The sequence below is a fragment of the Oncorhynchus mykiss genome, chromosome 28, assembly GCF_057628025.1.
Source record: "Oncorhynchus mykiss isolate SJ-2025 chromosome 28, ASM5762802v1, whole genome shotgun sequence".
In the NCBI taxonomy this organism is placed as follows: domain Eukaryota; kingdom Metazoa; phylum Chordata; class Actinopteri; order Salmoniformes; family Salmonidae; genus Oncorhynchus; species Oncorhynchus mykiss.
Window position 1 is genome coordinate 3,729,392 of NC_143049.1, and position 144,179 is coordinate 3,873,570.

General features: G+C 42.9%; 3 protein-coding genes and 1 long non-coding RNA gene across 12 annotated transcripts in view; 2 read left to right on the forward strand and 2 right to left on the reverse strand.

Moving 5' to 3' along the window:
* The window catches only part of LOC149970667 (uncharacterized), a 271,764-nt gene extending 269,887 nt beyond the window's left edge, over positions 1-1,877 (reverse strand). The window contains exons 1-2 of the long non-coding RNA XR_016492960.1: positions 1,739-1,877; positions 1,309-1,370 (exon numbers count right to left, since the gene is read on the reverse strand). This is a non-coding gene — a long non-coding RNA (uncharacterized LOC149970667). The remainder of the gene's footprint in view (positions 1-1,308; positions 1,371-1,738) is intronic.
* LOC110508347 (kelch-like protein 24) overlaps positions 1-19,770 on the forward strand; it is a 52,539-nt gene extending 32,769 nt beyond the window's left edge. The window contains exons 6-8 of the mRNA XM_021588796.3: positions 5,187-5,375; positions 14,820-15,008; positions 15,329-19,770. Coding sequence (XP_021444471.3) covers positions 5,187-5,375; positions 14,820-15,008; positions 15,329-15,532 — 582 coding nt within the window. The 3' untranslated portion in view covers positions 15,533-19,770. The remainder of the gene's footprint in view (positions 1-5,186; positions 5,376-14,819; positions 15,009-15,328) is intronic.
* Positions 19,771-28,200: 8,430 nt separating this feature from the next.
* On the forward strand, positions 28,201-91,403 carry LOC110508348 (YEATS domain-containing protein 2). Of its 9 annotated transcripts, none has more exons than XM_021588797.3 (30): positions 28,201-28,690; positions 29,523-29,628; positions 29,797-29,894; positions 34,506-34,598; positions 34,694-34,927; positions 35,208-35,341; positions 38,751-38,912; positions 43,768-43,879; positions 44,374-44,418; positions 44,606-44,804; positions 45,445-45,687; positions 46,082-46,243; positions 50,675-50,769; positions 58,188-58,382; positions 59,068-59,296; positions 59,438-59,599; positions 64,585-64,703; positions 65,816-65,965; positions 74,324-74,509; positions 75,011-75,452; positions 75,643-75,777; positions 75,993-76,142; positions 81,798-81,972; positions 82,314-82,390; positions 82,850-82,929; positions 84,363-84,573; positions 85,437-85,672; positions 87,736-87,810; positions 88,013-88,086; positions 88,209-91,403. In XM_021588797.3, exons 2-30 carry the CDS (start codon positions 29,529-29,531, stop codon positions 88,315-88,317), a joined length of 4,482 nt encoding a protein of 1,493 aa, XP_021444472.3. In that variant the 5' UTR covers positions 28,201-28,690; positions 29,523-29,528; the 3' UTR covers positions 88,318-91,403. The 9 variants fall into 9 exon arrangements, with proteins under 9 accessions (XP_021444472.3, XP_021444473.3, XP_036821842.2 ...); XM_021588798.3 differs by having other exon boundaries at positions 75,996-76,142; XM_021588799.3 differs by having other exon boundaries at positions 28,399-28,690; positions 34,697-34,927.
* Positions 91,404-94,303: 2,900 nt separating this feature from the next.
* On the reverse strand, positions 94,304-102,109 carry LOC110508349 (microtubule-associated protein 6 homolog). Its single transcript, XM_021588801.3, has 3 exons — positions 101,324-102,109; positions 100,033-100,399; positions 94,304-95,035 (listed from the first exon to the last, which is right to left on the reverse strand). The coding sequence occupies exons 1-3, from the start codon at positions 101,851-101,853 to the stop codon at positions 94,958-94,960; spliced, it is 975 nt and encodes a 324-aa protein (XP_021444476.3). The 5' UTR covers positions 101,854-102,109; the 3' UTR covers positions 94,304-94,957.
* Positions 102,110-144,179: the final 42,070 nt, after the last annotated feature.

Genomic DNA, 144,179 nt, shown 5'->3' on the forward strand with positions numbered 1-144,179 from the left:
TGTTAACACTGCCAAAGCAAGTGAAGTGATACAGTGCAAAAGGTGGCGCTACAAAGTATTAACTTAAGGGGGCTGAATAATTTTGCACGCCCAATTTTTCAGTTTTTGATTTGTTAAAAAAGTTTGAAATATCCAATAAATGTCGTTCCACTTCATGATTGTGTCCCACTTGTTGTTGATTCTTCACAAAAAAATACAGTTTTATATCTTTATGTTTGAAGCCTGAAATGTGGCAAAAGGTCGCAAAGTTCAAGGGGGCCGAATACTTTCGCAAGGCACTGTAATAAACAAAAGTGAAATTAACAATAAAAATTAACAGTAAACATTACACTCACAGAAGTTCCAAAAGAATAAAGACATTTCAAATGTCATATTATGTCTATATACAGTGTTGTAACGATGTGCAAATAGTTAAATTTCAAAAGGGAAAATAAAAATGGATTGTATTTACAATGGTGTTTGTTCTTCACTGGTTGCCTTTTTCTTGTGGCAACAGGTCTCAAATCTTGCTGCTGGGATTGTCACACTGTGGTATTTATCAAAATTGGGTTTGTTTTTCGAATTCTTTGTGGATCTGTCTGATCTGAGGGAAATATGTGTCTCTAATATGGTCATATATTTGGCAGCTCAGTTTCAACCTCATTTTGTGGGCAGTGTTCACATAGCCTGTCTTATTTTGGTAGCCAGGTCTGCCTACGGCAGCCTCTCTCAATAACAAGTCTCTGTGTCTCTTTCCTTTCTTCCTATTTCTCTCTTAATCTCTTAATCTCTACCTCCACCCCCCCTCGTCATCCCTCGCGATCTCCCTCCCTCTCTTCCTCTCTACCTGCTCACCTGCCTATGTAGAAGAGAGGCAGGAACAGCCAAGAGGCAACAGGTTGCATAAGAGACGTGTTGATGTGTTTGTATATCAGTTGAACCAGTCACTGTCTGCTCTGTCTCCCTGGCATCCATACAGATCCTTCAGTTTTTCCTCTACCTTCCTGAATTTATATGCTTTGAACCCATTAACCTTTCTGATCTCCCCATCCCGGATCCGGGATCGTGAATACAGACTCAAGCTCATTACCATAACGCAACGTTAACTATTCATGAAAATCGCAAATTAAATGAAATAAATATGCTAGCTCTCAAGCTTAGCCTTTTGTTAACAACACTGTCATCTCAGATTTTCAAAATATGCTTCTCAACCATTGCAAAACAAGCATTTGTGTAACAGTATTGATGGCTAACGTAGCATTTAGCATTAGCATTCAGCTGGCAACATTTACACAAAAAAACAGAAAAGCATTCAAAAAAATCATTTACCTTTGAAGAACTTCTGATGTTTTCAATGAGGAGACTCTCAGATAGCAAATGTTCAGTTTTTCCTGAAAGATTATTTGTTTAGGACAAATCGCTCCGTTTTCTGCGTCACGTTTAGCTATGAAAAAACCCCTGTATCCAGGATTGTGTAAATCTATCAGCAAGCTCATTAGCATAACACAACGTTAACTATTTATGAAAATCGCAAATGAAATGAAATAAATATGCCATCTCTCAAGCTTAGCCTTTTGTAAACAACACTGTCATCTCAGATTTTCAAAATATGCTTCTCAACCATAGGAAAACAATCATTTGTGTAAAAGTAGCTAGCTAGAGTTAGCATTTCGCGTTAGCATTTAGCGTTAGCATTAGCGTTAGCATCCAGCACGCAACATTAACAAAAACATAAAAGCCTTCAAATAAAATCATTTACCTTTGAAGAACTTCTGATGTTTTCAATGAGGATACTCTCAGTTAGATAGCAGATGCTCAGTTTTTCCAAAAAGATTCCTTGTGTATTAGAAATAGCTCCGTTTTATACATCACATTTGGCTACCAAAAAAAATCCATAAATTCAGTCCTCAAAACGCAAACTTTTTTCCAAATGAACTCCATAATATCGACTGAAAACATGGCAAACGTTGTTTAGAATCAATCATCAAGGTGTTTTTCACATATCTCTTCATTGATACATCGTTCTTGGACACATGCTTTCTCCCCTGAATCAAATGGTAAAGTAGAAGCAGCTGGCAATTGCGCACCGAATTCGACGCAGGACACCAGGCGGACACTTGGAAAATGTAGTCTCTTATGGTCAATCTTCCAATGATATGCCTACAAATACGTCACAATGCTGCTAAGACCTTGGGCGAACGACAGAAAGTGTAGGCTCATTCGTTGCGCAATCACAGCCATGTAAGGAGAGAATGGAAAACAGAGCTTCAGAAATTCTGCTAATTCCTGGGTGATGCATCATCTTGGTTTCGCCTGTAGAATGAGTTCTGGGGCACTTACAGACAAAATCTTTGCAGATTCTGAAACTTCAGAGTGTTTTCTTTCCAAAACTGTCAAGAATATGCATAGTCGAGCATCTTTTCGTGACAAAATATCACGCTTAAAACGGGAACGTTTTTTATCCAAAAATGAAATAGCGCCCCTAGAGCTCTAACTGGTTAACATCAACCACCAGGGAGGGGACTGTCACGTTTTAGTCAAATACTACATGGAAAATCTTATTTACCATTGACAATTCTTTCTATTCAGCAGTTCAAAAAGAACAGTTTTGAAATGTGTATTTTTTGCTATTGAATTAAATGGTAGTTAAAATGACTAAATGGTGAGCCCATCATTATCTGATGTATTGTTGACTAAACAATGTTCTCATGCTATTTCACGGAAAACTGCGATTATACATGAATGACTCGGGTGAAAGATATGTGAAACCCAATGAATTCGCATTCAAAGGTTCTGAACATGAAATGAGTTTAAATCAGCCATCCACTCCAGACCGGAATTTGGAAATTGGATGTATGTGTGAATGTGCATGTGCGCGTGCGTGCGTACGTGGTGTAGTGTGATTGAGTTGAAGAGCTTATCTGATGTGATTACTGTCTGCTATGTCTTTCATATATTACCTGTGACACACACACAAATAGGAGGGTTATGGTGCCAGTTGTAATAAAGTCATAAATAGTTGGTTTCTCAAATGACTGCCTCGCCTGGTTCACCAACTACTCTCAGACAGAGTTTAGTGTGTCAAATCGGAGGGCCTGTTGTCCGGACCTCTGGAAGTCTATGGGGGTGCCACAGGGTTCAATTCTCGGGCCGACTCTTTTCTCTGTATACATCAATGATGCCGCTCTTGCTGCTGGTGATTCTCTGATCCACCTCTACGCAGACGACACCATTCTGTATACTTCTGTCCCTTCTTTGGACACTGTGTTAACTAACCTCCAGACGAGCTTCAATGCCATACAACTCTCCTTCCGTGGCCTCCAACTGCTCTTAAATGCAAGTAAAACTAAATGCATGCTTTTCAACCGATCACTGCCTGCATCTGCCCCCCGTCTAGCATCACTACTCTGGACGGTTCTGACTTAGAATATGTGGACAACTACAAATACCTAGGTGTCTGGTTAGACTGTAAACTCTCGTTCCAGACTCACATTAAGCATCTCCAATCCAAAATTAAATCTAGAATCAGCTTTCTGTTTCGCAACAAAGCATCCTTCACTCATGCTGCCAAACATACCCTCGTAAAACTGACTATCCTTGACTTTGGCGATATCATTTACAAAAAAGCCTCCACACTCTACTCAGCAAATTGGATGCAGTCTATCACAGTGCCATGCGTTTTGTTACCAAAGCCCCATATACTACCCACCACTACGACCTGTATGCTCTCGTTGGCTGGCTCTCATTGGCTGGCCCTCGCTTCATATTCTTCGCCAAACCCACTGGCTCCAGGTCATCTATAAGTCTTTGCTAGGTAAAGCCCAGCCTTATCTTAGCTCACTGGTCACCATAGCAGCACCCACCCGTAGCACGCGCTCCAGCAGGAATATTTCACTGGTCATCCCCAAAGCCATTTCCTCCTCTGGCCGCCTTTCCTTCCAGTTCTATGCTGCCAATGACTGGAACGAAATGCAAAAATCACTGAAGTTGGAGACCCATATCTCCCTCACTAACTTTAAGCATCAGCTGTCAGAGCAGCTTATAGATCATTGCACCGGGACATAGCCTATCTGTAAATAGCCCACCCAACTACCTCATCCCCATACTGTTATTTATTTTGTTGTGCCTTTGCACCCTAGTATCTTTACTTGCACATTCATCTTCTGCACATCTATCACACATCTATCACACATTACCTCCCTAATCTTACTTAATTTGCACACATTGTATATAGACTTTTCTATTGTGTTATTGGACGGTACGTTTGTTTATTCCATGTGTAACTCTGTGTTGTTGTTGATGTCGCTGTCGCTCGCACTGCTTTGCTCTATCTTGGTCTGGTCGCAGTTGTAAATGAGAACTTGTTCTCAACTGGCCTACCTGGTTAAATAAAGGTGACATTTATTTTTTAATTTTTTTAAGCATGAATTAGGTCATCTTATACCGTTTACTGGATTGACTGGTTCTACCTCAAGAGGCAGGAACTGGTATACACACATGGAACAGTGGCTTCTTGTAAACAAACCTGTCTCTATGCCACAGACAATGGCACTGTGCGTGCATGGATGCGTGTGTTCGTATGTGTCATTCAGTACCAGTAACCAAACAAGTGTTAAACAAACAACAAGTGTCAAAATATATGATATATTTGAGATTCCTCAAAGTAGCCATCCTTTGCCTTGTTGCACACTCTTGTCATTCTCTCAACCAGCTTCATGAGGTAGTCACCTGGAATGCATTTCACTGAAGGTCAATTAACTTATAACAAGGCACACATGTTAATTGAAATGCGTTCCAGGTGACTACCTCATGAAGCTGGTTGAGAGAATGCCGAGAGTGTGCAAAGCTGTAATCAAGGCAAAGGGTAGCTATTTGAAGAATCTCAAATATAAAATATGTTTTGATTTGTTTAACACTTTTTTGGTTACTGCGTGATTCCATATGCGTTTATTCATAGTTCTGATGTCTTCACTATTATTCTACAATGTAGAAAATAGTCAAATAAAGAAAAACCCTTGAATGAGTAGGTGTGTCCAAACTTTTGACTGGTGCTGTATATGCAGTGCTTAGGCAGGATTTTGTGTGTGCACAGGTTGAGCACTCTTGGCAGGGGAATTCTTACCAGAGGTGTTTGTGCATTGTAGCCAATGCAAACGCTAATCAATATTGTTCTAACCACTGTGATTATATGTGTGTTCTCTGTACAGGTCTATGCAGTGGGAGGGTATGACGGTCAGAGTCGTCTGAGCAGTGTGGAGTGCTATGACTCCTTCTCTAACCGCTGGACAGAGGTGGCTCCCATGAAGGAGGCGGTCAGTTCTCCGGCCGTGTCCAGCTGTGCTGGGAAGCTCTTTGTCATCGGGGGAGGGCCCGATGACAACACTTGCTCTGATAAGGTGGGTAGACCCATAGGGTACACCATACACATGGATAACTGGCTAAGATGCACCTTAAACTTTCGTAGATACACCACACACGTTAGATAATCATGGATAATATGAAAGGTTTGATACACACCATACCTTTTAGATATCAACCTAAATCCCAGTAATGAATGAATGTTGTTAACTTACCTTTACTGTCTTTATTTGTCATTCAAGAGAAAATTCTTTACACAGTTCATAACAGTTACGCTTATACAGTACATCAACAACCCTCTGTCTCCACCACCACTATCACCACCCCTCCCCTTGTGCATTCATAACAGTAAACAGGGAATCTGATTTTGGAATCAAGTACTTGTGAGATTTGCGCCTACGCTACACCTCGGTCCAATAACACTGTCTAATAACCCAGACTGACATTACAACACAAGGGTTGAATAAGGTGGAGGTTTATTCAGATCAAGTACAGCGAGTGATACCAGAGTCAGATGAGTCATACCATGTTTTCCATGTTAAAATAGGCAATATTTTAATGAGGTTTAATGAGACACCTTTTATAGTTCATCAGTTGTCATTGGAGGTGTTGTGACATCAGACAGAGAGCAATATCACCACACCTCCCCATAGTTGGAGGGAGGACGGAGGACTAGGGAATGGCCCTATAGCTGGATGGAGGACTAGGCAAGGTATATCACCATACCTCCCCATAGTTGGAGGGAGGACGGAGGACTAGGGAATGGCCCTATAGCTGGATGGAGGACTAGGCAAGGTATATCACCACACCTCCCCATAGTTGGAGAGAGGACGGGGTCTTGGGAATGGCCCTATAGCTGGAGGGAGGATGGAGGACGAGGCAAGGTACATCACCACACCTACCTATAGCTAGATGGAGGACTAGTGAAGGGCCAAGACTACAGTGGTGGTCATAATGGATCAAATCCAATCAAAATGTTTTGGTCACATACACATTGTTAGCAGAAATGCTTGTTATTCTAGTTCCGACAGTGCAGTAATATCTAACAAGTCATCTAAAAATTCCCCAACAACTAACTAATACACACAAATTTAAAGTGGTGAATGAGAATATGTACATGTAAGTATGTGGATGAGCGATGGCCAAGCAGCATAGGCAAAGTGCAATAGATGGTATAAAATACAGTATATACAGTTGAAGTCGGAAGTTTACATACACTAAGGTGGGAGTCATTAAAACTTGTTTTTCAACCACTCCACAAATTTCTTGTTAACAAACTATAGTTTTGGGAAGTCGGTTAGGACATCTACTTTGTGCATGACAGAATAAATGTTTTCAACAATTGTTTGCAGACAGATTATTTCACTTATAATTCACTGTATCACAATTCCAGTGGGTCAGAAGTTTACATAAACTAAGTTGACTGTGCCTTTAAACAGCTTGGAAAATTCCAGAAAATGTCATGGCTTTAGAAGTTTCTGATAGGCTAGTGACATCATTAGAGTCAATTGGAGGTGTACCTGTGGATATATTTCAAGGCCTACCTTCAAACTCTGTGCCTCTTTGCTTTACATCATGGGAAAATCAAAAGAAATCAGCCAAGACCTCAGAAAAATAATGTAGACCTCCACGTGTCTGGTTCATCCTTGGGAGCAATTTCATCCTTGGGAGCAATGTTTCCTCATTGGGAGAAATTTCCAAATTTCTGATGGTACCACGTTCATCTGTACAAACAATAGTATGCAAGTATAAACACCATGGGACCACGCAGCCGTCATACCGCTCAGGAAGGAGACGTGTTCGGTCTCCTAGAGATGAACGTATTTGATGCGAAAAGTTTAAATCAATCCCAGAACAACAGCAAAGGACCTTGTGAAGATGCTGGAGGAAACAGGTACAAAAGTATCTACATCCACAGTAAAAACGAGTCCTATATAGACATAAGCTGAAAGGCCACTCAGCAAGGAAGAAGCCACTGCTCCAAAACCGCCATAAAAAAAGCCAGACTACGGTTTGCCACTGCACATAGGGACAACGATCATACTTTTTGGAGAAATGTCCTCTGGTCTGATGAAACAAAAATAGAACTGTTTGGCCATAATGACCATCGTTATGTTTGGGGTAGGCTTGCCAGCCGAAGAACACCATCCCAACCATAAAGCACGGGGGTGGCAGCATCATGTTGTGAGGGTGCTTTGCTGCAGGAGGGCCTGGTGCTCTTCACAAATAGATGGCTTCATGAGGTAGGAAAATGGCAAATTTTGTGGATATATTGAAGCAACATCTCAAGACATCAGTCAGGAAGTTAAAGCTTGTGGTGGCAAATGGGTCTTCCAAATGGACAATGACCCAAAGCATACTTCCAAAGTTGTGGAAAAATGGATTATGGACAACAAAGTCAAGCTATTGGAATGGCCACCACAAAGCCCTGACCTCAATCCCATAGAACATTTGTGGGCAGAACTGGAAGAGCGTGTGCGAGCAAGTAGGCCTACAAACCTGACTCCGTTACACCAGCTCTGTCAGGAGGAATGGGCCAAAATTCACCCAACGTATTGTGGGAAGCTTGTGGAAGGCTACCCAAAATGTTTGACCCAAGTTAAACAATTTAAAGGCAATGCTACCAAATACTAATTGAGTGTATGTAAACTTCTGACCCACTTGGAATGTGATGAAAAAAATAAAAACTGAAATAAATCATTCTCTCTACAATTATTCTGACATTTCACATTCTTAATATAAAGTGGTGATCCTAACTGACTTAAAACAGGGAATTTTTACTAGGATTAAATGTCCGGAATTGTGAAATACTGAGTTTAAATGTATTTGGCTTAGGTGTATGTAAGCTTCCGACTTCAACTGTACATTTGATATGGGTAATGTAAGATATGTAAACATTATTAAAGTGGAATCATTTAAATTGGAATTGTTTAAAGTGACTAGTGATCCATTTATTAAAGTGTCCAAGGATTGGGTCTCAATGTAGGCAGCAGCCTGTCTGAGTTAGTGATTGCTGTTAAGCAGTCTGGTGGCCTTGAAATAGAAGCTGTTTTTCAGTCTCTCGGTCCCAGCTTTGATGCACCTGTACTGACCTCGCCTTCTGGATGATAGCGGTGTGAACAGGCAGTGGCTCGGGTGGTTGTTGTCCTTGATGATCTTTTTGGCCTTCCTGTGACATCGGGTGGTGTAGGTGTCATGGAGGGCAGGTAGTTTGCCCCCGGTGATGCGTTGTGCAGACCTCTGGAGACCCTCTGGAGAGCCTTGCAGTTGAGAGCGGTGCAGTTGCCGTACCAGGCTGTGATTCAGCCCGACAGGATGCTCTCGATTGTGCATCTGTAGAAGTTTGTCAGGGTTTTGGGTGACAAGTCACATTTCTTCAGCCTCCTTAGGTTGAAGAGGCGCTGTTGAGCCTTCTTCACCACACTGTCTGTGTGGGTGGACCATTTCAATTTGTCTGTGATGTGTACACCCAGGAACTTAAAACTTTCCACCTTCTCCACTGCTGTCTCTTCCATGTGGATAGTGGAGTGCTTCCTCTGCTGTTTCCTGAAGTCCCCGATCATCTCCTTTGTTTTGACGATGTTTAGTGAGCACAGAATACAGTGAAGTTAAACAATATTAGTGATATTATGTCTTGAATATTCCCCATTTTAGCCTATACTATTAGAAATGTGTGGGGCGTTATTTAAAGGAGAAGCTTTAAGTTTGAGGACACACAAAGACTGAAAGTATTGGTGGCAGGCATTTGCCAGAGGATAAAGATATGAGTGAAATTAGAGCCTTAGAAGTTAGTCAATACAGAATAGTATGGTTTGAGAGACTGTTAAATTAGACAGTAGTCTTGAACATACACTTTTACTGTATATCAAATTTACAGAGAGCAGACAGGGCTTTCCACAGACATGCAGGATGCTGTGTTTATCTACTGTAAGGAACACCCCCTATGGAGACTGCAGACAGCCTTTGTTGGTTAGGTGGCTGGAGCCCGGATGTAAACTGAACTCAAAATCTAGGACAATCATATCTCCTGGAATTAGATTGGCAGTAGGGTTTCTCTATTCTCTTCTTTGAACAACTGGTGGTGTCTGATACATGCACACAGACAACAACGGCTGCAGTGTCTCTGTCTCTGAAGCGGTCTCAGGTAGCACAGGGATCACACTTGGGCTGGGTTCTAATTGTTGAATAGCTTTATATCTCATTATCCTGTGTATTCCCAGAAAACATGTCCACATTGGCACAATGTTGGCCCATGTAGGCTGCCAATATTGGGCCAATGCGCCTATGTTCATCCACTCCACATTGGCATTAAGTGTGGCCCAGTGTTGGCGGCCCATATTAGGCGAAGACAGCCCTCACTTTGCCTGAACAAAGCTTTTCCCAGCAAACATACCCACATTGGCTCAATGCGGACTAAAATATTGGCCCCATGTAGGCTGCCCACATTGGGCCGATGCTTTTTTTCTATTTAATATGAATGTATTTATTTATATAATTTATTCATTGCAATTTAGTTCAATGCATAAATTGCATAGTTTTCAAGCCTTAAAGTTATACAAGGAACATGATACATTGTATCAGAAATGCAACCAAGTTGTTACTATCCTACATATATTTTTACAAAAGTGTATTTGGGTGATATTTATCATATACAGTATATTCGGAAAGTATTCAGACTCCTTGACTCAAAAACATCCCCACAGCATAATGCTGCCACCCCCATGCTTCACCGTAGGGATGGTGCCAGGTTTCCTCCAGACATGATGCTTGGCACTCAGGCCAAAGAATTCAAACTTGTTTTTTTTCAGACCAGAGGATCTTGTTTCTCATGGTCTGAGAGTCCTTTAGGTGCCTTTTGGCAAACTCTAAGCGGGCTGTCATGTACCTTTTACTGAGGAGTGGCTTCCATCTGGCCACTCTACCATGAAGGCATTTGGTGGAGTGCTGCAGAGGTGGTTGCCCTTCTGGAAGCTTCTCCCATCTGGAGCTCTGTCAGAGTGACCATTGGGATCTTGGTCACCTCTCTGACCAATCTCCCCCCCCCCCCCCCCAAGAGTCTTGGTGGTTCCAAACTTCTTCTTGATGGAGGCCACTGTTTCTTGAGGACCTTCAATGCTGCAGAATTTGTTGGTACCCTTCCACAGATCTGTGCCTCGACACTATCCTCTATGGACAATTCCTTCAACCTCATGGCTTGGTTTTTGCTCTGACATCCACAGTCAACTGTGGGACCTTTATATAGACTGGTGTGTGTCTTTCCAAATCATGTCCAATCAATTGAATTTACCACAGGTGGACTCCAATCAAGTTGTAGAAACATCTCGAAATTGAGCTCAGGTGCATCCTGTTTCCATTGATCATCCTTATCAATGGAAACAGGATGCACCTGAGCTCAATTTCGAGTCTCATAGGAAAGGGTCTGAATACTTACAGTACCAGTCAAATGTTTGGACACACCTACTCATTCAAAGGTTTTTCTTTATTTTTTTACTATTTTCTACATTGTAGAATAATATTGAAGACATCAGAACTATGAAATAACATGTGGAATCTTGTAATAACCAGGTAGTCACCTGGAATGCATTTCAATTAACAGATGTGTCTTGTTAAAATTGTTCGAAGTTATTTTGTGGAATTTCTTTCCTTATTGCGTTTGAGCCAGTCAGTTGTGTTGTGACAAGGTAGAGGTGGTATACAGAAGATAGCCCTATTTGGTAAAAGACCAAGTCCATATTATGGCAAGAACAGCTCAAATTAGCAAAGAGAAACGACAATCCATCATTACTTTAAAACATGGTCAGTCATTCTAGAAAAGTTTAAGAACTTTGAAAGTTTCCTCAACTGCAGTCGCAAAAACCATCAAGCGCTATGGATGAAACTGGCTCTCATGAGGACCGCTGCAGGAACTGAAGACCCAGAGTTATCTCTACTGCAGAGGATAAGTTCATTTAGAGTTATTGTACCAGCCTCAGAAATTGCAGCCCAAATAAATGCTTCACAGAGTTCAAGTAACAGACACATCTCAACATCAACTGTTCAGAGGAAACTGCGTGAATCAGGCCTTCATGATCGAATTGCTGCAAAGACACCACTCCTAAAGGACACAAATAATAAGAAGAAACTTGCTTGGGCCAAGAAACACAAGCAATGGACATTAGACCGGTGGAAATCTGTCCTTTGGTCTGATGAGTCCAAATTTGCGATTTTTGGTTTAAACCGCCTTGTCTTTGTGAGACGCAGAGTAGGTAAAGGGATGATCTCCACATGTGTGGTTCCCACCGGGAAGCATGGAGGAGGTGGTGTGATGGTGCTTATCTGGTGACCCTGTCGGTGTGTCCAAACTTTTGACTGGTACTGTATGTAAGTAAGGTATTTCTGTTTTTGTTCTTTAATACATTTGCAAAAATGTCTAAAAACCTGTTTTCACTTTGTCATTATGGGATATTGTGTGTAGATTGCTGAGGATTTTTTTAATTAATCCGTTTTAGAATAAAGCTCTAACATAACAAAATGTGGAAAAAGTAAAATGGTGTGAATACTTTCCGAAGGCACTGTACACTGTGTACATCACGTGACCCGTAATAAGACTCTCCAGTTAATGTGATGAAAGTCACATCTATGTGTGATGACCTGAGGGGGTGGGCTGGGTACAATAGATCATCTCTGAGAGGATAAAAGATGTCCTTGAATACAGTGTCACAGAGATCATGCATCCATATACAGTAGATGGCATCAATGTTCTCCTCGTCTGACAAGTTTTTTGATAGATACCAAACATGGCTGCAGTAGTATTACATATTCCAATAGTCAGTCCGCTGGGTACTGTAACAGAAATACATTTTGGCCCCTCTGCAGGGGCAGGGTTGACTAGCCCCTACAAGTATTTTGTTGGGCCATTTGAGATGGGGCCAGAGGTGACAGAGAGCACATATTTCAGGGCTGAGCCTACAAAGAAAAACTGTTGAATTTGTCATATGTCAAATGCACTTATTTAAGTATATTTAAAGACTTCATCATTGGTAGTGTACAAGATAAAAAATTGACATCACACAAGACTTGAACTGGAATGACTTCTAGCTGGGCTTGGTGTGGGCTAGCCTGTGCTGGGCTTGCTGTGGGCCAGTCTCTGTTGGGCTTGGTGTGGGCTAGTTCCTGTTGGGCTTGGTATGGGCTGGCCTGTTTTGCTATGGTGTGCGCTTGCCTGTGTTGGGCAGGGGAGGCCTAGCTTGTGCCCACCTTTCCAATCTGAATACCCACATGGGGCCAATGGGGTCATGTTTTCTGAGGCCCTTCCTATTCCCCTATGTGTCATTTTCTAGTTTTCTTTGTCTCCTTGCCTATTTTACCGTCACCTCTTTACCTCTCTGTCTCTATGGAGGTCCGTGTAGGAGCGTAGGAGCCAAGTGTTTTAGCACCTGCTCAGTTTGTGACCATGAGAGATGAAGGTCAGAGAACAACTCATTAGAGAGCTGGCCGGACAGACAAATGAAGAACCCCAAGCCCAGGGGATCCCACCCCCTCTGAGCACCCTCCCTGTCAGCCCCCCTGATAGCCCTCCTGACAATGCCCCCACACCCACTGAAGACATACACAAGTCACAGATTGTACTCCTTTTGTACTCAAACAGCAAATATATACTAGAAAATTAGCTTTTTCCCAAACACACTGTCACTAAACTCTGGTGTCCAAACACCCAGCACACCCTAGACCTTCTGTGTGGGGACAACCTAGGGTCACTCAGCCACATAATAATACACACAGGCACAAATGACCTGAGAGCATAGCAGGAAAGGGTGGCCACAGCACTCAAGGGAGTGATTGAAAAAGCTTATTCTACGTTCCCCCATGGACAAGTGGTTATCTCCACTCTGCTACCACGAAAAAACTTCCACCCTGATACCATACAGCAGGTAACCACAAGTATTTCCTGTGACTGTGCCAAATGTTTACCTGGCCCACCATTCCACCCTGGACTAGAACAGCCTTTATGACCAGGTCCACCTATACAAGGCAGCAGTGCTCACCATTCCACCCTGGACTAGAACAGCCTTTATGACCAGGTCCACCTCTACAAGGCAGCAGTGCTCACCACTCCACCCTGGACTAGAACAGCCTTTATGACCAGGTCCACCTCTACAAGGCAGCAGTGCTCACCACTCCACCCTGGACTAAAACAGCCTTTATGACCAGGTCCACCTCTACAAGGCAGCAGTGCTCACCACTCCACCCTGGACTAAAACAGCCTTTATGACCAGGTCCACCTCTACAAGGCAGCAGTGCTCACCACTCCACCAAGACGGTTGTTGACCGTTCTTGATATACATGAAAAAGGGAAAGGAGAGCCGCACACTCTAGGAGCTCAGATGCAATAATTGAATAACCAACGTTTCGACAGACAAGCTGTCTTCATCAGGGTATAATGACCATTCTTGATTAAAAACCCAGCAGCGACACACTCAAAGCAGTGCGCATGGCACCTATTACCATACCCCGTTCAAAGGCACCTATTACCATACCCCGTTCAAAGGCACCTATTACCATACCCCGTTCAAAGGCACCTATTACCATACCCCGTTCAAAGGCACCTATTACCATACCCCGTTCAAAGGCACCTATTACCATACCACGTTCAAAGGCACCTATTACCATACCCCGTTCAAAGGCACCTACTACCATACCCCGTTCAAAGGCACCTATTACCATACCCCGTTCAAAGGCACTTATTACCATACCCCGTTCAAAGGCACCTATTACCATACCCCGTTCAAAGGCACCTATTACCATACCCCGTTCAAAGGCACCTATTACCATACCCCGTTCAAAGGCACCTATTACCATACCCCGTTCAAAGGCACCTATTACCATACCCCGTTCAAAGGCACCTACTACCATACCCCGTTCAAAGGCACCTACTACCATACCCCATTCAAAGGCACCTATTACCATACCCCGTTCAAAGGCACCTACTACCATACCCCGTTCAAAGGCACCTACTACCATACCCCGTTCAAAGGCACCTATTACCATACCCCGTTCAAAGGCACCTATTACCATACCCCGTTCAAAGGCACCTATTACCATACCCTGTTCAAAGGCACCTATTACCATACCCCGTTCAAAGGCACTTTTGTCTTGCCCATTCACCCTCTGAATGGCACACATACACAATCCATGTCTCAATTGTCTCAAGGCTTAAAAATCCTTCTTTAACCTGTCTTCTCCCCTTCATCTACACTGATTGAAGTGGATAAAACAGGTGACATCAATAAGGGATCACCTGGTCAGTCTATGTCAGGGAAAGAGCAGTGTATAAATCTGTTTCTTAGTGTTTCACCAAGACAATAAATGTTGTACTTCATAAGGTTTTCAGGCATTATGTTCTGAGTCCAATTATCCTTTCAAAGCTATGTTTCATACCACACTTTTTCAAACCAAAAATAATCAATCAATCATTAATCACTCAATCCATGTGATCTCTCTAGGTCCAGTGCTATGATCCAGAGGCAGACACCTGGGCGCTAAGGGCAAGCATCCCCATCGCTAAGCGCTGCATCACGGCGGTCTCCCTGAACAACCTGATCTATGTGTCAGGTGGTCTAACCAAGTCTATCTTCTGCTACGACCCTGCGGAGGACTACTGGATGCACGTGGTGCACACCTTCAGCAAACAGGTAAGGATTTCATTTATGGCACAGAGACACTGGAAATTCTGTTTCATTTCGACTTCAGAGCTGCTATGAGGTTTTGCACGTAACAATGGTCTATGAAAACAAATACAATGTTGACCTTACATCATAACTGGAGCTTTTTGATTTCACAAAAATAAGTTGTTTTTGTTTTGTCAAGCCCCCGATAAGTCAACCGTGGTGAGGCATATTTCCCTGACTCTCTCGCTCTCTCTTGCTCTCTCTGTCTCTTGCTCTCTCCTTTCCCTCCCTCTCGCTCACTCTCTCTCCTTTCCCTATCTCTCTCTCTCTCTGTCTCTCTCCAGGAGAGCTGTGGAATGTCGGTGTGTAATGGGAAGATCTTCATCCTGGGTGGGCGGGGTGAGAACGGCGATGCCTCTGACTCCATCCTGTGTTACGACCCGGCAACGGGCATCATCACCGGCGTGGCGGCCATGCCTCGCCCCATCTCTTACCACGGCTGTGTCACCATCCATCGTTACAACGAGAAGTTCCACCACCGGCCCTGACCCCACAAACACACAAACACACAGGCTTGTACATAAACATGCTTTAAAATACATTCACTCACACAAAACGATTCTTCAGACACGCGCTCTCTAAAAAGGATGCAAATAGACATGCACACACTCTCAACCCTTTTTTTTCCTCTCAAGAAGCAACTAATTTAGAAATTCAGACCACAGCCCCAGTTTCAGTTTCACTTGTTTCCTTATTGTCCCATGAAGCAACACTCTGGTGCTGGTATTGTGGTATTCCTGCTATGCTACTCCAGATCCATCTATGCCTGCCAGTTGACTTTGTTAAGGTGGTTGTTCAATGTAAAACCAAACCATAGACTGGCTGGTATGCCTCCAGACACCACTATGTCTGTGTTTAGATAGAGCCTTCATGGAGCCCGTGGCAGGATCAGATCAGAGCAGGCAGACATGCGCCAGGGTTGTGGAGGTCATGACATTTTGTCGGCCGGTGATTTTCAAGCAAATAACTGCCGGTGTCACGGTAATTAACCGTTAATTAACATAAACACATTTAGCATCTCCTGGCTTCCACTTACAGCCTACAAGCCACTGATGCAGATCTTTGGAATATATACACATTTTAAAAGTCTTAATAAATCCATTTAATATGGCCTACACCTTCACAATTAATCCATAATTTATTTTAGACAGGTCTAAAGAAACATGATATGAAGAGGGACCGCAAATGTGATTATGATTGTAATGCTTTATTATCTTCCCCAAACTTGGAACTCACAAGCCGCCTATGTATGTCAGTTATTCTCCACACCGGTTGTAAAGGGGATTCATGTGCTTAATTCTAAGAAGTTATTTGACCACTTGAGTTGTAATTCTAACCTTATCAAAACATATAGGCCTATGGGCTAGGCTACATTAGGTGTGCGACTATGATTTGAAAAATTCACCAAAAAACGGCATGCACTGTTTCTTGTCTTACTGGACACACTGGGCATCATTCACAAGTGATAATACACCATTCACAAGTGATAATATTGTTCTCAGACTATTCTTAATTTGTTATCAGACTATTCTTAATTTTTGTCTTTACTGTACATATACTAAATAATATATGTGTGAAATTAGTTTTGATTTTGAATGAACCATTATCATACACTTGTCTCAGAACAGGGGCAGGGGAAAAAAGATGTAATCTATGCACTTAAATAGCGAATGGAGGACTCTTTTCCCCTGGTTAATTTTCATGCCTGCCAGGTATGCTGTACTCCTGTTGTAAAGATAAGCATTGTGCTTAATAATAGGAAGGTTGAGAAATAAATATAGTAGGCCTAGTCTATAGAAAACTGATGGGAGCCTCCTCTTTTTAGTAGAAGCCATCACTCTGTTTTCTCACACAATTGCATAGCCTATAGAAATGTTGCGCAACGTGAGCTCATGGTCTCTCATGAAGTGTTTGATTTGATTTTCCGATCACATTTGCATTGATGTCAGAGTGATTATAGGGACAATAGAGTGCTGAGTACCAGGCAGTTAGCAAGTTTGGTAGGCTACTAATGACCACCAGCAGCATCAGAGCGCACGCAGTTTTGGAGAAGCCTAGTTACCGTGACTAAACAGTCACGTGGAATTTGACTGTGGTCATGACTTGTGAACGGCGGTACAGCGGTAATATGGTCACTGTAACAGCCCTAGACATGCCTAGCAGCAGTGTGTAGGCCACATGCATTCTTGTGCCAGTAGCAGCTCCTTGTCTCCTCTTCCTAAGAACCAGAGATAGTCTCTATCTGCACATCAAAGAGCACAATCTTTGATGGACAGATAGGGAGTCATGATAGTGGATGAAACAAAGTGTTGCTTTTAGAGATTATCTCCTTAACCTTCAGGTGTTCAGGTGGACAAGTACTGACAGATAGTGAATTGTGATAGTGAACAGGAAAGCTTTGATTCAGACTTGAGAGAAATTCATAGGAATCTGCCACTGATTGACAAGGGGTGGTACAGTAATTCTTAGAACCCAGTTTTAAAAGGCAATATGCATTCCAACCATCTTAAAATGGCTTCCTCTTTCTTCGTAACCACTTGATAATATCATGGAAATTGGAACAGTATCATGGAATGTATCAAGCACCTGGATGCCAGAGGGTAGGAATGTGGTTCCATGACTTCAATTTTATATGTCGTTAAGCAGTGATTGTTTGGTATAAAACAAAACAAGCTGGCCTATGCTTATCCAAAAACAGAGGCCATGTCCAAATAGAACTAAACGTCTTATTTTCATTGTCGTGTTTTGTCTCATTGCCACTAATTTCAAATGACATTCATTTTAGGAAGCTACCTCCTGCTGTGGTCTGAACTCTGATTCCGCTGACTCCTATTTCCTTTTCCTGTTAGAGGTTCCCTTACTTACTCTTTCCATATCATCTCTTTCCTCTTCTCATATCCTACCTCTTATCACTGACACTCATCATAATTCCCTTGAATCTTTGCTATACACACACACACACACACACACACTGATTTTTTTGTTGTTGTTCAATTTATTAAATTATATTTGTATTTTTGACTGTTGGATATGTGTGCTGATGTTATACCTTGTGCTTGGTGGTGTGCTTGTTGCTACATAGAGTTTAGATAGTTGGTTTGGATGTTGGGTGTGTGGGTGATTTAGTCAATATCAGCAGGGCCGTTTTCTAGCATTTTGGGGGCCCAAAGCGAGATTTGGTTTGCAGAGAGCAAATGTTGCATTATTAAAGCTAATTTCATGCAGTTCTACACATTTTGCCATGGGTTGGGGGCCCAATAGCGGCCGCTTATGTCGCGTGTGCCTAGAAACAGCACTCGATATCAGATGCCTTAGTAGATGAAATCTCAAAGACTGTTATAAGTGAGTGGTATATTGGGTGATTTTTATTATATGTAAACCAGTTATAGCTTTATATCATAACAGTCTGTTTACTATTGTGCTGCTTACCCAGTGGCCTTGCCTCATATATGCAAATTCTATAGAACTCTGTGCCATACATAGACAATGGCACCTCTCACCTGTATACTCATACAATGTATAGCTCATGTACACAATGTAGCTCGGGGTAACCATGGAAACCTCCAGGTGTGTGGGCCGTTGGCTTTACCGAGCTGACACCTGTGTATTAACTCACAGGATATGATTGATTGGCAGGTGTGATGGTGGTAATTGTAAGTCTTGATTCTGGTCAGTAAAAGTCGCCTTTTACTTTTGGTGTCGTTAGAATAAGAGATTCATTGCTGTGAATTGATGTATTGCTGTGATACGGTGACGTTGAGGCCTTCTCTTTGCCACATTTTTATTCAAATGTTCTGTCATCCTTCTTTGCATATGGTTTGTGTCTTTTTGCTGTTTTTTTTTTGTATCCGAGAGCCCCAATTGTGCACTTTTACTATTATATCACAATGTAAATATGATTTTTTTAATTTCCTTTTATTACTGTATCAGTAAAAGCTATTTGCTTTCATGTGACGTATGTGAGTGGGGTGAATGGAGCCTGTCAGCGCCTCGTACTGGTCTGCCACAACTATAATATGTCAGATCAAGATCAACACAGGGAGAGAAAGAGGGGGGGGGGGGGGTAGAGGAACATGCACTACGTTATTGGGTCAAGGGTAAGGAACTGTTTTGTTTCTCAATTACGTTTTTACTAAATAAATCAAAGTGAAAGAAAATGTGAGGCATGTTAGCTTAATCTGTATTCCAGTGTTTTGTGTCATAGTTGAGCAAGAGAGACTTGTTGTTTCTTGTTTTGGTGGCGAATGCTGGGATTGTGTGTGTTGTTGATGAGTGATGCTTGTTTTTGACAGTCTGCCACAGGTAAGTTGTCTGCTCTATATTGGATGACTCTCAAGGGGAGAAGTGATTGAAGGATGTAAATGCAGAGTTAGGCATTTGGCCCAGATCAAATCCCTAAGGTGATGTTTTGAACTTGCTTTCATGGGAACCCTGGATTTGAGCTATGGATTTATGAATTTGTGTACAAGATGAGGGCTAGTTCCACCTAGAGAATGCAATCCTTTGTGCCTGGAATAAGACAATATTGGATTAAAATCTGTCTTTCTGATATTAAGGAAACAACATTAAATTAAAGTATGTATGATGTGATATTCAAATCTCTCTTTCGCCTTGGTTCTTCTGTTTCTTCTGAAAATTAGCGTGGACTGTCTGAGCTATAGTATGTCGGACTGTAATTGCTGGCTTGTGTAAATGAAGCATCAATAAAGTTATTCTCTATACTGAACGTGGTGTGCAGTTCTTATATGACATATTGCAATACAATACAGTGGGGCAAAAAAGTATTTAGTCAGCCACCAATTGTGCAAGTTCTCCCACTTAAAAATATGAGAGAGGCCTGTAATTTTCATCATAGGTACACTTCAACTATGACAGACAAAATGAGAAAAAAAATCCAGAAAATCACATTGTAGGATTTTTAATGAATTTATTTGCAAATTATGGTGGAAAATAAGTATTTGGTCACCTACAAACAAGCAAGATTTCTGGCTCTCACAGACCTGTAACTTCTTCTTTAAGAGGCTCCTCTGTCCTCCACTCGTTACCTGTATTAATGGCACCTGTTTGAACTTGTAATCAGTTTAAAAGACACCTGTCCACAACCTCAAACAGTCACACTCCAAACTCCACTATAGCCAAGACCAAAGAGCTGTCAAAGGACACCAGAAACAAAATTGTAGACCTGCACCAGGCTGGGAAGACTGAATCTGCAATAGGTAAGCAGCTTGGTTTGAAGAAATCAACTGTGGGAGCAATTATTAGGAAATGGAAGACATACAAGACCACTGATGATCTCCCTCGATCTGGGGCTCCACGCAAGATCTCGCCCCGTGGGGTCAAAATGATCACAAGAATGGTGAGCAAAAATCCCAGAATCACACGGGGGGACCTAGTGAATGCCCTGCAGAGAGCTTGGACCAAAGTAACAAAGCCTACCATCAGTAACACACTACGCCGCAAGGGACTCAAATCCTGCAGTGCCAGACGTGTCCCCCTGCTTAAGCCAGTACATGTCCAGGCCCGTCTGAAGTTTGCTAGAGAGCATTTGGATGATCCAGAAGAAGATTGGGAGAATGTCATATGGTCAGATGAAACCAAAATATAACTTTTTGGTCCAGATCTCAACCCCATAGAAAATCTTTGGAGGGAGTTGAAAGTCTGTGTTGCCCAGCAACAGCCCCAAAACATCACTGCTCTAGAGGAGATCTGCATGGAGGAATGGGCCAAAATACCAGCAACAGTATGTGAAAACCTATATAACAAAGTATTGAGAAACTTTTGTTATTGACCAAATACTTATTTTCCACCATAATTTGCAAATAAATTCATAAAAAATCCTACAATGTGATTTTCTGGATTTTTTTTCTCATTTAGTCTGTCATAGTTGAAGTGTACCTATGATGAAAATTACAGGCCTCTCTCATATTTTTAAGTGGGAGAACTTGCACAATTGGTGGCTGACTAGATACTTTTTTGCCCCACTGTATAACATACCATAGTTTAAAAAACATCAGTGGCAGCAATACTATGGTATAGTGCAAATGTAGTAGATAAAACAAGCCATACATGTTGGAAGTGTGAAACTATGCTGTCTTATAAGCACAGTGATCAGAATAATGTAAAGATATTTACATGCCTGACTACCACCCCCACTTACCTACAGACTGGAGCAGAGGAATTACACTAGTATTAAACACTATACAGGCTATTACAGTGGTGTTTACCTGTCAATCATCTAAGGGAAGTTGCCTAGGGTAGAAGTTACAGTGCCTTGCGAAAGTATTCGGCCCCCTTGAACTTTGCGACCTTTTGCCACATTTCAGGCTTCAAACATAAATATATAAAACTGTATTTGTTTGTGAAGAATCAACAACAAGTGGGACACAATCATGAAGTGGAACGACATTTATTGGATATTTCAAACTTTTTTAACAAATCAAAAACTGAAAAATTGGGCGTGCAAAATTATTCAGCCCCCTTAAGTTAATACTTTGTAGCGCCACCTTTTGCTGCGATTACAGCTGTAAGTCGCTTGGGGTATGTCTCTATCAGTTTTGCACATCGAGAGACTGACATTTTTTCCCATTCCTCCTTGCAAAACTGCTCGAGCTCAGTGAGGTTGGATGGAGAGCATTTGTGAACAGCAGTTTTCAGTTCTTTCCACAGATTCTCGATTGGATTCAGGTCTGGACTTTGACTTGGCCATTCTAACACCTGGATATGTTTATTTTTGAACCATTCCATTGTAGATTTTGCTTTATGTTTTGGATCATTGTCTTGTTGGAAGACAAATCTCCGTCCCAGTCTCAGGTCTTTTGCAGACTCCATCAGGTTTTCTTCCAGAATGGTCCTGTATTTGGCTCCATCCATCTTCCCATCAATATTAACCATCTTCCCTGTCCCTGCTGAAGAAAATCAGGCCCAAACCATGATGCTGCCACCACCATGTTTGACAGTGGGGATGGTGTGTTCAGCTGTGTTGCTTTTACGCCAAACATAACGTTTTGCATTGTTGCCAAAAAGTTACATTTTGGTTTAATCTGACCAGAGCACCTTCTTCCACATGTTTGGTGTGTCTCCCAGGTGGCTTGTGGCAAACTTTAAACAACACTTTTTATGGATATCTTTAAGAAATGGCTTTCTTCTTGCCACTCTTCCATAAAGTCCAGATTTGTGCAATATACGACTGATTGTTGTCCTATGGACAGAGTCTCCCACCTCAGCTGTAGATCTCTGCAGTTCATCCAGAGTGATCATGGGCCTCTTGGCTGCATCTCTGATCAGTCTTCTCCTTGTATGAGCTGAAAGTTTAGAGGGACGGCCAGGTCTTGGTAGATTTGCAGTGGTCTGATACTCCTTCCATTTCAATATTATCGCTTGCACAGTGCTCCTTGGGATGTTTAAAGCTTGGGAAATCTTTTTGTATCCAAATCCGGCTTTAAACTTCTTCACAACAGTATCTCGGACCTGCCTGGTGTGTTCCTTGTTCTTCATGATGCTCTCTGCGGTTTTAACGGACCTCTGAGACTATCACAGTGCAGGTGCATTTATACAGAGACTTGATTACACACAGGTGGATTGTATTTATCATCATTAGTCATTTAGGTCAACATTGGATCATTCAGAGATCCTCACTGAACTTCTGGAGAGAGTTTGCTGCACTGAAAGTAAAGGGGCTGAATAATGCACGCCCAATTTTTCAGTTTTTGATTTGTTAAAAAAGTTTGAAATATCCAATAAATGTCGTTCCACTTCATGATTGTGTCCCACTTGTTGTTGATTCTTCACAAAAAAATACAGTTTTATATCTTTATATTTGAAGCCTGAAATGTGGCAAAAGGTCGCAAAGTTCAAGGGGGCCAAATACTTTCGCAAGGCACTGTACATGGAAATGCCTTATCACATTTCAATCACATTATGACATCAAAATACAGTGCATTTGGAAAGCATTCAGACTGCTTGACTCTTTACACATTGTGTTACGTCACTGCTATAATGTTTCAGGTAAGTCCCAGATGCAGGAACGTCGAACTAACAACAGTTTATTAATCTGACAGGTCAAGGGTAGGCAGGGGTCAGTAATCCAGACAGGTGGGTTAAAGGAAGAGGACGGCAGGCAGGCTCAGGGTAGGAAGAGCTCAGTAATCCAGATAGGAGGGTTAAAGGTAGAGGACGGCAGGCAGGCTCAGGGTAGGCAGAGTTCAGTAATACAGATAGGAGGGTTAAAGGTAGAGGACGGCAGGCAGGCTCAGGGTAGGCAGAGCTCAGTAATCCAGATAGGTGGGTTAAAGGTAGAGGACGGCAGGCAGGCTCAGGGCAGGCAGAGTTCAGTAATCCAGATAGGACGGTTAAAGGTAGAGGACGGCAGGCAGGCTCAGGGTAGGCAGAAAAACCGGGAAAACAGGAACAATCGAGAGACAGGAACAGAGGGAAAAACACTGGTAGGCTTGACGAAACAAAACAAACTGGCAACAGATAAACAGAGAACACAGGTATAAATGCTCAGTGGATAATGGGGAAGATGGGCTACACCTGGAGGGGGGTGGAGACAATCACAAAGACAGGTGAAACAGATCAGGGTGTGACAACGGCCTTATTCTAAAATTGAATAAATAATTGTTTTTACTCATCAATCTACACACATTACCCCATAATGACAGAGCAAAAACAGGTTTTTAGAAATCTTTGCAAATTAATTACAAATAAAAACAGAAATGTTATTTACATAAGTATTCAGACCCTTTCCTATGATACTCGAAATTGAGCTCAGGTGCATCCTGTTTCCATTGATCGTCTTGGTGTTTCTACAACTTGACTGGAGACCACCTGTGGTACAGTGAATTGATTGAAAAATAAAAAGAGAGCTGCACACTCTAGGAGCTCAGATGCAATAATTGAATAACCTAATAACCAATGTTTTGACAGACAAGCTGTCTTCATCAGAGTATAGACAGCTTGTATGTCGAAACGTTGGTAAGAGATTGTTAAATGATTGCGTCTGAGCTCCTAGGGTGTGCGTCTCTCCTTATCTTTTTCAAGTATTCTACTCCGCTAGCCAGCACCTCACCGTAACAGCTGTGTGTTTCTTTCGCCTCCAAATTCAATTGATTGGACATGATTTGGAAAGGCACACACCTGTCTCTATAAGTTGACAGAGCATGTCCGAGCAAAACCCAATCCATGAGGTCAAAATAATTGTCTGTAGAGCTCCGAGACAGGATTCTGTTGATGCACAGATCTGGGGAGAACCTAATGGTCACCCTGACAGAGCTCCAGAGTTTCTCTGTGAAGATAGGTGAACCTTCCAGAAGGACAACCATCTATGCAGCACTCCACCAAGCAGGCCTTTATGCTAGAGTGGCCAGACGGAAGCCAATCGTCAGTAAAAGGTACATTGCAGCCCACTTTGAGTTTGCCAAAAGGCACCTAAAGGATTCTCAGACCATGAGAAATAAGAATCTCTGGTCTGATGAAACTCTTTGGCCTGAATGCCACGCATCACGTCTGGAGGAAACCTGGCACCATCCCTACGGTGAAGCATGGGAGAGGCAGCATCATGCTGTGCGGATGTTTTTCAGCGTCAGGGACTGGGAGACTAGTCAGGATCGAGGGAAAGATTAAATTAACAAAGTACAGAGAGATTCATGATGAAAACCCGCTCCAAAATGCTCAGGACCTCAGACTGGGGCGAAGGTTCACCTTCCAACCGGACAACGACCCTAAGCACACAGCCGAGACAATGCAGTAGTGGCTTTGTGAGAAGTCTCTGAATGTCCTTGAGTGGCCCAGCCAGAGCCCAGACTGGAACCTGATCGAACATCTCTGGAGAGACCTGAAAATAGCTATGCAGCGACGCTCCCCATCCAACCTGACAGAGCTTGAGAGGGTCTGAAGAGAAGAATGGAGAAACTCCCCAAATACAGGTGTGCCAAGCTTGACGCGTCATAACCAAGAAGACTCAAGGCTGTAATCACTGACAAAGGTGCTTCAACAAAGTACTGAGTAAAGGGTCTGAATATTTATGTAAATGTGATATTTCAGTGTTTTATTTTTTATAATAAAAAAAAAACTGTTTTTGCTTTTTCTTTATGGGGCATTGCTTGTAGATTGATGAGAGAAAAAACGATTTAATCCATTTTAGAATAAGGATGTAACGTAACAAAATATGGAAAAGCCGAAGGGGTCTGAATACTTTCCAAATGCACTGTACATCTGAAAACAACTAAACAACAACAAGGATGCTAAATATACCAATATTCTGGAGAATAATTCCACTACTTTGGAAAACGTTTATTGTGGCTTCATACGTCATTCATGGGTTTCTGGTTTGTTCTTGGCAATTTCACATAGGCTACACATGTGAATGCATATGTTGCTAAACATGTGATGTGATGTTAACAGATGTTTACTCTCATGGGGAACCATCTGTTGTGCTGGCAGTCTGGAGGTTGGCTACAACAGGGGGCGTGATGATGGAGTCTATGAAGTTGTCTGATCTAAGGTCAGTTTTGAGTCCCATCCACCCCAGAGCCATCTGGCTCTGATCCACCCTAACCCTCACTTCAATAACCCCCTAGGATAGGTTAAGGGTAATCTGATCCTAGATATGTTCCTACGGTGTTTATATGTTTGCAGCAGAGCGAGGTGATGGTTTCTCTTATATTTGAAGGGGGAATGGAAGGTTAGAACAGTGGTATAGTATAATTCCAGACTGTGTTGAGGACCTAAGAGATTGGTCTCAGTTATCTTGTTGACAAGACAAACTATCCACGGTGCATCAACAACAAATATACATCAGATCTACAAAGATTGTATCTATATCGATCCCATATTAGTACGCACATTCTATTCTGTTTAAATTTTGTGGGGTGTGGGTGGGAAGTAGTGCTTTACTTGGTCTGAAGTAGGTGCCGGTAGTCATTTGTATGTGATGTAACAGTTTATATTTAGGTACAGGTACTCTGCAATACTTTTAAACCAATATTTTATAAGAGGTATTAAATCATATAGCTTCACTGAACATACACATAGATCTAGCATACTCTGTGGACACAACCTTGAGAAGTGGTGCCAGGACAGAAGGTCATCAAATCAAAATCCTGCGCCGAATACAATAGGTGAAGACTGAAACGCGGAATGCTTGGTTGCGAGCCCTTCCCAACAATGCAGAGTAAAAAAAGAATAATCAAAAGAAAAATAGTAGCACAAGAGGAATAGAATACAAATGTATGGAGCTATATACAGGGAGCAGTACCAGGTCAATGTGCTGGGGTATGAGCTATTAGTGTTAAATACATACAGTACATGAAGGAAGTGACTAGGCATCAGGATAGATAATAATTAGAGTAAAATAAAGAACAGAGTAGCAACACCATATGATGAGCGTAACATCGTTTGTGTGTATGTGTGTTTGTGTTGAGTTGGTATGTGTGTGTGTGTGTGTGTGTGTGTGTGTGTGTGTGTGTGTGTGTGTGTGTTTGTGTTGTATGAAGTGTCAGTGTAATGTGAGTGTGCGTGTGTGTGTGCATATAGCCAGTGCAAGATAGGGTCAGTGTAGATAGTCCGGGTAGCCATTCATTTACTATTTAGCAGTCTTATGGCTTGGGGCTAGAAGTTGTCTCAGAGCCTGTTGGCCGGAGAGTTGAGGCTTTGGTACTGTATTCCAGGCAATAGCAGAGTGGACAGTCTATGGCTTGGGAGGCTGGAGTATTTGGAAATTTCTTGCGCCTTCCTCTGACACCGCCTGGTATAGAGGTCCTGGATGGCAGGGAGCTCGGTCCCAGTGATGTACTGGGCTGTCTGCACCACCGTCTATAGTGCTTTGTGGTCGAGGGTGGTGCATTTGCCATACTAAGCAGTGATGCAGCCTGTCAATATGCTCTCAATGGTGCGTGCCATCTTCATGACTATGCGGGTTTGTAAAGATCATGTTAAGTCCTTAGTGATGTGGACGCCAAGGAACTTGAAGCTCTCGAACCACTCAACTCCAGCCCAGCGATGTGGATAGGGGCGTGCTCTCCCCTCTTTCTCCTGTAGTCCACGATTAGCTCCTTGGCCTTACTGACGGAGGGGAGAGGTTGTTGCCATGGCACTCAGCAAAGTCTCTGACCTCCTCCCTGTAGGCTCTTATCCCCGTTGGTGATCAGGCCTACCACCTTCGCATCATCAGTGTTGTTGCCTACACTCACCCTCACCACCGTTCTGTCAGGAAGTCTACGATCCAGTTCCAGAGGGAGGTGTTCAGTCCCAGGTTCCCCAGGTTCCCCAGGTTGGTGATGAGCTTGGAGGGGACTATGGTGTTGAACTGTAGTCTTTGAACAGCATTCTCACATAGTTATTTCCTCTCTTGTCCAGGTGGGAAAGGGCAGTGTGGAGTGCAATAGAGATTGCGTCATCTGTGGATCGGTTGGGGAGGTGTGAAGTGCAATAGAGATTGCGTCATCTGTGGATCGGTTGGGGCAGTGTGCGAATTGGAGTGGGTCCAGGGTATCTAAGATGATGGTGTTGATGTGTGTCATGACCAGCCTTTCGAAGCACTTCCTAATTACAGATCACAGATAGTCATTTAGGCAGGTTACCTCGGAGTTATTGGGAACAAGGACAATAGTGGCAGTTTGAAACATGCCGGGATTACAGATTATTATTATTTAAGATAAGCATACCACTATTGCCCAGGATTCAATTCCTTTTATTTGTATTCTAATGTTGAGGTATTACATCAAAACCTCAGACATTTTTCTCAGATTATGTAGCAATAAACCCACACGGATTTCATACTGGAGAATAAAAACTGTGTCTCAAAGGTTTATGAAGATCAATGTATCTATGACACCTTTACAATTAATTTGACTGTGTGATCTAATAAATTCAGTCTGTGATGCAGACATTTGGCACCAGTTTGCGATTCTTCTCACATCTCATCTCACCCACATGCACTGTTATGAACCTATGGATTTATATGTGGTGGTGCCATTTCAGGGCATATTTATACAATATTGTTAGGGTTACTGTACCAAACAGATGTGGCACAAGCCAGATTGTTTTCTATTTTATAAACAAATAAGTCAAGTAGGATATGGTCTTGGCATTAGAAACCCTTGGCCACTGTATAGTGTGTTTACAAACTATTTGAAGTGGGTAAAGCTGACTGCGTCTTTTGAGGGAAAGCAAAGGGCCAAAAAGAAAAGTAAAGATGTTTCAATAACTTCTTGATTGTGTGTGATGTGTTTTATGACATTAGTTACATTATTTCCCTATTTCTTCAGTTTGAAGTTAAATTATTATAAGGATACTGTACAGTGTAAGGCAGGTCACTGTATTCAGTGCAGTCTGGATTATGATTCTGTTTTGTAGTGCCCCCCTCTGGTTCATCGCAGGAATCGCAAGGCCCATCTGTTTGCAGGCGAATGCCATGGGGCTAGCTCGAGACTCTACAAACCAAGCAAAACATTAACAAACATAGATAGCTAGCTTTGAATGAAAACTCACTTTATATAGCAACGTCCGCAGAAAAGTAATTATTAAACTACAGAAGCGGGCGTATCGGCTTGCTTGCAAACAGAATCACAACACACGTTCAGCTAGCTAGTTAGCCTGCTAGCAACTTTCTCCAGCACGCCTCCCAGTTCCTGCACCACGAGCGTGAGGTAGGGTAAACTGTCGAACATTGGGGTATGTTGTGAGAGTGGGTAAATTATTCCAATATAATGTTATCGTAATGGGTAAATGTACCATAGATGACTGCATTGTCAAGTTTGGTAGCAAAGTGTTTTCACAAATCACTGGTGTACCACGAAACAATGCTAGCTAGCTGCTCGCTAATAACGTCGTTACTGTAGTTCAAAGGCCTTTCTAGACATCAGGGTCGAGTAGCAGAGTGATCCGACTTGCTCCATGTTATGCTAGCTAGCATTTAGCACCTACATAGCTATGCTTAATGCTACATGTTTGCATAGATCTCCAGTTAGATGGTTGGCTAGCTAGTTAGCTAGCTAACTAGCTAGATATATGCTACATTAGAACATCTAGCTAGCCACTGTACATATAATTTAGAAAAGGTAAACATCTATAACCATTCAATAGAATGCCATGTTTTGTGGGGTTTGTTGTTGGAAACGGGCAATGTTTTTTATTATCCGTTAGCACTTATTCCCCTTTTGACATATTATGCTAGCTAACATGCTAGGCTAGCAGGTGCAGTGATTTCATACATTATTGTTTGTGAACTGCACAAATACCATGTAGGGAATGTAATAAACTTATAACAAGCTAGGTTGTTATTTGATTACCTGGAATAATATTGAGAACTCAGCAATTGTTGCTGCTACAAGATAAAAAAAAGCTTACTGCCAGCATCTTCTCCATTTTAGTTAGTGATAAATATATCTAGCATATATCATAGAGCAAGCAACAGGGACATGGTTACCAGAGCACAGCGGTTGAATTTACACATTGCTGTTGTCTATCTCTATCTCTCAGTCAATCATGTCAGGCATCAAGAGGAAGATTGAAGACAAGGACCCAGACTATGAAGACATCTCACAGGTTCAGGAGAACAAGCGACACAAAGTAGTGGAACAAAATGGTAAGACTGGAAGTTCTACCACACATGCTATTGTACTATTAAAGCCTTCCTGTACTTGTGAACTTAGGCTGTATGGACAATTACTGGTTCACAGTATCTTTAGGATGATGCTAACATGTGACCTAGCTCACTCTGTCTGCGTTTTCATACTTTTTTAAAACTTGCCAGCGAGGGAAGCTACGGTGCAGAAGATTGAGGCCATTATCAAAGACCAGTTCTCTTTGGAGATGAAGAACAAAGAACATGAGATCGAAGTGATCGGACAGGTAACTGTTAACTTCATCTACTGAATGAGTATCATGTCACCATACATGAATCATATCAGAACCATGAGGGTACAAAAGTATGAACACCTTAAATGCATGCAAAGACAAACACTCTGTTTTCATGTTTATTACCTTTAATTGTGTGCAATTACAATGTACAATATAGAGCTGGGATGATAAACCAAAAATGACTGACACCGAAATCACCTTCACTTACCAAAGCATTTTGCTCAGTAATTTACGGGGATTTTGCTGTCCAACGTTCCTGTAGATTGTTCCACAACCATCATTTGGTCAACATTAATAGCCTGCTATGAAATGATCTGCCTGTCCCTGTTTTGGCTGCTGTGTGAGCAAGCCACTCTCTCTTCCTCTCCCCACTGTGCGCACAGAGGAGGAGGGAGAGATTCATTGGGAAAAATACATTTTTCAAGACAACTACTGTTCTAGTTAGAGTAGAGGCACAGCTTTCTGTGAGTATATCATGTACAGTTGAAGTCGGAAGTTTACATACACCTAAGTCAAATACATTTAAACTCAGTATTTCACAATTCCGGACATTTAATCCTAGTAAAAATTCCCTGTCTTAGGTCACTTAGGATCACCACTTTATTTTAAGAATGTGAAATGTCAGAATAATAGGAGAGAGAATGATTTATTTCAGCTGTTATTTATTTAATCACATTTCCAGTGGGTCAGAAGTTTACATACACTCAATTAGTATTTGGTAGCATTTCCTTTAAATGGTTTAACTTGGGTCAAATGTTTTGGGTAGCCTTCCACAAGCTTCCCACAATAAGTTGGGTGAATTTTGGCACATTCCTCCTGACAGGGCTGATGTCACTGAGTCAGGTTTGTAGGCCTCCTTGCTCGCACACGCTCTTTCAGTTCTGCCCACACATTTTCTATAGGATTGAGGTCAGGGCTTTGTGATGGCCACTCCAATGCCTTGACTTTGTTGTCCTTAAGCAATTTTGGAAGTATGCTTTGGGTCATTGTCCATTTGGAAGACCCATTTGCGACCAAGCTTTAACTTCCATAACATAATTTTCCTACTTCATGATGCCATCTATTTTGTGACGTGCACCAGTCCCTCCTGCAGCAAAGCACCCCCACAACATGATGCTGCCACCCCCGTGCTTCACGGTTGGGATGGTGTTCTTAGGCTTGCAAGCCTCCCCCTTTTTCCTCCAAACATAATGATGGACATTATGGCCAAACAGTTCTATTTTTGTTTCATCAGACCAGAGGACATTTCTCCAAAAAGTACTATCTTTGTCCCCATGTGCAGTTGCAAACTGTAGTCTGGCTTTTTTATGTCGGTTTTGGAGCAGTGGCTTCTTCCTTGCTGAGCAGCCATTCAGGTTATGTCGATATAGAGTTGTTTTACTGTGGATATAGATACTTTTGTACCTGTTTCCTCCAGCATCTTCACAAGGTCCTTTTGCTGTTGTTTTGGGATTGATTTGCACGTTTCGCACCAAAGTACGTACATCTCTAGGAGACAGAACACGTCTCCTTCCTGAGCGGAATGACAGCTGTGTGGTCCCATGGTGTTTATACTTGCGTACTATTGTTTGTACAAATGAACCTCAGGCGTTTGGAAATTGCTCCCAAGGATGAACCAGACTTGTGGAAGTCTACCATTTGTTTTCTGAGGTCTTGGCTGATTTCTTTTGATTTTCCCATGATGTCAAGCAAAGAGGCACTGAGGTTGAAGGTAGGCCTTGAAATACATCCACAGGTACACTTCCAATTGACTCAAATGATGTCAATTAGCCTATCAGAAGCTTCTAAAGCCATGATATCATTTTCTGGAATTTTCCAAGCTGTTTAAAGGCACAGTCAACTTAGTGTATGTAAACTTCTGACCCACTGGTATTGCGATACAGTGAATTATAAGTGAAATAACCTGTCTGTAAACAATTGTTAGAAAAATGACTTTTGTCATGCACAAAGTAGATGTCCTTACCAACTTGCCAAAACTATAGTTTGTTAACAAAACATTTGTGGAGTGGTTGAAAAACAAGTTTTAATGATTCCAACCTAAGTGTATGTAAACTTCTGACTTCAACTGTATTTCTCACCTGTATTTCTCACCTGTTAATATTGAGTTCATGGTACTAGGTTTGGGCGATGTCAACCTTTGTCCTATCGTGATTATGTACCCTTAAAACATAGTGATATATAATAATAATTATGGTCATAATAATACATTGGACTTCTATAGTACTTTTCAAGGACCCAAAGTCACTTTACAATTTTAGAAATGAGAAAGAAAAAACGAAATAGGAGTCAAAACTAAACATGACTAAACAATACATGAATATAGAGAGGGGTGGGCTCAAAGAGGAGAAAGAGTGTGTTGTGTTAGTGTATGGGGAGGGTTGGGATTTGGATATGAACCCGGTATGGGGTTAGGATACCATCCCGGTTTAGGGTAAGATGTAGGGTAAGGGTTTGATTAGGGTGCTGCTCAGTATGGAGGAGAAAGAGTGTGTTGTGTTAGTGTATGGGGAGGGTTGGGATTTGGATATGAACCCGGTATGGGGTTAGGATACCATCCCGGTTTAGGGTAAGATGTAGGGTAAGGGTTTGGTTAGGGTGCTGCAGTATGGTGAAGAGAGGAATGTATTTTTTGGGGGGGAGGATTAAGGGTATACGGTGCATTTGAAAAGTATTCAGACCCCTTTACTATTTCCACATTTTGTTACCTTACAGCCTTATTCTAAAATGGATTAAATCAAACATTTTCCTTATTAGTCTACACACAATATCCCATAATGACATGAAAAAACAGTTTTTTACATATTTTTTTTGCAAATCTATATAGCACATTTATTGAAATAGGCTACAGCAAATAGGAATAGGCAAATTACCCACAATGTCACTTGTGTGCGGCCCTGCTGTTCAAATTTTTTTTATTTGTAAACAACAGGTGGCCTAACAGTGAAATGCTCACTCACGGGCCATTCTCAACAATGCAGAGAGAAAAATATAGAAAATAATACACAATGAGTAACGATAATTTTACTATATGGACGGGGCACCAGTACTGACTTGATGTGTAAGACCCATATGGGTAGGGGTAAAGTGACTAATCAAATCAAATGTATTTATATAGCCCTTCGTACATCAGCTGATATCTCAAAGTGCTGTACAGAAACACAGCCTAAAACCCCAAACAGCAAGCAATGCAGGTGTAGAAGCACGGTGGCTAGGAAAAACTCCCTAGAAAGGCCAAAACCTAGGAAGAAACCTAGAGAGGAACCAGGCTATGTGGGGTGGCCAGTCCTCTTCTGGCTGTGCCGGGTGGAGATTATAACAGAACATGGCCAAGATGTTCAAATGTTCATAAATGACCAGCATGGTCAAATAATAATAATAAGGCAGAACAGTTGAAACTGGAGCAGCAGCACGGCCAGGTGGACTGGGGACAGCAAGGAGTCATCATGTCAGGTAGTCCTGAGGCATGGTCCTAGGGCTCAGGTCCTCCGAGAGAGAGAAAGAAAGAGAGAAAGAGAATTAGAGAGGGCACACTTAAATTCACACAGGACACCGAATAGGACAGGAGAAGTACTCCAGATATAACAAACTGACCCTAGCCCCCCGACACACAAACTACTGCAGCATAAATACTGGAGGCTGAGACAGGAGGGGTCAGGAGACACTGTGGCCCCATCCGAGGACACCCCCGGACAGGGCCAAACAGGAAGGAGATAACCCCACCCACTTTGCCAAAGCACAGCCCCCACACCACTAGAGGGATATCTTCAACCACCAACTTACCGACTACAGGATAGATAATAAACAGTAGCAGCAGCGTATGTGAGGAGTCTAAATAGTTAGTGCATAAAGGGTCAATGCAGATAGTCCGGGTAGCTATTTGGTTAGCTATTTAGTAGTCTTATGGCTTTGGGGTACAAGCTTTTCAGGGTCCCGTTGGTTCCAGACTCGGTTCATCGGTACTGCTTGCAATGCTGTAAGTTAAAAATGTAGGCTAATCCATCGTCAGTCACATCACAGTGTCGTCACCATCGACGATGGCTGTCAATCATTGTCGATAGACAATGTTATTGTAATATCGGCCAACCCTACATGGTACCACTTTACTACCTGAGTAGGCTATGTAGCATGGTGTTGATACGCCCGCGGAGTGGAGCTGAGCAGAGCATACCATTTGTTGGTAATAGGCCTACATCAATTAGCCTAGGCCTAGTGCTTGAAAGTTTTTGTCAGACATTGTATTTATTGATAGCCATGTAAGCTAATTGGTTCATCTATCTAGCAACAATATCATATTTTGAGTAATCAACCTATCTAAAGAGTTCCCACTTCCTCAGGTGGTGAATAATAGGTGTAGCCTAGGTCAATATGCACAAAGATGTCGGACAATTCATCTCCGCAGAGCCAGAAATAAGTTGGATCATTTTGGATCCTGTTTAGACAGGTTGCACATCCAAATATCAATCATGTTTTTCCTGGATATGTTAGATGCAATAGCTTACCTTTTGAGTCATAGGCTACCATCTCAGTTGTCTTACTTGGCACTGGAAAATTTTTATACTGCAGGAGAAAGTTTCAGTGTTGCTGTTCATTTGTCTGTTACAGCGTCTGAATGAGGCCAGGCGAATGATGGACAAGCTCAGAGCCTGTATCGTGGCCAATTACTATGCCAATGCTGGGGTGCCCAAGCTCCAAGAGGTAAGGTTGTTTTAAGTCAAATTTTTTATTTGTACCCACTTTGTATTCAACAACTATAAATCCTACAACTTCCTCTCCTTTCCTACGTTTACCAGCAGGCATCCAAGAGCGACCCGGCGGTGCTGAACCACCCGGCCATCAAGCGTTTCCTGGAGTCACCCTCCCGCTCCTCCTCCCCTCTCAACCAGGGCTCGGACGCCCACTCCCTGGGGCCCTCGGAGTCTGAGTCCCTGTCCCAACAGGGTGAGGGGCCGGATAGGGACGGGGAGGGGGCCTGGAGAGAGGACAGGGGCAGGCAGGAGCGCAGGCCGGGCCGCAACACAGGGAAGGTGAGTGGACTCTGGAGTCTGAAGTGGCTTCCTCTCCCCGTCTCCTTTCCTTCATCTGTACTGATCTGAAAACCCTATAAGCAAATTGCATTCACCCATCCTGTCTTTTCAGACCTATGCATATGAGGCAAAGGAGCTGAAGAGAGGGAGCACTGTAGATTATTGAGACACACCCTTGGGAAGGCAGTCATATGATGACCCTCGTGGTTATTACTGCAGAGGTAAAAGGCTTCTGATACACCCTCTAACATGAATACTATGACTGTCTCCTTTGTTGTAGGACACGTTTGGCATCCCGTCGTCAGGTGTGCTGTCGTCAGACGGGGGGGAGCAGAGGGTGACCTACCACACTACAGGAGATGAGGCTTCCAGGCTCTACATAAAGAAGACCATCGTGGTGGGAAATGTCTCCAAGTACGTGAATGACGTTATCAATGTTTCACTTTTTTTACTCAGTAGAATCTGAGAGCTTTTCAGTGATCCCTTTCTTTTTTTTGACACAGTGAACTTTCTAAATCATTTCACAATGTTTCTAGTCCTTTGTGACAGATACAGGAAGACATGAACAACAGCAGTGTGTTGCAATCCCTTGTTATACAGTTGCAGGGTTGCAAACTCATCACTTTTAGGCAAAATGTTCAGTTTGGATGTCTAAATAGGTCATCCACATGAATCGCGTAGATCCGTAAAAAAGTATGCAGACCCAAGACTGTATCGCCCATTGACCAATCAGAGAGACACGTGAACAGATTTTCTCCCGTGTGATCACTAAATATAATGGTGTATCTTTCTGATATCCACGTTCATGACTGAGCACAGAATGCATCCCTACGCGGTCTACAAATACCAGTGTAGAGCGTGATGAGTGCTTCATCCAATATCAGGTGTGACAGCTGTGAGCAGCCATCCGCAGCCCCTAACCAGCCCTTACCCTACTCAGCTGCTTCTCTCAGTCCGTTCTTTCTGCACATCTCCATCAGTTTTAATGTTATTTAGCTGTGAGCAGCCATCCACATCCCCTAACCAGCCCTTAGTCTACTCAGCTGCTTCTCTCAGTCCGTTCTTTCTGCACATCTCCATCAGTTTTAATGTTATTTAGCTGTGAGCAGCCATCCACATCCCCTAACCAGCCCTTAGTCTACTCAGCTGCTTCTCTCAGTCCGTTCTTTCTGCACATCTCCATCAGTTTTAATGTTATTTAGCTGTGAGCAGCCATCCACATCCCCTAACCAGCCCTTAGTCTACTCAGCTGCTTCTCTGTCTGTTCTTTCTGCTCATCTCCATCAGTTTTAATGTTGTTTAGCCGTGATGGCACGCTGCGGTGTACAGACAGCGTTTTCTGTTGTTACATTTGTTTTATTATTGGGGCTGCTCGCAGCACGAGGGAGGTGGATACGTACCTTTTACTTTCTCCTGTAGGAACAAGCAGGCCAGTCGGACTAGGCAGAATGCCACTGCCATAGAGGAAAAACAGTGACAGCCATGATTGCACCTTTACATCACTGAAAAACACAAGTTTCTAACCCAAACCAGCGGAGCTACCTTCTCCCCTTTCTACCGCCAATTGGCGCACATTTTATATAATTTTATAAACCCTGTCGCTGGCCGTTTTAAACTACTTGCGGGTCGCACGTTTTTGGTTTGATAGCAAACAACCTTGTTTAGTCATGTTACCTGGCTAGCTAGCTAACAACATGGTACCAATTGGCTATGCACAAATTTGGATGGCACAGGAAAAGCTGAAAAGGGATATATAGCCAACTCAAGGACATGCTTCGAAGGTAGGATGCATATATATATGCCGTGTCAATGTAAGCTACATTTAAAAAAAAAATTATGTTCCTTAAATTCTGTTTGGTGCTTAAGTTTTGGGAGCATTGTGTGTGTGTGAGAGGGAATGAGAGAGTGGTGTGTGTGTGTGAGAGAGGAAGAGGATGTGTGTGAGTGAGGGAGGGAGGGAGGGAGGGAGGGAGGGAGGGAGGGAGGGAGGGAGGGAGGGAGGGAGGGAGGGAGTGTGAGGCTATGTGTGTGAGTTGTCTGAAGAGTAGGCTAACAATGGTTTCATATAGGCCCAGTGTGTTTTCTCCTTACTGCCACAATGAAAATGCAGATCATTATGCGTTTATATTCCTCCTGCCCAATCACAGGTAGGCCTTTGGATGAAAGCATTTTATACAGTAAAATGCAGTAAAAAGTGTGAGGGGCATCGGCAAACCCTGTGGTATCAGGATACTACTCGCTTGGCCTGGTATCACATTGTTTGTAAAATGTTGGTATTGTCACCACCCGACTCTGAAAATAGGCACATTTTCAGTTTGCAGTTTACAGTTTGCAGGCAAATAGTGTCACCTTTTTGGGCCCTCACCAGTTTGCATCCCTGCAGTTGAGTTTCTCAGTAGGCAGTCAGCACACCTTGTTTTTGTTCCCTCCCATCACAGTGAGCAGTTGGGTAACTGGGTGCCTGTCATGCAAGCCCAGACTTGATACAGAACTCCTGATCACTCACACATTTTCTCCCTGGATCACAAGCCTGTGTTTAGGGGTTACAGGGAGACACTCGACTAGAACACAACAAGTAGGCTATGACGTGTGTCATAACAGTGACATGAAACAGTAATTATTACTTATGTCTCTTGACTTAACAAAGTAGCTAGGCTCCCTATCTGTAAAAGCTTCATCATGTACTAGCACCTTGCTTTACTCTATGAAATGTATTTCAAATGTTAGCTATATACACTACTGTTTTAAAGTTTGGGGTCACTGAAATGTCCTTGTTTTTGAAAGAAAAGCACATTTTTATCAATTAAAATAACATCAAATTGATCAGAAATATATTGTACACATTGTTAATGTTGTAAGTGACTATTGTAGCTGGAAACGGCATATTTTCAATGCCATATCTACATAGGTGTACAGAGGCCCATTATCAGCAACCATCACACCTGTTTTCCAATGGCACGTTGTGTTAGCTAATCCAAGTTGATCATTTTTACACGGTGGTGTATATATGTATATATAAGTGCTAATTAAGTCTTTAAAGGTATAAGTGCACTGTTGTTTTAATAAAAGCTGTTTTATTTTCACATATGCCGGCAGGGTTCCTGGTTGCACTTCATAGTATTTAGATGCATTTGCGAGTAAAATTGTTGCACTGTAGAGCCCTGACTGGATAGGTTCAGTGAAATGTGTTGTTTTACAGGGTCAGCCACAGTAGTAAGGCGCCACTGGAGAAAATGTGGGTTAATGCCTTGCTCAAGGGCACATCCATTGATTTTTCACCTTGTCTCTGGTAATCGAACCATTGACTTTCCATTACTGGCCCAACGCTCTAACCGCGAGGCTACATGCCGCCCAGGGAGAAGAGAGAACTCTGTCTGAGCTCCAGCTTGTCTTTCTATCTCCTCCTTTCCCCCCGCGAGGCAGCTCCCTCTCTTTGTCACTCTCTCCTCCCCTCCATCTGTCAATCCGAGGTAAACAAACAGAACCGGGGCACTCGTGCACAGTGACCGACAGCTCTGCTAGACAGCCTTTCCTGCATACCTGTCTCTCTCTGATTCTTTCTTGCCCTCTTTGTTTTCTCATTGTTTTTTATTCTCTACTTTTCTCTCTTTCTCTCGCTCTTTCTCCCCTTATCTTTCCTTCTTCTTCCCCTTCTCCCTACCTTCCTTGCTTTCTCTCGATGTCTTTGGTGGGCCTACAGTATGTGGCTCTGTTGGTAAGAGTGTGGCACTAGTAATGCCAGGGTCCTGGGGCCACATATTCCTACCTAAAAACGGCTGCTAAATAAATGGCTGAATCATATTATCTCCCTCCTGTCTCCCAGGTATATCCCTCCTGATAAGCGGGAGGAGAATGACCAGTCCACCCATAAGTGGATGGTGTACGTCAGAGGCTCCAGAAGAGAGCCCAGCATCGATCACTTTGTCAAGAAAGTCTGGTTTTTCCTGCACCCCAGCTACAAGCCCAATGACCTGGTGGAAGTCAGGTATGTTTGTGTGTGCGCACGTGTCTGTACTTTGGAGGTAGTGCTCGTCTTGTTATTGAATAGATCACTGGGGTGTTGTTTTTAAATGCAGGCCTCAGGCAACAGCAGACAGATTCAGACTCTCTGTGCAACATGTTTTGATCTGATGAGCTACGACAGGGATGGGTGACTTTGATGGGGTGGGGGCAACAAAACATCTGAACTCATCATGAGGGGCAGCAGTGGCATGTGGGTCTGTGTACCCACATCCATACCCACACATGCAGTCAGAGCTGGCCCCAAAGCAAAAACATTTTGGGGGCCCCCCTCCACCTTGCGGGCAAAATATTTTAGCCCCCCCTTGTCAGCGGAGTGAGTTAATTTCCTGCAATTCTACACATTTTGCCATGGGGTGTAGAGAATATTTGGCCGTTTTAAAGCAAATTTGCTGCAATTCTACACATTTTTCCATTGTGCGGAGGGAAGATTTAGTAATTTTATAACACATTTCCTGCAATTCTACACGTTGCCCTAATATATGCCATGTTAATGTGATATCTGAGTGAGAGTGACTAACAAAATGTACCCTGCATGCCCGGTTGGTAATTTGACCATGATTACTAGTTTAGATAGCTGGCTAGACTCATTTAGCAATCTAAAGAAAGGTTAGCTCACATGGGCTAATTGAGTGACTGTCAGTGACTGCTGATACACAGCTAAATTTCAAAATGACACCTTGTGTATTCTAATATTCTAACTTTCAACAGTAAGTTTACCCCCCGAATTAGTTCCTTTTTATTTATTATTAATTCGGGGAGCCATTTGCCCATCCCTGAGCTACGATGTAGTTTTGCCCTTATTTACACCATTTTCATTTCATTTTATAGGTAAACAAAGTTTTCTGAACAACTTCTATTTGGCCAGACAACGATGTAGGTTTAACTCGTGCAGATGTAGACCAGGGTTTTTTCTGTATTAAAAAGGGGCTAAGGTGGTGGGCTTGGCAGGGGTCATGATCAGCGAGGCTGAATTTTAGAGAACATTTCCTCAAATTTCTCCGTGGAGCTGTGATAAATCTTTTCAGATTTAAAGCAAATTTCTTGCAATTCTACTAATTTTGCCATGCAGGTGAGAGAAAACGTTGCAGTTTTAATGGAAGTTTCATGCAGTTCTACATATTCTGCCATGGAGCTGAGAGAACATGCTGTTTTAAAGCTAATTTCTGCCAATTCTATGCTTTTTGCTATGTTCAAATATAATAACAAGTGTCAGTGCTTTCGGAAAGACTCCTTGACTTTTTCCACATTTTGTAACCTTACAGCCTTATTCTAAAATGTATTACATTTTGTATTTATTTTTTGCTTTTACATAAGTATTCAGACCATTAACTCAGTACTTTGTTGAATAATCTTTGGTAGCGATTACAGCCTTGTGTCTTCTTGGGTATGACGCTTCAAGCTTCGCACACCTCTATTTGGGGAGTTTTTCCCATTCTTCTCTGCAGATCTTCTCAAGCTCTGTCAGGTTGGATGGGGAGCGTCGCTGCACAGCTATTTTCAGGTCTCTCCAGAGATGTTTGATCGGGTTCAAGTCCGGGCTCTGGCTGGGCCACTCAAGGACATTCAGAGACTTGCCCCGAAGCCACTCTTTATTTTGGCTGTGTGCTTAGGGTTGTTGTCCTGTTTGAAGGTGAACCTTTGTCCCAGTCTGAGGTCCTGAGCGCTCTGGCGCAGGTTTTCATCATGGATCTCTCTGTACTTTGCTCATTTTATCTTTCCCTCGATCCTGACTAGTTTTCCAGTCCCTGCCGCTGAAAAACATCCCCACAGCATGATGCTGCCTCCACCATGCTTCATCGTAGGGATGTTGCCAGGTTTCCTCCAGACGTGACGCTTGGCATTCAGGCCAAAGAGTTTCATCAGACCAGAGATTCTTATTTCTCATGGTCTGAGAATCCTTTAGGTGGATATTGGCAATCTCCAAACTGGCTGTTGCGCCTTTTACTGAGGAGTGGCTTCCATCTGGCCACTACCATAAAGGCCTGATTGGTGGAGTGCTGCAGAGATGGTTGTCTTTCTGGAAGGTTCTCCATTCTCCACAGAGGAACTCTTCTCCTCCAATTGTTCAATTTGGCCGGGCGGCCAGCTCTAGGAAGAGTCTTGGTGGTGCCAAACTTCTTCCATTTAAGAATGAATGGGACCACTGTGTTCTTGGGGACCTCGACACAATCCTGTCTCAGATGCTCTACGGACAATTCCTTCAACCTCATGGCTTGGTTTTTGCTCTGACTTGCACGTTCAACTGTTGGACCTTATATAGACAAATCATGTCCAATCAATTGATTTTACCACAGGTGGACTCCAATCAAGTTGTGCAAACATCTCAAGGATGATCAATGGAAACAGGATGCACCTGAGCTCAATTTCGAGTCTCATAGCAAAGGGTCTGAATACTTATGTAAAGGTATTTCCGTTATTATTTTTATACATTTGAGAACTTCGCGTTCAGAGCGCACACTGGATGCTCTGGCCAATGTGTAGGGTTGATCCGAATGTTCCGACCTCACAACGGCAGTCAAGCACCCAAGCTAACTGGTTAACATTGGCTAGCTACTTCCAGACACATAATGAGAGAACACCCCACTCTGACCATTTTACTCGCCCTATCAGAGCTGGTTAGGCTGTTTTCATGTTATCCAGAGCGTTGGTGACTGTAACTGTGCTGCTGGCAACAATTTAATTATGTTTTTTTGCCAACATTTACTGTAGTTAGCTAGACTATCTTAACCGTAAACATCATTCATGGTTGGATGCCATGGTTGTCCGTTTAAAGATGTAATCCAGGGACTGGTGTTTTCTCCATATCCTTAGCTACCAAACTCTAATTCCACTGATTTCAAAACTCAGTCCTCCAGAAAGTGGAGAGCAACACTTATGCAGTTTTAACACGATACATTAAAAAACAATAGCCACGTTAGACAGGATTACCTAGACATACTGACCAGCTCAAATAGACAGAAACGTGTTATATTGCAGACCATTATCTCAGCCAATCATGGCTAGCGGGAAGGTTGTTGGCTTCATCTTTGGCTAAACCAACTAGCCTCATAATTTAACCATTTTATTCGTATTTACAGATGGCATTTTATATAACAACGTGTTTGCTATGTTGTAGATGACTGTTTGTTACTACGCTGTACGACAGTGCTGATAAAAGACGATATCCATCCTGACCATTGCCACCTAGGAAATGTTTGTCTCTGGACCTTCTCAAATAGTACTTATAGCAGGCCTAGCCAACATATAAAGGCCTATTCGCTAACCAGAAAAGAAAGTTGGCGGATAATCATATTTTTGGGGTCTAGGTCTGGTTGTCCATTCGGGTCCAGCTTTTTGGACCCAAGAAGAACCGAGTGTATACCTTGATAAAGGCGTCAGCAAGCTTCAGCTCGGCTAGGCAAACCGAACGTGTGCTCGCATACTCGCCTAAAAAACTTTAGCTTGAAAACTGAAAAGGCCACTAGTGCTGTTTGTCCATTTTGAGACGCCGTAGCCAAATAGTCCTCTAAATAGTCAGAATGAATCTACGTTAACTCAAGAAATCTCCTTTTCATTTTGACGTTTTTGCAGAGGAGATCTTAGTCCCATGATTTTACATCTAAATAAGATATTTGGTGCAGTATTTCTCAATGAAAAAATGTGCATGAAAACGACTCGTCTCTCATTTAATGACAACAAAGACTTTACTGAATAATCCCTACTGTTGACCAATTAGTCGAAAAATCCCTTGGCGAAGTCCAAAACAAACAAAAACACAACAAAATGTCTTCATCATACTGTATATGCACAAACTCTTCTGAGCTGTTCTGCTGGGAATGTCTTAATTAACACTCCCATCGTAGTAATCAAACTGAAATGCCTTGGAGTAATAGTGCCCCATGTGACATGAGACAATGCAGACAAACCTTTCAGCCAGCCCACAGGCATTAGGTCAAGTTGCCCCTAGACACTGCTCTAAGACCAGCTTGCCCTTTGGGATTTGTGGTGGGAAAGCTGATCCTAGACCTGTGCCTAAGGGCAACTTCTGCACAGAGCCCCCTGACACATCTGAAACATATACTTTAGTTCCTATGATTTGTGTGAGCAGTATGAGTCAGAAATGGAGTTAACAGTACACATGAGTTATGACTAACCGTGCTGACACACCCTTTACCTACAGACAGTGTAATCACTCAGAAAACTAATATCTAATACCTCAGAATACTTCAGGCCCCGGATTGCTTAGAGCCCTGACACGGCATGCAGGTTGATCCTGCTTTACATCCCCATTCTGAATCAGAGTATCAGTCAGTGTTTAAAAAAAATCCTCAGCCCTCTGGCTGTTTTTAGCTGACAAGACACAGTCTGTAACCCCGATAGATGCATCCCGACTGACTGACTGAGCAGAGGATTCACACTTACTGAACCCCACAGAGCTGTAGCTCAAGCTCTTTGCTGATTCTAACACATCCAATGTCTTCAAGTGTGGGAATAAAACACAAGCGGACACACAGTCAGCTCAGGCTCTGGGCCACAAGGATGAGAACCGCAGGCTTCAAAGAGAGAGGAGATGAGAGAGAAAGCCTCCCGCTCATTGAATTTGGGGTAGAATGTCTACAAAGAACAATGAGTCAAGAGTATAGGGGGTGATGGGATACCTTCTCTGTCTGGCTGTATTTAATACTTAAAGGGGTAGTTATGATGTTGTTTTCATGGATGATGTTTATTCTCAACCATGGTGTGTCTGTGTGTGTGTGTGTGTCATAAAGTATTCAACATGTATTTGTCCCTGATCCAAGTGTGTGTGTTTTCATGACTCTAAATGTGTCTGTTGTTAGTGAGCCTCCGTTCCACTTGACACGTCGAGGCTGGGGGGAGTTCCCTGTCCGCATCCAGATCCACTTCAAAGACCCCCGCAACAAACGCATAGACATCATACACCACCTTAAGGTCTGATTGTAGATTCATTACAGCTTTAGTTGCACTGGAAACGCATGTTTCATTCACAGAGGAGCACTTCTGTCTCTCTGCGTCACTCTGTCTTCCACTCTGTCTCTCTGCGTCACTCTGTCTTCCACTCTCTGTCTCTCTGCATCACTCTGTCTTCCACTCTCTGTCTCTCTGCGTCACTCTGTCTTCCACTCTCTGTCTCTCTGCGTCACTCTGTCTTCCACTCTCTGTCTCTCTCTGTCTTCCTCAAAAGAGGACTCTTGGATGCCAATTAAGTGTAGTGGTTCTTTAAAGTTGTATTAGTCTAGCTACTTGAGAATGTTCTAAAGGGTTCTCACAGGCTTTTTGATTTCTTAAGTGAGATTCACTGTTATGGTTTCTTCTTTTTTGACACAGTTTTGAATGTTTTTTTTTTTTTACTGTTATTTTGTTACTCAGTCATTCTCTTTCTCTATATAAAAGTGCATAATAAATCTTACTGTCTCTCCCTATAGCTCGACAGAACTTACACAGGCCTGCAGACACTGGGAGCAGAAACAGTGAGTCTGTTATTCATTTACTGTGTTCAAACTTCTCTATCAAGTCTACTAGCAAGACACCTGTCTTACATTTCATGGGACCATAGCCCCAGCATTGATCTTAAACTTGACTCGTTGTGTTGAATACACCGTTTTTAGTTTTTTTTACCACTGTGAACGTTGACCCTTGAACTTACTTTCCTCTCAGGTGGTGGATGTCGAGCTCCACAGGAACTCCCTGGGGGAAGACTATGTGCTCTCTTCCTCCTCCCACGCCCACCACCACCCGCGTGAAGCCAGCCCCTCGTCCCCATCCTTCCTGCCCCAAACCCCAGGTCTTCTCTCTGGCCGCTGCAGCTCTCCACTCCCCCTCTCACAGGACAACCACCCCACCATCGCAGAGAAAGGTGAGATACATGGGAGGTTATATACATTCAATTCCCCTTTTTATTCACCTGTTCTATCAGCTAAGAATGTGAATGAGACTTTTAACTCCACACCAGGGTTTCACAAACTGGGTCCTGCCATATACCCCCCCCCCCCCCAGGTGCACGTTTTGGTTTTTGCCCTAGCACTACACCGCTGATTCAAATAATCAGAGCATGACGATGAGCTGGTTATTTGAATCAGCTGTGTAGTGCTAGGGCGAAAACCAAACCCTAGGGACCCTAGGACTGTGTTTAGGAAACCCTGGTCTATATCATAGAAGATTCAAAGAAGATCTGAACACACTGTGCACTGCAGAACAAGGAGCTGTTTCCATTGGAATTATGTCAATTTCTCCTTTTCAGTGAACCACGACCTGTCCAAGTGTGCCATGATTTTCTACAATTTATCTTTTTTGTTTCTTTAAATCCTTTCCTCTGCAGGCCTATAGTGAATTATTAATGACTGGACTGAGAAATAATCTCTCTCTGCCTATCTCTTTGTGCCAGGATGAGGATAATTATAATGAAGATTATGCCTAGAGTGGATTTTAATGGTTATCATCGTCCTCACTCCTCTCTCTCCCTTTCTTTCTCTTTATTATCTTCCCCTTCCGTCCAGGTCTGCCCGTCAAAACCGAGACTGGGAGGTCTGGGGTGTACAGCGTGCCCCCCTCGGCTTCGGAACGCACCCCATCCCGTCCTAAAGTCACAGAGAAGATCACGCTTGGTTCCCATGGCAACTCGGCCTTCCAGCCAATCACGGCCAGCTGTAAGATCGTCCCCCAGGGACAGTTGCCCAGCCCCACCGAGTCCCCCGGGAAATCCTTTCAGCCAATCACAATGAGCTGTAAGATTGTGTCAGGTAACTACCTCCCAATGGGATCTGGCTGTACTGGAGTGGGGGGAGGGAAGGGGTTGTGAGTTGATTAATAATTCAATGGTGTTATTTAGATTTTTGTTATCATAGTCAGTCAGACCCACTCTTAGTGTCAGTGGAGACATTTGTTTGATTTGTTTCGTTATTCCCCCCAACATTAAGAAACTATAGGCCAATCTCAGTTTTAAAACACCGTCTCTTTTAAGATTGAAAAGGTTTTGAATTTCAAAAGTGAGGCACAAGCGCATTAAGGAAATCTTTAAATCGATTTTTGTTCATGGGCTTTTTTTTAAGATACAGAGCTTTAGAAAAATGCATGTTTTAAAATGAATATCTTTATAATGAGCATGTTGTTTGTGATTTTGTTTTGATCCCAAAGGTTCACCCATCTCCACACCCAGCCACTCGCCCCTCCCCCGTATCCACACCTCCACCCCGGTACACACCAAACAGGGCTCCTCCGTACTCAACAACCCTTACATCATTGTCGACAAGCCCGGCCAGGTCATCGGCATGGCAGCGAACTCCGGCGCCTCCACAGGTACGCTACTGCTCCGCTCGACAGCCCCACTCTTGCCCCTAGATTCTAGACACTGATCTAAGAACAGTTTTTCTGGTTTTCCCTAATGGTTAAAGTTATGATTTGGGTTAGGTTTTTGGGTTAGCTCCTGCAGCACAATGTGAGGATGTACTGTAGACTGTACCTCCCACATAGCAGATGATAATGGTGTTGTAGGCTCACCTCGGCCACTGTAGGGCCAACGTTCCCCTCCCACACACCACCGTTACAAACATCCCAAGGCTGAATCTAGTGCACTCTTACTTCTCTCCTCTCCTCTGATAAACCTCCACAGTTGACTATATTCTCTAAGCCTGAACCCTTTCAGTTGTCTCCTCTCTCTCTCCCTCCTTCTGTCTCTCTCTCCATAAACCATGACTTGATGCTGCAGCTTTTTGATGGTATGAGAGGGGCTTCCATTGTGACAGGAACTACTGCTGTACTGCTGTGTTCCGTGGCTCAGTGTCCGGGACAGATTACTGGACAGTGCGGGGGGAGGGGGTTAGACATTCAGAGGTGTGTGTGTGCTTGTGAGTCAGATTGCTATTTATAGCCCTCGCAGGTATACAGCGTGGGAGGCTGTGTGTGAGATTGAGGAATTCTTTTGGGTTTGTGTATACCAGTAACTTTGATGGGGGTGGTGGCCACAAAAAAATCTGAACTCATGAGGGGCTGCAGTGCTTACCCACATGCAGACCCACACATGCTGTCAGAGTCTATCGCTAGCCTTTTGGGGGCCCTAAGTGAAATGAGTATGGGGCAGAGAGAAAAATGTGCAGTTTTACAGCAAATGTTCTGCAATTCTACACATTTTGCCATAGGTGGAGAGAAATGTTTGCAGTTTTTAATATGGTGTCTGAGTGAGAGTGACTAACAAAATCAATGGGCGACCCTCGGTTGGGAATTCGACCATGATTACTATGAGTTGAAGTCACTGTTTAGAGGAACTTACCAATCTAAAAAAAAGTTAACTGACACGGGCTGTTTGAGTGACTGACATAACAAGAGCAAAACTGCTGATGCACAACCTAAGTTGGAAATAGCACCTTGTGTATTCTACAGTAAATTGAGACCCTGACTGAGTTCCAAAAAATATATATACAGTACCAGTCAAACGTTTGGACACACCTACTCATTCAAGGGTTTTTCTTTATTTTTACTATTTTCTACATTGTAGAATAATAGTGAAGACATCAAAACTATGAAATAACACACATGGAATTATGTAGTAACCAAAAAGTGTTAAACAAATCAAAACATATTTTATAAACTCAGCGAAAAAAGAAACATCCCTTTTTCAGGACCCTTTCTTTCAAGATCATTTGTAAAAATCCAAATAACTTCACAGATCTTCATTGTAAAGGGTTTAAACACTGTTTCCAGTGCTTGTTCAATGAACCATAAACTATTAATAAACATTTACCTGTGGAATGATCGTTAAGACACTAACAGCTTACAGACGGTAGGCAATGAAGATCACAGTTATGAAAACTTAGGACACTAAAGAGGCCTTTTTACTGACTTTGAAAAACACCAAAAGAAAGATGCTCAGGGTCCCTGCTCATCTGTGTGAACGTGCCTTAGGCATGATGCAAGGAGGCATGAGGACTACAGATGTGGCCAGGGCAATAAATTGGATCGGAGGGTGCCTTGGTGGAAGAGCGGGGTAACATCTCACAGCAAGAACTGGCAAATCTGGTGCAGTCCATGAGGAGGAGTTGCACTGCAGTACTTAATGCAGCTGGTGGCCACACTAGATACTGACTTTTACTTTTGATTTTGACCCCCCCTTTGTTCAGGGACACATTATTCCATTTATGTTAGTCACATGTCTGTGGAACTTGTTCAGTTTATGTCTGTTGTTGAATCTTGTTATGTTCATACAAATATTTACACATGTTACGTTTGCTGAATATAAACGCAGTTGACAGTGAGAGGACGTTTCTTTTTTTGCTGGGTTTATCTAAGAATCTTCAAATTAGCCACCCTTTGCCTTGATGACAGCTTTGCACACTCTTGGTATTTTCTCAACCAGCTTTATGAGGAATGCTTTTCCAAGAGTCTAGAAGGAGTTCTTACTTATGCTGAGCACTTGTTGACTGCTTGTCCTTCACTCTGCGGTCCATCTCATCCCAAACCATCTCAATTGGGTTGAGGTCGGGAGATTGTGGGTGCCAGGTCATCTAATGGATGGTGTATCGCTGTAGAATGATGTGGTAGCCATGCTGGTTAAGTGTGCCTTGAATTCTAAATAAATCACAGACAGTGTCACCAGCAAAGAACCCCTACACCATCACACCTCTTTCTCCATGCTTCACGGTGGGAACGACATATGCGAAGATCATCCGTTCACCTATTCTGTGACTCACAAAGACACAGCACCAAAAATCTTAATCAGACTCATCAGACCGAAGAACATATTTCCACCAGTCTAATGTCCATTGCTCGAGTTTCTTGGCCCAAGCAAGTCTCTTCTTATTATTGGTGTCCGTTAGTTGTTGTTTTTTTGCCGCAATTCAACTATGAAGGCCTGATTCACGCAGTCTTCTCTGAACAGTTGATGTTGAGATGTGTCTGTTACTTGAACTCTGTGAATCATTTATTTGGGCTGCAATCTAAGGTGCAGTTCACTATAATGAACTTATCCTCTGCAGCAGAGGTGACTCTGGGTCTTCCTTTCCTGTGGCGGTCCTCATGAGAGCCAGTTTGATCATAGCGGTTTTTGCGACTGCACTTGAAGAAACTTTCAAAGTTCTTGTAATTTTCCAGATTGACTGACCTTCATGTTTTAAAGTAATGATGACTGTCGTTTTTCTTTGCTTATTTGAGCTGTTCTTTCCATAATATGGACTTAGTCTTTTACCAAATAAGGCTGTCTTCTGTATACCACCCCTATCTTGTCACAACACAACTGATTGGCTCAAACGCTTTAAGAAGGAAAGAAATTCCACAAATAACTTAAGGCAGACCTGTTTACTGAAATGCATACCAGGTAACTATCTCATGAAACTGGTTGAGAGAATGCCAAGAGTGTGCTACGCTGTCATCAAGGCAAAGGGTGGCTCACCTTGGTTTCACCAGACCAGAGAATCTTCTTTCTTGGTCAGAGTCCTTTAGACCTCTTGGCAAACTCCAAGCATGCTGTCGTGCCTTTTACTGATGAGTTGCTTCCCTCTGGCCACTCTACCATAAAGGCCTGATTGGTGGAGAGGTGCAGAGATGTTTGTCCTTCTGGAAGGTTTTCCCATCTCCACAGACGAACTCTGGAGCTCTGTCAGAGTGACCATCGGGTTCTTGGTCTCCTCCCTGACCAAGGCCCTTCTCCCCCTGATTGTTCAGTTTGGCTGGGCGGTGAGCTCTAGGAAGATGGAGGCCACTGTGTTCTTGGGGACCTTCAATTCTGCAGAATTTTTTAGGTACCCTTCCTCAGATCTGTGCCTCAACACAATCCTGTCTCGGAGCTTTACGGACAATTCCTTCAACCTCATGGCTTGGTTTTTTCTCTGACTCTGTGGGACCTTATATAGACAGGTGTGTGCCAAATCATGTCCAATCAATTGAATTTACCACAGGTGGACTCCAATCAACTTGTAGAACCATCTCATGGATGATCAGTGGAAACAGGATGCACCTGAGCTCAATTTCGAGTCTCAAAATGGTCTGAATACTTATGTAAATATGTTTTTCCTGTTGTTTTTTATTATTATCTAAAAACCTGTTTTTGCTTTGTCATTATGGGGTATTGTGTGTTGGTTGATGAGGAAAAAAATATATTTAATCCATTTTAGAATGAGGTTGTAGCGTAAAAAATGTGTAAAAAGTAATCGGGTCTGAATTCTTTCCGAATGCATTGTATATATTTTTTGTTTTTGTAATTTGATCCGGGGCCTACATTATTTTGTGCACAGGGCTGCCAGTTGCCCATCCCTGGTGTATACTGACTAGGCTACGCTTCATTGTAAATTCAATTACAGAATGTGTGTGTTGGCATTTGGCCGTTCAATGTATCAGTGTCAGTCTCAAGTGGAGCACAGTGAAATCACATTCTCCCACTGCTGTACTTCAGCGCTTTGTAGCTCCCATTCACATTCCAGTCATGTGCTCTGCTCTCCCACACAGCCTCTCCCATATCCCATACATCCACCAACGCTTAGTTTCAACTGATCCAGGGCGGGCGGAGGGGTTTAAAGGGTTCCAGGTTGTTTCAAGCTGATGTTGGAGTTTGAGCTGATTCACTTAGTTTTCCTTAGTTTCTCTTTTTCTCTCAATAGCTTCGTTTTAGTGCTGTAACCCACCTAAAGCTTTTGAATTCAGTATCACTGTGAACCTGACAGATGTCATTACCAGGACCCAGTCTCAGGCAGTGACCAAAATACATTTTTGATAATTGATTGATGGGTCTCTGTCTTACAGGAAGTCCCACAGCCAAGCAGTCGGTTGCGGCCCAGGGGACTCGCTCTCCGGCCCCCAAGGTTCACACAGGCAGCTTCCTGTCCTCAGGGGTCAAGGTGAGTTACACAGAGCTGACATAGACAATGGCTGGGTCACCGCGGTAAAATATTCAGGAAAACCGTTTAATATCCAGGGCCGATTTCCCAAAAGCATCTTATGGCTAAGTTCATTGTTAGAACCTTCACAGGAGCATTGTTAAATCTCAGAACTGTTTACCAAAACCATTGTTATTAACATTGCACTTGAAAACACACGTAATCTAACACCTGCCTCAGACAACTCATAGAACAGCTAAGTGAGTCATTAGATGCTTATTTGTGCTTCACATTATACACAAATAAACAGAATCACACTAGCTGTGTTTGAATACTCATACTAACCGCACTAACTGTGCAATTTGTGATGTGAATTGAGTATATAGTATGCTTATTAGTCATAGTATGGATATAGTTAGTATGCCAAAAGTTCTCGGATGTCGTACTAAATTTGCCAAAATGCGAAGTATACAGAGGACACTATTTCTGTACTTTAGGGCCCATAATGCAGTTCTTCAGGAAATGGGCGTGGCTTCACATCGTTTTCAGATTTGGCGGAAATATGCAGACAAAGTACAACGAGAGCGGATACAAGTTCATTGTTCAACATTTATCATAATTAGTTAAAGCAGTGTAATAAAGTAATGACTTTTCATAACAACATAGCATATGTTGGTTGACAATTTGTTAACTACGCTGTCCTTACGAACCACATAGCATATCATTACAGCAGTATGTACCGGTATGTTAGCTAGCTACTTATATATCAAACTTGCCAGTATATTAACTATAGGCTATCTAACTAACGACCCAACGTTTATTGACTTGGTTATTCCCGTCATTCTTAGTTTAGCTAAATGGTATAGTCGTTGTGCGTTTTCAATGGGTGCTTTCGTAAATTCGCTCTGGCTATCTACTCCGATTTCAGAGCACTCTCGTCTGATTACTAGAGCGCAGAATAATGATTTTAAGAGCGCTCAACACCCGTCAAATATGGCCGGTGTCAGTAAACATCTGCAAAAAAGCGTAATTAAATTGTTGCCAGCAGCACAGTTAGTCACCAACGCTCTAGATAACATGAAAACAGCCTAACCAGCTCTGCTAAGGGCGAGTAAAATGGTCAGAGTCTTCTCATTTGTGTCTAGCAAGCTTGCCGATGTTAGCTTGGGTGCTTGACTGCTGTTGTAAGGTCAGAACGCTCAAATCAACCCTACTCCTCGGCCCGAGCGTCCAGTGTGCGCTCCGAGAACTAAACGCTCTGAAATTCCAAACGAACCATCTGACAACGCTCAGAATTTCCAAACGGACCATCTGACAACGCTCTGAATTTACAAACGGACCATCTGACAACGCTCTGAATTTACAAACGGACCATCTGACAACGCTCTGAATTTACAAACGGACCATCTGACAACGCTCTGAATTTACAAACGGACCATCTGACAACGCACTGAATTTACAAACGGACCATCTGACAACGCTCTGAATTTACAAACGGACCATCTGACAACGCTCTGAATTTACAAACGGACCATCTGACAACGCTCTGAATTCACAAACGGACCATCTGACAACGCTCTGAATTTACAAACGGACCATCTGACAACGCTCTGAATTTACAAACGGACCATCTGACAACGCTCTGAATTCACAAACGGACCATCTGACAACGCTCTGAATTTACAAACGGACCATCTGACAACGCTCTGAATTTACAAACGGACCATCTGACAACGCTCTGAATTTACGAGTGCACTCTGGCAGTCAGATTGAATTTAAGAACACACCCAAATTCGTAAAATGTCTAACTAGTAATTTGTTACGCTAGCAAGAGGTTGCATAGCAACAGCATCAACTTCCGGTAGACGGGTGAAGGGCTAGTACGCTCAACTGAAGGATACTGTTAATTTACAGTATACTAAAATTAACAAATAGAATGTAGTATATACTCATTAAGTATGTAGAATACAATATGTTAGTATGGGTATTCGAACACAGCTACTGAGTGCCTTTATCACGGTAATGGCCCTCCCCTTAATGGGCAGCTGAACATTTTTGTCTCATCTAATGACTAAAATATTTGGGGGTACGTTGTGATTTATTGAGCATGGAACACTCCAAAAACCATTTATACACATGATTTTATACTTTTGCATTTTGTGGCTGGGCAGGCACTGATTCTTGATGTTCAGTTGTAGAACTGTTTATCTGTTTAATTTTTACTATTGTAAGTAAATCATTTATTTTAACATACACTGGTTAAAATAAAAGAAATTGAATTGAGTAATATACCACAACTTCTTACTAGTAATACTGTGTTGTGTTATAAACATTACAAAGCAAGCTCATCCGTCATTTGTGATTGTTGGTGTAATTACGGTGGAGAAATATATTAATTCATACAACAATTATAAGCGTAAGAATGTGCACATGCCTGTAGAATGTGCGCAAATGTTCCCAAATGCAATTAGCGGAAAACCCCATTCTCAAAGCGCAGAGTAAGCTGGAGCGGTTTCATGTCACAGAAATTAAGAAAGATACATCAACTAACATGGGTTACTAATATGACTAGGATTATCATCAACTACCAGGGTTACTAATATGTCTAGGATTATCATCAACTAGCAGGGTTACTAATATGACTAGGATTATTTATCATCAACTAGCAGGGTTACTAATATGACTAGGATTATCATCAACTAGCAGGGTTAATAATATGACTAGGATTATCATCAACTAGCAGGGTTACTAATATGACTAGGAATATCATCAACTAGCAGGGTTACTAATATGACTAGGATTATTTATCATCAACTAGCAGGGTTACTAATATGACTAGGATTATCATCAACTAGCAGGGTTAATAATATGACTAGGATTATCATCAACTAGCATGGGTTGGTTACTAATATGACTAGGAATATCATCAACTAGCAGGGTTACTAATATGACTAGGATTATTTATCATCAACTAGCAGGGTTACTAATATGACTAGGATTATCATCAACTAGCAGGGTTAATAATATGACTAGGATTATCATCAACTAGCAGGGTTACTAATATGACTAGGAATATCATCAACTAGCAGGGTTACTAATATGACTAGGAATATCATCAACTAGCAGGGTTACTAATATGACTAGGATTATCATCATCTAGCATGGGTTGGTTTCTAATATGACTAGGATTGTCATCAACTAGCAGGGTTACTATTACTAATATGACTAGGATTGTCATCAACTAGCAGGGTTACTAATATGACGAGGATTATCATCAACTAGCATGGGTTGGTTGCTAATATGACTAGGATTTTCATCAACTAGCAGGGTTACTAATATGACTGGGATTGTCATCAACTAGCAGGGTTGATAAAATGACTAGGATTGTCATCAACTAGCAGGGTTACTAATATGACTAGGGTTATCATCAACTAGCGGGGTTACTAATATGACTAGGATTATCATCAACTAGCAGGGTTACTAATATGACTAGGAATATCATCAACTAGCAGGGTTACTAATATGACTAGGATTATCATCAACTAGCAGGGTTACTAATATGACTAGGATTATCATCAACTAGCAGCGTTGCTAACATGACTAAGATTATCATCAACCTGCAGGGTTACTAATATGACTAGGATTATCATCAACTAGCATGGGTTGGTTACTAATATGACTAGGATTATCATCAACTAGCATGGGTTGGTTACTAACATGACTAGGATTATCATCAACTACCAGGGTTACTAATATGACTAGGATTGTCATCAACCAGCAGAGTTACTAATATGACTGGGATTATCATCAACTAGCAGGGTTACTAATATGACTAGGATTATCATCAACTAACATTGGTTACTAATATGACTAGGATTATCATCAACTAGCATGTAATATGACTAGGATTATCATCAACTACCAGGGTTACTAATATGACTAGGATTATCATCAACTAGCATGGGTTGGTTACTAATATGACTAGGATTATCATCAACTACCAGGGTTACTAATATGACTAGGATTATCATCAACTTGCATGGGTTGGTTACTCATTTGACTAGGATTATCATCAACTACCAGGGTTACTAATATGACTAGGATTGGCATCAACCAGCAGAGTTACTAATATGACTGGGATTATCATCGACTAGCAGGGTTACTAATATGACTAGGATTATCATCAACTAGCAGGGTTACTAATATGACTAGGATTATCATCAACTACCAGGGTTACTAATATGACTAGGATTGTCATCAACTAGCAGGGTTACTAATATGACTAGGATTATCATCAACTAGCAGAGTTACTAATATGACTAGGATTACCATCAACTAGCAGTGCTGAAGCGCATTGTGTTTAAAAATGGTCTGTCCTCGGTTGCAACACACTACCGAGGTCCAAACTGCCTCTGGAAGCAACGCCAACACAATAACTGTTTGTTATGGATCTTCATAAAATTGGTTTTCATGGCCAGCAGCCACACACTAGCTTGAGATCACCATGCGCAATGCCAAGCGTTGGCTGGAGTGGGATAAAGCTACCTGCCCCAATGCATAGTGCCAACTGTAAAGTTTGGTGGAGGAGGAATAATGGTCTTGGGTTGTTTTTCATGGCTCTTGCTAGGCCCCTTAGTTCCAGTGAAGAGAAATCTTAACGCTGCAGCAATACAACGATTCTATGCTTCCAACTTTGTGTCAACAGTTTGGGGAAGGCCCTGTCCTGTTTTAGCATGACAATGCCCCTGTAAACAGAAATGTTTGTCAAGATCAGTGTGGAAAAACCTGACTGGCCTGCACAGAGCCCTGATCTCAACCCCATCTAACACCTTTGGGATGAATTGGAACGCCGACTGCGAGCCAGGCCTAAATGCCCAACAACAGTGTCCGAACTCACTAATACTCTTGTGGCTGAATGGAACCAAGTCCCCACAGCAATTTTCCAACATCTAGTGTAAGCCTTCCCAGAAGAGTGGAGGCAGTTATAGCACCAAAGGGGGGACCAACGCCGTATTAATTCCCATGATTTTGGACTGTGATGTTCGACAGGCCACATACTTTTGGCAATGTCTATGAGTATGAGAGTGGTTACATTTCTCCAGCCCCAACCCCTTAGCTTTTTACCCAAGTGGTGGGATATGCCTTGTTATTATTTAAACTGCAGATTGCCCCTTTCCATTTTAAACCCTGAATACACAGGAGTCTTCCATGAATGACTTTGATAACCAAAGTCTTAACCTGTCATGAGTACTTTTCATAGAACTCTTCAGACCTAACAGTGTTGAGCTTCCAGGAGATTTATGTCAGAGCCAACCCAGCAGTCTGTGTGGTATAGTGACTTCCTGTCTCTGTAGACACTCCCTCCCTTGAACAACACTCTCTCTCTCGCTCTCTTTCTCGCTCTCTCGCTCTGTGTATTATTAATAGTGTGCCAGTCTGCCAGGGTGCTATCTTCAGCAGCTGTAGGCAGCCACTTGGCAAGACATTTAACTGGGACATCATTCTAAAAGGGAATTGCATTGCAGAGGGAATAACTGCAAGGTTCTATATCTAAACACGTGTTTGTTTTGCTCTCCTTGTGGGGACCAAACAATTGATTCCCATTAAAAATGATACTTTCCCTAACCCCTAAATGTAACCCTTAACCTAACTTAAACCTAACCCTAATTGTTTCCCTAACCCCTAAATGTAACCCTTAACCTAACTTAAACCTAACCCTAATTGTTTCCCTAACCCCTAAATGTAACCCTTAACCTAACTTAAACCTAACCCTAATTGTATCCCTAACTCCTAAGCCTAAAATATCCTTTTTCCTTGTGGGGACCCACAGGTCGGAATGTTCCTTGTACTATCCTTTTGAGGACTTCTGGTCCCCACAAGGATAGTAAAACCCCCAAAAAACACACAGAGATGGTGTCAAACCCCTGTAATAAAATCAACCCACTCCCCAAACTCTCCACAGATGATGAAACCCAATTTCAGGGCAGATGAATTCCGACAGTACTTTAGGCAGGAACGTGGTGCTGCTGTGATACTCAGCATCAAACCTGAACCCACAGCACTGTTTCTTTCTCTGCTGGGCAGCACCAAGCCTTCTCTCTCTGCGGGGGCTGAAAATAAAGCAGGGTCCTTTGTGATCTGTCAGTCGCTGTTATTAAAACCAATGCCTAATCACAACAATGATATTGACTTATTGTATTAACTAACCAATGGTGAGTGCTCACTCTTTTTTGCTTTGCTATTTTTTTCTATCCTGTTTTGAAGGGGACAGAATTTTAATACCTCTTGACCTATTCCACATTTTGTTCTGTTTACAGCCTGAATTCAAAGTGGGTTAAAAAATATATATTCTCTTTCTGGGTAAGTCTCTAAGTGCTTTCCACACCTGTTTTGTGCAGCATTTGTCCATTTATTTTTTTTTTTAAATGCTTCAAACTGTGAAATTGGTTCTTGATCATTGTTAGACAACCATTTTCAGGTCTTGCAATAGTTGTAGTAAATATACAGTACCAGTCAAAAGTTTGGACACACCTACTCATTCAAGGGTTTTTCTTTATTTTTACAATATTCTACATTGTAGAATAATAGTGAATACATCACAACTATGAAATAACACATGGAATCATGTAATAACCAAAAAAGTGTTAAACAAATCCAAATATATTTTATATTATACATTCTTCAAAGTAGCCACCCTTTCTGCAATGTTTGTGATTCATCCAGTCATTAAACTCTGTATCTGTCTTAAAGTCACCATTGGCCTCATGGGGAAATCCCTGAGCAGTTTCCTTCCTCTGCGGCAACTGAGTTAGGACCCCTGTATCTTTGTAGTGACTGCTTGTATTGATACACCATCAATACACCATTTAATTTAACTTCACCATGCTCAAAGAGATATTCAATGTCTGCTTTATTTTGACCTATATTCCAATAGGTGCCCTCTGTGAGGCGTTGGACAACCTTCCTGGTCTTTGTGGTTTGAATCTGTGTTTGAAATTCACTGCTCGACTGAGGGACTTTTAAAGATAATTGTATGTGTGGGGTACAGAGATGAGGTAGTCATTCAAAAATCATGTTAAACACTGTTATTGCATTATTGAGTCCATGCAACTTATGTGACTTGTTTAGCAAATGTGTACTCATTAACTTATTTAGGCTTGCCACAACAAAGGGAATGAATACTTATTGACTCAAGACATTTCAGCATTTCATTTTTAATTAATTTGTACAAAAACTTGTAAAAACCATAATTCCACTTTGACTTCATGGGGTATTGTGTGTGTAGGCTGGTGACAAGAAAAATCTAAGTTGTATCCATTTTGAAATTCAGGCTGTAACACAACAAAATGTGGAGAAGTCAAGGGGTGTGAATAATTTTTAAAAGGTTGCTTCTAGCACTGGTAGTCCTTGTGGTAATGTTCTTTCTCTGACTTCTGCAGGTCATTATCAAGCAGGAGCCGGGGGAGGTTCCCACTCAGCACCAGCAGCAAATGGTTTCCTCGGTAACGGCAGCCCAGCAGACCGCCGCCGCAGCAACGCAGCAATTTGTCGCAGTGAAAGGAGGTCATGTGATCTCCATGTCGCCACAGAAACAGACAGGAGGGGCCAGCGGGGCAGGGGCCCCACCCAGCAAGGTATCAGACACACACACGGACACATACACACACACACTTGAACTTCTAGTCATGGCTCATCCTATGTAACTACTGCTATACACACCTTTACTATTCACATACTGTCTATACGCACCACTTAAATACATATATTTATATTCCAGACTCTGGTCCGGAAGAATTCCTGGAATTCTATCCATTTTGCCATGTGGTTTTGTACTGTATATTTAAATACTGTATTCTCGACATAGCTCATTCTAATATTTCTACTACTGTACATTGCATTTAATGATACTGTTTATACTCACCGCAAATGTATAATATAATAGCTCACTCTATATCTACTGCTGTACATATCATTCTTAGTATTTCTAGTGTAAATTCACCCTGTGTAGATACGTGTAGATTGCATTTAGATTACTCTAACAGTGCTATTTGGGTTGTTAATTGTATTCATACCGACATTTATTGATTTATACATTTTTTGTATTTTGTTTATGTACTTGTTTGATATTGTACTGCTTTGTTTGGCTCAAATAACATAATAATTTATTTGCACCCGCTGTAACATCTGCTAAAATGTGTACGTGAACAATAAGCATAATTTTGATTTGACATGCACACACACACACAGCCAGTGAGCACGGTATCAAAGAGCAAAGGCTTTGAACTGTAAAACTACATTTCCAATGTTCCCCCTCTCCAGGTTCTGGGTATCCCTGCCCTCCAGGCAGCGGTGAAGCAGGTGGCCATCAGCAGCGGACAGATCCTGGTCGCCAAGGGCAACCCCTCCGTTTCCAAGGTGATTGGCGGGAAGCAGGTGGTCGCCCAGGGGGTCGCCAAGGCCATCGTCAGCGGAGCGGCTGGTAGCATCGTGGGTCAGCAGGTTGTTGCTAAGGCAACGGGGGCCGCAGGGGGAACAGGAAAGAGCGGAGGTGAGGGTCACTTCCCTTTTGTTCGTTCACACGCATACAAACATTGGGAAAAGGCGCCTGTTTATTTGAGACATGCAGACACGTAAACACAAACAAACACTCTTGACAGACAAACTCTCTCCCCCCTCTCTCTCTCCACAGTGATGGCTACCCTCCAGCTGCCAGCCAACAACCTGGCAAACCTTGCCAACCTGCCCCCGGGCACCAAGCTGTACCTCACCACCAACAGCAAGAACCCATCAGGGAAGGGCAAGCTGCTTCTCATTCCCCAGGGAGCCATCCTCAGAGCTTCCAACTCAGCAGGTAACACACACACACACCTCATTATCCTCACCAACTCCTCTCCTTTCATTTCCTATTTTCTTCTTCCTCTCCAACCCTATCCTTGTATCCAATCCAGTTTGTCACATAAACAAACCCCCACTGAATAGTGAATATGCCATGGGGTTTTTCACCTCTTTGGTGTATGAATGCAGGTTTATTTAGGTGTCTATGTCTGTATAGGATAGCAGTCTCTAGGTCAGGGTTTTCCATCCCTGTTCCTGGAGAGCTACCCATCTGTAGGTTTTCACTCCATCCCCAGTTGTAACTTAGCTGGTTCAGCTGATCAACCAGTTTATTATTAGAATCAGGTGTGCTAGATTACGGTTGGAGTGAAAACCTACAGGATGGTAGCTCTCCAGGGACAGAGTTGAACCTACAGGATGGTAGCTCTCCAGGAACAGGGTTGAACCTACAGGATGGTAGCTCGCCAGGAACAGATTTGAACCTACAGGATGGTAGCTCTCCAGGAACAGGGTTGAACCTACAGGATGGTAGTTCTCCAGGAACAGGGTTGGAGAGAACCTACAGGATGGTAGCTCTCCAGGAACAGGGTTGGACCTACAGGATAGTAGCTCCCCGGGAACAGGGTTGGAGTGAACCTACAGAATGGTAGCTCTCCAGGAACAGGGTTGGAGTGAACCTACAGGATAGTAGCTCTCCGGGAACAGGGTTAGAGTGAACCTACAGGATAGTAGCTCTCCAGGAACAGGGTTGGGGTGAACCTACAGTATGGTAGCTCTCCAGGAACAGGGTTGAACCTACAGGATGGTAGCTCTCCAGGAACAGGGTTGGAGTGAACCTACAGGATGGTAGCTCTCCAGGAACAGGGTTGAACCTACAGGATGGTAGCTCTCCAGGAACAGGGTTGGATTGTACCTACAGGATAGTAGCTCTCCAGGAACAGGGTTGGGGTGAACCTACAGTATGGTAGCTCTCCAGGAACAGGGTTGAACCTACAGGATGGTAGCTCTCCAGGAACAGGGTTGGAGTGAACCTACAGGATGGTAGCTCTCCAGGAACAGGGTTGAACCTACAGGATGGTAGCTCTCCAGGAACAGGGTTGGAGTGAACCTACATGATGGTAGCTCTCCAGGGACAGGGTTGAACCTACAGCATAGTAACTCTCCAGGAACCGGGTTGGAGTGAACCTACAGGATGGTAGCTCTCCAGGGGCAGGGTTGGAGTGAACCTACAGGATGGTAGCTCTCCAGGAACAGGGTTGAACCTACAGGATAGTAGCTCTCCAGGAACAGGGTTGAACCTATAGGATAGTAGCTCTCCAGGAACAGGGTTGGAGTGAACCTACAGGATGATAGCTCTCCAGGAACAGGGTTGAACCTACAGGATGGTAGCTCTCCAGGAACAGGGATGTTGTGAACCTACAGGATGGTAGCTCTCCAGGAACAGGCTTGAACCTAAAGGATGGTAGCTCTCCAGGAACAGGGTTGAACCTACAGGATGGTAGCTCTCCAGGAACAGGGTTGGAGTGAACCTACAGGATGGTAGCTCTCCAGGAAAAAGGTTGAACCTACAGGATAGTAGCTCTCCAGGAACAGGGTTGGCGTGAACCTACAGGATGGTAGCTCTCCGGTAACAGGGTTGAACCTACAGGATGGTAGCTCTCCAGGAAAAGGGTTGGAGTGAACCTACAGGATGGTAGCTCTCCAGGAACAGGGTTGAACCTACAGGATGGTAGCTCTCCAGGACAAAGGTTGAACCTACAGGATGGTAGCTCTCCAGGAACAGGGTTGTATTATGCTGAAGTATGTCTCTCTGTGTCCAAGAACAGGGTTGGAGAGTCCTGCTCTAGGTGTATTATGCTGAAGCATGTCTCTCTGTGTCCAGGAAGAGGGTTGTATTATGCTGAAGCATGTCTCCCTGTGTCCAGGAACAGGGTTGGAGAGCCCTGCTCTAGGTGTATTATGCTGAAGCATGTCTCTCTGTGTCCAGGAACAGGGTTGGAGAGCCCTGCTCTAGGCGTACTATGCTGAAGCATGTCTCTCTGTGTCCAGGAACAGGGTTGGAGAGCCCTGCTCTAGGCGTATTATGCTGAAGCATGTCTCTCTGTGTCCAGGAACAGGGTTGTATTATGCTGACGCATGTCTCTCTGTGTCCAGGAACAGGGTTGGAGAGCCCTGCTCTAGGTGTATTATGCTGAAGCATGTCTCTCTGTGTCCAGGAACAGGGTTGGAGAGCCCTGCTCTAGGCGTATTATGCTGAAGCATGTCTCTGTGTGTCCAGGAACAGGGTTGGAGAGCCCTGCTCTAGGCGTATTATGCTGAAGCATGTCTCTCTGTGTCCAGGAACAGGGTTGGAGAGCCCTGCTCTAGGCGTATTATGCTGAAGCATGTCTCTCTGTGTCCAGGAACAGGGTTGGAGAGCCCTGCTCTAGGCGTATTATGCTGATGCATGTCTCTCTGTGTCCAGGAACAGGGTTGGAGAGCCCTGCTCTAGGCGTATTATGCTGAAGCATGTCTCTCTGTGTCCAGGAACAGGGTTGGCGAGCCCTGCTCTAGGCGTATTATGCTGAAGCATGTCTCTCTGTGCCCAGGAACAGGGTTGGAGAGCCCTGCTCTAGGCGTATTATGCTGAAGCATGTCTCTCTGTGTCCAGGAACAGGGTTGGAGAGCCCTGCTCTATGTGTATTATGCTGAAGCATGTCTCTCTGTGTCCAGGAACAGGGTTGGAGAGCCCTGCTCTAGGCGTATTATGCTGATGCATGTCTCTCTGTGTCCAGGAACAGGGTTGGAGAGCCCTGCTCTAGGTGTATTATGCTGAAGCATGTCTCTCTGTGTTCAGGAACAGGGTTGGAGAGCCCTGCTCTAGGTGTATTATGCTGAAGCATGTCTCTCTGTGTCCAGGAACAGGGTTGGAGAGCCCTGCTCTAGGCGTATTATGCTGAAGCATGTCTCTCTGTGTCCAGGAACAGGGTTGTATTATGCTGACGCATGTCTCTCAGTGTCCAAGAACAGGGTTGTAGAGCCCTGCTCTAGGTGTATTATGCTGAAGCATGTCTATCTGTGTCCAGGAACAGGGTTGGAGAGCCCTGCTCTAGGCGTATTATGCTGAAGCATGTCTCTCTGTGTCCAGGAACAGGGTTGGAGAGCCCTGCTCTAGGCGTATTATGCTGAAGCATGTCTCTCCGTGTTCAGGAACAGGGTTGGAGAGCCCTGCTCTATGTTTATTATGCTGAAGCATGTCTCTCTGTGTCCAGGAACAGGGTTGGAGAGCCCTGCTCTAGGCGTATTATGCTGAAGCATGTCTCTCTGTGTCCAGGAACAGGGTTGGAGAGCCCTGCTCTAGGCGTATTATGCTGAAGCATGTCTCTCTGTGTCCAGGAACATGTGTCCGTCCAAAATCTTTGGGTCTCTGGGTGTATTATCAGGGATATTTCTGCCATTGAAATCTTTGGGCGGGCTGGAAATATGATTTTAGTGTTAACTAAAGCGACTAAAACCTGTGGTGCAGTGCCGGAGAAGTGGGTATACTTAAACTACACTCCCCCCTCCCCCCCGGCGAGGGAAGGGGAAAGGGGGATAACTAGTGAGTTGTCCAACTGAATGTATTCAACTGGAATGTGTCTTCCACATTTCACCCTGTGTGAAAAATTCTATGAGAAACAGTGACATAAACTCTGAATGACCTAAAATGATAAATCCCATTTTCGTCTTTCACAGTCAGGTCAACCCAAGCTGTACTGACTAATAGTAGGCCTACTATTGAAACGGATAAATGATGCTGTCAACTGAGAAAGAAAGTCACAGGTTTCTGCTTTTCCATTGCATAAAAAAAAAGAAAATGCACAGCAATGCTTGAACCATATCAGGAGACCACTTTTGAGGTCTGGGACAAATCTAATAAAAGTGGATTTTTTTTTAGTGTAGTTACCCTTCAATTGAAGTGGGCAGGCACAGAACACTTCTGTTTGGTAAGCGACATTTCTTTAGCACACGACTTTGCAAAACAAATGGCCACTGGATTGATGCAAGTAATCATATCATCATTCTGCCAGGTAGGCATAGGCTAGTTAACATTTAATAGAGAAGGTTTTTGGGAACGTCCTTTCCATCTACCAGAAGACGGATAGGCCTATCGTTAGCATCGCTATATTTCTCCTGTTCCTTAATTTTTTTAAACCTGGATGTTTTACTTCATATTATGAGGTGTGTCTTACCTTACTTCAAAGTACCCTGTAGCCAAAATCCCACCATAGAAACACGGAGGCAATTATTTTAGAAAGACTTCCTCAAATGTTCTCCTGTTCTATTGGTTTTCTTTCAACTTTCTTTCACTTTCTAGCAGCCAAAGGCTTTATCGTAGTCATATTAGCATCCCATGATGTTGCATCTTTAGATTTCACCAATTTCAAACGGATATTTCCATCTCTGTCCATGTGGCCGCACTCATTTGCAGTGAGCAAATTGTATTTTGGAGCATTCGCCCGTAGGCCTACCGCTGTGTGCACATTGCTGCTCTTAAAATGTGAAAAGATGATAGTTTATCATAATTTTAAGCTAAACATTCTGATCTGTTCCATCAGCCTTAATAGTTGATACGGCGTATACCTCCACTACACTACTTTGATACACATTGTGGGGATTCAGAAGTGAGTATACGCAATTCCCGCTGAGAAATAAGATATAAAGTATGTTGAAAAGATAATGGACCTATACATTTTTTATTAATCTTTGAGAATTCTCAATCACCAAGATAAAAGCTAGACATCCAGGGAGAATTGACAATAACCAAAATAAGGAATTTAGCAGGAATTTAGCAGTATAAAGCATTAGCCATGGCAAAATGCATGGAATTGCAGGGAATTAGCTTCATTTTCTCTCAGTTGCATGGCAAAATGTGTAGAATTACAGGAAATGTTCTCTATAGCCGGTCCGTCCGTGCCCACCACCTAAACCCTTTTATGTTGTATTATGCTGATGTCTCTCTCTGTGTTTGTGTGTGTGTAGGTCAGCAGTCCCAGGGCAGCTCCTCTACAGGCTCTGGCTCCCAGACCCCCACCTCCTCATCCAGCAGCCTGCCCTCTAACCTCTCCTACACATCATACATCCTCAAACAGACCCCACAGGTACACACACACACACACACACACACTGATAATCACATCTTCTCACTCTCTCTCTGTTCACCCTTGTATCCTCTTCGATTCATCTTTGAGTGAAACAAGCTGCTGTCTTTCATGTCTTATTCTTGTGGAGAGTCTCATGTCGTGCTCAGAGTAGAATAAAAGTACTCTCTTCAGTCTCTGAAATCCATCACACCTGTTCATTTTAAAGACTACTTGCTAGCGGATTTTGTTCTTCGTAAAGAATACATTTTTGCTGTTTTGTGTTCATGAAGGCTGGGATTTTCATTTTGTAAAGTCTGTCTTTAGTATTCCGGTAGTGATTATTTGAAGACTTTTCCCTTTATAAAGTACATTCTCTGTGGGTAATTTACTTTAGTAAAGCTTATCTTTAGCATTTCAGTAGTGATTGAGCCTGCTGCTTCCTATATCCCTGAAGTAGATTCATTCATTATCGAGCCAATGATCCAGCTCTTAACTCTAGAACAATACCGTCTCCAACAACTCCTAATGAAGTATGTGCGTCCTCTCTTCCTCCCACCTGAAAACCTAAATCTGGGGCAGAGATCATTTCATGTCACCGCTCGCTGTTCTCACTCTCACGTCAGTCCAACCTTTGGGAAAATCTTTAGCCGTTGCCATCGGTGTGCCTGCAGAGAGTACGGACACATTTAGACATCCTCTTCCTTTCCATCGTTCCACTGGTCGGTGGCAGCAAATTCATGTGGCCAACCACACACTTGCTCATGCACACATTTGCGAGTGTTTGTGTACACAAACACACACACCCCTCCTCCATCCTTAAACAGCCTAACTAAAGAAATCACCCGCCCCTGTTATCTTCCTCCCTAACTGCTGACTAATTGTGTCAAAGAGGATGTTCAAATTTATCAACCACGATGTGCCACCCATTCATCCCACCAACCCTTATTACCAAACTGTTGAATAAACCAATTAATAAACAACAAATACATGTTACCAACCCGGTCCATACTTATAAACTCTTCAAGAAAAGCTCTAACAAAAACTCTCAGATGGTATGGTAAAACCCATTGCTGTTGATATTATCTTTTAGTGTCGTATCGACCAAGCTGTTTCTGATTGATCTTTTCCAGGGCACGTTTCTGGTTGGCCAGCCGGCGTCGCAGGGCGTGGGGAAACAGGGCGCGGCCAGTTCCACAGGTCACGTAGTGTCGTCCCCTGCGACCGTCACACAGCAGGCCATCCGGGTCACAGCGGGTCAGAAGGCTGCCATCCTGGCTCAGGTCAGTACTGTCTAGACACAAAATGGTGGCCATAGTTACTTCTGGGAAGATGCTCTTAATGAGCTATGTTGTTTATTTACAGTGCCTTGCGAAAGTATTCGGCCCCCTTGAACTTTGTGACCTTTTGCCACATTTCAGGCTTCAAACATAAAGATATAAAACTGTATTTTTTTGTGAAGAATCAACAACAAGTGGGACACAATCATGAAGTGGAACGACATTTATTGGATATTTCAAACTTTTTTAACAAATCAAAAACTGAAAAATTGGGCGTGCAAAATTATTCAGCCCCTTTACTTTCAGTGCAGCAAACTCTCTCCAGAAGTTCAGTGAGGATCTCTGAATGATCCAATGTTGACCTAAATGACTAATGATGGTAAATACAATCCACCTGTGTGTAATCAAGTCTCCGTATAAATGCACCTGCACTGTGATAGTCTCAGAGGTCCGTTAAAAGCGCAGAGAGCATCATGAAGAACAAGGAACACACCAGGCAGGTCCGAGATACTGTTGTGAAGAAGTTTAAAGCCGGATTTGGATACAAAAAGATTTCCCAAGCTTTAAACATCCCAAGGAGCACTGTGCAAGCGATAATATTGAAATGGAAGGAGTATCAGACCACTGCAAATCTACCAAGACCTGGCCGTCCCTCTAAACTTTCAGCTCATACAAGGAGAAGACTGATCAGAGATGCAGCCAAGAGGCCCATGATCACTCTGGATGAACTGCAGAGATCTACAGCTGAGGTGGGAGACTCTGTCCATAGGACAACAATCAGTCGTATATTGCACAAATCTGGCCTTTATGGAAGAGTGGCAAGAAGAAAGCCATTTCTTAAAGATATCCATAAAAAGTGTTGTTTAAAGTTTGCCACAAGCCACCTGGGAGACACACCAAACATGTGGAAGAAGGTGCTCTGGTCAGATGAAACCAAAATTGAACTTTTTGGCAACAATGCAAAACGTTATGTTTGGCGTAAAAGCAACACAGCTGAACACACCATCCCCACTGTCAAACATGGTGGTGGCAGCATCATGGTTTGGGCCTGCTTTTCTTCAGCAGGGACAGGGAAGATGGTTAAATTGATGGGAAGATGGATGGAGCCAAATACAGGACCATTCTGGAAGAAAACCTGATGGAGTCTGCAAAAGACCTGAGACTTGGACAGAGATTTGTCTTCCAACAAGACAATGATCCAAAACATAAAGCAAAATCTACAATGGAATGGTTCAAAAATAAACATATCCAGGTGTTAGAATGGCCAAGTCAAAGTCCAGACCTGAATCCAATCGAGAATCTGTGGAAAGAACTGAAAACTGCTGTTCACAAATGCTCTCCATCCAACCTCACTGAGCTCGAGCTGTTTTGCAAGGAGGAATGGGAAAAAAATTCAGTCTCTCGATGTGCAAAACTGATAGAGACATACCCCAAGTGACTTACAGCTGTAATCGCAGCAAAAGGTGGCGCTACAAAGTATTAACTTAAGGGGGCTGAATAATTTTGCACGCCCAATTTTTCAGTTTTTGATTTGTTAAAAAAGTTTGAAATATCCAATAAATGTCGTTCCACTTCATGATTGTGTCCCACTTGTTCTTGATTCTTCACAAAAAAATACAGTTTTATATCTTTATGTTTGAAGCCTGAAATGTGGCAAAAGGTCGCAAAGTTCAAGGGGGCCGAATACTTTTGCAAGGCACTGTATGAGCTGAATATCAACTGTCGGCTGTAAAGAGTGCTCAACCCCTCACACTGCTGATTGCTGTGCAGAGACACATGTGTTCTAATAAGGCCAGCCACTGCGCAACATTCCTAAATTCAGTCTCGGGGAAAAGACAACAGTTTTGATGACAATTATTGAAAAGAGCAGTAGGTATCCCACTTTTAAGTGCTGTTAGATTTCTTTATCAACTGAAATGTTTGCACAATTGGCATCGTTTTTACAATCTCTGTGTCTGGCATAACAATATAAAAGATTACTGCAGGTTGCGCGTCGGCCAATCGAAAGCATAAACTTGCCAGTATATATTTTTTAGGACATTAAACAAGCAACGATGATATTTAGAGTCTGTGATCTAGCTAACGATTAGCCCTTTGTGGTAAATAATGCAGAGGAGCAAACCCATGCTTCAGCCAAGTAGCCACCATGCTGCATCAGACAGGTGATGATGCTAATTGCTAAAATAGCACACCTGCCTGATACCAACCATGTACAGGGCCTAAAGATATTGCCTTTCATCTTAATGGGCTCATTTCTGGAGATCGATGTCCGAGCCCCCACGGAAATCCAATTAGCATAATACACAAATCCCCATAGAAGTAAGCTAGAGAGAGCCTTTTTTTAAGCGTCTCAGTCCACCGCATCCGCCTATGTCGCACTTCCCGCATCTGCGGTGAAAGATGACAGAGCTAGAGCGTTGTTTGTCAGACCATGAGACATCTCAAAAATTGGTCTTCTCACAAAGTCGTCTGTAGCGTCCGAATGGTTTGGCCTCCAAACAAACTACTCTCACAAACACAATAGGGTTCTCCGTTTTGTTCTATGACCCCCACAAGCGTCTTGGGGGTCATAACGAAGCCATGAGGTCGAAGAAATTGTCCTTAGAGCTCCGAGACAGGATTTTGTTGAGGCAGAAGGGGAGAAGTACCATAAAGAATGTTGGCAGCGTTGAAGGTCCACTAGGTCCCCTCCATCATTCTTCAATGGAAGAAGTTTGAAACCACCAAGAATCTTCCTAGAGCTGGCCACCCGGCAAAACTGAGCAATCGGGGGAGAAGTGCCTTAGTCAGGAAGGTAACCAAGAACCCGATGGTCACTCTGACAGAGCTCCAGAGTTCCTCTGTGGAGAACATTTCAGATGCAGCTTTCCACCAATCAGGCCTTTATGGTGGAGTGGCCAGAGGGAAGCCACTCCTCAGTAAAAAGCACATGACAGCCTGCTTGAGAGTTTGCCAAAAGGCACCTAAAGACTCTCAGACCATGAGAAACAAGATTCTCTGGTCTGGTAAAAGGTTGAACTCTTTGTCATGAATGCCAAGCGTCACGTCTAGAGGAAACCTGGTACCATCCCTACTGTGAAACATGGTGATGGTAGCATCATGTTTTGGGGATGTTTTTCAGCAGCAGGGACTGGGAGACTAGTCAGGATCAAGAGAAAGATGAACAGAGCGAAGTACAGAGAGATCCTTGATGAAAACCTGCTCCAGAGCGCTCAGGACCTCAGACTGGGGCGACGGTTCACCTTCCAACAGAACAACGACCCTAAACACACAGCCAAGACAACGCACGAGTGTCTCTAAACAAGTCTCTGATTGTCCTTGAGTGGCCCAGCCAGTGCCCAAACTTTAAACCGATCGAACATCTCTAGAGAGACCTGAAAATAGCTGTGCAGCGATGCTCCCCATCCAACCTGACAGAGCTTGAGAGGATCTGCTGAGAAGAATGGGAGAAACTCCCCAGAAACTCGTCATAACCAAGAAAATGAATCCCTGCCAAAGGTGCTTCAACAAAGTACTGAGTAAAGGGTCTGAATACTTAGTTAAATGTGACATTTCAGTTCTACTCTTTGTCATTATGGGGTATGGTGTGTAGATTGATGAGGGGGAAAATAATATGTTAAATACTTATTGCCTCAATACTTATTGCCTCAGCTATTCGTTTGTAAAAATGTCTAAAAACACAACACTTTGACATTATATGGTATTGTGTGTACGTCAGTGACAAAACAAATCTCAATGGAATCCATTTTGAATTCAGGCTGTAACACAACAAAATGTGGAATAAGTCAGGGGTGTGAATTCTTTCTGAAGGCCCTGTATATGTCATCATTGAGAGGGGCGATGGATTTATTTTTGTATTTTATGGTTAGCTATGATATAAGGTACTCGCCCAGACTGCATTTGAAGCATGAAATAACGGCAGACTCTGCCAACTTTTTGTGAGTTGCAGTGGGTACACAGTACACACACAGATACCCACTGCCTTGTTGTATCTAGGTCACACCATGCATGTTCTGGGGGATAAATCTATAGCCAGCCAACTTTTCTATATCCGTCTATCCTCACACAGGCACAAACACACTGTAGCACAACATTGGTGCACTAAAGGCATTATTATACCATCGTAGTAATGGTCATTTAATCTAGTAGCTTCAAGAGGATATAAAGGCAGGGATTTAAGCCATAATTTGCATAGATATAGAACACTATACCATGTTATTAAATGTGTGTTTCTCCAGTAGGTATCCTCAAAATAAATTGGACTCATTGAGTGGGCTTTAAAAAGGCATTTCACATTTCACAGTTCTTGTGTGTTTTCCTATGTGTGTGTGTGTTGTCTGGTTTTTTGTTTGCCCTGACTATATGATTAGTGCTAATAATTATGCCTTTGGCAGACGTCTGAGCTTTAACTTTGGCTAATTATTTCTCTCTCTGTCTCTCTTTCTGTGTCTCCCTCCGTTTAATTGCAAACATTCTCTCATCCTCTCCTCTGCCAGTATATTTTATCATTGCCGTGGTCTGAATTGATTAAGCTATTTAGTATGGAGTCAGGCAGTAGTTATGTCCTCTATGGATATATAGTTGAACTTCTCTTTCTCCTTTTATGGATTAGTCCTTCAAAACAGCAGGTGCAAATACTACTAAACTGAGCTAGTAATTGACTCTAAGTGCCTTTTCAGAGGCCAACCGTTAGGGCTGTGACAGTGATTGAATAACCCTCTAACTGACGGTTATGGATGAAGACAGTCAAAATAAAACAACCATCAACACCGTTTCAATAGGCCTCCATTGATTGTAGGTTCATGTAGATAAACTTGACCTAATAACAGGAGTGTTTACTAATGATTATAAGAGCTTGTTTTGCTAACTTCATCCGTCTACTAAACGTTCTCCAGCTCCTCTTTCCAACTTTCCTTTGATGCTCCAGCAGCTAATCTGCTAGATGTGTGGGGTAGAGCGCTATAGGCTACGGCACTTCGGTAATCAAATCTTTGATGTGTGGACTTTTTAAAATGTAAATATAAACCAATGCACATTTTCATAGCTTGCTGGTAAATAAGTACATCGGCGTTCTTTAAAAAAAAAGCTTGGATGTGTCTGACTTCATTAATTATTCAACAGCAGTCGACAAGGTTGTTCTGGCTCTGAGGCCTATAATGCGCTAATGTTGTGTGAAGTAGACAATGCGCCTTAGGCGGGACTAACACAAATTGCCGCCCTTCTATCCCAGCAAAGTAGAATAGTAGCCTTGGCTATACAGTATCGGCCCGCAATGCACTATTATGAATGCCCGTGTGGTGGTCTACCGTTTGTAAAACAGGCATTTTACTGCTAATCCCTTTCATTTGGTTGCATACATTTCTGTTAATGCATGTATTAATTACAGTAATTTACTATTCTCATTCTCTGAGTGGAAACATTGGTTGCAGAGTTCACAACCTGTTAACGCTTGTGAGAAACAAGTTTGGGTTCATTTCATACCATTGAGCCCTTGAGAACGCATAGAAGTACCTGCTTCTCGCGAATGTCAAATGTAGGAAAGTGCCCAGCTGGGCTTGTCATTCATTTTATCAGTCAACAAAGTCTTTATTTGTTATTTTAGTATTTGATAATCCTCTCCCCCTCTAATCAACGTCTCTGATAAATAGGCTATGGATGCATTTGTTTCCATTTTAATGATTGTCAATTTCATTTTCATACTATAGCATAGCTGTCCCCTTCATACTTTCCTAGTCAATTCATTTTCTCATAGCCTACTTTTGGAAAGCCTCAAGTTAGGCCCTGTTTTTTTTTCATATGTTTTAAGGAAAGAAGTAAGATCTGCTCTTATGTCTGACATACGCTGATAGATTTGATTGAGGGTTTTACTTTTACCGGCGGTGTGTGTGTGTGTGAGTTGGCTGATTCTCTCTATACAGTGGGGCAAAACAAGTATTTAGTCAGCCACCAATTGTGCAAGTTCTCCCACTTAAAAAGATGAGAGAGGCCTGTAATGTTCATCATAGGTACACTTCAACTATGACAGACAAAATTAGGAAAAAAATCCAGAAAATCACATTGTAGGATTTTTTATGAATTTATTTGCAAATTATGGTTGAAAATAAGTATTTGGTCACCTACAAACAAGCAAGATTTCTGACTCTCACAGACCTGTAACTTCTTCTTTAAGAGGCTCCTCTGTCCTCCACTCGTTACCTGTATTAATGGCACCTGTTTGAACTTGTTATCAGTTTAAAAGACACCTGTCCACAACCTCAAACAGTCACACTCCAAACTCCACTATGGCCAAGACCAAAGAGCTGTCAAAGGACACCAGAAACAAAATTGTAGACCTGCACCAGGCTGGGAAGACTGAATCTGCAATAGGTAAGCAGCTTGGTTTGAAGAAATCAACTGTGGGAGCAATTATTAGGAAATGGAAGACATACAAGACCACTGATAATCTCCCTCGATCTGGGGCTCCACGCAAGATCTCACCCCGTGGGGTCAAAATGATCACAAGAACGGTGAGCAAAAATCCCAGAACCACACAGGGGGATCTAGTGAATGACCTGCAGGGAGCTGGGACCAAAGTAACAAAGCCTACCATCAGTAACACACTACGCCGCCAGGGACTCAAATCCTGCAGTGCCAGACGTGTCCCCCTGCTTAAGCCAGTACATGTCCAGGCCCGTCTGAAGTTTGCTAGAGAGCATTTGGATGATCCAGAAGAAGATTGGGAGAATGTCATATGATCAGATGAAACCAAAATATAACTTTTTGGTAAAAACTCAACTCGTCGTGTTTGGAGGACAAAGAATGCTGAGTTGCATCCAAAGAACACCATACCTACTGTGAAGCATGGGGGTGGAAACATCATGCTTTGGGGCTATTTTTCTGCAAAGGGACCAGGACTGATCCGTGTAAAGGAAATAATGAATGGGGTCATGTATCGTGAGATTTTGAGTGAAAACCTCCTTCCATCAACAAGGGCATTGAAGATGAAACGTGGCTGGGTCTTTCAGCATGACAATGATCCCAAACACACCGCCCGGGCAATGAAGGAGTGGCTTCGTAAGAAGCATTTCAAGGTCCTGGAGTGGCCTAGCCAGTCTCCAGATCTCAACCCCATAGAAAATCTTTGGAGGAAGTTGAAAGTCCGTGTTGCCCAGCAACAGCCCCAAAACATCACTGCTGTAGAGGAGATCTGCATGGAGGAATGGGCCAAAATACCAGCAACAGTGTGTGAAAACCTTGTGAAGACTTAAAGAAAACGTTTGACCTCTGTCATTGCCAACAAAGGGTATTTAACAAAGTATTGAGATAAACTTTTGTTTTTGACCAAATACAAATTTTTCTTCATAATTTGCAAATAAATTCATTAAAAATCCTACAATGTGATTTTCTGGAAAACATTTTCTCATTTTGTCTGTCATAGTTGAAGTGTACCTATGATGACAATTACAGGCCTCTCTCATCTTTTTAAGTGGGAGAACTTGCACAATTGGTGGCTGACTAAATACTTTTTTGCCCCACCGTAGGCCTATATTTCCATTCAGAAAGTTTGCTAAATGAACCTGTCTGGATCTATTTAATAAGAATAAAATGCTATTTTCACGATGTGATCTCGTTGAGGAATATATGCCGCTGCCATCGATTGACCGCAGCCTCTGGGTTTGTGATAATAATGAAATGTCATGATGTCCACAGTGTAATGGCTTGTTCAACTTTGTACTAAGAAGCATATCTACCGACAGTATTGGGTGAGAGACAACTGTATTAGTGTGTGTGAGACTATCAGTCTAGGACAGTGTGTTTGTGCGCGTGCCAATCCGTGCTGCTGTTAGCTACAGGAGCTTCACTCTGTTTCAGCTTACATAACCACAATAGCCATTTTCACCTCTCTCCCAAATGACCCTCCTGTCCTGAGCTCCTCGCTCTGTTCCCTTGGGGCCTTGGCCTGCCTGCCTGGGTATTCACATCATGTGGCGTCATAATACTGGGGCTCAATGCTCTAAATTCTCTGGATTCTATTACAAAAGGTTTTGAGTGCATGCTAGAGCTTTGTGTCGGGTGTGTTTGGTCACGCTAAGTGCAGTTCGTTTGAGGACATATCTGCCTCATGTGGGTCAGTCAGAAACGTCAGAGAAGCACGGTGTAGATCACATAGATCTCTCTCAATGTAGAGCAGGAGAACTTGTGGAATTTACTATTGAACGATTGTCTCTAATTAGGCATTGTCTATTTTCTGCATAAGCATTGATAATATTGTCCTGCACCTTTTCCTATATGCTATACAGGGCATTTCCTGTAAGTTATAACTTTATTGATTCTTGATTCTTATATCTAATTTATTTGTGTGGACTGTATGTTGATTGACAGGCGCTGGGCGGGTCCCAGGTGAAGCTGTCTGATGGCTCAGTGAAGACGGTAAGCACGGCGACAGCGGCCCACCTGTCCAAGCCGGCCACGACCATGCTTAGGATGACGGGCGGAGTTATCACAGCCACTAGCTCCACCCCCAGTGCTGTCTCCACCGCCGCTGCCACGGCAACTGCCAGTCAACCGGTGAGTGGGAGGAGTTTGGGGTTACCTCTGAATAGACCCTGTATCAGAACAAGATTATCTGGTCCTTTATGGAACCAAGAAGCTTCTCTTCCTGATCCCCATTTTGAAACTCCGCTCTTCCAGAACTGTTCATTAGAATGTTAGCGTCTTGCCAGAGAGAAATGCGTTCCTTTGTTTCAGCTAGAACTCCCTAAACCCAATGGCCTAGCTTTATCAGTCCGCCTCTTAATTTCAATGAATGGGATTTATCATTGAAGGGGAGCACAGGGCGGTGGACCCTAACATATTATGAAAGAGTTATGAAACTAGAAAGGTGTATTACCCGTAGCCTGTATCATTCTTTCTCTCTAAAAAATGTTTTTTTCTCAGTGTATTTATTTAATGCACAGACTGAAACCATGTGGTGATATTTCGGGCAATAAAACTGTGTGAATCTGTCTGTTTGTGTCTGTGTAACTACATCTTCACGAATGCCAGCTGTTTGTGGTTGTTTGGTTCCAGGTAGCGGAGGTGTCCGTTCAGGCCAAACCTGTATCCCACACTGTCCTGGTGGCAGCCAACCAGGCAGCAGTCATCAACGCCGCAAAGAACGCCAGCGCCGCTAACGCCGTTACCATGGCAAGGAACACCACGGCTGCCATTACCATGGCAAAGAAATCCACGGCAACCTCCGTTACCATGGCAAAGAGCGCCGCTGGTTTGGTAACCATGCAGAAGGGCGCCACGGCGCCAACTGTCACCTTGGCAAAGGGTCCCACCACCTCTGGCACCGTTGTTACCGTTGCTAAGAGCATTACCAACATGCACGTCATCAGCATGGCCAAAGGGGCGGGTTCTATGGTAGTGGGTGTGCCCAAGAGCGCCAGCACGTCATTGGTCAGTGCGGCATCGCTGTTCAGTGGGATGGTGGCTGGGGGAGGAAAGACTGCTGCTACCCTATCAGGTAGGAAGAGAATATCTCTTATGTTGTTTGAGAAAGTGCATTGCTGCTATTTTGGGACAGGTCTCTCTTTTTCTCTCAGTGGGATCACCTGTGTAAAAACAAAGCATAGATTTAAGATAAATAGATACTTTAAGTGGCCAAATGCCCCATCCAGGCTAAGAGTTGTCTCCTGTGCTCTGGTCTTGTCCAGGTATGCTGAAGATCCACTCTGGCGGGTCCAGCTCCCAGCAGACAGTGCTGACTGTCCCTGCCAACCAGCCCAAACAACTGGGAGTGGGCACGGGCACAGGAGGTGTACAGACCATACACATGCCTGTCAACAGAGGTAAGTGTGTGTTGCGATATTAAAACCCCTCGCACACAGACACACACACACACACAGTGCACCTGGGCTTTAAACGAACTGGCTCGCACACTGTGTACACTGTGTTCATTATACATTCAGTATTCATGTGTGAGTTTGTTCTTGTTGTCCCCTCGTGTGTGTGTGTGTGTGTGTGCGTGTGCGCATGCGTGTGTGTGTGTGTGCGTGCTGTGTAGTAGTCCAGTCCAGCTATGTGTCTAAAGGGCCAGCTCCCAGTAGTAGTTCCACTCCCTCCCCTGGAGCAGGAGTGGCTGCAGCTGGATTCTCCCCCAGTCCTGCTGCTGCTGCCCAGGCCTCGCCTTCCCCCTCCCTGCCCCTGGCCCAAGGTGAGAGGAGCACCATTCGCCTCCCTCTCTCTTGCCTCTCCTTCAACATCCTCCTGTCCCTCCTTCATTCCTCTCTGTGGGTGGCTCTCCCTTAATGTTTCGGCTAGGCGAGCCGAACAAGTTCTCGCATACTCCCGTAAAACACCTTCGCTTGAAAAACGAGAAAAAAGTGGCAATACTTCTGTTGGTCCATTTTGAGACGCCGTAGCCAGCATACACTCAGAAGTAATCTAAGATGACTCAAGAAATCTGTCATGATTTTCAACGTTTTTGTCGAGGAGATCTTAGTAACGCAATATTGCAATTGACTAGGATGTTTAGTGTAGTATTTCTCAAGTGAAAAAATGTGCATGCGGGCGAGTCATCTCAGGCACTTTTATTTTGTATTTTTATTTTATTTCACTTTTATTTAACTAGGCAAGTCAGTTAAGAACAAATTCTTATTTACAATGATTGCCTACCAAAAGGCCTCCTGCCGGGACAGGGGCTGGGATTAATAATAAATACAATTCAAAATATAGGACAAAACACGCATCATGACAAGAGACAACACTACATAAATAGAGACCTAAGATGACAACATAGCAAGGCAGCAACACATGACAACACAGCATGGTAGCAACACATGACCACAACATGGCAGCAGCACGACATGGTAGCAGCACAAAACGTGGTACAAACATTATTGGGCACAGACAACAGCACAAAGGGCAAGAAGGTAGAGACAACAATACATCACACAAAGCAGCCACAACTGTCAGTAAGAGTGTCCATGATTGAGTCTTTGAATGAAGAGATTGAGATTAAACTGTCCAGTTTGAGTGTTTGTTGCAGCTCGTTCCAGTCGCTAGCTGCAGCGAACTAAAAAGAGGAGCGACCCAGGGATGTGTGTGCTTTGGGGACATTTAACAGAATATGACTGGCAGAATGGGTGTTGTATGTGGAGGATGAGGGCTGCAGTAGATATCTCAGATAGGGGGGAGTGAGGCCTAAGAGGGTTTAATAAATAAGCATCAACCAGTGGATCTTGCGACTGGTATACAGAGATGACCAGTATAGAGTAGAGGTCGACTGATTATGATTTTTATACACAGATACCGATTATTGGAAGACCAAAACAGCCGATACCGATTAATCGGCCAATTTTGTATTTATTTATTTGTAATAATGACAATTACAACAATACTGAATGAACACTTATAAGAAAGCTAACGTTTCAATTCCTTGCTGTTCCTTGTTACATTAGCCTCATCTCGGGAGTTGATAGGCTTGAAGTCATAATCAGCGCAATGCTTGACGCACAACTAAGAGCTGCTGGCAAAACGCACGAAAGTGCTGTTTGAATGAATGTTTACGCGCCTGCTTCTGCCTACCACCGCTCAGTCAGATACTTAGATACTTGTATGCTCAGTCAGATTATATGCAATGCAGGACACGCTAGATAATATCTAGTAATATCATCAACCATGTGTAGTTAACTAGTGATTATGATTGATAGTTTTTTATAAGATAAGTTTAATGCTAGCTAGCAACTTACCTTGGCTTACTGCATTCGCGTAACAGGCCGTCTCCTTGTGGAGTGCAACGACAGAGAGGCAGGTCGATATTGCGTTGGACTAGTTAACTGTAAGGTTGCAAGATTGGATCCCCTGAGCTGACAAGGTGAAAATCTGTCGCTCTTGCCCCTGAACAAGGCAGTTAATCCACCGTTCCTAGGCCATCATTGAAATTAATAATGTGTTCTTAACTGACTTGCCTAGTTAAATAAAGGTACAAAAATATATATATATTTTTTTTAAAGTCGGCGCCCAAAAATCGGCCCTAATTAATCAGCCATTCCGATTAATCGGTTGACCTCTAGTATAGAGTGCAGTGATGTGTCCTATAAGGAGCATTGGTGGCAAATCTGATGGCCGAATGGTAAAGAACATCTAGCCGCTCGTGAGCACCCTTACCTGCCGATCTATAACTTACGTCTCCGTAATCTTCGGAAATCAAGGTTAGTTTGGCAGCTGGGGTAAAAGAGGAGTGATTACGATTTAGGGAACCAAGTCTATATTTAACTTAGCCTGAAGCTTTGATATGTGCTGAGAGAAGGACAGTGTACTGTCTAGCCATACTCCCAAGTACTTGTATGAGGTGACTACCTCAAGCTCTAAACCCTCAGAGGTAGTGATCACACCGGAGAGGGGCGTTCTTCTTACCAAACCACATGCCCTTTGTTTTGGAGGTGTTCAGAACAAGATTAAGAGTAGAGAAAGCTTGTTGGATGCTAAGAAGGCTTTGTTGTAGAGCGTTTAACACAAAATCCGGGGAGCTGAGTATAAGACTGTATAATCTGCATATAAATGGATGAGAGCGCATCCTACTGCCTGAGCTATGTTGTTGATGTAAATTAAGAAGAGCGTGGGGCCTAGGATCGAGCCTTGGGGTACACCCTTGGTGACAGGCATTGGCTGAGACAGCAGATGTTCTGACATTATACTCTGCACTCTTTGAGGGAGAGGTAGTTAGCAAACCAGGCCAAAGACCCCTCAGAGACACCAATACTCCTCCCACAAGAATGGAGTGGTCTACCGTATCAAAAGCTTTGGACAATTCAATAAAAGTAGCAATAAAAGTAGCAGCACAACATTGCTTAGAAGTTACATCATTGAGAACCTTTTAAGGTTGCAGTGACATATCCGTAAACTGAGCGGAAACCAGATTGCATACCAGAAAGAATACTATAGAAAGCCAGTCATTTGATTATTGACAAGTTTTTCCAGCACTTTTGATAAACGGGGCAAAATAGAAGGCCTATAACAGTAAGGATCAGCTTGATCTCCCCCTTTAAATAAAGGATGAACCGTGGCTGCCTTCCAAGCAATGGGAACCTACACAGAGAGGAGAGACAGGTTTAAAAGGTCAGAGAGAGGCTTGGTGATGACAGGGGCAGTAACTTTAAAGAAGAAAGGGTCTAAACCATCTGACCCAGATGTTTTTTTGGGGTCAAGTTTAAGGAGCTCCTTTAGCACCTCAGACTCAGTGACCGCCTGCAGGGAGAAACTTTGTAGCGGGGCAGGGGAAAAAGAGGGAGAGGCATCAGGGCTAGTCGCATTAGAAGGGGTGGGAGATGAGGAAATGTTGGACAGGCAAGGAGGCATGGCTTAGTCAAATAGGAATCCTGACTTAATGAAGTGGTGATTAAAGAGCTCAGCCATGTGCTTCTTGTCGGTAACAACCACATCATCAATTTAAAGGGACATGGGCAGCTGTGAGGAGGAGGGTTTATTCTCCAGGTCTTTAACCATTTTCCAGAACCCCATGGGGTTAGACCCACAGAGAGCGAACTGCTCCTTAAAGTAACTAACTTTGGCCTTCCGGTTAGCCTGAGTGCACTTATTTCTCATTAGCCTGAACAAGACTCAGTCAGCTGAGTATGCGAGCCTTTCGCCAAATGCAATTCTTGAGGTGGTGTAACTCTGCAAAAAAACGGTTGAACCAGGACCTGAACCTGTTTTTCATTTTCTTTGTGGGGACATGTTTGTTAACAATACCACTGAAAATATGAAAAAAATAAGGTCCAAGCGCCTTCGACAGAGGGGATCAAGCTGATTCTATACCAATTTACAGACGTCAGGTCATGAAGGAAGGCTTGCTCATTAAAAACATTTAGCAAGAGTCTATGACAAATCAGGACAGGTAATTTCACTGAGCAGCCATTAAGAACAGAGGCTGTAAAGCAGTGATTTCTGAAGTCATTACAGAAAACACCAGACCGATACCTATCAAGATTATTTATGAGGATAACAGAGTAGCCTTTTCTGGGTGGTTGGAGTCATACCTTGTGGGATTGATAATAATCTGAGAAACATTTAGGGAGTCCCATTGCTTTAGGACTTTGTCAGGTGGTTAAAGCATGTCCAAATTGGGTCTGGCAACAGTAGATGGGCCGGTGTGTACATTCACATTTCAGGATATCATTAACAATCAAGGCACAGCAGAGGACAGGGAGAGCTCTGCAGTGTAGGTTTATGACAATTGAATGTGCATTAGATGGCAACAAGATCATATTGTACTGCAATTTCATCAGGTAACATGAATACAAAGCCAGCGAGAGGTGGTTAGAATGGGATGGGATGGGAGGCCAAGAGTCAGAATCCCGAGTGTGGGAACAAACAGTCTTTCCCACGGTTGGGTGAACATGAAAGTTCATAGTCAACAAAGCATGCAGGAGTCATGGGGCAAATAGCAAAATGCACGAGAAAAAATATATATAACGACTTGGGGACATCCATTGTAAGTTTATAGTCACTCGCCCCAACAGTGCCTGTGTGCTGGAGGCGAGCGAAAGCTCGGGAGAGAGGGGGGAGTGTGGTGGGCGTACCTGTACCATACAAGGGGAGACAACCAGGGCAGATGGTGAAGAGAGAGGTGGGAGTGTGGTGGGGGTACCTGTACCAGACAGGGGAAGACAGGCCAGGGCAGACGGTGAACAGAGAGGGGGGAGTGTGGTGGGGGTACCTGTACCAGACAGGAGGAGACAACCAGGGCAGACGGTGAACAGAGAGGGGAGAGTGTGGTGGGGGTACCTGTACCAGACAGGAGGAGACAACCAGGGCAGACGGTGAACAGAGAGGGGAGAGTGTGGTGGGGGTACCTGTACCAGACAGGGGAAGACAGGCCAGGGCAGACGGTGAACAGATCACCAGGTGGAATCCAAGCAGCAGTGCAGCAGGCAATGGGAGTAGGTGTCACACGCACTTGGGAGATGCTTTTATTTCTAGAGGCAGAAATCTTATAGAAAATGCCAGTGGATGGTCACTGAACATTCTTCAAAGGTCTCTGGATTTGGGTGGGGTAGCCTGTGAGACTCCTGCCATTTGTTGGGCTCAAAGGCTTCAACACCTCTCACTTCACACCTCAGTTCTACTGGAAGTTATATCTGGTCTTTCTCAGTTCCAGGTTGGATGGTGTCCTCTGGTCTCTGCTGTTTGTTTGCCAGAGCACCCTCTTGGAAAAATGAATATTTGGTAGTAGTAATCCTTCCAAGTAATTTTGTCCAAAATTAGGTTGCAGGTTTGGAGTTTTGATCTGGAGTGAAGGTTATGCTGTGGAGAGTAGCATCCTGTATGTCCCTGCCGAAAAATCCAAGTTTATCTAACTCCAAATCTATCTTTTTGTAAAAAAAAACATGTTGAAAAATGCGAGAGCTCACATGCAGCAATGTCTCTCCCTCCCTCCCTTTTACTTAATTGACTAATCCCTACTGTTGACCAATCGCCAATGAGGGGTCGTAGACTTCGGCTTGCCGAAGAACCCTTGCCAAAGTCCAAAACGAACAAAAACGTCACAAAATGTTGTCATAAATGGTTAAATAAAGGTTAAATAGAAATAAATAAAAAAGGATATACACACAAGCTGTTACAAGCGGTTTCGGCTGGGAATCGCCCGGACGCCCCTTAGCCTTCCTTTCTCTTTCCTCCACACATTCAGCTCTCCATCTCTCCTTTTCACCTCACGTTTCTACCACTTAACAATTCCTCCACTTTTTACACTTCCACCAACTCCTCTCTTCCACTCTCTCCCCCTTCTTCCTTGTAAAGGTTGCATTTTGTCTTGTTTGTGTTTTGAGCCCCATCTCGTTCTCTGTATCTCCCGTCTCCTCTACAGTGAAGACAGAGCCAGGAGTCTGTACACCCGTCTCTGCTACACCTGCCCCGTCGCCCCCTGTAACAACCCCTGTTGCCTTCTCCACCCATGTAGCTGCTCCTCCCACTGCCTTCGCCTCAGTCAAACAGGAGCAGGGGGCCGACACCAGCTCACACCAGCACGTCGAGGTCATCAAGTAAGGACAACTCGGGTGCAATATGAGTTATTACAAACCTGAACTAAGCTCATACCACATCAGTTACACTATAAATGGCGTTGGCCTTTGGCTAACAAGCAGGGACTACTTAGATATATCTCAGACAAAACAGTATATGCTATGAAAAGGACGGGCTATTGGCGAACAACGAAGCACCAAACCGTTAGCATAGCAGCACTAGCATTGTTCTACACCACAGAAGCAAAGTGGGTTATTGGATGTGGATGGTTTGGGCACTACACCCAGACCTATGGGTTTTCTTGAGAGTCTGTTGGTGTCCTGCTAGTGTTAATGTGTTTGTGCCTCTCCTGGCTCCTCAGCACGGAACACATAGAGACCCTCATGCAGCTGCTCACCGCCGTGGTGAAGAAATCCCCCCTCATCGTACCAGAGAAGAGTAAGCTCCCTTCCTCATTGTCTTTGTTCTCACTCCTGATTCTCTTTACATCCATTCTTCTTAGACCAGGTGCCATGTAAATAAAGCTTGAGTGAGACGGATGGGATGTTAAACCGGTGGTCATTAAAAATCCCATGCCACTTATCGCAAGACTAGGGGTGTTTAAAAGTCCCAACCTGGTCCCATTTCTCATTCTTAATTGGCGTATCACTCCTCACCTCTCCACCATACTATCTAATGTGTGGTGAGCGTTCGGGCACATAATGGTCGTCGGTGCATCACCCGAGTGGTTGCCACACATTGGTGGTGGATGGGGTGAGTTTCCCCCTTACGATGTAAAGTGCTTTGAGTGCCTTAGTTGGTAGAATGGCGCTATATAAATCCTATCTCTTAGTATTATTATTATGTAGATAGTGTATGCTGTGTGTTGTCTGGTTAATATTGTGTTGTATTGTTCAGCCGAGGACTCCCATCCGTTCTGTGCAGTGTCTACTGAGCAATATTACTCCTGGAACATTGGGAAACGCAGGGCAGCAGAGGTAAAGATTGTTTGTTTGTGTTGTTGGCTGTGTGTTTGTTAGTCTGGCTGTGTACAACATGTACAACAGTGTTCATTAGTGTTGTTTATGCATGTGTTTACACGTGACTTTGACTCTGCATATTTTCTGCTTACCTCATGTCTCCCTGTCCAGTCGGATTCTTCTCTCTCTCTATTTTTGCTCCGTCATCATCCTCCTCTTTTATCTCTACAAAATACACACACACACACACACACACACACACACACACACACACGTTTACCCCAGATGCTGCCTAGAGCCCCTGTAAACCCATTATCTATGGAGACAGTCTAGACTGGTTTTCTTCTCTCTATCTGACAGTCAGTCTCTCAGACAGCAGTGTTCTATGCTGCCTGCCCCAGAGCCCAGACTTATTCTACCCAGGAAAATAGTATGATGATTATGAGGTTAATGGTCCACCCGAGGCTTACTACTGACTCTGTTATGGTAACTCATATCTCCTATGAACTCATAAAGGAGGTTCAGAGGGAGTAATGCCCGAAGACACCCTGGAGAGGGCTGGCTCTGTGCTGTCTAGCTAAAATCCAATTTGTTAAAATCCTCTGTTTAGTCCATATCAACAGACTCCATGTGATTAATATGCTAAATAATATTTGAGTGACAGGTGCTGAAAGAGAATAAATGGAGATTTCTGAGAATTGTGAGGAATCAGAGCTGTCATTCGTCTATTAATTATATTGTACTATGTCTTCTGACCCATGTTTTACATTGTGATTGTCATTAATAAAGACATTATGAAAGAAAAAAGCAATCAGAGCTATCTCCATTATAATGTGCAAAGTGTGTTGACTGTTTTGTATTTAGTATGTATATACATGTAACTGCCAAAATAAAGGAAACGCCATCATAAAGTGTCTTAATAGGACGTTGGGCCACCACAAACCAGAACAGCTTCAATGCATCTTGGCATAGGTTCTACAAGTGTCTGGAACTCTACTGGAGTGATGTGACACCATTCTTCCTCGAAATTCCATAATTTGGTGTTTTATTTGATGGAAAACTCTCTCAGGGACCGCTCCAGAATCTCCCATAAGTGTTCAATTGGGTTAATATCTATTGACTTGATCCCATGGCATATGGTTTACATTGTTTTCATGCTCATCCAACCATTCAGTGACCACTTCTATCCTGTGAATGGGGGCATTGTCATCCTATGGGAGCATAGACATGGTAGCCAAAATAATGGCCTGCTCAGCATTTTTATACATGACCCTAAGCATTATGGGATGTTAATTGCATAATTAACCCAGGAACCACATCTGTGTGGAAGCACCTGCTTTCAAAATACTTTGTATCCCTCATTTACACAAGTTTTTCCATTATTTTGGCAAGTACCTGTGTGTTGATTTGAGTGCACTTGAAATAAAGTTGATATGGTTGTCTCATTGTAGCTCCAGCGTGCGGTAGCAGTGAAGCGTGTGGTCCAGGATGTATTGGAGCGCTGCCCCCGCCTGCAGGCCCTCACCCCCCCTAAGACCAGAGAGGTGGTCCAGTGGTGCCGACAGAGAGGCTACACACCCCCGGACCCCGAGCCCCTACGCAGCAGCAGGCCTGACGAAGGAACCATAGAGGACATCCTCACACAGATAGACAACGAACCAGGTAGGGTGGGGGAAGGTGAAGAGGGCTGTTGTGTGTGTGAGAGAGAGAGAGAGAGAGAGAGAGCGCATGCCTCTAACTCTATTATGTGGCATTTTGTAACCTTTGTCAATGTACTGTGTTATTAGTGCTAGTATGCAGGCCTGCCTGGTATTCACAGGCAGTCCTAATTAATTCTGTCTATTGTTCCTGTTCCTGCGTGGAGGAAAAAGGAGGCCTCTAGCCTGATGAGTCACACACCAGGCTGAGAGCCCAAACAGCCAAGCTCTGTTCTTTGCTCTGATCGCTATGGCCCAAATGCACACACTCTTTGGCTCTCTCTCTTTCACACACTCTCTCTACCTCACTCACTCTCACTGTCTTTCTCTGCATGTCTAAATACAAAGTTAGGAACAGATGTGCTCAGCCTTGACACCTGTTTAAAGCTCTCACCTGTTTAAAGCTCTCACCTGTTTAAAGCTCTCACCTGTTTAAAGCTCTCACCTGTTAGCCTATTTTCTGACGGTTATTTTCAAGATGTAATTCATATAAAGAGCAAGAAAGTCTTTATTTACGGTACACCAAAGTTGTTTATTTACATTTCTCTAAATTGTCCATTTATCTTGATTCAACCTCTGTCCTTCAACTCCTTCTATGGAGTACAGAGCAATATACACTGTGTACAAAATGACTGACCAGGTGAAAGCTATGATCCCTTATTCAATCAGTGTAGATGAGATCTGAGAGACAACAATTGAGACATGGATTGTGTATGGATAGAGAACATAGATAGAGTACATTCTCGGTTTTTGGAACCTCTACCTTTGTGTGTGTGAAAGACCTCTACCTTTGTGTGTGTTAACTTGTGTGTATACATCATTGTTTAGAGTGCCCCTCTACCCTGGGTAGCTGTGAGGAGTTGGTCCAGCGGTTGGAGCAGCTGCAGACCCTGCTGAAGACTGAGCCAGAGGATGATGATGATGAAGTCCTAGACATCGTCAGTGTGACCCCGCCCTCTCAGAAGTTAAAGGTCAAAGAAGAGGAACAGGAAACGGACCCCGAGCCCAAGTACTTCCTGGCCCCATGCCCCTCGGCCCAGTTTGTCAGCGAAACAGCCCAACAGGTGAGGAGCTACAGTGCCTTGCAAAAGTATTCACCTCCCTTGGCGTTTTTCCTATATTGTTGCATTACAACCTGTAATTTACATAGATTTTTATTTGGATTTCATGTAATGGACATACACAAAATTGTCCAAATTCGTGAAGTAAATTGAAAAAAAAAAACGTATTTAAAAAGATTAACTGGTGCGTGCATATGTATTCACCCCCTTTGCTATGAAGCCCCTAAATAAGATCTGGTACAACCAATTACCTTCAGAAGTCATATCATTAATTCGATAAAGTCCACGTGTGCAATCTAAGTGTCACATGATCTGTCACATGATCTCAGTATATATACACCTGTTCTGAAAGTCCCCAGAGTCTGCAACACCACAAATCAAGTGGCACCACCAAGCAAGTGGCACCACGAAGACCAATGAGCTCTCCAAACAGGTCAGAGACAAAGTTGTGGAGAACTACAGATCAGGGCTGGGTTATAGAAAAATATCAGAAACTTTGAACATCCCACAGAGCACCATTAAATCCATTATTAAAAATGGAAAGAATATGGCACCACAACAAACCTGCCAAGAGAGGGCCGCCCACCAAAACTGACGGACCAGGCAAGGAGGGCATTAATCAGAGAGGCAGCAAAGAGACCAAGGACAACCCTGAAGGAGCTGCAAAGCTCCACAGCGGAGATTGGAGTATCTGTCCACAGGACCACTTTAAGCCGTACACTCCACAGAGCTGGGCTTTACTGAAGTGACCAGAAAAAAGACATAGCTTAGAGAAAAAAATAGGCAAACGTGTTCGCCAAAAGGCATGCGGGAGAGTCCCCAAACATATGCAAGAAGGTACTCTGGGTCAGATGAGACTAAAATGTAGCTTTTTAGCCATCAAGGAAAACGCTATGTCTGGCGCAAACCCAACACCTCTCATCACCCCGAGAACGCCATCCCCACATTGAAGCATGGTGGTGGAAGCATGCTGTGGGGATGTTTTTCATTGGGAGGGACTGGGAAACTGGTCAGAATTCAAGGAATGATGGATGGTGCTAAATACAGGGAAATTCCTGACTGAAACCTGTTTCAGTCTTCCAGAGATTTGAGACTTGGACAGAGGTTCACATTCCAGCAGGACAATGACCCTAAGCATACTGCTAAAGCAACACTCGAGTGGTTTAAAGGGAAACATTTAAATGTCTTGGAATGACCTAGTCAAAGCTCAGACCTCAATCTAATTTAGAATCTGTGGTATGACTTAAAGATTGCTGTACACCAGCAGGAAGTCATCCAACTTGAAGGAGCTGGAGCAGTTTTGCCTTAAAGAATGGGCAAAAATCCCAGTGGCTCGATGTACCAAACTTATAGAGACATATCCCAAGAGACTTGCAGCTGTAATTGCTGCAAAAGGTGGCACTACAAAGTATTGTCTTTGGGGGGGTGAATAGTTATGCACGCTCAAGTTTTCCGTTTTTTTGTAGAGCAATAAAAAATATTTTGCATCTTCAAAGTGGTAGGCATGTTTTGTAAATCAAATGATACAAACCCCACCAAAAATCGATTTTCATTCCAGGTTGTAAAAGGCAACAAAATAGGAAAATTGCCAAGGGGGGTGAATACTTTTGCAAGGCACTGTATCTGGTCAGCACCGACAAATAAGGCAGTTGGTCGAAGTTGACCCTTACTTAGGATTGCACAACTTTGATCCTCCATGGCCACAGTGTGTGCTGGCTTTTCTTCTTGCCATATAAGTATACCGATTTACCTGGGAGGAAACCAAGTATGTGCACTTTGCAGTGAAATTCAATCCTCAGTGGACAATTGTCCTTTGCAGACTAGAGGTTGGCTATGAAAGTTGATAAGCACCTAAAAATCGGCAGCTTTCACAGTGCTGTATTAAGATGCTAGAGGATTGTGGGATGAGGATAATCCTGGAAAAAGAGTGTAAAAATATACACTCCTAGCATCAGCACAACTGTGTAAAGTATCTTCTGGTAACAAGACACAGCATCTCCTAACTTAAGTCTCACTCTTTCGCTCTCCCTTCTCCCCTAACCCTCTCCTTTCTCCATCTCTATCAGATTGGTGTGGCCTTTCAGCAGGTGGAGGTGGAGAAGAATGTTTTTGCTCCAGTGATCGAGGCCATGATTCTCAAGGTCAGTTACTCCAGATGCCTCAAACACAACACAGCATAATGAACAATGAGAATGAAAGTCGGCCTCACCTAAAGATAGGCATCATTCACGAGATTGACAATACATTTTTCCTGTGTCCCTCTGTGCACCAGTCTTTGTTCTTGTTCTCATATAAGATGTTGTGTAGATTGTAGGGTATGATAAGTGTTTCTGTCTTTTGTAGGCGACAGAGCAGTTTGCTAGTGACATCCTGAGAGAAGCTCTGGCTGGAGCCCATGTAAAATCCCACCAAAACAGGTGAGACAACCTCATTTTCCCATTACACACTGAGCTGGTATACTAACCACTGAGAATGTATTATATTTGTCCCTATTAAATACACTATTAGGTCAATGAATATCTTCCTGATGTGTCCTCAGGGCTCCCAGAGAGATCACAGCCATAAACATTCACCAGGCGTCCAGCAGCATCCCCACATGTGACTTCCTCACCAACACGCACATGGGCTACATGACCAAGGAGGACTGATTACACACAACCTTATACACAACCTAACTAAGAACAACGGCCACTCAGACTGAGAGAGATACATGCACACTGGCTACTAGGGCTGGGAATTACCAGGGACCTCACGATACAATATTTATCATGATACTTACGCGCCGATACGATATGTATTGCGATTCTCACAATTCTATATGTATTGCAATTCAATACTGTGATTTCATTGCGATTTGATGTTCTAAACATATTGCTCACCATATGTCTGCTGCCGAGGGACAAGAGAGAGCCATGAGAACGAGTTTTTATCATGGAAATAAAAATGATGAAAACAAATTGGCTCCCTATTTAAAAAGAAAATGAAGAACAAACTCTGAAGGAAAAATGCTAGAGTTTTGGTGCAGGTTACAGACAGCTAGCGCAATAATAATATTGCGAAATTGTCAAAACGATACGATATATCATCAGAAATAATGTCCCAATATGTAACTGTATCGATATTTCCCCCATCACTACTGGCTACTCACATCAGTCTCACTAGCTGAGAGACGGGCAGTAAGAGCTGCAGAACGAGCATATGGACCTGCCTCTGGGGTTAAACTGAACTGTCGGGCCGGCAGAAGAGCACAACAGAGAAACAGTCCGAGCGCTGCAGGAATGCTCCGACCTCCCCTGGAAGACCATCTCACCAACCGACATTTTAAACCATTAGTCAGCTACTTTTCATATCTCAGTATCATAAAGTAGAATCAAGAACACAGACAACACCAAACACCTGGGTGGAATTCAGGACTCCACAACCTTCTGAACATTAAGATATGACATGATCTCTAAACCCTTAGCAGAGTCCAAAACGTGTACATTTCCTCCAATAGTTCTAGAATACTGGACTGTTGGCTTTCATCGTTTTCCAATTCTCAGCGCTGCTCAGGCTATTTCTCCAACCGTCGCCAAGTTCAAATGAATAGCGGGGAGCCATGTTGGTTGGGAATTTGGGGGAGGTGCGCAGTCAGGCTGTGCATCCCCTGCGGATGGTGGTCGTAGATCCAGATGTGTCACAGTGGGCCGCAGGACTATCGCGTCTCTGCGTCTGTGGACTCTGAATTAGCTTTATTTTGTTATGGGGTCCCCACTCCCCTGACATTTTAGTGATAGAAAATCGGGTCCCCGTTGGAATGCCGTTGCTTTACTCTATATGACGACAGATCAGTATATCTGTTCTACTCAATAAACAGTATTTCTATAACGCTGTGCCCTACTGAATGCGACCCCGGGGATCAATCATAACATACCTGGCTTAACCGTTTCTTTCATAATCTGTTTTAGATTGTATAACTGGTTTACCGGACAGTCAGACTAATGTACTTTATCCACTGACTTAATCACAGCTGGGCTCAGTCTGGTCCCTTTAACGCACCACATTGTGTGGTGCACAATGTGAGATAAGCCTTGTAATTGAACATTGTTGGTCTTAAACATTGTCGAATGCTTCAAAATAGATGTCTATGGGACAGTGTGTCTGGTGTCCTCTCTCTCACCTTGTAACAGGATTATGTGTGAATCAAATGGTTGAATTTGTCTCTCAAATGGCCACAACAATGCACGCCACTAGGCCAAATATGTGCTTTGATTGAAACTAAACACGTGTAGGCTGTGCTAGTTTGTTAACGCCATCTGCTCGAGAATTTGCTCGCTGGCCTAATTCAAAGCAACAGTGTAGGTTCCTTTGAAACTGTACCCTATAACTCAAGAAGATGTAAATGCATATCCTCATGAAACTCAGTTGAGATGAAATGGTCGGGATGCAAATGCCGCGTGGAAGTGTCACCAGTAAAACTTGAAGAATGATAATTCACGATCGACAGTGAGAAATGCACAAGTAGAGCAGAGACTGTGTAGAGTAGAGAATTCTGCTTCGGGACCTTTAGCTGTCGTGAAAAAAGATCCAGAGAAGTCTGATCCGCAGCCTCGGCCATTAAAGTATTGTCTGTCTGACAGTCACAGGGAGGAGAGTAAAGTGGCTTACAGACCTACTGTACATCAGACCAGACGATGACCCCCCCCCCAACAACAGTCTTAATACCATTGTACTCTTCTGGGAAACAGTGTTCTTTTCATTCAGTCAATTCAAGATTTAGAAATCAGAATGCAATTGGTTCAATTATTTTACATGAGGGATTTTAGACTCACAGATTATTAAAAAAACTTGTCCTGAATTGACTGAGTTGAAATGCAACAGGGCCCAATCCTGACTGTTGTGTTTGTGTCTAGACTGTTCTCAAGTGTCACATATCAGCCTGATCACAGATCTGTGTGTGTTTCAGCCGACTAAGCATGTATGCAATGACAACAATAGCCAGAGGAGTCGAGCTGAACATGCACATACAGATCTGGGACCAGGCTAGATGGATATGTCAATGAAGGAGTGCTATAACTTGAAGTGTTGGACAGTAGGGATGGAGGGCCCACATCTGTGTGAGTCCAAGATTAACGTTGTGTTTTTTACTTGGTCCACTCCCCTCTGGAGTAGGGTTGACCGTCAATTGTTGGTAAAGTGCATTTGTAACGTTATGTTTTCGATACAGTATGTATGTCCCTACCACTATGACTGTGTATTTGTGTACATTGTGTGTATGACTGACTGTTTTTGTTTGTTCACTTCATATCAAGCCCCGCTACCAGCAAAGTCATTACTATGGTGTGTTAGAATGTGTTTGTGTGCATTATTTATGTTTCTTGTGTTAGTGTGTGTGTGTTGGGGTAAATGTGGTGTGAATATGGGTGTACTGTGTACCTGTATACGAGAGTGAGAGAAAGTTAAGGTGAATTAATGAAAATATCTTTGAATATGATGCATTTTGGATGTTGTGTGTACATGGTTGTTGGTGGACATTTAGCTTGTGTAGGAGTGAAGATGATAGGTGTTATGTTTCAGTATGAATCTGGTAAGTGTGTGGTGTGCTCACTCTAAACTGAGTGGTCACCTTGCCCGTTTGACCAAACTTTATGTATTGTAGAAATAATATCAATTGACCATTATATTTTCATTTTCCAGTGCACACCAAAAATATGATCAATATTCTTGTATTAAAATGGAAAACTTGTTTATAAAACTGTGGTTGTTTTTGAAGTGACTTAGCGTCTTGTTATCCCCCCTCCGCCCCAGGATGCCCTTTCCCGATTCCCTCACTCCCTCTTCCTCCCTCTATCTCTCTTTCTCTGAGAACTTCTTCACACTTTAAAAAAAAATACAGTCGGCTACTCATATTACTCAAATGTAAACTTGCCTACTTGCTACATCTCGCCCGCTTCCTCTGGAAGTAGAACAGGACACTCGTCCGACCATTGCCGCCCTTGAAACAGCCCACAGTAAACAGAATTGCTTCGTTGAGCCAACATTCCGACAGTATAAATGGTAATAGCAGAGCAATGTTTTTGACGCAGCTGAAATGCATTGACATTTTTAGCTGAAATTGCAGTAACAGCCCGTTCCATTCATTTTCTAATAATAATCATATTTAGCGGATGCTTTAATCCAAAGTTCCATCCAGCTATGCATGCATATGATATACGGTTGGCCCCAGTTGGAATCAAACTCATAGCCCTTGGCGCTGCAAGTGCCATGCTCTACCAACTGGGCCACATTTTCTCCACCTCTCCCTCTCTCCTTTTAGCACAGCCTGTGTGATAGGGCTGCAGTAGATTTTGAGAGATTACAGGGTGCTGGACTGAGGAGGCTTTGGTGGGATGGTAGAATCAGATGGTAGTACTTTACATTCTCAGTGTGGCTCAACTCCCATGCCTCGCTCCCTTTTTTTTATACCCGAAAGGATGGCAAAGGATCTGGTTCATTGAGGGATTAAACTCTTAAGTAGTGGCCTTCTTTGACCCTCGAATATCACTTACTATTCTAGAAGCCAGAAACACAAAGCCGCAGGTCACTGACAGAGCCCACCTTTGGATACATCAGAGGCAGTATTTTTTTTAGATACCTAGGCAGGGATAGAGACAGCCAGGTTTCCATGTACTAGCCAGAATGACCCGACATGCAAACATCAGAGAGAGCCATGTTTGTCAACAGATGCTCCTTGTTATCATGTTCTGTGATGGTATCAGAGCTGTGTGACATAATATGGTCATGTTCAGCATCCCTGACTGGCACACATTTGTTCCAATAGTGTTTTGCTCATTACTCTTAGATCAGGTTAATGTTAGTTAACTTTACATTTTGGTCAGGTTAGATTATATATTTAACTAGGCAAATCAGTTGAAGTACACATTCTTATCCACAACGACTGCCTAGGAACAGTGGGTTAACTACCTTGTTCAGGGGCAGAATGACCGCTTTTTACCTTGTCAGCTCGGGGATTCTATCTAGTAACCTTTCGGTTATTGGCCCAACGCTCTAACCACTAGGCTACCTGCCGCCCCAGATTAGATTAGGTTTGGTTACTGTAAGGTTTGGTTACTGTAAGGTTAGGTTACTGTAAGGTTAGGTTACTGTAAGGTTTGGTTACTGTAAGGTTAGGTTACTGTAAGGTTTGGTAACTGTAAGGTTTGGTTACTGTAAGGTTTGGTTACTGTAAGGTTTGGTTACTGTAAGGTTAGGTTACTGTAAGGTTAGGTTACTGTAAGGTTTGGTTACTGTAAGGTTTGGTTACTGTAAGGTTTGGTTACTGTAAGGTTTGGTTACTGTAAGGTTAGGTTACTGTAAGGTTTGGTTACTGTAAGGTTTGGTTACTGTAAGGTTAGGTTACTGTAAGGTTAGGTTACTGTAAGGTTTGGTTACTGTAAGGTTTGGTTACTGTAAGGTTTGGTTACTGTAAGGTTAGGGCCGGGATAAAGGGACTGATCTGAAAAAGGGGCTGTGCATCTGATCCTGTGGACCGTGTGTATCATTTCCAACAGGTACCGAATTCAGTCATACAATGTACTGTAGTATTATGTGTTGTGTTGTTTCATTCTGTGGATCATGTTGATGGAACAGGGAAATGAGTCATTATTGCTTCCGATTTAGTTGCTGTGAGCATAGATTTTGTCATGAACTGCTTGTGCATGCCAAACCACACGCACCTCATGGTGCTCCTCCACTGTTGTAAGATGTTACATAAAAGGGGAACAAAGAAAACATGGTGTGCCACTCGAGGGCTCCCGAGGGGCGCAGCAGTCTAAGGCAGTGCTCGAGGTGTCACTACATACCCTGGTTCAATCCTGGGCTGTATCACAACCGGCCTTGATGGGAGTCCCATAGGGTGGCGCACAATTGGCCCAGTGTCGTCCGGTTAGGGGAGGGTTTGGCCGGGGTAGGCCGTCATTGTAAATAATATTTTGTTCTTAACTGACTTGCCACGTTAAATAGATGACCATTTTTTTAATCATCATCACACTTATGGAGATGCAGGCTGCTCTCTCAGCATGTTCACTCAGATTCAGCTCCATCACATCAAAGGTGTTATAGCACTCACATCACAATGTGTCTAACCCCCTCATGTTCACCCTGTTGGATAATGTGTCTAACCCCCTCATGTTCACACTGTTGGATAATGTGTCTAACCCCCTCATGTTCACACTGTTGGATAATGTGTCTAACCCCCTCATGTTCACCCTGTTGGATAATGTGTCTAACCCCCTCATGTTCACACTGTTGGATAATGTGTCTAACCCCCTCATGTTCACACTGTTGGATAATGTGTCTAACCCCCTCATGTTCACCCTGTTGGATAATGTGTCTAACCCCCTCATGTTCACCCTGTTGGATAATGTGTCTAACCCCCTCATGTTCACCCTGTTGGATATTGGTTCACTATATTAAGAATCTGGCATCTCCAGAGTAGGAGTGCTGATCTGCTTTGAGATCATGATGAGTGAGATTATATGGGGCCAGATCAGCAATCCTACTCTGAGATGCTTTATGAATACGGCTCCTGATCAAATAAAACAGTTCATCATATAGATACTGTAGATATAAGATGGGTGTAGCAGAAACATCCACATCAATTGGACAAACAGAAGGTAAGAACCTAATATTCTTTTATTGTAATATACTGTACATTATATCATATTTCACTGTTTATTTTCTGAAGCAGATTTACAAAATGAACGTATACACCAGAAACAACTATTTTCTCAATAGTTACCTACCAGTAATTGAATAGAAATGAAATAAATATTTTTTGTTTGTTTCCGTTAACAAAAATCAACACACTTTCTGGACAAAGTGTAGTTTGAGCATACATTTCTTGTCATTTCAATAGATCCAACAGTATGTACAAAAAGTATTTATTAACTTAAAATAATTCCAAGTCAACAGGTGCACACACATACCTGTACATACAGTACACACATTACAGAGCAGCCGTGTTCTCTTGGAGTGTCCAATGGCAAAAAAGCCTGATTTCAAACTAGTTTGTTTCATGCAAATGACGTTTTCATAGCAATAGAACAGAATTGTAAAATGATTAATCTTGTTTTATGACATCTAGTTTCTCATTCACTCTCATCTCTGATTTACTATACTGGACGGTAAGCTAACTTTTCCTTTCTGGTTACATTAAAAAGATGTACATTCCTTTGCATAGATTTTGTTATAGTGTGGAATGGACAGAGAACATTCCCTAATTGGTTCTTTGGACACCCCCGTAACCAGTAGAAGGATTTGGAGAGCCTGTCATATGTTGAAGATTCTGGATCCGCTTTGAAAAACCGCAGAGGGGTTGGGAGAGAGCTTAGTCCTAACCAACTGCTCCTGTAAAAAGACAAACAACACATGGGTTATTCAAAGATGATCACAAGCAATGCAGGTCTTGTGCTGTTCAGATAGGATATGTGATATACACTCAGAGGCCAGTTTATTAGGTACACCACCCTGTTCACGAAAATGGTTCGCTCGTACAGACAGTGAGTCATGTGGCCATGGCTTGCTATATAAAGCAGGCATAGAGGCATTCAGTTACTGTTCGATTGAACATTAGAATAGGCCAAACTAATTACTTAAGCGACTTTGAGCGTGGTATGATCGTCGGTGACAGGCGCGCCGGTTCCAGTATCTCAGAAACGGCCGGCCTCCTGGGCTTTTCCTGCACGACAGTGTCTAGGGTTTACAGAGAACGGGGCGACCAACAAAACACATCCAGTCAGCGGCAGTCCTGTGGACGAAACCAGCTCATTGATGGGAGAGGTTGAAGGAGAATGTCAAGAAACGTGCAAGCTAACAGGCGAGCCACCAACAGGCAAATAATGACGCATTACAACAGTGGTGTGCAGAACGGCATCTCGAAACGCACAAATCTTTGGTTCTTGTCATGGAGGGGCTATTGCAGCAGACGTCCACACCGGGTTCCACCCGTTAGCCAAAATCAAGAAGAAGTGGCTCCAGTGGGCACGCGGTCCCCAACACTGGGCAATTGAGGAGTGGAAAAACATTGCCTGGTCCAACGAATCCCGGTTCCTGTTGCGTCATGCTGATGGCAGAGTCAGGATTTGCCGTAAACAGCATGACTCCATGGACCCACCCTGCCTGGTGTCAACGGTACAGGCTGGTGGCGGTGGTGTAATAGTGTGCGGAATGTTTTCCTAGCACACGTTAAGTCCCTTGATACCAACTGAGCAATTTTTGAACGCCACACCTTGTGAAATTCACCCCCTCCCCCGAACAATTCAGGCTGTTCTGGAGGCAAAGGGGGATCCGGCCGGTACTAGATGGGTGTACCAAATAAACTGGGCACTGATGGTACGATAATATGAGAGGTGACTTGTTTGGTTGTGCAGTCATAGTGCATCAGCCCTCCTGTCAGTGGACTGGTAGACATAATTAATCACAGCAAAAGCTACTGATGCTACTTTCTGAAAGAACATCCAGTCAGAACCTACATGAATGGAACTTCACTCAACCCTGAAATGAAGTATGCATGCTGCATCCATCAAGTAGCGTGTTCCAGGCTTGATATGATGATTAGATATGGATCTGCCTGTTCCAATGCAGCTGATTAGTAGTGGTACAATGGCCAAAGGGAAGGTTTGTTTGGCAGAGTCGTAGTCTGTGGTCTCAGTAGCAGTCTCTTCAGCCAATGACAAATAGGATACGACTACTACTGTATTTGCTGGATGTGAGGCTGTGTCTGTACGTGAAATTTGTCTAACTGCAGCTTCGAAAAAAGTGTGTGTGTGTGTGTGCTTCAGTCTGTTTGCATATGTGTTTGTGTATCTGTGTGTATGTTCACCTCCTCCCACACACACTATTTTCCACTCAGTATAGCAGCCAGGTCTGCCTCTCTCCTAAATGAGATTCACGCTGAAATGACTGCAAGCCACTGCATCGCATCACACTGGCAAAATGGCAAATAATTCATTATTGCTCACTTTATCGCTCTCTCTTCCTCTCACCCTTTCCATCCCTCACTGTTTTTTTCTCCCTCCCTCCCTCCCTTGATATAACCATGCTGGTTTGGCTCATGACAGTGGCTGTTGTCAGACACATCGTGGGAAAAGGGAAAAGTTCCAATTCAACCGAACAGGGAAACTTGAAAGAAGAGAGAAAAAAAGAGGAGCGGGACTGGAGGGAGGGCGAAAGGAGAGATGATGAGAGTGAGGAAAGGGGTGCAAAGGGAGGTGATTTGCAGGATGCTTTGTGTCTGCACAGTTTTATCCTCTCTTTATGCAGCCCATTGTAAACCACATCCTCATTTCTCCCCTGTTTATCTGTTTTGGTACAAAGTGGGAAAAAACTCTTTATATCACATTTAAAAGCTCAGGCAATGTTCCCCACCAGTGCTAAAAACAAGATTCTTAATGTCTCATGGGAGAAAACACTCTCAGTAGACGCATTGATGGGAACAGAGTTTTATGTCTAAGTGTTTACCAGAAACATTCATGAAGCACTCAGAAAGCTTGCATGTGTTTCAGAAATAAATGGCTTGTCGCCTCTTTCTCAACTGTAAGGGTACTGCTAATTTGAAAAAAAAAAATATATATATATATATATATATATATATATATATATATACATTTTTAATCACTCCCTGATGGGTACTGCTAATTTGAAAAAAAATATATATATATATATACATTTTTAATCACTCCCTCTCATAATCAAGTTTATTGATTTTGGTTCCAGAAGCATAATGAGGACGACAGTATTAATTCCCTTGATGGGTGGGTGAATGCTATGAAAGCGGATCAACTTCTCAGAGGTTCATCAGCACACACTGTAATGGTACTAACCGCTCACTACCTGTATGCATGGCTCTGTGCACTATGCTCTAGTGTTGCCCACAACCCGGGGAAACGTTACACAGCTGTACTTTTGTCTATCCATGACCTTGAGGAGTCAATGAAAAATGTTTCCATTGACCCATCATGTCGATGGACAATACCCTGAGGTGTGTGTGTGTGTGTGTGTGTGTGTGTGTGTGTGTGGGTGGTCAGAGAGCTTAGTGGGTTGGGGTGTCAATAATGACTTGGCAGTGTGTGGGGGCTGGGACTGGACCGGATGGTTTAATATAGATCCAATGGCTTTTGCGTCGTGTTGGCAGATTGCTCGGTGACCGATAAAAAGGATGGAGCACTAGGTCGTTGTTTGGGGTTAGAGGGGAGGTATTACTGAAGTAGAAGTTGATTGATGGGTTAGGGGGTGTACAGAGAGAGGGTCCAATATGACGACAATAGCCTGTAGTTGGTATCTGATGTCTACTTTTCTGGGCAGGAGACGGGGTTAAATCCTCTGCACCCAATTTGTACAACAGCGCTTACATTGTAGCCTACTGTGGTGTTGTACCTTTCCCTGCATGGACCCTGAACACACACACATCTCACCCTGTTTTCTGGGCCATGGTTATTAATAGACTATGACCTACAGATGACATATCTCATATTAAATTCTGTGGCCTGTCAAACACTGTTGGACTGGCCTTCTACAACACAGTCGCGAAGGCACAGGTCCACCCAATCAGATTGAACAGAAAAACAAGTGTTCTTTTATTTTTATGCTCTCTACTTGTCAGTGTTCCAAACGGGACATTATTGGTATTTTTCCCTAAACGTGCAAACGGCATCAGATAGAATGAATAGCAAGCGGTGCACTGGAAAGACATTCAGTCTCATGGGATGGGTGGCCAACAATAACTAACTGAAAGCCACACCCCCCACAAATATGACTGCATTGAGGCATATGTCAGTGTGCTTGTACAGCTATATGCACCATGCACCGTGCTTCTACACCTGCATTGCTTGCTGTTTGGGGTTTTAGGCTGGGTTTCTGTACAGCACTTTGAGATATCAGCTGATGTACGAAGGGCTATATAAATAAATTTGATTTGATTTGATGCCACTGCCCACTTCATTTGTTCATTTAGTGAATAAAACAGCTCACAATCCACTACCTTTATCACAGTCAACACACCTAGATTTTTAGCTTTAATTAGCATTAAAAATGCAAAATGTTTTCTCAGCCTCATCGCAAAATGTGTAACATAGCATGAGATTATCTATAAAACTGCACATTTTCCTCTCTCCCCTATGGCAAAATATGTAAAATTGCAGGAAATTAGCTTAAAACAGCAACATTTTCTCTCAGCCGCATGGCAAAATGTGGAGAACAGCATGAGATTAGCTATAAAACTGCAAATGTTTCTCTGCCCCATGGCAAAATGTGTAGAATTGCAGGAAGTTAGCTGTTTTGTCTGGCTACACTACTGCTACAACAGAAAGACTATACACTAAAACATGTTCTCCCATGTGATTGGCCAAAAATATGTTTATTTCAACTTGTTATTAAATTGACAACTGAAACATTCCTAGCAAGCAGTGTGCAGGAGTTTCTTCTTTCTCTAATCTCTCTGGCATAGATGACAACGAGTGAAAGCGGAAAAGCCGAGTAAGTCCAGGCCAGCCCGGCGCAGCTCGTTCTCCCCTACTCTGCGCTGGCAGAAGGCACAGAGGAGCGTGGGCGGGGGGATGGCACTAAACCCCTGGAGATTCCCCAAAGAGTTCCACTCCCTGTCACGCTAGGATCAAAACAGGAGAAGAATTATAATACTGCTCTTTCTCTCTCTGTCTATATGCATTTCAATCTCTGTCCGTTCCCCCCACTCCCTCCCTCTCTCCACACCTGAACCCACTTTGACACACCATCTCAGTGATTGAGTCTCCATATCCAATTGACCAGATGTCTGAATATGATTGACTTTCTTTTCTCCTCATGTAATGCCTGTTCTAACCAGGTCAATGTCATAAGCCTGGCCGTGTTCGGGTGTTACATAATCATCCGAAACAGCTGGGTCACTTTGAGCAGATTTAGGACAGGACGGGATGCTGCATCACCTAATTTACTCCCCTTGACTGCAATGTATTGAGAAAAACATTAGCTACTGTGACATTTTAACTTTCTGCAAAAACGTGTCAGGATGACCTTTTCAGGCTAATAATGGGCAGCTCATAGAGATGCCTCAGCTCCACTGGGAACACCTGGTACCTAGCTGGAACAATAGCTATATCCCAAACCATATCTTGCATATCTTTACCCTATATTCCCCATCCAGTGTCTGTCTTTCACGTGCCTTATCTTTAGCCAGAAATAGTACTATCTAAGGAATAGGAAATCATCAGAGATGTATACAATGACTTCTATAGGATGAGACACTACCACTTTGCTCACATCAAGGATTCGGCCCATTTGAAATAGCATCGAAAAACAGGATTTGTGCCCTGAAACACACTGTGAAACACAAAAAACAGGAGTCCTCTAACCTCTCCCATGGTTCCTATACTGAGGTCAGGTCTCTCTGGCAGGCTGCTCTGCTGGAGGCCGGCGGTGGTGGTGATAGGGGTGGTAGTGGCAATGGAGTAGGGCTGGAGTGGGGTTACGGTGTTTTGGGGGACGGTGGAGATGGAGGTGGGGTTCAGCAGGTCAGCAGTGGAGGAGCTGGGAGTATGGTCCCTCTGGTGAAGCTCTGTGTGTCTGAAAGCCTCCCCGCCTCCGTTGTAGGCGGCTTGGTAGCTGGTCTCATTAGGGAGGTGGGAGACCCCCGACCCGGGACTGGCATACGGGGCAGGGGGGCGTTGTTTCCTGGTGGTCTTGGCTGGTCTTGCCCCTGTCCATGGCCTGTACTCCTGTCTACGAGGAGGAGAGGATGGAAGGGTAAGAGAGAGCGCTCACGGTCTGCAAAAGTAGTTTTATTTTACAAACACTGCAAACGTTTTGTCCTTTAGCTTTTTGCTCTTTAAACTGTAGGCTATTTAACATAGAACATTTAGCGATCGAACCAAACAAATGATGAAGGAACCAATCAGAGAGCAAGGTAAGGCCTAATGACATAGGCTTATCATTGAATGGTAATGACATGATTGGGGCTACAGCAGAGTGGGTAGAGGGGCTCAGGTGGGTTCTGTTAATGGGGCAAACGTTTTCAGTTTAGTGCATCTAGGGAATGAGGATGGTGGCATGCTGTCATCAAATTAAAAAACAACAGTATTATTCAAAGTTAGCTGCCGCATCGGATTATCATTGCATCAGGATCTCAGGCAGAATAGCTTCAATTTGTTTTTTAATGATGGACTTAAAAATAAAAAAGTGTGTCCAACATGGGGGGGGGGTATAACAAGTGTGTGAGTTTATGAATAATCGAAAGCGTTTTGCTGTGTTTCTACTTCAGCAGCAACCAACTTTACAGATTAAAACTATTGATTATTTCTGTAGCATGACACTTAATGTATCCAATTTCTTTCGCGCAAACATACACACACGGAACACAAAGACCTAGCCTGATAGCAATTTCCGTTGAAAAGGATATTACATGATTATGCATACTGCAGATTACATTCAGGACAATGCCCCACTGTACATAATCCAACCAAATGATTTAACGAATTTCAGCGCGTGCATAGCTAATAAATTAAAGCAAACTTGAAGCACACGAATGGAATCGTTAGGTTTGAGCGCAATGGGTTATCGATGTTTTTTTAGTGAGTGAAGAGCTCCAGGTGCTGAAATGAAAGAAACACAGCGGTTTTGAAAGGACGTCAGAGTGATGGAACCTACCTGTAAGAGCTTTTGGCGGTTACCGTCCCCTGCTCCCCCCACCTCTGTCTGCCCCGCTCCTCTCTCTCCCCCATGTCCCCTCTAGTCTGGCTCGCATTGGGGTTACTGTTCACGGGGCTATCCAAACCAACTTCACCCCCTTTTCCGACATTGCTAATCCAGGGGAAATTCTCCTTCTTCGGAATTGGCCAGGGTTTGTAATCCTGCTTGTACTGGGTGACAGTGGAGAAAGGCACACCGGTTTGTTGGTAGTCCTCCTGGGGTTTGAAGTTGGGCTCCCTCCGGCCCCTCAATGACCTCTGAGTCCCCGGGGCATCTCCCGGTGTCTGGGGGGATCCGCGATGTTCCGTGGTGGAATAGTTGTGCCTCAGAACCCGGTCCGTCGGTACCTGCCTGGTGACGGATTGTACCTCTTGGTCGGTGATGTCCGAGTAGTTCTGTATGGTCAGTGGCACTGAAAGATCGGATTTATCAAACTGGTTCCAGAACCGAGCCAGACAGCACACTCTGCTTATGCACGGCCAAGCCATGGCGATTTGGTTCGAATAAAAAATAATAATATGCTAATCAAAGAAAAGGGGGAAAAAATTAAAGAAAATAAGGAACATTGAAAAAAATATATATATTTATCAAACGTTAGCTACATTCAGAAGTGCCGCCGTGTGTATGCGCCCATTCCTGCAAACCTTCGCCAGCGTGCTGTCTCCACGCCACCGCTCTGGAATGCCAAGATGGTAGCGGAGCCGCTCGTAAAGCTGTCATTGCACATTCTTCTCACGTGGTACTGAAGGCTTCGAGTTGATGCAGAGAAATCTATAGCAAATGATTAATCTGAAGTCCAACAGAGAGCAAAGCTTTGCGATTGCTATTCGGGTCAAGTTATTCCATTACAAATTCAGCAAGAATATGTTATTCTCTTGTCATTCCGAAACTGCATCAAACACAATGGGCCGATCATGCACAACCCATTATTAGCCAAGTAATCAAACTCATGGTAGCCTATGCTCTCCGAACATAAATCTGAAACATGACATTAGGCTGAGGCTATATGGTCTAAACTTGAAGTATAAAAATAATACTTGAGAGGTCAATCACATCATGGCTCTGACAAGGCTTTATAAGGAGTAATTGCAGTCATCTGCATTTGTGTGAAACCCTCCACATGGCTGCCATGAGACAGCTCTTGCTCATGTTGCCTCTGGTTACCACAGGCAAATAAACTGTTGACTCTATACTCTGGTAATTTTCCCAGATAAAGGCATCCATGTAATAAACCAGGGAAGCTTGAAGATCCAGTCAATTAACCAATTATACTAAACAAAAATATAAACGTAACATGCAACAATTTCAAAGCTTTTGCTGAGTTACAGTTCATATAAGAAAACCAGTCAATTGAAATAAATCCATTAGGCCCTAATCTATGGATTTCACATGACTAGGCAGGGGCACAGCCATTGGTGGGCTTGGTAGGGCATAGTCACATCCACTGGGGAGCCAGGCCCAACCAATCCGAATACATTTTTCAAATCAAATCACATGTTATTTGTCACATGCACCGAATACAATAGGTGTTTATTTACCTAACCATGAAATGCTTAATTTCTAGCCTTTAACCAACAATGCAGTTCAAAATCGGTTTTCCCCACAAAAGGGCTTTCTTAAAGACAGAAATACTCCTGAGCACCCCACCTCCCCCCTCTGACAACCCTGCAGACGAAGAAGCTGTGGGGCAGGTTGGACCTACGGCCAAATTCTCTAAAACGACATTGGTAGAGAAATTAACATTCAGTTCTCTGGCAACAGCTCTGGTTGACATTCCTGCAGTCAGCATGCGAATTAGATGCTCCCTCAAAACTTGAGAAATCTGTGGCATTGTGTTGCGAGACAAAACTGCCTTTTATTTTACTCAGAACAAGGTGCACCTGTGTAATGTTTTATTTTTTTATCTTTATTTAACTAGGCAAGTCAGTTACGAACAAATTCTTATTTTCAATGACGGCCTAGGAACAGTGGGTTAACTGCCTGTTCAGGGGCAGAACTACAGATTTGTACCTTGTCAGCTCGGGGATTTGAACTTGCAACCTTCCGGTTGCTGCTCTAACCACTAGGCTACCCTGCCTCCCCATTTTTTTCATTTCAATGATCATGCTGTTTAATCAGCTTCTTGATATGCTACACCTGTCAGGTGGATGGATAATCTTGTCAAAGGAGAAATGCTCACTTACAGGGATGTAAACACATTTGTGCACAACATTTTTGATAAATACTATTTTTGTACGTATGGACCTGCACCACACGTTTATATTTTTGTTCAGTGTAGCTGTAGAAAACCCAATTCATTCTTGTTTCTTGTGATTAGGCTACCTCTCAGCATTCTGTCCAGAGATTAAAAAAATCATGACTGAATTGCTTATAAAACGAAACTACCCAGTAAATAAGTCTCTAGATAAACTTGAAGATGGAGAGATGTGTTTTTGTTTTGTCAATTATAGATGGCGTGCTGGCATGGGAGGAAGGGAGCTTAACAGAGGTCCTAAAAACCGGAAATGCGTTACCTCTGGTTCATTAAGCCATTCCTATGTGACAAATGAATAGGGAAATAATGGGGTCAAGGTCAAATGTCAGAGTAGCTGATGCAGTCAATGGGAAAAGAGGAGTGTCACAGGGCTGATTCTTATGTCAATACATAGCAGTCAATTGGAAAAGATAGGCGTCAAACAATTCAATCTTAGAATTTAGAATTTACATTTGTTCCCCACAGATATAGGTTGTGTAGGGAAGTCAGGAGCAGGAGAACGAAATTGTTATAAACAGAGTCGTTTAATAAGTGCTGACAAAACTCCAAAAACCAAAATAACAAAAGTGGGTACAAAACCCTTCGCACACCAACACATACTAGAACAATCACATACAATCAAACAATCTCCGACAAGGACATGAGGGGAAACAGAGGGTTAAATACACAACAAGTAATTAATGGGATTGGAACCAGGTGTGAAGGAAGACAAGACAAAACCAATGGAAAATGAAAAATGGATCAGTGATGGCTAGAAGGTCGTGATGTCGACCACCGAACACCGCCCGAACAAGGAGAGGGACCGACATCACCGAACACCGCCCGAACAAGGAGAGGGACCGACTTCGGCGGAAGTCGTGACATGTTGAGTTCCTGTCTGACTACATTCCAGACAGATGCCAACTCTTGCAACGCCTAGGTTGGTATTTAACATAATCCGCTAACCACATCAGATGACATAGAAATCTGATGCCCGACTGCACAGCCGATAGATAACATGGCACACAACCATTGGTTGATGCAATGCAAAGCCTGCACGTGTAGTCGGGCAGGAACTCAACCATAGTGTATTACCCAGCTAAGAGGTGGCGTTATTAGCCCGACCCACAAACCCCAGGTAGCCATCCTCATCCATTACGACCCCAAAGTCCCCAATGTAGCACTCTTCTGTCCGCACAGGGTCACACTGCATGGATGTGTACACAAAATATTACAACATTAAGCTACAAGGAAACAAACCAACACTGAATCTCATAATGCTTTTCAGAAAGTTCAGATCAATTTCAAATAGAAGGACCAATCAATCAATCAATCAAATAACCCGTCAATCAATCCTGGGGATGTTTAATACATCCCTTTTGGAAGAAAACAGACAGGGAGACGTAGTGGCATCTAGTGGACTTTCAGTGAAGTGGTCCTTCGTACTGTGTATTCAGTAAAGAGGGAAAAGGTTCCCCTCCACTCCATTGGCCAAGACACTACCAGCTTCATCTACCACCTGAGATAGGAACACATGTCACCAATGTCCGCATTTTGTATCAAAAAGTGGCAACTTTATTGCATTCCCATTGATTATTTGTTGATGGTCTAGCACACATCACATGAATGAATGAATGACTTTGATCATCTCCAACACTGTTGCTGTGCCACAGACACACTGTGGTTGGTCGACTGCACCTACCTGCATATCATACGCTGGTGAAGCCTTCCCGAAAGACCCGGCTTTCATCTTTGTGCCCTTAAAGGTACCTGCTATCAATACCTGGAAGTGAAATGACAGAGTAGCTAAGACACCATGCTTTTTGTGCAACATTTTAAAACATGTCTTGCAGGGCTCTCTAGTGGTAAAATTCAGTGCCTGCAGATCTGAAGTAATACATTTCCCTAAGATGTGCTGACATCAAAGAGGTAATGTAAGGGAACAAGTGTTTTCAGACCGTATGGTGTATGAACACACAAGCACACACACACCTCTAGTACAGTAGGACTGTTGAGGCGGGGCATTGTATGGATGAAGACACCCAGGGAGCGTAGACACTGCTCCAGGCAGACTTGGCCCAGCATGTATCTGACATGTTCCACAGGACATCCCTCTCCGTCAGGCCCGACCAGTACCTCCACACAGACAGGAGAGAGGGAGGGAAGGAGGGTGATAGAGACAAACCTCAATTAGGGTTAATTTAAATGGGTTTTAGTCCAAAGCCATTAGTGCCAGTGCAATCTAAGTTCAACCCATCTTATGGTTGTGTTCTGGTTGTGGTTGGGTATTGGCTGTAGTTAAAGTTATGGTTATGATTATGATGGAGGGACTACCTTCCGTTGACAGTGAGACCTATCCCATAGCTGCTGCGGCTGTGTTGGGTCATCTTAGGTGACCCTATGGTCCCACTGGTGAAGAAGATGGTCATAGGATCATATTTGCGAGTCTCCACACACACATGGTCGTTAGAAGCATTTCTATGGCGAGACAAAGTTATTTTAAGTTGGGACGAAATGATGATAGTAACAAGCAATCAAAAGAGTAGATCAACCAATAGATCAGACAAAGTGAATTGGAGCCATTACGATAAAACTCTCAGTATCATTACCTCACCAGATCTCCAAATGTCATCCATCCCTCTCTCTTGGTGGGGGACACCAGCAGTTTGTGCTGCAGGCTGGAGCACTGTGAGGCCACGGCAGGGAGGCCAGGGACTCGTCTGTGATAACACAGTGGGCCTCTGCAGCCGGTGGAGGATGACCCTGGTTGTCAGCTGAGAGGTGCATGGTAGGGAGGCCAGGGACTCGTCTGTGATAACACAGTGGGCCTCTGCAGCCGGTGGAGGATGACCCTGGTTGTCAGCTGAGAGGCCACGGCAGGGAGGCCAGGGACTCGTCTGTGATAACACAGTGGGCCTCTGCAGTCGGTGGAGGATGACCCTGGTTGTCAGCTGAGAGGTGCATGGTAGGGAGGCCAGGGACTTGTCTGTGATAACACAGTGGGCCTCTGCAGCCGGTGGAGGATGACCCTGGTTATCAGCTGAGAGGTGCATGGTAGCAGGACTGTACCTGTGAGGGGACAAAACTATGGTTTTAGGGACTTGTAATAAGTACAGACAAATAAAGAAGCGGAAACATGAAACAATCAGATAATACCAGCATTGAAAGTAAAAGTGTTTTTCTTACAAAGCTTAAACATAGTATTGTATTGCACCAACACATCTCAAAACATTTTCTGTGCAACATATACCATGCATTTGGACCACAATGGTCCTATCAATGTACTCTGTTCAATAATATTGATCTATTAGATCTTTCCCAGCTCACCTGTTCTGAGATGGACCACATTGATGACACCGTGTCCTGCTGGTTGAGACCACAGACTCCTGAAAGAATTAAAGAACGCTACTGAAAGAACAATTTTGGTTAATCTGAAACTGTGAATTAATGCCTTCTGCCAATATGAATGATATGTAAGCTCTCCTACCTAAGGCCATCATGATGATGTTGTCATAACACTGACATAATAACGCATGTCATTAGGAGTTAAAACAACTGTTATAACAACTATGTCAGATTCAAAATCAAGTGTTAAAATTGGTTCATTCCTCCATAACAACTTATATTCATGCGAGGGAAGTTGTCGGCTAAATGAGAAAGCATCCTTTTATTTCTTTGCCCACACATCAAGCACATATCACATATTTTGCAAAGTTGAAGTTCACAGGTACGTACGTATCTGAGGATATTATTGTTGTTTGACATTCTCATAGTCAGTGAGGTTTTGAGAAGGATATACCCTATGTACACAGATCTGATATTTATAGTCATTTGGGAATATGCTGAGAGTTCAGTTGAAAGGAAAGTTTCCCAGTGGCCATTGCGCAAAGTAGAAAGAAAACACTACTTTCGTATTAACTTGATAAAATAATAAAATACATTTTGTGGGGGACTTGTACATGTATACAGAAGAAAAATTGAGTAAGAACAATCTGTCATTCTATGCATTATCACTGATTTGAGAAGAACACTGGGCAGAATTTATAAAGTTGATACATGAAAGTCTTATGAAGTTTAAACCCCATTCAACACCTCTCAGGTCTCCAAGATCCCCTCAAGTCATCATGTTGTTCGCAGTTCATATTGCTGTGTCTGCAGGCTGGAAAGTAGGAATGGTGCCCAAGAACTGTCGCTGGAACGGCGTGAAGGATAAGGCAGGATTACCACAGTCCAACTCCCTGACATGTGGCAAGTTCTGTCCATTCCTTAAACGGAATGGGTGAAGTAGGCACAGTGCTACAAGTCATTATTCTGTTTATTTAATAAATCACTACAAAGGTACGTGGGGAACACAATGATAAATAAAGAGTATACAAAGGACAGTTGGGCTAGGGTGTACAATAGCATATTACACAAAGACCTTAAGGGATATACACAAATGTATCATTTTAACAGCTTTATTTTTGGTAGAATATTTCATTATCTTAAAATATTGTTTAATTTCCTTTTTGCATCTGGTCTACAGTTAAAAAGCATCTGGTCTACAGTTCAAAAGCATCTGGTCTACAGTTCAAAAGCATATGGTCTACAGTTCAAAAGCATCTGGTCTACAGTTAAAAAGCATCTGGTCTACAGTTAAAAAGCATCTGGTCTACAGTTAAAAAGCATCTGGTCTACAGTTAAAAAGCATCTGGTCTACAGTTAAAAAGCATCTGGTCTACAGTTAAAAAGCATCTGGTCTACAGTTAAAAAGCATCTGGTCTACAGTTAAAAAGCATCTGGTCTACAGTTAATAAGCATCTGGTCTACAGTTAAAAAGCATCTGGTCTACAGTTAAAAAGCATCTGGTCTACAGTTAAAAAGCATCTGGTCTACAGTTAAAAAGCATCTGGTCTACAGTTAAAAAGCATCTGGTCTACAGTTCAAAAGCATCTGGTCTACAGTTAAAAAGCATCTGGTCTACAGTTCAAAAGTATCTGGTCTACAGTTAAAAAGCATCTGGTCTACAGTTAAAAAGCATCTGGTCTACAGTTAAAAAGTATCTGGTCTACAGTTAAAAAGCATCTGGTCTACAGTTAAAAAGCATCTGGTCTACAGTTAAAAAGCATCTGGTCTACAGTTAAAAAGCATCTGGTCTACAGTTAATAAGCATCTGGTCTACAGTTAATAAGCATCTGGTCTACAGTTAATAAGCATCTGATCTAGAGTTAATAAGCATCTGGTCTACAGTTAATAAGCATCTGATCTACAGTTAATAAGCATCTGGTCTACAGTTAATAAGCATCTGATCTACAGTTAAAAAGCATCTGGTCTACAGTTAATAAGCATCTGGTCTACAGTTAAAAAGCATCTGGTCTACAGTTAAAAAGCATCTGATCTACAGTTAAAAAGCATCTGGTCTACAGTTAATAAGCATCTGGTCTACAGTTAAAAAGCATCTGGTCTACAGTTAAAAAGCATCTGGTCTACAGTTAATAAGCATCTGATCTACAGTTAAAAAGCATCTGGTCTACAGTTAATAAGCATCTGGTCTACAGTTAATAAGCATCTGGTCTACAGTTAAAAAGCATCTGATCTACAGTTAATAAGCATCTGGTCTACAGTTAATAAGCATCTGATCTACAGTTAATAAGCATCTGGTCTACAGTTAATAAGCATCTGATCTACAGTTAATAAGCATCTGGTCTACAGTTAATAAGCATCTGATCTACAGTTAATAAGCATCTGGTCTACAGTTAATAAGCATCTGATCTACAGTTAATAAGCATCTGGTCTACAGTTAATAAGCATCTGATCTACAGTTAAAAAGCATCTGGTCTACAGTTAATAAGCATCTGGTCTACAGTTAAAAAGCATCTGGTCTACAGTTAAAAAGCATCTGATCTACAGTTAAAAAGCATCTGGTCTACAGTTAATAAGCATCTGGTCTACAGTTAAAAAGCATCTGGTCTACAGTTAAAAAGCATCTGGTCTACAGTTAATAAGCATCTGGTTTACAGTTAAAAAGCATCTGGTATACAGTTAATAAGCATCTGGTCTACAGTTAAAAAGCATCTGGTCTACAGTTAAAAAGCATCTGATCTACAGTTAAAAAGCATCTGATCTACAGTTAAAAAGCATCTGGTCTACAGTTAATAAGCATCTGGTCTACAGTTAAAAAGCATCTGGTCTACAGTTAAAAAGCATCTGGTCTACAGTTAAAAAGCATCTGGTCTACAGTTAAAAAGCATATGGTCTACAGTTAAAAAGCATCTGGTCTACAGTTAAAAAGCATCTGGTCTACAGTTAAAAAGCATCTGGTCTACAGTTAAAAAGCATCTGGTCTACAGTTAAAAGGCATCTGGTCTACAGTTAAAAGGCATCTGGTCTACAGTTAAAAAGCATCTGGTCTACAGTTCAAAAGCATCTGGTCTACAGTTCAAAAGCATCTGGTCTACAGTTAAAAAGCATCTGGTCTACAGTTCAAAAGCATCTGGTTTACAGTTCAAAAGCATCTGGTCTACAGTTAAAAAGCATCTGGTCTACAGTTAAAAAGCATCTGGTCTACAGTTAAAAAGCATCTGGTCTACAGTTAAAAAGCATCTGGTCTACAGTTAAAAAGCATCTGGTCTACAGTTAAAAAGCATCTGGTCTACAGTTAAAAAGCATCTGGTCTACAGTTAAAAAGCATCTGGTCTACAGTTAAAAAGCATCTGGTCTACAGTTAAAAAGCATCTGGTCTACAGTTAAAAGGCATCTGGTCTACAGTTAAAAAGCATCTGGTCTACAGTTAAAAAGCATCTGGTCTACAGTTAAAAAGCATCTGGTCTACAGTTAAAAAGCATCTGGTCTACAGTTAAAAAGCATCTGGTCTACAGTTCAAAAGCATCTGGTTTACAGTTCAAAAGCATCTGGTCTACAGTTAAAAAGCATCTGGTCTACAGTTAAAAAGCATCTGGTCTACAGTTAAAAAGCATCTGGTCTACAGTTAAAAAGTATCTGGTCTACAGTTAAAAAGCATCTGGTCTACAGTTAAAAAGCATCTGGTCTACAGTTAAAAAGCATCTGGTCTACAGTTAAAAAGCATCTGGTCTACAGTTAAAAAGCATCTGGTCTACAGTGCGAAAACAGGTTTTTATACATTTTTGCAAATGTATATATAAAAATATAAAACAGAAAAACATATTCAGACCCTTTGCTATGAGACTTGAAATTGAGTGCAGGTGTTTCCATTGATCATCCTTGAGATGTTTGCACAACTTGATTGGAGTCCAACTGTGGTAAAATCAAATGATTGGACATGATTTGGAAAGGCACATACCTGTCTATATAAGGTCTCACAGTTGACAGTGTAAGTCAGAGCAAAAACCAAGCCATGAGGTCGAAGTATGTTGGCAGCGTTGAAGGTCCACTAGGTCCCCTCCATCATTCTTCAATGGAAGAAATTTGGAACCACCAAGACTCTTCCTAGAGCTGGCCAGCTGGCAAAACTGAGCAATCGGGGGTGAAGGGCCTTGGTCAGGGAGATAACCAAGAACCCGATGGTCACTCTAACAGAAAGACAACCATCTCTGCAGCACTCCATCAGGCCTTTATGGTAGAGTGACCAGATGGAAACCACTCCTCAGTTAAAGGCACGACAGCCCACTCTGAGTTTGCCAACAAGCACCTAAAAGACTGTCAGACCATGAGAAACAAGATTCTCTGGACTGATGAAACCAAGATTGAACTCTTTGGCCTGAATGCCAAGCATCACGTCTGGAGGAAACCTGGCACCATCCGTACGGCGAAGCATGGTGGTGGTAGCATCATGCTGTGCGGATGTTTTTCAGCAGCTGGGACTAGTCATGACAGAGGGAAAGATGAACGGCGCAAAGTACAGAGAGATCCTTGATGAAAACTTGCTCCAGAGCACTCAGGACCTCAGACTGGGGTGAATGTTCACCTTCCAACAGGACAACAACCCTAAGCACACAGACAAGACAATGCAGGAGTGACTTCGGACCAAGTCTCTGAATGTCCTTGAGTTGCCCAGCAAGAGCCCGGACTTGAACACGATTGAACGTCTCTGGAGTGACCTGAAGATAGCTGTGCAGATACCCTCCACATCCAACCTGACAGAGCTTCAGAGGATCTGCAGATAAGAATGGGAGAATCTCCCCAAATACCAGTTTTCCAAGCTTGAGTCCAAGAAGACTCGAGGCTGTAATTACTGCCAAAGGTACAGAGTGAAGGGTCTGAATACTTATGTAAATGTGATATTTGAGTTTGGTATTTTGTTTTTTTTGCTAACATTTCTAAAAACCTGTTTTTGCTTTGTCGTTATTGGGTGTTGTGTGTAGATTGATGAGTGGGAAACATTTTTTGACATTTTAGAATAGGGCTGAAAAGTAACAAAATGTGGGAAAGGTCAAGGGGTCTGAATACTTTACGAAGGCGCTGCATCTCTTTGCTCATTTTATTATCAATATATAAAGATAAAGCAGCATATGTTAGTCTAGAGATACCCTCAGTCTTGGTTATTAGGACTCTTCCTTTTAAAGATACTGTAAGTCCAACTGTAGCCATTGATTTAGCTTCTTCTTGGGTTAACATTTAGGAAGACTAGATGTTTTTTATCCATGGTAAAGGTTATGCCTAAATATGTAAGTTCTTCTTTCAGTGAAATACCACAATATGAGGGTGTCACAGAATCTTTGTCTGCCATGAGTTCGCATTTATTCATGTTAAAACAGAATCCTTTTCCAGAGCATCTGGTCTATCACATTGATCAATATGGGAATCGACTAGTCTTTCAGAAAAAGTGTAGCATTGTAAACCAGCTGGCTTATAATCATTTATTTACCAGCTATGGAAATACCTTCTACAGGACTATTATTAGTAGATTATGTAAGAAGTTGGGTGACTAATAAAAACAGATATGGTGAGATAGGACAACACTGCCTAATTCCTCTCAAATCTAGGTGAAGTGCTAGGTTTTAGTTTGATAGAGCTGTTACTATTTGTATAGAGTCTTAATAGACCTACAGAAAAAGTCCCCGAAGCGAAATTACTTAAGGGAGTAAGAAGAGGAACTGTGTCTACTGTGTCCAATGCATTAAATAAAAACATACAGCTATCCTCAGTTATTAGGTCTGCATAGTCAAGTATGTCAAATACTATTCTGATATGGTTAGAGATATGTCTGTGTCTCATCAATGATTGCGTCCAGGACTTCTTTAATTATCTTTGACACTAGTAAGGTTAATATCTTATAGTTATTATTAAGAAGACTAATTGTACGTCAGTTATTGATGAGAAGCCAGGATGTTTTTGGCTTAGGGATCCGTGTTAATAAACCTTAATTTGTTGTATGAGGGAGAACATTGTTTTTAATACTCTCTAGAATGACTTCAAGTAGGAAGGGAGCTACTTGTTCAGAGAATAACTGATACAATTCTGATGTAATTCCATTAATACCTGGGGATTCATTAATGGGGTCCCCACTTTAAATATTCAAAATACTTATTATTATTATTAATGAGGCTTGTGAAGCAAGAGTCCCCACTTTAAATCTTCGACGTACTGTGCTTGTTTTTCTTATAATTATAATTATTTGGAATGCTACTCCTCTTACACCGTTTAAGCCAGAAACACCTGTCACGACTTCCGCTGAAGTCGGTCCCTTTCCTTGTTCGGGCGACGTTCGGCGGTCGACGTCACCGGCTTTCTAGCCACCGCCATTCCATTTTTCATTTTCCATTTGTTCAGTTTTGTCTTATCACACCTGGCTTCACTCAACCAATTACTTGTTTACTATTTAACCCTCTGATCCCCATGTTGTGTTTGTGAGTGATTGTTTATTGTAATTCAGTCCGTGTTTGTGGGCTATCATTGTTGCCTTGTATATTTGTATTTTTTGAGTACTATTGTACTATTGTCATGACGTTGGCCTCTTTGGGTATAGCAAGCCACATCTCCCTGCCTCCCCCTTGCCTCCTTCAACTAGGTTGCTGTGGTCAGAGAGACGTCATAAATTCCTGAGGATCTCCTCATGGACACACAGTATAAGAGGCAGAGTAAAGTTTCATGGAGGACAAAGGAATTCCTTCCTCCTCACAGAACTTGAGGTCCGAACAAATTTCATGTTCTGGAGAAAGTATAAAAGATCGGTGAAGAATCCAGCTACGAACTGGTCTGTTCGTCACAATTTGGGGAAGCTCATGGGAGACGGTGTGGCCACATTACCATAACGCTGTTTAAATAATAGCCTCAGATATGAGGTTTACATCTAATTGTTGTATAAGATGAATGAGTGAGTATGATACTTTTTTTGTATAATTGTGTAATGATTTTGGACTGTTTAATGAAGAAAAATACAATTCCCTTTTGATTTGAACTAAATCAGAGGACAGCCCTTTTTCGGCCCTTCCGAATAAAACCCCCACTCGGGATTTCGATCAGCAGACCGAGCTTACCTCAATTACGAGATGGCTAAAGGTTGCAGACCATGATTCTCTCAATCAAGGGAGGACAAAAGGTTGCAGACCATTGCTGAATCTTTTAACCGTACCATGTGGTTAAACTCTTAGACTATCGATACCGACAGAATAAGAACAAGTCTTTGATTTTAATTACTAGTCTGCAGCTAGGAATTCGGTATCATTGAACGACAACCGCCGAAACATCTATTCTATAACGAAAGGAATGAATGTCACTCTGAACTATCCACTATAACCACAACAGAGAGAGAGAGAGAGAGAGAGAGAGAGAGACAGACAATTCTACAAAAGAAATTAACTTTTCACCAGCGATCAAGATGATACTCTGAGCGTAAATATATATATTGATTGCAATTGTTCCCGAATGAGTGAGCGTTCATGTGCAAAGGATTAGCATTTCAATTGTTATAATTATCACTTTGTAGTCGACTCCCACTTCCCCTTTTGTCTAACAAGCCGCCATGCCGGTTTAGCCCACTAGGGCACATTCTCATTTCATGTAACCACATTTTTCACACACAACTGTAGTTTAGACACTGACAACAACTAATGACCACAACCACACTACTGACCCCAACTTCTGAACCACAACTACTGACCACAATCACAAAACTACTGACCACAACTACAGACCACAACCACACAACTACTGACCACAACTAATGACTACAACCATTGACCACAACCACAAAACTACTGACCACAACTTCTGAACCACAACTACTGACCACAACTACAAACATACTGACCACTACTAACCAAACTAGCTACTGACCACAACTACACGACTACTGACCTCAACCACACAACCACTCACCACAACTACTGACCACACAACAACTGACCACAAAACTATTGACCACAACTACTGACCACTACTGACCACAGCTACTGATCACAGCTAATGACCACAACCACAAAACTACTGACCACAACTACTAACCACAACTACTGACCACAACCACACAACTACTGACCACAACTACTGAACAACAATTACTGACCACAACCACAAACCTGCTGACCACTACTAACCACAACTAGCTACTGACCACAACTACACAACTACTGACCACAACCGCACAACCACTGACAACAACTACTGACCACACAACTACTGAACCACACAACTACTGACCACAACCACAAAACTACTGACCACAGCTAATGACCACTACTGACCACAGCTACTGATCACAGCTAATGACCACAACCACACAACTACAGACCACATAACTACTTACCAAAGCAACTGACCACAAAAATACTGACCACAACTACTGACCAGGTCCATACTGTAGGGCCCAAAGAACCTGGACCACAACCACACAAATGTACTCTGACCACCAAACTACTGACCACAACTACTGACCACAACCACACAACTACTGACAACCCAAGTACTGACCACACAACAACTGAAAAGGTCCATACTGTATGGTCCAAAGAACCTGGAACACAACCACACAACTACTGACCACAACTATTGACCACAAATACCAACCACAACTACTACTTTGGACTGCACTAGTTCTGGTCCAGCTCTGGTCCTGGGCTTAGCCAGCTAGCTTTGGTTCGCACTAGCTCTGGTCTGCACTAAAAATGATAACTACTTAAATGTGCATAAATTTGCATATATTACCCACCCAAAATATTTTTTAGCATTGAACCGTTCATGCAAGAGACACTTTACCAACTTTAACATGTTCAGTCTTTCCTATCCTATCAACCAATTAATCAATATTTTCATGATCTACTTTTTCAACTATAACCAACCACCACCATTGCTACTGCAGACATTACCACTACTATAATTTTTTTCAAAATCATGGATACTTTAAAACAAGCTAGCATGCATACCACATTTTCTTCTGGAAATGTACCATTCAGTGATCACGGTTAGCCTTAAGAGGTTGTTTATTAGATATACTGTAATTACAGCTAGTTATCAGTAGGTTTACATAAAAACCTATTCTACATAGTTTTTCAACTACCACAAAAATACTTTTAAAGAGTTGTCATCACTAGCTGTACAATCATTTTTCTTTCCCCAAATAATAACCCCCAAATTATAATTATTACATCATCATTCAACTAAAATCAAACTAAATTTACACTGAATGTTTTACAAAAGTAAATGGTGCATCTATTGATCTGAAACCCACAGCATGAAGGATTCAGAGTTGCTTTACTTTCCTAAGAGTGTTGTCCACATGATCCTGCCTTTTATTCCTATCTGACAGAAATTAACTTTGTCTTTCTTCTTTCAGTTTTTACTCGCAACAACTGTAGTTGAAACATTTTTGCTATTTATCTGCCCCATAATCCAAAGTAATAAGGTTGATATAGTAGTCTAACAAAGTAATCAGATTAATTCATTTACAACATTTAACTTTCACTATGTCACTGCCTTTCTTTAAACTTTTTAAACTTCTTCCATTATCACAAACGTACTTTTAAAAGAGATAAAGCAAACACCACAAATATACTTGTACAGTTACCATCTAGTCGAATACAACATGTGTAGACCTTACAGTGAAATGCTTACTTACAAACCCTACCAACAGTCCAGTTAAAAAATAAATGAACAATACCTAAAAAAATGAAGAAGAAGAAATAAAAGTGACAAACAATTAAAGCAGTAAAATAACAATAGCGAGGTTATTTTTAGGGCCTTCCTCTGACACTGCCTGGTATAGAGGCCTGGATGGCAAGAAGCTTGGCCCCGTTCGCAAAACCCTCTGTCGTGCCTTGTGGTCGGAAGCCGAGCAGTTGCCATACCAGGCAGTGATCCATCCAGTCAGAATGCTCTCGATGGTGCAGCTATAGGACCTTTCTTTTCTCCTGAGGGGGAATAGGTTTTGTTGTGCCCTCTTAACGACTGTCTTGGTGTGCTTGGACAATATTTGTTTGTTTGTGATGTGGACACCAAGGAACTTGAATCTCTCAACCTGCTCCACTACAGCCCTGTTAATGGGGGCGTGCTCGGTCCTCCTTTTCCTGTAGTCCACAATCATCTCCTTTGTCTTGATCACGTTGAGGGAGAGGGTTTTGTCCTGGCACCACACGGCCAGGTCTCTGACCTTCTCCCTATAGGTTGTCTCTTTGTTGTCGGTGATCAGGTCTACCACTGTTGTGTCATCGGCAAACATAATGACGGTGTTGCAGTTGTGCCTGGCCTTGCAGTCACAAGTGAACAGGGAGCACAGGAGGCGACTGCATGCACCCCTGAGGGGCCCCCATGTTGAGGATCAGCATTGTTACCTACCCTTACTCCCTGGGGGCGGCCCGTCAGGAAGTCCAGGATCCAGTTGCAGAGGGAGGTGTTTAGTCCCAGGGTTCTTAGCTTAGTGAGGAGCTTTGAGGGCACTATGGTGTTGAACGCTGAGCTATAGTCAATTAACATAATTCTCACATAGGTGTTCCTTCTGTCCAGGTGGGAGAGGACAGTGTGGAGTGCAATAGAGATGGCATCATCTGTGGATCTGTTAGGGAGGTATGCAAATTGGAGTGGGTTTAGGGTTTCTGGGATAATAGTGTTGATGTGAGCCATGACCAGCCTTTTGAAGCACTTCATAGCTACAGACGTGAGTGCTACGGGTCAGTAGTCATTTAGGCAGGTTACCTAAGTGTTCTTGGGCACAGGGACTATGGTGGTCTGCTTGAAATATGTTGGTATTACAGACTCAGACAGGGAGAGGTTGAAAATGTAATTGAAGGCACTTGCCAGTTGGTCAGCGCATTCTCGGAGTACACATCCTGGTAATTTGTCTGGCCCTGTGGCCTTGTGAATGTTGACCTGTTTAAACGTTTTACTCACATCGGCTGCAGAGAGCGTGATCACACAGTCGTCGGGAACAGTTGATGCTCTCATGCATGTTTCAGTGTTACTTGCCTCGAATGGAGCATAGAAGTAATTTAATTTGTCTGGTAGGCTCGTGTCACTGGGCAGCTCGCGGCTGTGATTCCCTTTGTAGTCTGCAATAGTTTGCAAGCCCTGCCACATCTGACGAGCATCGAAGCCAGTGCAGTACAATTCAATCTTAGTCCTGTATTGACACTTTGCATGTTTGATGGTTCATCGTAGGGCATAGCAGGATTTCTTCCGGGTTAGAGTCCTGCTCCTTGAAAGCGGCAGCTCTACCCTTTAGCTCAGTGCAGATGTTGCCTGTAATTTATGGCTTCTGGTTGCGGTATGTACGTACAGTCACTGTGGGGACGATATCATCGATGCACTTATTGATGAAGCCAGTGACTGATGTGTTGTACTCCTCAATGCCATCAGAAGAATCCCGGAACATATTCCAGTCTGTGCTAGCAAAACAGTCTTGTAGTTAACATCTGCTTCATCTGACCACTTCTTTATTGACCAAGTCACTGGTGCTTCCTGCTTTAGTTTTTGCTTGTAAGCAGGAATCAGGAGGAAAGAATTATAGTCAGATTTGCTAAATGGAGGGCAAGGGAGAGCTTTGCGCACGTCTCTGTGTGTGGAATAAAGGTGGTCTAGAGTTTTTCCCCCTCTGGTTGCACATTTAACATGCTGGTGGAAATTTGGTAAAACGGATTTAAGTTCCCCTGGATTCCTGAGAGCACTTAGAGCTATATAGTTTCCTGTAAAAAGTGTTGGGACCGCCGAGTGCTGAAGCGCGTAGCACGTAAAAATGATCTGCCCTCGTTTGCAACACTCACTACCGAGTTCCAAACTGCCTCTGGAAGCAAGGTCAGCACAATAAGTGTTCGTCGGGAGCTTCATGAAATGTGTTTCCATAAGGCTAAGATCACCATACACAATGCCAAGAGTCGGATGGAGTGGTGGAATGCTCGCCTCCGTTGTACTCTGGAGCAGTGGAAACGCTAAGCTATCACATTTAGCAGGCGGTAGCTAACGTGGCAAATTTGTTCCATCCAACGTGATTTTCTTTGTATGATAGCAGCCTACATGAGAAATAACTTGTAATATTGGTAGTAACCATCTGAATGTCACGTGGTACAGTCTACTGCTCAATGGAGAAAGTTTACGCTGCAAACTGACAACACAACAATACCGGGCACGGTGCCCTTAGTTCCCGCTTGCTGCAGTAAGGAGAGGGAATTAGCTATATAGTGTAACCATTATCAGGCTAGGGTTACAGCTAAAGCACATTGATTACAGGCTAGTGATTTTCACTGAAATGTACAACTATGGCATTGAAGTCAGACAAGTTGAGACTTCTGAAGTTTCTAGCCACAAGGACAAACTAGCTAGCTGGAAAGGTATCATCAGGACCACTGACTGAACTCGACTCTCGCTGCGCGACATATGTCATAACCGACTCAGATAGCTGTGATGATGACCTGCTCTTGGGCATTCAACTCGGGCATCCAACTGGCACTTTAATGACCAGTATGATGACACGCCCAACATGGTGAGGGAAGTGCCAACCAGTGTTGTGGACCCATTCAGCTTCAATGCTAAGGATGGGTCAGAAGAGTCATTCCAAGGCTCTGACTAACTATGCGCTGTCCTGCGGTCTTAGCTAGGCTAGAGCTCTCAAGCCACAGCCTCTGCCACTAACCCGTTATTTAAGAATGCTGGCACCTACACCGTTCGGTGTGCCACCTTCACCGGCTTTTCTTTTGGAGCTTCTGAGATGCTGGGCCATCCCACATGTTCTCGCCCACCAAGGCAAGGACAGTAGGATGCTATCTGCCATGCGCAACGCAAAACAACATGGTTAGGACCATATGCCTATGCATAGCAGAGCTGAAGCTCTGAAGGATGACGCCTGCTTCCCCAGACCTCAGTGCAGGGCCACCGATGACCTACTGTGACAGGCTTATTAGACAGTGGCCTGCATTGGTAAAGTTCTCCACTTTCACAGACAGTCAACATCTGGAAAGGTCAACGTCTTCCAGACTGTAGCCGAAGGGGAATGGTTCAGTTCTTTGGACTTACAGAGAGCTTATTTTCATGTACCTGTGTTACCGGAACACAGACGTTTCCTGCAGTTTGCCTTCCAAAGCCAGGCATACCAGTTTGCCTTCCAAAGCCAGGCATACCAGTTTGCCTTCCAAAGCCAGGCATACCAGTTTGCCTTCCAAAGCCAGGCATACCAGTTTGCCTTCCAAAGCCAGGCATACCAGTTTGCCTTCCAAAGCCAGGCATACCAGTTTTCCTTCCAAAGCCAGGCATACCAGTTTTCCTTCCAAAGCCAGGCATACCAATTTTCCTTCCAAAGCCATGCATACCAGTTTGCCTTCCAAAGCCAGGCATACCAGTTTGCCGTATTACCCTTTGGCCTCTCCCTGGCTCCTCATGTCTTCACAAGATGCATGAGTGCAGCCCTGAGCTTACAATTAATTAATAATCTTTCATATAATAATAATAATAATAATAACTACCTCTACGACTGGCTCATCTGCATCCCCTCTCGCGCACTGGGTCTTACCGTGAACAACTAAAAGAGCAACTTCACTCCAAGCCAAAAGGGCACTTTTACTGGCATGACTCTGAACTCCCACACCATAAAGGTGTGCAGCATTCTTCTGCAAAAATTCCAGTTGAACACATTGGTGAAAGTACAAACATTCCCACAACTGATAGGCATGCTTGTGGTGGCCTCCACAGTGACACAGTGATGCTCTTATCCAAAGCCACGTACAGTTGTGAGTGCTTACATTTTCTTCTCGTACTGGTCCCCCGTAGGAATCAAACCCACAATCCTGGCATTGCAAGCACCATGCTCTAGCAACCTGAGCCACACAGGACTGCTGCTTGGAACAGAAACACCTAAATCTGAGTGACAAGGGCGTGCTACTCTACTCTGCAGCTGTGGAGAAAGATAATCTACCTGACTACAGGTATCCCTTTCGGATCAATTCCGTCAAGGCAGGAACTAGTGATGACCGATGCTTCACTAACAGGCTGGGGAGCAGTGTAGCAACACAGGATTATACGTGGAGAGTGGTGCCCCCGCTTGGCAGTTTACCTAGCCCTGAAACACATTCTGCCTGTTCTCAAACATAAACATGTCCTGATACGATCAGACAATTCATCGACAGTTTTTAACATCAACCATCAAGGGGGATTGAGGTCTGTACGGTCCCTACAGGTGGCCCAACAACTCCTGATATGACCTCCCTATGAGCTGTCCATCTCCCAGGCGAGTTGAACGAGGTGGCAGATTTCTTGTCATAAGAGAAACTGCCCCGGGAGAATGGAGACTTCACCCACAAGTAGTGCCGATGACATGGCAGCGGTTCGGAATGGCACTTGGAAATGTTCGTCTCAGAGCAAACATCCCACTTCTCCCTCTGGTTCTCTGAAGGCCTGCTGTATGCATTGATTGTGAAGATAGCGCTGCAGTTGATAGCTGGTGTCTTATGGGCTCCTGATCAATTTTGCTATTTAGTTTTTTTTTACTCTGATCATAACTTTTTTTGTACGTAATATTTCCAACATGATTTCCTATGACCGAAAACAGCTTCTGATCATCAGATCAGTGATTCCTAACCTTGATTTAGATGGAGATTTATACTTCAAATAGTCGGCCGCTGTGGATGTACTTCCTATTCCAGACCAGGCCCTAATCCCCAGGACTCGAAAGAGGAAGAAATGGAGCAAGAGAGGCAAACGAGCGAGCTCCCTGGCGAGACAACGACGGCTCTACCCTCCATTCTGTTGGCGAACGTACAATCGCTAGAGCAAAAACTAGATGAGCTCTGTTCAAGACTACCCTATCAACGGGACCTGAAGACCTTTAATGTCTTATGTTTCTCTGAGTCGTGGCTGAACATGGACATGGATAATATACATCTAGCTGTTTTTTTAAGCATCTTCAAGACCGAATGGTAGCTTAAGGTTAAGGGGAAGGTCTGTGTCTCTTTGTTAATAAAAGTTGGTGTGTGTTAAGGGAATTTTTATCAATAATGACTAATTATGTATACATTTCAATCAGGACTGACTAATCAGAATACTATTATGTTACTGTATATGTACTAATCAGAATACTATTATGTTACTGTATATGTATTAATTTTCTTTTTAATCCTAGTACTGAATATAATGTGTGTAAATATAATCAAGAATTAGAACAATGACTGTCTGTACCATGGTAGAAATGAATGAACTTATAGCCAGACTGGCTAGAAGGCTTATCTACACAAGCTGGCCTTGGCTCGGTCATATATTATCTTAATAGGGAGAGACATGTGAGAACCATACAGCCATTGTACTAGAGCGGAGATGACACGGGCTAGTACTAAAACTAATGACGTCATTTTCAGTTCATAACCTGTGGTAAAATGTATAATGGGCAGTACTCTCGTGAATAAACACTGCTGGTTGACTTTAAGACTGGTCTCTGTGCATTTTTCATACAAATTCTTATGAATTGACAACATGTTTAAAATTCCAGTGGGTCAGAAGTTTACATACACTAAGTTGACTGTGCCTTTAAACAGCTTGGAAAATTCCAGACAATTATGTCATGGCTTTAGAAGCTTCTGATAGGCTAATTGACATAATTTAAGTCAATTGGAGGTGTACCTATTTCAAGGCCTACCTTCAAACTCAGTGCCTCTTTGCTTGACATCATGGGAAAATCAAACGTAATCAGTCTGGTTCATCCTTGAGAGCAATTTCCAAATGCCTGAAGGTACCACGTTCATCTGTACAAACAAAAGGCCGCTCAGCAAGGAAGAAGCCACTGCTCCAAAACCACAATGAAAAAGCCAGACTACGGTTTGAAACTGCACATGGGGACAAAGATCATACTCTTTGGAGAAATGTCCTCTGGTCAGATGAAACAAAAATATAACTGTTTGGAAGAAAAAGGGGTAGGCTTGCAAGCCAAAGAACACCATCCCAACCATGAATCACGGGGGTGGCAGCATCATGTTGTGGGGGTGCTTTGCTGCAGGCGGGACTGGTGCCCTTCACAAATAGATGGCATCATGAGGTAGGGAAATTCAGTGGATATATTGATGCAACATCTCAAGACATCAATCATGAAGTTAAAGCTTGGTTGCAAATGGATCTTCCAAATGGACAATGACCCCAAGCATACTTCCGAATTTGTGGCAAAATGGCTTAAGGACAACAAAAACAAAGTTATTGGAGTGGCAATCACAAAGCCATGACCTCAATCCCTTAGAACATTTGTGGGCAGAACTGAAAACACGTGTGCGAGCAAGAAAGTTTACAAATCTGACTCTGTGACACCAGCTCTGTCAGGCGGAATGAGCCAAAATTCATCCAACTTATTGTGGGAAGCTTGTGGAAGGCTACCCGAAACGTTTGACCCAAGTTTAACAATTTAAAGGCAATGCTACCAAATACTAATTGAGTGTATGTAAACTTCTGATGAAAGAAATAAAAGCTGAAATAAATAATTATCTCTCCTATTATTCTGACATTTCACATTCTTAAAATAAAGTACATTTTTACTAGGATTAAATGTCAGGAATTGTGAAAAACTCTGTTTAAATGTATTGGGCCTAGGTGTATGTCAACTTCAACTCTAGATAGATAGTTAACCAATAGCTACCCGGACTATTTGCACTAAACTCTTTTGACTCATCACATGCGCTTCTGCTACTGTTCATCTATCCTATTGCCCATTCCCTATTCCTACCTCTACGTTCTACCTCAATTCCCTTGTACCCTTGCACATCGACTCGGTACTGGTACCCTGTGTACATAGCAAAGTTATATACACAGCGGCGCGGCGGTTTAAGGTGCTGCATCTTAGTATTAGCGGCATCACTACAGACACCCTGTGTTCAAATCCAGGCTGTGTCACAACCAACTGTGATGGGGAGTCCCATAGGGTGGTGCACAATTGGCACAGCATTGTCTGAGTTTGGCCGGTGTTGGTTGTCATTTGAGTTTGTTCTTAACTGACTTGCCTAGTTAAACGCAATGTGTTATTATTCCTCTTTTTTTTCTCTCAGTATTGTTGGGAAGGGCCTGTAAGGAAGCATTTCACTGTTAGTCTACACCTGTTGTTTACGAAGTATGTGACAAATGACCTTTTATTTGATTTGGTGGTTACTGACTTAATTACATTAGTATCAAATCAAATCAACTTTATTTATATAGCCCTTCGTACATCACCTGATATCTCAAAGTGCTGTACAGAAACCCAGCCTAAAACCCCAAACAGCAAGCAATGCAGGTGTAGAAGCACGGTGGCTAGGAAAAACTCCCTAGAAAGGCCAAAACCTAGGAAGAAACCTAGAGAGGAACCAGGCAATGTGGGGTGCCAGTCCTCTTCTGGCTGTGCCGGGTGGAGATTATAACAGAACATGGCCAAGATGTTCAAATGTTCAAAAATGACCAGCATGGTCAAATAATAATAAGGCAGAACAGTTGAAACTGGAGCAGCAGCACGGCCAGGTGGACTGGGGACAGCAAGGAATCATCATGTCAGGTGGTCCTGCGGCATGGTCCTAGGGCTCAGGTCCTCCGAGAGAGAGAAAGAAAGAGAGAAAGAGAATTAGAGAGAGCACACTTAAATTCACACAGGACACCGAATAGGACAGGAGAAGTACTCCAGATATAACAAACTGACCCTAGCCCCCCGACACATAAACTACTGCAGCATAAATACTGGAGGCTGAGACAGGAGGGGTCAGGAGACACTGTGGCCCCATCCGAGGACACCCCCGGACAGGGCCAAACAGGAAGGAGATAACCCCACCCACTTTGCCAAAGCACAGCCCCCACACCACTAGAGGGATATCTTCAACCACCAACTTACCATCCTGAGACAAGGCTGAGTATAGCCCACAAAGATCTCCGCCACGGCACAACCCAAGGGGGGGCGCCAACCCAGACAGGATGACCACATCAGGGAATCGACCCACTCAGGTGACGCACCCCCTCCAGGGACGGTATGAGAGAGCCCCAGTAAGCCAGTGACTCAGCCCCTGTAATAGGGTTTGAGGCAGAGAATCCCAGTGGAAAGAGGGGAACCGGCCAGGCAGAGACAGCAAGGGCGGTTCGTTGCTCCAGAGCCTTTCTGTTCACCTTCCCACTCCTGGGCCAGACTACACTCAATCATATGACCCACTGAAGAGATGAGTCTTCAGTAAGGACTTAAAGGTTGAGACCGAGTTTGCGTCTCTGACATGGGTAGGCAGACCGTTCCATAAAAATTGAGCTCTATAGGAGAAAGCCCTGCCTCCAGCTGTTTGCTTAGAAATTCTAGGGACAATTAGGAGGCCTGCATCTTGTGACCGTAGCGTACATGTAGGTATGTACGGCAGGACCAAATCAGAGAGATAGGTAGGAGCAAGCCCATGTAATGCTTTGTAGGTTAGCAGTAAAACCTTGAAATCAGCCCTTGCTTTGACAGGAAGCCAGTGTATGGAGGCTAGCACTGGAGTAATATGATCAAATTTTTGGGTTCTAGTCAGGATTCTAGCAGCCGTATTTAGCACTAACTGAAGTTTATTTAGTGCTTTATCCGGGTAGCCGGAAAGTAGAGCATTGCAGTAGTCTAACCTAGAAGTGACAAAAGCATGGATTCATTTTTCTGCATTATTTTTGGACAGAAAGTTTCTGATTTTTGCAATGTTACGTAGATGGAAAAAAGCGGTCCTTGAAATGGTCTTGATATGTTCTTCAAAAGAGAGATCAGGGTCCAGAGTAACGCCGAGGTCCTTCACAGTTTTATTTGAGACGACTGTACAACCATTAAGATTAATTGTCAGATTCAACAGAAGATCTCTTTGTTTCTTGGGACCTAGAACAAGCATCTCTGTTTTGTCCGAGTTTAAAAGTAGAACGTTTGCAGCCATCCACTTCCTTATGTCTGAAACACATGCTTCTAGCGAGGTCAATTTTGGGGCTTCACCATGTTTCATTGAAATGTACAGCTGTGTGTCATCCGCATAGCATTGAAAGTTTACATCATGTTTTCGAATGACATCCCCAAGAGGTAAATATATAGTGAAAACAATAGTGGTCCTAAAACGGAACCTTGAGGAACACCGAAATTTACAGTTGATTTGTCAGAGGACAAACCATTCATAGAGACAAACATATCTTTCCGACAGATAAGATCTAAACCAGGCCAGAATTTGTCCGTGTAGACCAATTTGGGTTTCCAATCTCTCCAAAAGAATGTGGTGATCGATGGTATCAAAAGCAGCACTAAGGTCTATGAGCACGAGGACAGATGCAGAGCCTCGGTCTGATGCCATTAAAAGGTAATTTACCACCTTCACAAGTGCAGTCTCAGTGCTATGATGGGGTCTATAACCAGACTGAAGCATTTCGTATACATTGTTTGTCTTCAGGAAGGCAGTGAGTTGCTGCGCAACAGCCTTTTCTAAAATTTTTGAGAGGAATGGAAGATTCGATATAGGCCGATAGTTTTTTAGATTTTCTTGGTCAAGGTTTGGCTTTTAGTATAGGCTAAAGTACCAAAATCCTTAAACAAAGCATTCCTATGTCGGAAATGTATGAACTTTTATTGAAAAAGTATTAATTTCAGCAAACAAAGAAAGGCACACAACTCCAGAGGACAAACATAGGTGGGTGTTTCATAATTATTATTTCTTTCAACTATTGTGCAGATTCCACAAAGCATGGTCTCGGCTCCACTACGTTGGTGAAGTTCTTCCGAAACTTCCTTCACCATGGAGTGGAGTTTAGTCCGCTAGGCAGACAACTAACTACTTGTATTCCACATTTTAGCAATATCAGAGCTTGCAATATTGGGTTAAATGAGCACATTGGGTTACATTAGCTTTTTGAGTTTAGGGGGTGTGTGACAAAATCTATCAATTGAACCACTTTTGCAGTAAAATATTTTACACAACCATTAAACACACATTGCATAAATGGGAGACATTAATGATGTGAAGAAACATGGTTGTGTTTTGCTCTACCTCGAGTAGGAGTATCTAAAAAATGTGGGGCCCTTGCCACTAGCCGAACTGTCATCAACTCAGCAATGTCACTCACAGTCACAACATACTAGTGACTGGCAGTAAATGTCATGTCATTTTATACAGGAAAGATGTTTGAATTACTATACATTGTGTATATCATCCCTTGTAGTGAGTGACAGCGTAGTAATGGAGTATCCGCCCGACCATAACTCCAGGCATAAAGACCTGGACTACTGGGATGAGAGATGCAAGACAGAGCAGTCTTTTGTTTCAGTCTCCAAGTTACAGAATCTACTGGAGCAACACGCCTGAGAATGTAATCCTTTTGCTTGGTATGTGTTTTGTCCTTACTTGCTTAGCTATAGCTACTTGACATAATTTCTGAAAAAATATTGGGCCTTAGACATATTGCACAAATTAAATATTTGTGTCTTCATTTGGTAATGTTGATGAAAAGAGTGGATAGGGACTGTTTGAGTTTTGGCTCTACAGCTAACATGACAGAGCACAAGATGTCGCTGTAAGACAACTTTTGAAAATGTCCATGTTCAGCTTGCTCATAATATAATTATCCCAACCCTGCAAGTTCTTCAGCGCCTGATCAGGGAATTCTACATGAGTGATCGAAAGAATTTGTAGAGATGTATAAGCAGGTTTTGTAGCTTTTTAGTGCATTGTATCAATTTGAGCTACAAACATTTGCCGTTCAGCACACATCTTTCACTGATACCGGCAACAGACTGATAGCTGTGATAGCCTACGCTGCCTATTATTTGAATGCAAGTGTTAACAGCATGGATTGATAAAAAAAAAATATATATAGATATATATATTATTCTTTGCTATCCTACAGACACCCTTCCCAAGCCCATGTGGCTATCTATCCCAGTTGTGAAAACATTTCCTTGTGGAATACTACAGAATGTTTATGTTGACAAAGGTGTTCAACATGCTTGCATTATTTTGATGGAATATCCCTCAGAAAACGGTTTTATAGAGCCCTGAATAATTTTATCCCAGTGCAGAGGATTCCAAAGTCAACCTTGCTGATATTTGTTTTTCTCTGGCTTAAAGTGTTGCACTGTAGTTACAGTGACCATGCATGGGCGTAGGGGGCACTGTTGCTACAGTGATCTGTTGTCACTGCGCTACTGTAGGTTCCTTGTATGCACAGCAGCACTCTTGGTTGGGAGGGTGTGATGTTGAAAATGAGCATCAGGAAACGACAGGGGCTTTCTGGAATATGATGGGGGTAAGACCAGTGTCGTCAAGGGACTATGATAGGGTAAGACCAGTGTCGTCATGAGCTAGGCACCCGGTACGCACTCCTCCATGGAAAACTGTCGTCTTTCACGCAACACTGGGAGAGAAATTTCCTTCAGATCAAACAGGTTAATTTAGATCTGATATCAAATCGCCTCTCTGCTCATACAGTGGTATGGTGTTGACTACAGTGCTGAGAAAAGGTTTGTGAACCCTTTAGGAATTTCTGTATTTCTGCATAAATTTGACCTAAAATGCGAACAGATTTTCATCTAAGTCCTTATAATAGATAAAGTGAACCTGATTAAACAATTAAGACAAAAACAAGTTATTTATTGAGCAAATTGATCCAACATTCAATGTCTTTGTCCGAAACAGTATGCAAACCTATAGCTTGACCAGCTCAATTAAATCAAATCAAATTTTATTTGTCACATACGCCGAATACACCACCTTACAGCTTACTTACAAGCCCTTAGCCAACAATGCAGTTTTAAGAAAATCCCTAAAAAAGTAAGTCATAAGAATAACAAATAATTAAACAGCAGCAGTAAATAGCAATAGCGGGGCTATATACAGGGGGTACCGGTACAGAGTCAATGTGGAGGCTATATACAGGGGGTACCGGTACAGAGTCAATGTGGAGGCTATAAACAGGGGGTACCGGTACAGAGTCAATGTGGAGGCTATATACAGGGGGTACCGGTACAGAGTCAATGTGGAGGCTATATACAGGGGGTACCGGTACAGAGTCAATGTGGAGGCTATAAACAGGGGGTACCGGTACAGAGTCAATGTGGAGGCTATATACAGGGGGTACCGGTACAGAGTCAATGTGGAGGCTATATACAGGGGGTACCGGTACAGAGTCAATGTGTCAATGTGCGGAGGCACCGGTGTCGAGGTAATTGAGGTAATTATGTACATGTAGGTAGAGTTATTAAAGTGGCTATGCATAGATAATAACAGAGAGTAGCAGCAGCATAGGCAATGCAAATAGTCTGGGTAGCCATTTGATTAGGTGTTCAGGAGTCTTATGGCTTGGGGGTAGAAGCTTTTTAGAAACCTCTTGGACCTAGAATTGGCGCACCGGTACCGCATGCTGTGCGGTAGCAGAGAGAACAGTCTATGACTAAGGTGGCTGGAGTTCTTTGTATTAAGAGTAGTAAAACATTTAGTATTTGATTCCGTATTCCTTGCATGCAATGACCACACCAAGCTTGTGGCTATACAAACTTGTTGGATGCATTTGTAGATTGTTTTTGGCATGGTTATGTTTTGCACAACAATAACTGAATGGTGAATAATGACTTGTGCCCATTTTGGAGTCACTTTTATTGTTAGTAAGAATAGACGATGTTTCTGAACACTTCATGTGGATGCTACCATGATCAAGGATAATCATGAATACATCTTGAATAATGATCAGTTAGAAGGTTACAGAGGCAAAAATATCATACCCCCACCCCAAATGCCAACCTCCCCTGTTATTGGTAATGGTGAGAATTTTGGTTGTAGCCACTGTAACTCTCACTCATAATTATTCATGATTCATTCATATTTTTTCTTAATCATGAAAAATAAAATTACTCCAGTCATCTTTCACCATTAAGTTAAAACATAACCAAAAACACAACCAAAACAAACTGCAACTGCATCCAATGAAGTCATTGCGTGCAAGGATTATGGGACCAAATACTAAACTTTTGACTACTTTAATGAACTTCTTAGGGCTGAAATCCCATTAATGGGATCGATATGACAATAGCCAGGGAAAGTTCAGGGTGCCAAATTCAAAACAACAGAAATCTCATAATTAAAATTCCTTAAACATACAAGTATTTTATACCATTTTAAAGGTCATCTTGTTGTAAATCCCACCACGGTGTACGATTTCAAATAGGCTTTACAGCGAAAGCACCACAAACGATTATGTTAGGTCAGAGCCAAGTCACAGAAAAACACAGCCATTTCCCCAGCCAAAGAGTGGAGTCACAAAAATCAGAAATAGAGATAGAATTAACCTTTGATGATCTTCATCAGATGACACTCATAGTGTTACACAATACATGTATGTTTTGTTTGATAAAGTTCATATTCATATCCAAAAATCTCAGCATACATTGGCGCGTAATGTTCAGTAGTTCCAAAAACATCCGGTGATTTTGCAGAGAGCCACATCAATTTACAGAAATACTCATTATAAATGTTGATGAAAATACAAGTGTTATACATGGAAATATAGATAAACTTCTCCTTAATGCAACAGCTGTGTCAGATTTCAAAAAAGCTTTACGGATAAAGCAAACCATGCAATAATCTGAGTACGGCGCTCAGAGACCCGACAAGCCAAAAATATATCCGCCATATTGTGCAGTCAACAGAAGTCAGAAATAACATTATAAATATTCACTTCCCTTTGATGATCTTCATCAGAATGTACTCACAGGAATCCCAGTTTCACAATAAATGTTTGATTTGTTCGATAATGTCCATCATTTATGTCCAAATAACTACTTTTGTTAGCGCTTTTGGTAAACAAATCAAACTCACGAAGTTCGTTCACTAGTTGCAGACGAAATGTCAAAAGGTTCCGTTACAGTCCGTAGAAACATGTCAAACGATGTATAGAATCAATCTTTCGGATGTTTTTAACATAAATCTTCAATAATGTTCCAACCGGAGAATTCCTTTGTCTTCAGAAAAGCAAATGGAACGGGAGCTACCTCTCATGTGAATGCGCATGACCAGCTCGTGGCTGCTGGCAGACCTCTGACTCATTCCCCTCTCATTCAGCCCCCCTTCACAGTAGAAGCTTCAAGCACGTTTCTAAAGACGGTTGACATCTAGTGGAAGCCTTAGGAAGTGCAATATGACCCACTGTATCATCAATAGGGGCTGAGTTGAAAATCGACCAACCTCAGATTTCCCACTTCCTGGTTGGATTTTGTCTCAGGTTCTGTTATACTCACAGACATACTTCAAACAGTTTTAGAAACTGTGTTTTCTATACAAATATACTAATAGTATGCATATGTTAGCAACTGGGACTGAGGAGCAGGCAGTTTACTCTGGGCACCTCTGGGCACCTTATTCACCCAAGCTACTCAATACTGCCCCCAGCCACTTAATTGAGTTTAGCAATCTAGAGGTCCACATACTTTTTCCGACAAAGAAATGTAATATTGGATACTTTTCTCAACAAATAAATGGAAAAAGTACAATTGTGTTTGTGTTATTTTGCATGGTTTGGGTTGCCCACATTCTCCACCATATGTAGCAGGCTCAAGGGTGCGGCGTTTCCACGTCACCAAGTTCAATAGCAAAACATGCACCAGTAGCACAACTAGAATGCAAATGGGGAGTTTATTAGGGATTTTTGTACACGGGGAAAGAAGGGGGAATTCACCAATCACCTCACAGTCCACAAGCCATTCTCGTTGTCCGTTCTGCTTTCCCCTCAATAACCACTCCCCTCACCTCTCCCTGTCGTCAGCCGCAATATACAGATGAAGTCGGAAGTTTACACTTAGGTAGGAGTCATTAAAACTCCCTTTTCACTCCTTTTTCAACCACTTCACAAATTTCTTCAAACTATAGTTTTTGCAAGTCGGTTAGGACATCTACTATTAAGTTTTCCAACAATTGTTTACAGACAGATTATTTCTCTTATATTTCACTGTTTCACAATTCCAGAGGGTCAGAAGTTTACAAACACTAAGTTGACTGTGCCTTTAAACAGCTTGGATTCCAAAATTCCAGAATATTATGTCATAGCTTTAGAATCTTCTGATAGGCTAATTGACATAATTTGAGTCAATTGGAGGTGTACCTGTGGATGTATTTCAAGGCCTACCTTCAAACTCAGTGCCTCATTGCTTGACATCATGGGAAAATCCAAAGAAATCAGCCAAAAAATTGCAGACCTCCACAAGTCTGGTTCATCCTTGGAGCAATTTCCAAACGCCTGAAGGTACCACGTTCATTTGTACAAACAATAGTACGCACTTATAAACACCATGGGACCACACAGCTGTCATACCACTTAGGAAAGACACACGTTCTATATCCACAGTAAAATTAGTCTTATATTGATTTAACCTGTAAGGTCGCTCAGCAAGGAAGAAGCCACTGCTCCAAAACCACCATAAAAAAGCCAGACTACGGTTTGAAACTGCACATGTAGACAAAGATCATACTTTTTGGAAAATGTCCTCTGGTCTGATGAAACAAAAATAGAACTGTTTGGCCATCACGACCATTGTTATGTTTGGAGGAAATAGGGGGACACTTGCAAGCCGAAGGACATCATCTCCACCGTGAAGCACGGGGGTGGCAGCATCATGTTGTGGGGATGCTTTGCTGCAGGAGGGACTGGTGCACTTCACAAAATAGATGACATCATCAGGAAGGAAAATTCTGTGGATATATTGAAGCATCATCTCAAGACATCAGTCAGGAAGTTAAAGCTTGGTCGCAAATGGGTCTTCCAAATGGACAATGACCCCAAGCATACTTCCAAAGTTGTGGCAAAATGGCTTAAGGACAAAAAAGTCAAGCTATTGGAGTGGCCATCACAAAACCCTGACCTCAATCCCACAGATGATTTGTGGGCAGAACTGAAAACGCGTGTGCGAGCAAAGCGTGTTTTAGGCCTAACAACCCTGACTTGGTTACACCAGCTCTGTCAGGAGGAATGAGCCAAAATTCACCCAACTTATTGTGGGAAACTTGTGGAAGGCTACCCAAAATGTTTGACACAAGCTAAACAATGTAAATGCAATGCTACCAAATATTAATTGAGAGTATGTAAACTTCTGACCCACTGGGAATGTGATGAAAGAAATAAAAGCTGAAATAAATAATTCTCTCAACTACTATGCTGACATTTCACATTCTTAAAATAAGGGGGTGATCCTAACTGACCTAAAACATGGCTTTTTTAATAGGATTAAATGTCAGGAATTGTGAAAAACTGAGTTTAAAAGTATTTGGCTAAACTGTATACACTACCGTTCAAAAGTTTGGGGTCCCTTAGACATGTCCTTGTTTTTGAAAGAAAGCACATTTGTTTGTCCATTAAAATGACATCAAATTGATCATAAATACAGTGTAGACATTGATAATGTTGTAAATGACTATTGTAGCTAGAAATTGATTTTTTAAATGGAATATCTACTTAGGCGTACAGAGGCCCATTAGCAGCAATCATCACTCCTGTGTTCCAATGGCACGTTGTGTTAGCTAATCCAATTTTAAAAGGTAAATTTATCATTAGAAAACCCTTTTTCAATGATGTTAGCACAGCTGAAATCTGTTGTTCTGATTAAAGAAGCAATAAAACTGGCCTTTAGACTAGTTGAGGATCTGGAGCATCAGCATTTGGGGGTTCAATTACAAGCTCAAAATGGTCAGAAACAAATAACTTTCTCTGGAACTCGCCAGTTAATTCTTGTTCTGAGAAATTAACCTTTCAAAGATATTGGTTCCAATTTGGGACTCTACCCTCCCACGTTCAGCTGGAAGGGTGGCGCATGGAACGCAAAAATATTCTTAGAAATATTTAACAAGCAATGCAGGTGTAGAAGCACGGTGGCTAGGAAAAACTCCCTAGAAAGGCCAACACCTAGGAAGAAACCTAGAGAGGAACCAGGCTATGTGGGGTGGCCAGTCCTCTTCTGGAGATTATAACAGAACATGGCCAAGATGTTCAAATGTTCATAAATGACCAGCATGGTCAAATAATAATAATCACAGGCAGAACAGTTGAAACTGAAGCAGCAGCACGGCCAGGTGGACTAGGGACAGCAAGGAGTCATCATGCCCGGTAGTCCTGAGGCATGGTCCTAGGGCTCAGGTCCTCCAAGAGAGAGAAGAAAGAGAAAATTAGAGAGAGCATACTTAAATTCACACAGGACACCGGATAGGACAGGAGAAGTACTCCAGATATAACAAACTGACCCTATCCCCCCGACACATAAACTGCTGCAGCATAAATACTGGAGGCTGAGACAGGAGGGGTCAGCAGACACTGTGGCCCCATCCGATGACATCCCCGGACAGGGCCAAACAGGAAGGATATAACCCCACCCACTTTGCCAAAGCACAGCCCCCACACCACTAAAAACCCTGGAATGAGTAGGTATGTCCACACTTTTGACTGGTACTGTATGTGTGTCTAACTTTACCAACTAACTAATTAATGGATTACTAGTACCACTCCAATCCCTCTCTCTCTTTATCTCTCTCACCCCCTCCTAGTAACAGTAACAAACTCAATAATGACCCCATACTCCCAGGGAACATTCTTCCCAGTGGTGATGTACACAGCAATTATTGACTGTTGCACCATTTGCATTAGCAGTTAGTGACTAAGGTTTCTATGGTTCATTGTGTAACTGTTTATGGCCCAGTAGTTCGAACCTGCTGTTCAGTCATCTAGCCACTCACATTACATCACTGTTCTAACGCCAGTCACCCCACTCACCGCCATCGATTCTCCACAACGTCCATCGGTATTGGGTATCAAAGACCCCCGTCGCTAGATGGTCGTTAGCCTATATATAGAAGTAGTGGAAGTGTTTATGACTACATCTAGATTCTAGAGCAGCAGTTTCCACAGACTGGTGTTGATTTAGGCCTGTTTGGCTTGCTCACTAAAATGAACTGCACTGTTGTCTGTCAAGAAGCAAATGAGTTATATCACTGAAAGATGATTTCATGAAGAGAAACAGATTTTCTTTTTAAATGTATGAATGCTAAACTATAGTTGGATTGTTATTCAATTATTTTATTCTCTGATTGAACCAGAAGTTCAAACTGATCCAAGATGAAGGATCAGGAACTGTCCTTCTCATCTTGTCACGCCCTGACCATGGAAAGCTGTTTATTCTCTATGTTGGTTGGGGCGTGACACTGACTAGGGTGGGTCATCTAGGTGTATTGTATTTCTTTGGTGGCCTGAAATGGTTCCCAATCAGAGGTAGCTGTTTATCGTTGTCTTTGATTGGGGATCATATTTAGGTAGCCATTTTCCCCATTGTTAGTTGTGGGATCTTGTCTACATTTGGTTGCCTGAGTGCACACCATTAGCTTCACGTTTCATTTGTGCTTTAATGTTTTGTTTTTTGGTGAGTTTCACAGGGAGTTGGAAACTCCCCACGTGCTTACCGTGGGGAGCATGTGACCGGTCAGGCACTGTGTTATGCGGTGATGCGCACAGTGTCTCCAGTGTGCATTCACAGCCTGGTGCGCTCTGTTCCAGCTCCCCGCATTTGCCGTGCTAGAGTGGGCATCCAGCCAGGACGGCTTGTGCCGGCTCAGCGTCCAGGATATCCTGCGCCGGTTCTACGCACTGTGTCGCCAGTGCGCCTTCACAGCCTAGTGCGTCCTGTGCCGGCTTCCTTCACCTGCCGGGCTGGAGTGAGCATCCAGCCAGGAAGGGTTGTGCAAGCTCTGCACTCTAAACCTCCAGTGCGCCTCCACAGTCCAGTGCGTCCTGTGCCTCCTCTCCGTACTCGCCCTGAGGTGCGTGTCATCTGCCCGGTGCCACCTGTACTTGTCCCACGCATCAGGCCTCCACAGTCCAGTACGTCCTGTGCCTCTTCCCCGCACTCGCCCCGAGGTGCGTGTCATCAGCCCGGTGCCACCTGTACCTGTCCCACGCATCAGGCCTCCAGTACGCCTCCACAGTCCAGAGCCTCCTGCGACAGTTCCCAGTCCAGAGCTTCTGGCGACAGTTCCCAGTACAGAGCTTCCGGAACCTCAATTCTTTAATTCTCTGATTGAACCAAAAGTTCAAACTGATCCAAGATGAAGGATCAGGAACTGTCCTTCTCATCTTGTTACGCCCTGACCATGGAAAGCTGTTTATTCTCTATGTTTGCGATGGTGACTAGGGTGGGTCATCTAGGTGTATTGTATTTCTATGGTAGCCTGATATGGTTCCTGCTCTGATTGGGGATCATATTTATGTAGCCATTTTTCCCCATTGTTAGTTGTGGGATCTTGTCTACATTTGGTTGCCTAAGTGCACACCAGTAGCTTCACGTTTCATTTGTGCTTTATTGTTTTGTTTTTTGGTGAGTTTCAGTTTATTAAAATATGTGGAACTCTACTCACGTTGCGCCTTGGTCTACTCATTACGATGATCGTGACACATCTGTGGATCACTGCTTTAGTTTTATGACCACACCTCAGAAAGCAGGCATGACAATGACAATAAATGTAATTAATGACCATGTAAAAAAAATGACGTTACATTTGCATCCATTTACATACCATTGACCACTAAGGATTGATATAGTCTATAATGAGTCCGATAAAATGGTCTAGGCCTGTCTGTAGTTTGTAGGTTAGGGATGAGCTAAGACAAGAGAGCTATTCTGATATGTGGTATATACTGTATATCAGGGTCTCCAATTACATTCAGCCATAGGCCCATTTTTCCTTGAGCGGATGTTCGGGGGACGGGAACATAGTTAAAAATAATTTGTACATGGCAAATTTACCACAAGAATCCCAAACAGATTTAGTATTTGACAAAAACAGAATAATTTATAACCTTGATTACGTTGGAATATGATCACATATGCCTCTCTATTTATGCAAGGGAATACTTGGGAACAGATTTCCAAAATTAAAATCACTGTGAGCAATTTTTTGGATGATTTTACAGTCTTTTATGTCCAATAACGAAAATTATATATATAAAAAATGATGAGCTGAAAGTGATTTGAAAACTTGGTCAGAAAACTTGAGGGGCCAAATAAATCAACCGTGGGCCAAATTTGGCATGCGGGCCTCCAATTGAGGAACTCTGCAGTATGTTATATTTGTATTTTGTATTTGTATTTATTAGGGATCCCCATTAGCTGCTGCCACTGTTCCTGGGGTCTAAACACATTAAGGCACATAAAAGGCACATAAAACAACAGATACAACAGTACATCATATTACATTATTACACCACTACATGTCTACAAAACAAAATCTATAATACCGCCATATAACAATATATGTGTGTGTAGAGTGTGTGTGCTAGCGTTTGTGTTCGTGTGTGTGTGTCTCTTCACAGTCCCCTCTGTTCCATGAGGTGTATGTGTTTCTGTTTTTTAAAAATCTGACTCTACTGCTGCATCAGTTCCCTGATGTGGAATAGAGTTCCATGTATTCATGGCTCTATGTAGTACTGTGCGCCTTGGGGATTGTGAAGAGAAATCTGATGGCATGTCTTGTGGGCTATGCATGGGTGTCTGAGCATTGTGCTAGTAGTTTAAACAGAAAGCTTGGTGCATTCAGCTAGTCAACACTTCTTGCAAAAGTGATGAAGTGATGAAGTCATTCTCTCCTCCAATTTGAGCCATGAGAGACTGACATATTATTAATGTTATCTCTTCGCATACATTTCAGGGCCAACTGTGCTGCCCTGTTCTGAGCCAATCGTAATTTTCCTAATTCCCTCTTTGTGGCACCTGACCACACGACTGAACAGTAGTGCAGTAGTCCAGCTATAGACCGTGTCTTTAGTGTGCACATGCAGTAATAGGTGAGGCTGGAGGTTGTTTTATCTGCAGTGTCCTTTGCTCTGAACAGGAGACACACACACCAGCAAAAAAACAGCGTCTAGTTATGTATCGTGTGTGGGGTATGTTATGTAATGCTGCTGCTCTAGCACCAGAAACACCTGCAAAGGAGGGAAATAAGAACAATAGATGAGGTGCATCATCTGAAGGAAGGAAATTATGAATACATGAATGGATGGATAAATTAAGGAATGAATGAAAAGGAATGAGGTTTAGGAGGGGTGGTGTGGATGGGCATCCAAACCCCACCACTTTCATGGAAACTCGCCCCCTCTCAATGCTGCCTTTTGATTGGTTTGTTACAGGATGCCTTTTAAGGATGCAGCAGTCAGTCAGTGGGGTTACCCTCCCTGCCCGCCTCCCTCCCTCGTTCCTTTGCCGCTGTAAGGACTGGTGCTGCTTATGAATGAGCTCAGGGCCGCAGAATGTGAATGAACATCTGAAAAAGCGGGGGGGGGGGGGGGGGGGGGGGTGGAGGAGAAAAGTGGAGGGTGAATGGAAATCAGAGAGAGAGGGAGCGAGTGAAGGGTGGAGGGGAGGAATGATAACTACAGAGGAGGCGAAGGGGGAAGAGGAGGAGGAGAAGAAGAGGAGAGCAGGATTATGGAGGTATATTTCATTTTGAATTGTTCACATTTGCAGATAAAAGCTGAATTGCAGCATGCGTAGGCCTAGTAAGTTAAAAATAACATATTGTGTATTGTGTGCTGGTCAGAGGGTGAATGGAAAAAACAAAATATTTAAGTGCCTTTGAACGGGTTATGGTAGTAGGTGCCAAGGGCACCAGGTTTGTGTCAAGAACTGCAATGTTGCAACAGTTTCCTGTGTGTATCAAGAATGGTCCACCAACCAAAGGACATCCAGTCAACTTGACACAACTGTAAGAAGCATTGGAGTCAGCATGGGCCAACATCCCTCTGGAATGCCTTCGACACCTTGTAGAGTCCATGCCCCGACGAATTGAGGCTCTTCTGAGGGTGGCACTCAAATATTAGGAAGGTGTCCTTAATGTTTTGTGCACTCATTGTATATGAAATGCAATATACAGTATTACAGTTAAACAGCAGTCACACAAAGTAAGGCATAGGGCTGTTGTAGTATCTGTCAGTCCGAGTAGGGGAAGGTTCAGTTTGTGACTAGATCGGCTAGATCTGCCACTGACAGGGCCTCTTGTCTGAGGCACCCTTTCCGAGTAGGGGGAAGGTTCAGTTTGTGACTGGATCGGCTAGATCTGCCACTGACAGGGCCTCTCGTCTGAGGCACCATTTCCGAGTAGGGGGAAGGTTCCATTTGTGACTGGATCGGGTAGATCTGCCACTGACATGGCCTCTTGTCTGAGACACACATTTGTTGTAGTCCTGTGAATTTGCAAGCTTCTGGGCAAAGGATCTGCAGAGTTGGGTGTGGCGGGACTCCAAGGAGGTTTTACATGGCTTTGCTCATTGGTGGGTTGAGATTCATCCTGTTTTGTGCTGACCAGTCGGCTAGTTTGTTGAGGTCCTGCTGTACGGTGTAAGTGTCACATATGGGTCTTGATTCGCTGAGGTTCAGGTCAACCACAAAGTACCAGGAGTTGAATAGGGTACCCTCTGATGCACCCTTGACGTGAGCTAGGGATGCAGAATTAATATAATTTTTTATCAAAGTATCAGTATTTACATTCGCAATATCCATATCTCAAGAGGCTGCAATATTTTTAAACGCCACTTAGCCGTCTTTAACATGCGTTTTTATATTATTTTGATTTATTGCTCGAGTTGACGGAGATCTCTTTCTGCCTCTCCTCTTTTAGCCGCTTCCCAATCCCACACACCCCAAGCCCCGCTCCCTGTCACTCAAGCATGCAGTTCCTCCTGCTCTAGATTCACTCAAAGATGAATGAATGAAGATAGTTCACTCAGACTGTTTACCATTGAAAGAAAATGGCCAGTTCCTGTCTACTTAAGGGGATTTCTCTCCCATAGACACCAATGCGATAGCAGCTGGGTCTGGTCTACTTAGTTTATTGACTTCCATTGAAACAGTAGAAATGAGGGAGTGGGATGAATCACTTCCTCTTTCGTCTCTGATTCACTCTGCATGCAATGAGCGATTGACCAAACAACCGCTTACAGTCAACAGACTTTTCCAAAAAAGAACGACACAGCTTTCTAATTTGCTTCTTAACATAAATCCACATGTTTTCTATATTATACTATTCGTTTGTGTAACTTACTCTCTGCAAAATGCTAGTTAGTTGGTCTTAGCATGCTGCAAATGTGCCTTAAAAACGTGTGTTAGCCCCTAATACTAATTGCTATCTAGCTAGCTGGCTAGCTAAATTCACTGAGAGAAAGCAGATCTTACTACTAAACTTTTGCTCTAATAAAGGCATTATATCAGGATTGTTTTGCAACAATTTGTTCTTAATCAGAGAGGAAATGGCAAAGAGTATTCAAAAATCATTGACTCAATGTACCTATCAACCTAAATCTATTTATGGTCCCATGGGAAACACTGACCAACACTTTGGTTCCTACTCTGTCACAACCATCTTCTATCTTACTTTTACATTTGTTGTCATGCTAAACAAAACTGCATTCCAAGTACCCAGTGTATTCCAACTATAAAATTAGAATGATGATTCTATACCCCAGAATTTTGATCTGTAATCGCAAGTAAATTCATAATGGCAATATTATTATTCATTTATTTTATATATATTTTTTGGCCTATATCGTGAAGCCCTAACATGAGCCACGAATACAATTGGACCAAGCCGTGTGCCCACCCGAGCTGCTGGAAGGAGGGCCACTGGGAGCACACATGCACAGATGCATGCACACACAGATGCACATTCACACAGACGCATACTTGCACTCACAGGCATGCGCACAGACATGGGCAAACACACACACACACACACACACACACACACACACACACACACACACACACACACACACACACACACACACACACACACACACACACACACACACACACACACACACACACACACACACACACACACACACATAAACACCATTAGCTGACACACAGGCATGCACTCTACTCTCCCTGTGCAAGCCGTGCTTGAGTCCGAACCCGGGCAAGTGGGTTCGGATGATCGATGGGCTTGGCACTGATTAACAGAGTGCAGAAAGAGAGGGAGTCTATGTTTCTGTATTTGTGGACGTATTTAAGTATACTTGTGGGGACCAGAATTGTGGGGACTAGGTTAGAATTAGCTTTAGGGTTAGGAGTTATGGTTAGTTCTAGGTTTAGGGTTAGAAGTTAAAGTTAGGTTTGGGGTTAGGGTTAGGGTAAGGGTTCGGTTTAGGGGTTAGGGAAAATAGGATTTTGAATGGTTATAAGTTGTGTATCCCCACAAGGTTAGTTAAACAAGACTGTGTGTGTGTGTGTGTGTGTGCGTGCATGCGTGCGTGCGTGCTTCTGTGGAGTTCCAGTGAAGGACTCTCCTCTGTGTAAGTGGCAGTGACTCTGAAAGCCCTTGGCTCTGAGAGGACTGGAGCAGAGCAGGCAAATATGACAAGCCACCCACACTAATACTATGTTGATAATACTGTGGTAATTGAAGGGTAAGAGGTAGGCGATAACTCAATCTAAACAGTCACTGCTACCAGGTAGTATATTGTTCATTCACTGAATAGATAGAACAGAGCAGATTGACTTCACACTTACTGTTGGTATGATGGTAATCTTTTCACGTACGAAATTATGTTTTATATTGACGACAACATTTCCAGCTTTTGGCTGGATGTGTCTATGTGTACTTCATATATGGATAATCTATGAGCAGAATTACTGTCTTACCTCAATTAGCCATGAAATCCCTAGTTTTAAAGCAACACTTTTTCTAGAAGCTGTGCTATGTCATTTTACCTACATTTTCTCCCAAGTGGGCCTGCACCTTGGTAGTTCGAGTTCAACCAATGAGCTTCAGACCCTTGCTATTTGAGTGACAGCTAGCAAGAGGCACATCATGCACACAGCAGAGCGAGAGACAGAGCAATTACGTGATGCACATGTCTGCACATAGTACACCATTTTCAGGGGCCAGTTTTGACTCGTGAGCACTACTTTCAGAACTACTGGCTAAAAAGTATACAAAGTATATATATATATACAAAGTACCGGAGAATCCCTTTAAGTCACTTGTCTTCTTTACATTGAGCCTGCGGTGTCATTAACTGTAGTAGAGTTGGGCCAGCCCAATGCCCCCAGACATCCACCCACGATTTACCGCATAGAGAGAGAGAAGCAGAGAGAGAGAGAGAAGCAGAGAGAGAGAGAGAGAGAGAGAGAGAGAGAGAGAGAGAGAGAGAGAGAGAGAGAGAGAGAGAGAGAGAGAGAGAGAGAGAGAGAGAGAGAGAGAGAGAGAGAGAGAGAGAGAGAGAGAGAGAGAGAGAGAGAGAGAGAGAGACAGCGACAGCGACAGCGAGAAAGATGGAAGCAGATGAGGAGGGGTGAGAGAGGTAGTGAGCTGGTTAGTGAATGAATGAGATGGATGGAGCTTGTCTTTGTTTTGTGTGTAGCAGATTGCAGATGTAGCTACTGGTAGAATGATGTAATTGTTGTCACACACACACACTCAAACGTTTCCTCTTCAGGGCCAGTGCGTGGAGACGATGCAGGATGCCCTAGTGCCCCTATGAGTAGAGTGGTTGGGTCGTGACGTGAGTGGGTTGATTCATAAATTTGCATCAGTGTGCATGTAGTGTACAGTGCCATGCTAAAGTATTCATCCCCTTTGGCATTTTTCCTATTTTGTTGCATTACAACCTGTAAATTAAATTGATTTTTATTTGTATTTCATGTAATGGACATACGCAAAATAGTCCAAATTGGTGAAGTGAAATGAAAAAAATAACTTGTTTCAAAAATGTATAAAAAATTAGAAAGGGAAAAGTGGTGCGTGCATATGTATTCACCCCCTTTGCGATGAAGACCCTAAATAAGATCTTGCGCAACCAACTACCTTCAGAAGTCACATAATTAGTTGAATAAAGTCACATGATCTTAGTATATATACACCTGTTCTGACAAGCCCCAGAGTCTGCAACACAACTAAGCAAGGGGTACCACCAAGCAAGTGGCACCATGAAGACCAAGGAGCTCTCCAAACAGGTCAGGGACAAAGCTGTGGAGAAGTACAGATCAAGGTTGAGTTATAAAAAACACCTGAAACTTTGAACATCCCATGGAGCACCATTAAATCCATTATTAAAATGTCTAAAGAATATGGCACCACAACAAACCTGCCAAGAGAGGGCCGCCCACCAAAACTCACAGACCAGGCAAGGAGGGCATTAATCAGAGAGGCAGCAAAGAGACCAAAGATCACCCTGAAGGAGCTGCAAAGCTCCACCGCAGAGATTGGAGTATCTGTCCATAGGACCACTTTAAGCCATACACTCCACTGAGTTGGGCTTTACGGAAGAGTGGCCAGCCATTCAGCCATTGCTGAAAGAAGAAATTAAGCCAACTCGTTTGGTCTTCGCCAAAAGGCATGTGGGAGACTCCCCAAACTTATGGAAGAAGGTACTTTGGTTAGATGAGAATAAAACTGAGATTTTTGGCCATCAAGGAAAACGCTATGTCTGGCGCAAACCAAACACCTTTCATCACCCCGAGAATACATCTCCATAGTGAAGCATGGTGGTGGCAGAATCATGCTGTGGGGATGTTTTTCATCGGCAGGGACTGGGAAACTGGTCAGAATTGAAGGAATGATGGATGATGCTAAATACAGGGAAATTCTTGAGGGAAACCTGTTTCAGGCTTCAAGAGATTTGAGACTGGGACGGAGGTTCACCTTCCAGCTGGACAGTAACCCTAAGCATACTGCTAAAGCAACACTCGAGTGGTTTAAGGGGAAACATTTAAACATCTTGGAATGGCCTAGTCAAAGCCCAGACCTCAGTCCAATTGAGAATCTGTGGTATGACTTAAAGATTGCTGTACACCAGCAGAACCCATCCAACTTGAAGGAGCTGGAGGAGTAATATTTATTGTTTGTTACAGAAAAAAATCTTCCAAGTGGTAGGAATGTTTTGTAAATCAAATGACACAAGGTTGTAAGAAAACAAAATAGGGAAAATGCAAAATGGGTGAATACTTTTGCAACCCTCTGTATGCGTGCCTGTGTGGGTGTGTTGTTGTTGTATGTACAGCACCAGTCAAAAGTTTGGACACACCTACTCATTAATTCTTTATTTTTTACTATTTTCTACATTGTATAATAATAATGAAGACATCAAAACTATGAAATAACACATATGGAATCATGAAGTAACCAGAAAAGTGTTTAACAAAAAAACATATATTTTGTATTTTATATTCTTCAAAGAAGCCACCCTTTGCCTTGAATGACAGCTTTGCACACTCTT

Coding starts and splice junctions, on each gene's coding strand:
- LOC110508348 (XM_021588797.3), top strand. CDS start 29,529: ATGTCAGGCATCAAGAGGAAGATTGAAGACAAGGACCCAGACTATGAA. Junction 35,342..38,750: donor GTGGTGGGAAATGTCTCCAA/GTACGTGAATGA, acceptor CCTGTCTCCCAG/GTATATCCCTCCTGATAAGC. Junction 75,778..75,992: donor ACACATGCCTGTCAACAGAG/GTAAGTGTGTGT, acceptor CGTGCTGTGTAG/TAGTCCAGTCCAGCTATGTG.
- LOC110508349 (XM_021588801.3), bottom strand. CDS start 101,853: ATGGCTTGGCCGTGCATAAGCAGAGTGTGCTGTCTGGCTCGGTTCTGG. Junction 100,400..101,323: donor ACCGCCAAAAGCTCTTACAG/GTAGGTTCCATC, acceptor TCCTCCTCGTAG/ACAGGAGTACAGGCCATGGA. Junction 95,036..100,032: donor GTATAGGAACCATGGGAGAG/GTTAGAGGACTC, acceptor GTCTTTTTACAG/GAGCAGTTGGTTAGGACTAA.